Source organism: Lynx rufus, unplaced genomic scaffold (assembly GCF_022079265.1).
Source record: "Lynx rufus isolate CCGP_SWC_20201006 ecotype Redwood Valley unplaced genomic scaffold, mLynRuf1.p SCAF_2, whole genome shotgun sequence".
NCBI classification, from domain to species: Eukaryota; Metazoa; Chordata; class Mammalia; order Carnivora; family Felidae; genus Lynx; species Lynx rufus.
In genome coordinates, this window is record NW_025814834.1 from 74565118 (window position 1) to 74709296 (window position 144179).

General features: G+C 38.2%; 1 protein-coding gene across 3 annotated transcripts; it reads left to right on the forward strand.

The window, feature by feature from the left end:
• Positions 1-54062: 54062 nt before the first annotated feature.
• ACVR1C (activin A receptor type 1C) lies at positions 54063-95947 on the forward strand. 3 transcript variants are annotated; one of them, XM_047084828.1, is made up of 8 exons: positions 54063-54291; positions 75566-75805; positions 80912-81142; positions 83972-84139; positions 85518-85674; positions 87348-87472; positions 90329-90459; positions 95822-95947. In XM_047084828.1, exons 1-8 carry the CDS (start codon positions 54138-54140, stop codon positions 95945-95947), a joined length of 1332 nt encoding a protein of 443 aa, XP_046940784.1. In that variant the 5' UTR covers positions 54063-54137. The 3 variants fall into 3 exon arrangements, with proteins under 3 accessions (XP_046940784.1, XP_046940785.1, XP_046940786.1); XM_047084829.1 differs by lacking the exon at positions 75566-75805; XM_047084830.1 differs by lacking the exons at positions 75566-75805; positions 80912-81142.
• The last annotated feature ends 48232 nt before the right edge of the window (positions 95948-144179 follow it).

The window sequence follows — 144179 nt, forward strand, 5'->3', positions numbered from 1 at the left end:
AAAAGAAGCAAAAACATACTGGTTCTATGTGATTTCTACCAATTTTTAAATATTGAGAAGTAAAAAAACAACAGTATGTACAAAATATAATATATAAAAGTCACTTAGCCATGAAACGGATGAAAGCCAGATGTCGCTTATGGACCCCCCACTTGGCAATTCGGGATATATGTTATTCCTTGTCCTGAATGCTCCCTATTGTAGGTTTCCAAACATGGCAGAGCGTCAGGGCTACCTGTGGAAGTTATACAAAACACAAACCATGCGGCCTCCCTCAGGGTGCTAGATTTGAAACCATGTTTCATGTTTTTAACAAGCTCCCCTAGCTGCTGTATACAGCTAGCTCAACAAGAGAGTCTGGCTAGCTGCTCATCCGCTCTAATTGGAATGGCAGGTGGAATCCATGTTGAGTACAAGTCCAATCCATTAGTGGTGACTGCACAGAACACCACTTGAGCAGGACTACTGCACTGTGACCAGGTGCCGTGGGGGACGGTTGGTAGATCTTTTATTAGCTCGGGCACAGTGGAGGTAAATAGAGAACATATGCAGTGTTTTTGCTGGCCATCACCCATTGAGTAGGATTTCTAGCTTTTAAAATAATATTTAGGGACATCTGGGTGACTCCGTTGGTTACAGCCGCCGACTTCGGCTCAGGTCATGATCTCGTGGTCCATGGGTTCCAGCCCCGGGCGAGTTCTGTGCTGACAGTTCAGAGCCTAGAGCCTGTTTCGGATTCTGTGTGCGTCTCTCTTCCTGCTCCTTCCCCACTCTCACTCTGTCCCTCTGTCTCTCTCAAAAATTAGTAAACATTAAAAATTAAAAAAAAAATTAAATTCCCCCATGATGAGGCCCTACCCTCCTTTCCAGTCTCATCATGCGCTATATCCTGCCTCACAGGTGAGGTTCCAACATCAAAGTACTTGTTTCTTCCTACACATGTCGTTCTCTTCCACTGCCCTGTGTCTTTTCTTCTGCCGTTTCTGTGACCCACCCCTCCCTTTCTGGCTGACTCCTACTCCCTGCTTAGGGCTCCCCTTGAACATCTACTTCCAGAGGAGGATTTTTCTGACCAATTCTCCCTTAATTTCAGAATCGATTAATTGCCTTGTGCTTCCTTGTAGAAACATCCCAAGAATATCTCCATCATAGTTTGTGCTTCGTATTATTAAACTGATCAGTTTACACTTGCCATTTCTTCCCTAAACTGGAAGCTTTCTCATCTTGGATATTTTATTCATATTTGTGTAACCGTACAATGTATTATCAATTATGTAGCCAAACTACACAGGGTACCTCTGCAGTGCTGAATTAATATTTATTAAATTGAACTTTGACATTTTGATTATGTATAACCTTGCAGTATATCTGTTTGCACTGAAGACTTATTTTTCTTGCTGAGTTATGTTTTGCTGAAGGACAAGGGACCTGGCAATATAGATGTTAAAACTGATTTTAAAGCAAAAAAAAAAAAAAGTGCCTTAGAAATGATCTTATCAATGAGGCCAATGATATTAGCCCCCTCATAGGGATAATATATTTGTTCAATGAGAAAACCTACTTTCAGTGCTTGGTAAAATTCTCACCGTGTTGCAAGGATTAAATAAATGTTAGTTGTCATAATACATTAAGTAGTTTGCCCCTGAAATAATAGTAGTTGGTTGAAAAGCCAGAAAGAGAACCCAAGTTTTCTGACTTCCATTTGTTATTTCAACAGTCGGATTGATTCCTTTCTATGGCAGGCAGACTAGATGCTTCTTAGTTCTTGCATTGGCCTACACCCCCCCGCCCAGCTCCTAATACCTAGTATGTTTTCTCTGATGAAAAGGCTTTTTGCTAGAGCCTTTCACAGTAAATGCTAGGCAATAGGAAAGTGTTCTCCAGCAAAAACAAAATGAGAACAGCAACAAAACAATCTGGACTGAGTGAATAGACAAATTCTTTTTTCACATGTAATATATTATGTAAAATTGTACATAAGCTACTAAATACATTTGAATCAAGCTTGCTTACGGACTTTTTAAAACAATCCTCCAAGGTGAATTGTTGAGAAACATGTGTGGTTGTGTTCTGTCAGTGACACTGTGCTTATGAAACGGCCAGAATATGCGAGTCCTTGCTAAAATCATGACAAGTATTTGAGCCATAATCACTGTGAACAGTGTGAATAAATTATTCTTCTAAACATTGTCTGTAGCATTTCACATTATTGAGGTTCTTGTTCTTAAACCAACTCTTCAGGATTCTCGTTAATGAGAAGAAACCAAAGAATATTGTACCATTGCAGTAGGGTAACCAATTGATTATCCCTTCAGCTGTTTATAGAAATGTTCTTTTTGATGAAGTGTCTGGGATCAATTTCCTCATCCTGCCTATAATATTCTCTATCTAGGCTTCTAGACATTATTTCGTATTAGCCATATTCATTGGAAACTGACTAATTTGATCAAATATGTACAAGTTAATATATAATATATATCACATTGGATCAAATTGATCAGTTTTTCATAGATGTTATTTTTACATTAATCAGTTTTAATAGATACAAATGCCGTGGGATAATTCCAGCTTTGGAACGTACAGAAATCATTCTGTTTTTACTGAAAGCAACAATGCTTAATTATAGATTTAGATCAACGTATGGCAGGAACCTGTCATGGAACCCTGGTTCTTGATGACAATGTGATTCACCGAATGAACACCGAGATTGTCCACCTCCAATTTCCTTGTTAATGAGTAAGAACTGTGTTATACGCCCACGACTAGACCGATCATTGGCAAAGGAGAATGACTTGCACCAAGGGTGATACATCCCGTGGGGCTAGACACATGGAAACAAACAAATCAAAAAGAAGGGGATGATGAGTGATGAGAAAATAACCAACATTGTGTGCTGCACCGTACATAACATTTAGTTCAGAGAACAGATCCTAGTGCTTCGATGATGAATTTTATCTCACAGCAAGGATGACATTCCTGATGGTCAGGCATTCATGTTCATAAACAGCTTTATATTCATATTATGAACTTGGTTATAGTAGTAAGATTTATCCCGTGTAAAGGCTGCTCTCGTATCTATCCACGTATGAGACATATTTAGGAAAACTTTTGTTATTTTGAGCCACTAATTAGTGCTAGTTAATAAAGAGGTGTTAGCTAATAAATACGATTAATGTCACACCAAGAGATTCAGTAAACAGTAGTTGTTCCCCAAACTGGGTATGAATCTGAACTTCATGGGCATTGGGATTCCAAGGGTCTATGGGATAGATGAAGCACACTAATGTGAAAAATGGAATGGTACAAGGTATTTGTGATTGAACAATAAAAGAGCTTATGGACATTTTGTGACTTACAGAGTTTGGAGTAAAAATATATACAGTAAGCCTGCCTGCTCTGAACACATTGGTATTCTTAAAGGGTGAATAAAATGTAGTCAGGTGTGAGTAGAAATCTTAGTTAAAAAAAAAAAAAAAAGAAACAAACCTACTTGTGTTTGCCTCTATCCAGTGGTTTTTCACTTTCTTGGTTTGAGGGCCTCATTGAGAATCTGAACAAGATTATGGACCGTTTCCCAGAGATTCACATTTGCATATTCATGCAATGTTTTGAATATTAATAACCTCTTCTCTAATGTTCTTGGTCCTATTAAAAAACCTGAAGCAGCGTAACTAACAGCTAACAATAGATACCATTAATCCAGTCCTTACCAGCTTTCCGAGTTCCACCTAGATCTCCTGAATTAGAAGGTTCGGGAGCTCAAAAATACAGTTTCATACAGTTCTTTCATTGTTCCTGATGAAATTCACTGGACTCTCTTTATTAGCCAGAGAAGCAAGGGCTTTAGTGTCAGACATACATGAGTTAAAATTCAGAACTTTACACTCAATGAGTAAGGGCAAGTTGCTTCAAACTTCTGAGCCTTAGTTTATCTCACCTATGATGCAGGAAGGGTAGCCGTCCTCACACTAGTGTGGTAAAGAATGTACGAGGGGCGCCTGGGTGGCTCAGTCAGTTAAGCGGCCGACTTCAGCTCAGGTCATGATCTCGCGGTCCGTGAGTTCGAGCCTCGCGTTGGGCTCTGTGCTGACAGCTCAGAGCCTGGAGCCTGTTTCAGATTCTGTGTCTCCTCTCTCTGACCCTCCCCCGTTCATGCTCTGTCTCTCTCTGTCTCAAAAATAAATAAACGTTAAAGAAAAAAAAAAAAGAATGTACGACACACCAGCATACAACCCTCGCAGTTAATAAGCACTGTAAATATCTATTATTTATCGTGGGCGTTCAGAAAGGGCCTGCTTTGTTTGCAGTGAGGATATTATCTGAATATTAAAAATTATTTGAGGTGAGAAATTCACGGTTGTAATATTTGCATTAAATGTTAACAGCAGAAATTGTGTTACTGAAACAAAGGTAAAATAGCAATGGCATGAGCTGGAGATGGCTTTTACTTGAGCCACGTAATGGATAAACACGTTAGCAAGTCAAAGCTTGCAGAAAACGAAGCTCACTCACCCCTAGATTCACAGGCGTCATCTTTAACCCTAATTTTGCAAGGCTTTTTGGAAACTTTCCAAATCTTAAAGCTTTAAGATGTTCACGCCAATAGAGTAAATTCTTGGTTGTATGGAAGCAGATTCTTTCAAGCATTCAGAATAGTTCTGAATTGGGACAAAAATAAACAACAAGCCATGTCTTATGTCTAGCAGTAACAACAACAACAACAACAACAACAACAACGAAAGAATCTTTGAGCATGATGCAATAAGCTGTGGGGAAGAGTTAAGATTTGGAGATTTACCCTGACTGGTTGTTTTCCAACAAAAAGAATATTCTTATTATAAACACTAGGTTTTAAAAGGACAAAAATGGGAAGTCTGTGTAGGCAAAAAAAAAAAAAAAAAGGCAGTAGTGATACAGAAGTAAAATAAGTCAGGGAATTGAAGAAGGTAGCCCCAAAGAGGAGAAGTTTGGGAGGGATTTTAAAGCCATTTCACACAGCTCAGTGGGAGGTTTTCTATCATTTCTTATGTTGATGCATCTTTGAAATACCCGAGGACCCATGGGGTGGGTCACACATACTTGTCAATGACAGAGTGTCCAGAAATAGAATCAGATCAATAAAAGAGCTTAGTGACACTTAGTGAGCCATGAGACCGCTATTTTTTTTTTTTTTTAGAGAAACAACGTGTAAGATAAATATGTTTGGAGTTCATGAGTGTCCTATTAAAATGAAGAGTAGGAAAGAGTAATTGTGAGTCAGTACCTTCATAAAGAACAGAGCCAACTTATGTTTGCCTTTTTGCAGTGGTCTCCACATTTTTCATTCGTGGATCTTATTGAAAATCTGAGAAATGATTATATGTATCTTTCCTAGAGAAATAGTTTACATTTACGTATAAGCATAGTGTTTTGTGGATTGATGATCTCTGATGTTTTTGGTCTTACAGGGAAATGGAAACAGTGTAACCAGAAATGATGGCTTCAATTAATTATTGATTGATTAAACTAATGATAACTAATAGCTACTATTAACGAAGTCCTTACTATGTTAGAAACAATATGCTAAGTCCCTTATATACATTATCGCATTTAATCCTCACTGGTTGGCCCCATTTTATCAATGCGAAAACTGAGGCTTGGGAAGTTACACAGCTTGCTTAAAATTCTTTTTTTGGGGGCGTCTGGGTGGCGCAGTCGGTTAGGCGTCCGACTTCAGCCAGGTCACGATCTCGTGCTCTGTGAGTTCGAGCCCCGCGTCAGGCTCTGGGCTGATGGCTCAGAGCCTGGAGCCTGTTTCCGATTCTGTGTCTCCCTGTCTCTCTGCCCCTCCCCCGTTCATGCTCTGTCTCTCTCTGTCCCAAAAATAAATAAATGTTGAAAAAAAAATTCTTTTTTTTTATTAAAAAAATTTTTTTTTAATGTTTATTATTTTTGAGAGAGAGACAGAGAGCAAGCAGGGGAGGGGCAGAGAGAGAGGAAGACACAGAATCAGAAGCAGGCTCCAGGCTCTGAGTTGCCAGCACAGAGCCCGATGTGGGACTTGAACTCACAAACCTTGATATCATGACCTGAGCCAAAGGCAGCCGCTCAACCGACTGAGCCACCCAGGCGCCCCAGCTTGCTTAAAATTCTACAGCCAGCAAGGAGTAGATCCTGGAATCAAACTGAGCTCTGTTTGATGACAGAGCATATACTCTTAAGCACTCTCTCATGCCGCTTCTAGTTTTTTTATGTAATTTTTCTTCGGGCACTTAAAATGCTATCTTACAACCCAAGCTCTGAAGGATGAGCGAATATTCTGAATTTATACGCTACCTTGTTGTGTGTGTGTGTGCAACATATGTTTTCCTGGAGATAACAGTTTTACTCGGATTCCCTTAGAATGGCTCACTAAACCAGTGAAGGGCCGGTCATCTGTCTATGTCAGAGGTTAGCTGTGGACTCAGCTAGGCCGCCACAGAGCCACATATTTGGGCCATGCAGGCCATCTCCCTTCTACTCTCTCACTTCACAGAATTGCTGTTATGGATTTGGTTTTGGGATTCGGTCCTAATCTTGAATTGAAGCATGCTACTGGAAATGGCTGTACAAAATCTACTACTGCATTTTACTTGAGAGATATTTTTGAGTGTATTTTTAAATATATCTTTTGGAGTCTTTTAAAGAAAACCTCGAGCAATAAATTCCTTTTGGAAGAAAGACAATATCTTCGTTCTGTATACTAAAGAATGTAATGATGTATCCCTTTATCCAAAAGCCAAAATGTCAGACTCAAATCTGCACTCCAACTTTCGTACCTGTGCAGGGGTCTTTGGCCCAGAGATTTGCATTTGACCTTTTCCTTAGTCATGGCCATCTACTCCGATTTGTATGTTTCCATGTTCTGAATATATACTTTTCATATGTTATTGTAGGGCCTCTCAAATTCTTCATGGAACATAAAGAAATATAAATTAAAAATCTAACATCCGTTGCCTCTTCCTTTTCTACCACTTTGTCTAAAAAGAGGCGGAGCTTTGAAATCTTGCAGAAATTTGTTAAAACCTTAACCTTCACAGATACAACAAAATGGTCCTCACGGTGATGTAACAAACTAAAATAATATAAACACCTTCAATGGCAAACATGTTTCTTTTTATACTTTTAAAATTATTTTATTCAAAAAAAATGTTTTAATATTTATTTATTTTTGAGAGAGAGACAGAGCATGATCAGGGGAAGGGCAGAGAGAGGGAGTCACAGAATCCAAAGCAGGCTCCAGGCTCTGAGCTGTCAGCACAGATGCGGGGCTTGAACCCACAAACCACGAGATCATGACCTGAGCTGAAGACAGATGGTTAACCAACTGAGACACCCAGGCATCCGGGCAAATATGTTTTCTTACTGATTAACATAGTAGAGGATTATGTCTTGTTTTTCTCCTCCCCCACAGATACTTATCTCAGGCAAAAATGACTTTCATGCACGATTGGATTTTCCAAGAATTAGCTCTATTGTGTCTATTTTGTGTTGTGAATCTAGTGAAAGCCATATGCTTTAAATCCCAGATACAGGGGCGCCTGGGTGGCTCAGTCGGTTGAGCATCCGACTTCGGCTCAGGTCATGATCTCGCGGTCCATGGGTTCGAGCCCCGTGTCGGGCTCTGTGCTGACAGCTCAGAGCCTGGAGCCTGTTTCAGATTCTGTGTCTCCCTCTTTCTCTGACCCTCCCCTGTTCATGCTCTCTCTCTCTGTCTCAAAAATTAATAAATGTTAAAAAAAATTTAAAAAAATAAATAAACCCCAGATTCAAAGGGGCAAAGTTCTCTTTCGGTTGTGTGCACTTGAGTATGTAAATGTGAAGTCTATCTCAGTCAAAAGATCAACACGCCGGCATAGGAATTGACCAATATAGTGGTATCTACGCATAACGTCAACATTTTTCTCAGGGAAAAATTTTGAATTTTCTTAAGTAGTTACAGTAAGTAATTGATTAAGAGTCTCTACCTTGGTGCCATAAAGTATGGCTCTTGAAAACATTTTAAGTCAGGAAGAGCCAATGGAGCTTTGCTGGGAGACTAGAACAAATCAGGAAAAAACTCAAGACACTCTTATTTGATGTCTGGTTTAAAAACACATATCCGGAGAGTCGTATTCACTGCCTTGGTTTAAATCACCTCCTGCTGGGGTGCCTGGGTAGCCTCAGTTGGTCTAGTGTCCAACTCCGGTTCAGGTCATGATGTCAAGGTTCTTGGGTTTGAGCCCCACCTTGGGCTCCGTGCTGACAGCTCAGGGCCTGAAGCCTGCTTCAGATTCTGTGTTTCCCTCTCTCTCTCTGCTGCTTCCCAGCTTGTGCTTTGTCTCTCTGTCTCACTCTCAAAAATAAACATTGAAACAATTTAATTACCTCCTGCATATCAAGAGAACTCTCAAATTTGTACTTCTAGCTAAGATCACTCTTTTTGAACCCTAGACCTATTTTTCTAATTCCTCCCTCCTCAGCTCTTGGGTGTCTCACGGTCATTTCAAACTTAAACTCCTAAGTGGAATTCATACCCACCCAACCTGATTCTTCTCAGTGTTCCATTTTTTAGTGAATGGCATCTTTGTTCAGTGCAGAGATCAGAACCCTGGGGCGTACTGAGAACATTCCTCTCCTTTCCTGCCTACTCCTTCCTCAACAAAATTCCCTTCTTTCCATCTCCCCTGCCCAAATGGGTTCTTGCCAAAAAAATTTTATCACCCAGATGACTGAAAATCCTCCCAGTTAGTGACTGAGATTTCACTCTTGCCTAGGCACAACCCATTCTCCATACTAGCATCTATAAGTGACATTTTAATATTTCAATCTGGGTGCTTCATTCTCTTTCTTGAAGTTTTTCAGTGACTTCCCATTACCTTAAAAATTAGGACCCAAATTCTTAACGTGGCCTAAAAGACACCCACCTGATCTAAATATTTCTTCTGACTCATCTGTAGTACTTTCCCATCTTGTTGCATTGACCTTATTCAGGTTCCCCTAAAACCAAGCGCCTTCTTGCCTGTGTGCTTCACACACACACACACACACACACACACACTCACCCCACCTAATTTCTGTTCTATTTCCAAGTCCTGCTCGACATACTTTCTACCACAAACTTTCCTTACTACCTCTGACAGATCAAATTTATCTTCTTGTGTATTATAGGACCATGGAACAACATTTTCCATGTTGTAGGTGTTCAATAACTATTTCTAAACAATTATGTTGATTACTTAGGTTTTTGTTAACAAAAGGAGTTTCTGGAATCTAGGTGTGTTTGACTCAGGTGTCAAGAAACTATTTCCATCACATCATGGTCACTCCATCTATGAATGAATGAAGAAAAGACAGCTATTAGCAATTGCGCTTTGATATATACACTAAAGGTGTATTAATGGCCTAGAAAACTTAAAACTTAAGTAAAACTTTGGGGCTTTGTGGAAGTAGTCTTAACGAAATCAAGATAGAAACTAGCAAGTTTTCAAACTTATTATTTTTATTTTTTTCCTTTTAGATAGAGCACATGCGTGGGGGAAGGGGGTAGTGGAAGAGAGAGAGAGAGAGAGAGAGAGAGAGAGAGAGAGAGAATTTTAAGCAGGCTCCGTGCTCAGCCCCACATGGGGCTCCATGACCTGAGCCGAAATCAAGAGTCAGATGCTCAACTAACTGAGCCACCCAGGAGCTCCCCAAAGTAGCAAGTTTTCTATCTGCTTCCATGCCATGTGTTATCAGAAACTTTGACCTCTGAGGTTTATGAAAGAGTCTAAAAACATTCTTGTTCTCCATTTTGTATCTCCTAAGGACACCAGAGCATGCTAGATGTCTCTGTGCTATATAGCATGACATGTTTCAGGACCTCGAAGAAGCAGATGACAACAGGTTGTCCACTTCCCTGCCCCTACCTTATTTTCTGGGCTTGGTTTCGAAAGAGACAGCTGCTTCAGAGTAATGGAACCGGCCACCCTCTTCAGGGAAACTCATCTTTGGTGCTTTTGATTTCAGGCTTGACTGCAGTCATTCACGAAGAGAGAAATCTGGTGCTGCAGAGAACTGGGACCCTTGCTACTGTGTGTGTGTGTGTGTGTGTGTGTGTGTGTGTGTGTGTGCATGCAGAGAGTAAAGAGTTTCATTTTAAAGAGTTGGATATTCCTGGAGTCAATGATGTGGTGAAGAGGAGGATTCTTAGAAAAGAATGAACATTTAGAAGGTGGGCTTAAAAATGCAAGAGGAAACATCCGTTGCTCTCTGGGGTCAGCCTCCACCTCGTTAAAGATGGCTTCTGCCAAATAGGCTGCGGGGAAAGGAGCCTGAAGGTGGGGGAGGAGGGAGAATTGCCTCTCTAGGGACTACAAGATAAAACATTTGCAAGTGATATTTTGTGAATTATGTCGCCTAGTTGTATGCTTTTGTTTTTAATCTGGTTTTGTTTCCCTTTTTATTACATCTGAGCTTCAAGTGGAGTTTATTTAAATGCTCCTGTATCAACTCTAGTACTAGAAATGTAAGGAACGGTTGTGCTCCGCATTTGGGCTGGAGTGTCACAGGGTGAGAACTTTCTTCTGCTTGCATCCCTCATGTCCTCACTCTCTGGGACCTTGTGGTGGTAGCAGAATTGATTATTAGGTATCTATCCATCCAGTTCTTTCCCCATCTGGCAATATTCTCTCCATTGAAATCACAGAAGGTATTAGACTTAATTTATTGAGCAAGATTCTGGTCTCCTTAAAATATCTTTAGAATCTTCTTTACAGTAACATTTAAAGTTTATCTATAACCCTCAGATTTCTCCCTAATCAGGTTGCTGTTCTTTGAAAGCCATTTAAGAAAAAGTTTTCTCTCCTCCCCACCCCCAAAAAATAAAGCTTAAAGGCAAAATATACAAATACCCAGCCACAGTGGTAGTCTGACAGAATTTTGTTCATTCCAAAATACAATGTATCAACCAAATCATGTATGATTTTATAACATTTCTTGAGTGGGAGGAATGGGCCAGAGATGGGATCCTTTTGTACAGGAAGGAAAGAAATAAGAGAGGCTGGAAATATCAAAGGCAAGCTGGGTTTACTTTACCTTTTTTCTTGGACTGAGGCATATTTACTTTCAAGTAGAGATAGGCAACAGATCCCGCTCTGAGTCCTTTTGCCCTGTGGGGAAAATGATAAGCTATGAGCCAACTTGGTTTCGAGTGATGGGCCAAGTACTGGGTGGTTTTTTCCCCAACCACAGCAGGGTGTCTTCAGAAGAATCTCACTCCCAGAAAACGCATACGTAGAGGTATCAGTGTATTTTACATTTCTACACAATAGATAAGGAGGAGAGAAGCACCAGGAAAATAAAGTACCCCACTGTCCAAAATGTCATGGTTTGCTGCGCAAGTGAAAGTCCTGATGTAAGAGTCATCGCAAAGGAAGTAGGTGGGTTGATAATGGCTTGTGAACTTCTAAGAGCAGAGATACATTTAGGGGCCCTTAGCACAAGACAAGTACCCTACCTGGCAGTAGAATAGTGAAAGCTATTGGGTCACATAGAAAATCTGACAGGAAATAATGGAGTTTGGATTTATTGAGACGACCCACCATCCTTCCCTTCGGTCTCATTCTTGCACCTCTGGAGCTTTGGACAGTCGCATTCCCCATCCTTGCTCTTTTCGGTTTTTTTCCTACTAGGTTCCATAAGAAGCCCTGATTTCTGAGTTTAGGGACAAGTGGCTTAGGCTGAGGGAATGGAAAGTGATTCTTTTTGATATGTGTACATACATGTTTAGGGCTTTTGTCATTTGCTACCTTTTTAAATTTTTTACATTTTATGTTTTCTATTTTGCTTGGAAGAACATGGAGAGCCCCCGCCAGACAAAGAAACAGGCAAATAAGAACAAACACAAATATGTGGTCCCTTTTACTTAGAAACAGGTCACTCATGCCAATCAGTATTTGTACATAAACTTCATTTATCATCCTAACAGAAAAGGTAAACAAAGATTCAGTATTTTTCAAAGAATTTTAGCAAAAATAGAACCAAACAACGTAACTTGTGATTTTTAAATGACATTTAGGTATTCTACTCTTTCCTTTCTCACCTAAGTGATTGAAAATATGTTCCTTGTGTTTGTCCAACGTTTTTGAAATTCAGAAAGACTCCACGCGATCTTGTCATTGCCAACAATTCTCTGCCTGGGAACATACTATCCCTATTTTGTGACACTAACATTACCACCACTTTATATTTGTATAATAGTCTTAGACGTACTTTTCCCATTGTATAGCTGAAGCGTATAGAAGGTGGTAAAGCTGTGGTTATGTAGGGCTTATAGGCAAAGTCCCAGTTTCTGATTGTAACTTTGGAAAGATTGATTTGCCTCAATCCTGGAAAAGTGAGACTAGAACCCCGGGTTTCAGGATCTCAGCTTGTTGTTCCTTTTGGGGCACCAACACCTGAAAACAATTATCCAGTTGGGGGGAATTTCCTACCTTATGAGTCCCTACCTCTCTATAAAAGCCTGCTGCTCAGGTCCCAAGCCCCCCCTTGAAGCCTCAGGGAGGACGGAGAAAGCTACAGCTGATGTTCAGATGTAGCAGTTGGAGAGGCTCTAGCAGAATCATCCATTGTCCAGCGTCAGGGTGTTAATGGTGCAAAATGCACTGTCTGTGCTTCAGGGAGGGGTAGGGGCGGGGCATCTCTGAGGCCAGGTCTGTGGCAGGATGTGGCATGTGTCCCTGGCCACATAACTTCCAAGCCTGGCTCGTGGACTTTTCTAGAGAAGCCCATGAGCTACTTAACCATTCTTTCATAAGTTTAATTCCTGCTTAAACTTATTCAGGTAGGTTTCTTTGTTTGCAACTAAAAACTTTGACGGATGTATAGCTCAAGTTTCTTTTGCTGGGATGACTTAGCCCACAAGCCAGACCGTCTTTAAGGAACACTCTTTGGTCACTTTTAAGGTTTACCCACTCTCAGCTTTGGCATTCGCTCTCACTGTCTGTACTTTACCCAAGCCACTGTCTCTGTTTTGGCCATGTGAATGCAAAGGGAGTAAATCTTTATTTACATAAAATGCTGCTGTTGCTCAGATAACTCATTTATTCAACAAATAAAGTGTTAGTGTGAGGGGAGCAGAGGGGAAGATGGACAGACATTTGGGACAATACAGTTAAGGGTCTTAAATGTCATTTACTTATTCCTTCAACAAGTATTTACTGAGTGCTTATTATGCGCCAAGCTGATTTCAGACGCCATTGTTAGAACTGCTGGTGTTTGAAATGGCAATATGTCTTAGATAGCTTTCAGCGCTATGATCACCTCTGTGCTATTAAAGGACCCCTCTGGCTGAAGGGTCACAGGGATAGATTGGTGAAGAGTAAACCCTAAGGAAGTGAGACCAGTTAGGGGACTTTTTTGACATTTCAAATAAAAGAAGATGGTAGATCTGAAGTAGGGTGATGGCAGGGGAGTGGAAAGAAGCAAAAAAAAAAAATTGAGAGATTTCATATGAGTTAGAATCCATAGAAACTCTTGGTTAATTAGATGTAAAGGATGAGAAAGAAGGGAGAGATAAGGAAAAAAAAAAAACAAGGTATCTGGCTTGAGTGGTGACAATTAGTGAGATAAGTAAGATAGGGGGAGTGGTAGGTTTGGGAAGCAGGTTCCATTTTACACATGTCAGTTTTGACCACCTTTGGAGATGGCAGTAGGATATACAAATCTGGAGTTCATGAGCAAGAACAAGGCTAGAAACAGAGACTTGGGAGTCTTGAGCGTGTAACACAGAAATAAACAATGAAAAGGAAAGAATTAGGTCACCAAGGGAGAGTGTAGAGAAATGAGCCTGTCCAGCAGGTCGTCAGGTATGGTTCAAGGCCCCCTCGGGGGGTGCTCAAGACCATTTTGGGTGTTCACAAGGTGAACACTATGTCTATAGGTAATGCTAACATGTAACTTGTCTTTTCCAGTATCATTCTGGCACAAAGGTACAATGGAATTTTCCAGAAGCTACAAGATGTGTAATGATGTCATCACTTTGAAGGCTAATGGACTGTGTGCTTGTGTATGCCTGTGTTTTAATGTTTTAAGAATTTCTCAATTTAAATCTTTTTTTTGTTTGCAGTTTATTTATTTTGAGAGAGAGAGAGAGAGAGAGAGAGAGAGAGAGAGAAAGCATGAATGGGGGAAGGGCAGAGAGAGAGAGAGAGGAGAGAATGAGAATCTCAAGTAGGCTGCACACCAGTGCAGAGCCCCATGTGGAGCTCAAACCAAAGAACTGTGAGATCATGACCTGAGTCCCCCAGGCACCCCTCAATTAAATTTCTAATATGATAAACATTGATAGTTATAACCCACTTAAACATAAGCTCTTTGGGGTCCTCAAAATTTTTGAAGTGTAAAGGGATCATGATATCAAAACGTCTGAGAACCAGCAGGCTAGAAAATTCAGCCTTGATTCTATATGCAAGGGTGATCATTGAAGATTTGAGGGCAAGGGAAAACATAATCAGAGTTATGTTAACGGAAAGTTATTCTGATGGCAGTCTTGACGATACATTATGATGGGGATAACATTAAGTTGTGGAGGCGATTTAGTTTGTAATTATAACAACTCAAGTATGAAGTATGAAGTTACTAGGGGCTTGAGCTGTGGAAATAACAGTGTGAATGACAGTGGACAACACGAAAGGAAAATAAATGTGATTTTATTATTGATTGAATGTGGGCCACTATTGAAGGAGTGAAAGGAGTAAAAGATAACTGTGCTGGATCTATGTGTTTGGAAGAAAGGGCTTGTTTCTCCTACGATTTTAAGGAAAAGTGATCCTTGACACCGGATGAAGATTCATGAGGTGAGCACTGTCTAAATAAAAATATGATGAAAGCCACATACATAATTCTAGGTTTCCTACTAGCTGCTATAAAAGGCAAAAGGGTCAACTTAATTTTAATAACATATTTTATGTAATCCCATATATTCAAAATATTGTCATTTCAACACATAATTAATTTTAAAAATTACTAAGATTTTTCAGGGGGAGGGGTATTAAGTCTTTAAGTTTAGTGAATATCTTACACTCACAGTACCTATGAGATCAGACTAGTCATATTTCAAGTACTCAAGAGCCACAAGTAGCTGGTTGGCTACCACCTTCAACACAGCAGCTTTAGACTACTATTTTGCTTGATTCAAGGTCATCAGAATGACCATGTTGATTTGGCTAGGGTTGAAATAACTGTGGTGTTTGTTTGTTTGTTTGTTTGTTTGTTTTTTGAGTTACTCACTCAGGAATGGATGGATTTGTATGAATCCTATAACTCTCTCAACCTCCTTGTGACCTCACTGTGGAGGAGTATAATTACAGGTCCTTTCTAAGGTAATGAGCCAAGTAGTAGTGGCTTACTTGCTTGGAACTGAATCTCTGACCTGCATTTTACAGAGTCCGTATTGAATGCAGCTAATTAGCCCAGCACACTGACATTGGTCAGTGGAAGGGAAAGCAGACAAAGTTTGAATTATGTGGAACGACCATATTAATAGTATTAAAAGGACATGGAAAATCAGAGAAGGGGTGCAGCCATTCTGGAAGGTGGTAAAAACAGATAATGTGAGTACTTTAAAAATTTTAGCAGTGGCAGTTGAGTTAAGAAACTATGTTACGGCCCAGTATCATCCACAGTCATGCCATTATTTTTCTTCTTTATGAGTCCTGAGCTGTCCCCATGAGGTAGATGCATTGAAGGTACAATACTATAGAACCTAAATAAAGGTCCTAAAACACATGACTGTTTCCATGGAATGAAATTAATGATCAAAAGGAGAAGGAGGAGAACAGAAGTGAAGTCAAGGGTCCCTAATATAAAGATTTCTGGGATTACCAGATGAGATGAGTGGAAATGAATGTATCATATGCTCCTTTAGGGAGAATATAAGTTTAGGGAAGGAAAAATGCAGTAAAATGAGAACAGATTAGACCTTGATAGTATATAGCAAATTATCGTAGTATGCCTCCTCACCATATGCTCATTCCATGATAAGTTCATGTTCCAAGATGAAATGAAAAATTAAGATGCATGGCATTAGAGATTCTAGAAAGTATAACAAAAAAAGAAACATGTATGATAAAAAAAAATCCCAAACAACCAGGCGCAACAGTCATTTTCAAAGTTCAGTTATTATATACATTTATTTGCCTTATTAATTTGGAATGTTATTCTGCAAATGTATCAAGTCTTTACAATTTAAAGTCCCTATGCTTATTTCCCTTGCTTATATAAGAATTATTCACCCAAAGTCTATTTTGCTGGTGGGTTATGAACTCCTTGATTATTGCTGTTGTTTTCTTTTGATTATGAGAATCCAGGAGTCATGATGTAATGTTGCTATGGTAATGAATATGTACAAATAGATGATTAAGGGGGGGGGAGATTAAGTCCTGAGAAACACATTTGCATGTAAATTCTTTCCAGTGGATAAAAAAAAACCCCTCACATGTGAATTTTTTTCTATTATGTACAAAAAATATAAAAGATGTGTTGTATCACATATTCAACAATGTGTTGTACTGCTTATGTTAAATGACAGGAGTCACTCAATATGTCCTGAAAAGCATTTTCTTAATAGTTCATACAAAAAGGTATTGGATTAAGAGTGGACTAATTTCCATAGGTGTGTGAATGTGTGTGTGTGTGTGTGTGTGTGTGTGTGTGCATGTGTCACAGAACTTTGTGCCAAGAATTCAAAAGATCCTGATTCCTTTATTGGCTGGCTATCTGTTGGCTGGCAAGGCATTAACAATTGTTTATTTTTTTAATACAGTGCTTAAGGCAAAGATGATGATCTTTGCCATTTGATGAGGATTCATTGACCAGCACTGTCAACAGAGATATAATGCAAGTTATACTTAATTAAAAATTTTAGGAGCCATATTAAAAAGTGAAAAGAAATATGTGAAATTAATTTTAGTAATATATTTAACCCAATACCTCCAAAATAAGATCATTTCAACATGATCATATAAAAATATGATATATTTTTATATATAATATGATATATTTTTATAATAATATAAAAATTATTAATGATATATTTTACATTCTATTTGGTACTAAGTCTTTGAAATCCAGCATGTATTTTATACTTGGAGCACATGTCAATTTGCACTAGACACATTTCAAGTGCTCACTCTCTACACCTGGCAAGCGGATACCATAGCAGACGCACTATTAGACTCACAGGACAGTGTTTTGTTTGTTTAGAATATTAAAGTCATTCAATATTAGACTTCTTGGGTAATACCCTCGCTTTTTTAGAAGATCAGAGCTTTCCAACATGCAAGAGACATGTATTCAAGAGACAAAACAAATATTGCAAGTAAATACCTGACAAGAGTGTAATGCCTGATGATTTACCAATGCTTTCCACATTCACTACTCTTTTTAAATCTTGGCCACGGTTCCAAGAAACAGGGAGAGATGAAGTGCCATTTACTTTTGAGGAAGCAGGCCCAGACACTAAAACCTGTTCTTTCAGCTCCAAATCTCGTGATCCAATGGTAGATCACAATCTAGAGTTCAGTTATCAAATAGTGATCAAGCCAAATCAGCCAAAATATTATGTGCCCTAGCATTTTCTTGCCTTTTTTTTTAAAGCATCTGTTTTGTGGGTGTCTGGAAGGGCTCAGGCTTGTCCCACATCTCCATTTTTGTTTTGTTTTGTTTTGTTTGCTTGGATCCATAATAAAATTAGAACAAAGTCTCTTTACGCTTAGGAATGTTTTGATTCATCCAAGGTGGTAATGGTGGGGGTGAGATCCTCAGGACTGTCACCAAATCCAACAAACATTGCACCCCCGCTACTGTGATCTTTTGATGTGAAGTCAATTATATCCATTATTTCATCATAAGTCTTTCGTAGACCTCAGAAAGAACATACGTTATTTAGAGCTGAGGTGGGAGAGGAAGCACATAATATCTCCTACTCTAAAACAATTAATTTATATGACAATCGCTTTCCAAGGAGCCCCTTAACAGTAGCAGTAACACCAGTATTTGCTTCTTGGCTTTTTGTGTTGTTCAGGTTAAAACAAACTCATCTGCTTTAGCGTATAGGCTACATATATGAATTGAATTTTGGGCTAATTTTTATTAGCTGGTAATGTTACCCTTGTATTTTCAATCACAGCCCACACGGGAAGCAAACCATTCGATAAAGCAGCGCCAGGAATTAAATCCAAACAAGTTTCCAATATATTACTTTAAATCATCCTTCACCTTCCCTTAATCCGTGGGTAGGATTCCCCTCCCCTGGCCCAGTATTTCCGCTGCAAGGTAGCTTCCAAAGATCATAGGAGGAGTCCTCTGCCTCTAAGCCTGCATGATGATCATATCTCCCGGGCGCAGGTGGTCCAGCTTGGGTGGCCAGTCTTAGAGGGGAAGGTTACCTGAAACCTCAGGTAAGAGAGAAAGTTTAAGGCCTAACTATAGGTAGCTAAGGCAGTCAGGGAATTGTTTGTTTCCAGGGCTGAACAGAGAGGGCGCCCTTCCACAGACGCATGCACCGCCAGGACATGGTGGTGGGATGAGCCCCGCACGAAAACCTGTGGTTGTCTCACGGCTCAGTCTAGTTAGAAAACCTTTAGGGCCCTGGACTACAAACGAATGTCTGGAGACCTGGACGGGTGGATCTCCTGTAGGAGACAGTAGAGAGACCACCAGGGAGCAACCGCTGCACGGTTTAAGTTTTCCCAAAGCCTCAGTCGGGCTCTCCCTCGTGTCCCAACCCCTTTCCCAGCTATCGGGTCCTGGGGGTTCCGCGCCACCCAACCGCCTTTCTAGCCCCCAGCTCTGGGCGGTCTCACTGCCTGGCGCTCTGGCGGCTTTTGCCCGCCTGGCCGGCCGCGCCAGGCCCCGGGCGGCTGCGAGAGGGCGCAGGGGGCGGAGGCGCAGCGGGGGCGGGCTCTGTCCCCCTCCACCCCCCTTGCAGCCTGCTGCCGGGGCCGGTGGCAGGAGCGCCGCGCACCGCCAGCCGCTTGGGGCGGGGGATGGGGGAGGTTGGAGAGGGGAGCGCCTGCATGGATTAGAGCCAACTGCGCTCTTCAAAAGGGTGCCGGGCTGTGCTTCCCTCCCGCGGCCCGGGAACTTCAAAGCGGCCCGCGCTACCCGGACCGCCTAGCTCCGCTCTGGGACCTCGAAGCCCCGGCGCGGCCGCCTGGTGGCCATGACCCGAGCGCTGTGCGCGGCGCTTCGCCAGGCTCTCCTGCTGCTCACCACCGCCGCCGCGCTCTCGACAGGTACGACGGGCGCTCCTTCGCCCGCGCCGGTGAGGTGGGAGTCGGGGGAGGGGAGGGTTGGGGCGGCCTGCGGGTGGGCACGCGGGTGGGCTAGAAGGTGCTGCGAGCACTTGGACTTCCTGGAGTGGGAAGCGCTGGAGTGGGAAGAGCCAGTTGGACTGAGGGGGCTCGGGATAGGGCGCAGCGTGGGCACCTCTGACGGCTGGTAACCATAGGGGTAGACAGGTGTGTTGGGGACGAAGCCGCCAGGAGGAGAGGAAAAAGCGACAGGGACGTGGGAGTATGGCTAGTAGGGGTGAGGTGGGTGACAAATTTGGGGGTAGTTTGCAGCGGAGGGAGTAGGAGAGCGTGTCTGTGGGTGTGCGGAGGGCTGGGAGTTGAGTGGCGCCAGGAGTTCCCCGTATACGGGGGCTTCGGGAAAGCTCGGTACTGAGGTTAGGAGAGCTGAGCAAGGATTGTGGCATGGTGGTGGCGAAGCGGTGGGGAATGGTGGTGGCGATTCGGTCTGAGTTTTAGGAGGCGAGGGATATCTCAAAAGCCGCTGGTGCCAAGCGATGTAGGCGGGAGAGGGAGCTTAAATCTGCGTGGTTTGCAACGCACATTGCTTTCGAGGTACGATCTTTACTAAGAGTTGCCGGGGAAAAAAATTCTGGCAAGCGCCCCAGCGTTTTTAACAGGTCTCTGCCTTGATAGGCTAAATAGAGCCCTCGGCCCAAGCTAAAAACCAACGTTTCTTCTAATGTTTACTAGAAACTGGGGCAAATGCATCTTCGCTAAAATCCTAGTGTGCTGTGATGAAAAACCCTTTAACTCTAAAACTGTTTTCCTTATAACATTATCCTTGGTTGTGGAGACCAGCGGCAGATTCCTTGCTAACTCATTCTTCAAACATTTCAATCAGAGATTTAAGACATTTGCACAGAAAAACCTGGTGTTTTTCTGTAGAGCTGTATTTTGTCCGAAGCTGATTCTGATGCATTTTTGTTTTCCTAGATGACAATCTGTTTGACATTAATAGCTATACTCCAGGGTGGGTAGTTTTCCTTTTAGTGACATGTGCAGGGGACTGTTTTGAATAGTGTGATTGCTGTCATGTGCAGATTTCGTGTTTCAGATGTCCTGAGAGAATCACTAAATACAATATTCAAATGAAAATTGATTATTGGAACTGATTAATTGATACTATATGAGGATTAAAGCATTTTAGTTATCTTTGGAAAAGCACAGCCTCTTAGGAGACACAGCCATCACTTACAGACCGTCCAGGAAATGATGGGATAAAGTGAAATATTTGCATTCAGAGTTAGTAGATTCATCAATGGGAAGAAAACTGACAATGGGAAAGTCTTTATAAGAAATGATTGGAAACTTCACTAACTTGGAATACTCAAACTACTCTTGATAGATTTAATAGAATTTCCAAGAAATAAAAAAAAAGAAAGAAAGAAAGAAAGAAAAAAGCCTTCGACATATCAGTTTTGACTAGACACCTGTGAAATTGCCTCCACAGGCTGTCTGTACAACCCTTTTTATTTTAGGGAGCTAATAACTTTGCTGTAGACATTTTAAAAAATACTCAATTATTTTTTATCTAGCTTGAAAGGTATATTTTGTCATATGACAGAATCTTTAGAAAATTTCAGAGACCCTGGGCATACCAATATAGGAAAACATGCCATGCTATATTCTTTAAAAGGCATGGAGACTTTTGACATTGAAATGTACAAAAAAGAAAAAAAATAGATCATTCAAATTTGACTTTTTCCTCAAAATCTGAAGGCTCAGAAAAATGCCTGATATGGAGATAATGTGTCAATATAGTAGGAAAGTACTTATCAAAATTGAAATTTTACACTGAACTTTTTCTGTGTAAAATGGAATCATTTTCAAGTCTCTTTTAAGAACTTTATCCTTCTTTGTGTCCCACAGAAACAATGTCTATTGCTGTCTACTTTTTTGAATATTAACTTTTAAACAGATCTTATGATTTGGTAGAGGGAGTCAGGTAGTTTATTTATTTCATCTTTTTTTTTAATGTTTATTTTTGAGAGAGTGAGAGAGAGACAGACAGAGTGCGAGCAGGGGAGGGGCAGAGAGAGAGGGAGACACAGAATCCGAAGCAGGCTCCAGGCTCGGAGCTGTCAGCACAGAGCCTGATGCGGAGCTCGATCTTGAGATTCCTCAAGATCATGACCTGAGCCAAAGTCAGACGTTTAACTGACTGAGCCACTCAGGCACCCCAATTTATCTCATCTTTTAAATTGTTTTCTCATGTGGTTACCTACATCACTTTTTTTGTTTTTACCTAGTCACTTTTATAAATTACATTGTTCATCCTAAGGCTCATTTTTGCAGTACATGTCATTGTTGACATGTTATATGAGAGGTTGCTGTTGGCACTATGACATTGCTGGGTGACAGAAAACACCACCTTCCAAGTTGACTCTGCGGAGTGCCCGGCCTAGGACTTTAAATATCTGAAGACGTTGATAAACCAATAACACCTTTTTACTTTGGTTGTTATTCCCCAGTATCTCTATCACTGAGGCATGTCGGCATTAGCAGTGGGGTAGAAACCGTTGCTCCTTGATGAGAATTTCAGAGGGTAACTGCTGGTTAAACTTAGAGAAAATATTTATTGGTCTGGACTGACTAAACAATTAGGCTCCTCCAAGTTACTCTAGGTATTTAGTTTCTGAGTTCCTTGTTATTTGGTAAGAAAGACCTGACATGACTTCACATTATCAGGCGTACTAAACAAAGGATTGGGACGGAATATCCTGGGGTTCTGAAGTTTGAAGCTGTGATCGGGATAATAGATGGATTTAGACATTGCCTTCTCTACTAATTTTATGAAATTCCTTGGTCTGCTGGTTGGGAAAGGATTATTAAGAGTTGGGTAAGCTAGATGTTGGTGCTATAAAAGTGAAAAGATAACCGTTTCATTTAATAACCTGGGGGAAGGGGTCAGTTAGGGAGATTTTTTTTTTTTTCCTCTGTACATTTTAAGCTGTGCTGGAAGTGAAAGTGAAATCCTTGGGCTGGCTGAATGTGTAAATGCAAAAGACTTTTCCACCTTTGCCCTTCTTTCGGCAGGATCATTTCCTGGTTGGTTGACACACATGTGACAAGAGGCTTCTGGTTCCAAGGAAAAGACTTCTTTGGCTCAGGAGAATCTCTGTGCAGAAGTCCTCGGGGGCATACTTCTTCACTAACTGTAGTGCCTCAACCTGTTATCTAGCCTCACGTTTACAGAAGTTATCAAAGAGAGTTCCTTTGATTTGCTATCATCCTACAAAAATAAATGTAAGGTGTGAGAAAGGAATGGGGATTGACACCAAATGTTCGATCCAAGCAGTGGAGAAATAGACCCTTAAGTGGGGTGGGGCCGGCTGAGCCGGTCCAGCCTGGGCAGGGATGGAGTTGATTGGTGGCAGAGAGCTGGAGCTTGGTTTTGGTATATTGAGCTTAAAATGCCAAGTACACACTAACATGGAGATACAGCTGGTTTTTTGGGGTATGGGGTTCAGGGCACAATTCTAGGCTGAAGTTAAAAAACCAAGAGCCAAGGGTATTTATAGGTAGTTTTAAAAGACACATTACATAGAGTTGCAGATCTAGCAGAGCACAGAACACCCAATTAAATTGAATTTTAGAAGAACAAATAATTTTTGTATAATTATGACACAAGTATGACAGAGGACATACATATATTAAAAATTAATTGCTGTTTGGGGTGCCTGGGTGGCTCAGTCCATTAGGCGTCCTACTCTTGGTCTCAGCTCAAGTCATGATCTCAAGGTTCGTGAGTTCGAGCCCCGCATTGGGGTCTGTGCTGACAGTGGAGGGCCCGCTTGGGATTCTCTCTCTCCCTCTCTCTCTACCCCTCCCCCTCTCTCTAGCTCAAAATAAATGAATAAACTTTGAAAAAATTAATTGCCACTTCATTCTGATTTAACTGGGTGTTCTGTACTTTCACCTGGCAACCCAACATTAAAAAGAAATGTGGTGAGCTAAACGGCTTCTGCTACCTATATTCCCAGCCGTTAGATTAGAAAGAGAAGTATAGACCTCTTTTCTAGAACTTGTCTCTTACCACTTCTATTCCAGCTCTGCCGCCATCCCTCTATGAATCTCCGAACGGTCACTTCCAGCGGTTTGCATGGCATGTCTCCACTGTTACTCTGTGAACAGAGAGAGAGACAGCTTTTCCTAATCTTACAATCCTAATCTTTACACGAAAGGATTGTGAAAAAGTTAGAACTCTCTAGATGCCCTGGAAATGATTGTTGTGTGAAAGCAGTTGGTTTTGCCCACATTCACGGTCTTCTGAATGTTATTGTTATTTTCAGATGCATTTTTAGAGTAGTTGCTTTTTGAGTAAGTGTTCCTATGTTTTTCTCTTTTAGGGGAAGTGCTTCCAAGCAGTAGCCAAGATACAGTTGTATTTTTCTTGGCCATACTTGCATCTCTCATTGTAAATAAGAGAAGGTTAAGGAGAGCTCCGACAGAGTCGGAGCTAGGGAGGCGGTATGCCTCACAGGACCTGGTAATCTGAGGCAGATTGAGGTTTTAGAGCAGATTCCTAAAGGAGTCATTTGCAAGACCTTTGGGAAATGGGCAGGGATACATTAATATCACCTAGCGGCTGTTTAGTTTCTGCTATTAGCTAAGTCTTGACTTGCTACTAAATGATTAGTATTGGCTTCATTTTGAGATTTGTAGAAGAAAGTGATGTATAATGCACGACTCTATGCACGGATCGTTAATAAGCTCAAACGGATATGTTCACATGTATATAAAGAGTTTAACAAATAATAAAACAAGAGAGTTAATTTCCAAATGTAAATAGAAAACAGAACTAAACAGGAAAAAAAGGAAAAATTCTAGCACAAAAAATGTTAGTATGTATTTTTCCTTATTTATATCTGGGAAGCCTCCTCTGAATTGTTTTGTTTTAAATTTGTAAATTTTCTATGTTTAAAATTTTCTACGTTTTAAATTTTCACAACTGATGGTCAAATCTCCAGTTTTATCCTTACATTGTTTAAGAAACTGAGATAATAAAGGGATATGTTCAGAAGTGATATAGAATTTCCATTTTTTCCTAAGGAGACGTGGGAACCCCAAATACTGTCATGTCTTAGCCGTGCGTCTCTCCAGTCTAAGAGAGGTTACTAAGGGTGATATCCAGAAAAGGGAGGCAAAATAAAGCAAAGTAACTTTTTTGGTCACCCTTCCCAAATTGCATAACAGAACTCTAATATACTCCTCTTTTCAGAACTTTTAACAATTCAACAACCTAAGGGTAAAGGACAGGGGAGTTGTGGTACATCAGAATCCTGGCCCCCGACAGTACGATCGAAAGGCTGTTATGCCTACAAAGTGAAGCCAGTTTGCCGGAGCGGAGGACCTCTGTCTCTATTACCTCACATTAATCCAGCCTTCATGGCACCTCTGATACATTTCAGGCAATAATGTCAGAGGCTGTTGCTCAGGGAGGAAAAGATGGAGGGTCTGTGCAGAGAGGTGGCTGGGTCTCTTATACTAGAAAGCACGTCCTGCCCTTCCCTCATTTGTTACCTCTGTAGAAGACAGGACCTTGGTCATGAACCCTGTGCCTTTCATGTTCTTTGAAAGCTGGATCTCTAAAGCACGTGTGCCTTTTGGTTCTCTGGAATGGGGACAGTAAAACCGCTACTCCTCACACGTAGGAATCCAGTGAAAAGTAAAAGGGAGGGAGGAGGTGAGTAGGAGTGTGAAACAGACATGAAGACTTTATTTCCATAGAAGCCAACACCCCATATCTGAGGAGATGCTCCCTTGCCTTATCGTGTGGCTTTTGAATTCACTTGCTGTGATTGGCCAACAAGGCTAACAAGGTTCTGCTCTGTCCTGATTCTTCATTTTCTCTCCTCTAGAATAACTTCCCTTTTCTGTTGTCCTCTTCTGTGTTTTAGAGTAGATATGTGAATATACTGTTTCTTTGGAACTGTTTTAAATTAATCCCCTCAAGAACTCATGGGTGAATCATTCAGTATGAGTCAAGAGTTTGGCTTATTATTTTTTTAAACAATTTAAATTTGCCAGTGACTTAAGGATCCTAAATTAGATCAATCTACTTTTTCATTAAACTTTTCACATCAAAAAAATGATTAGGATGCTTTAGTTTTGAAAGTGAGACACATATATTTTCTTCTAATTTGTTTTATCTTCCTTATCTCATGGTAAGGTAAAATGATAGACAAAGACGCCATATCTCTGTATATTGATTGATTTCTTTGTAAATTTTTTGTTTAACACCATTATTGACTGAAATAAGTACTCTGTGGTCAAAAATAGGATTAGAAATAAATCTAACCCAGGGGTGTTTGGGTGACTCAGTGAGTTAAGTGTCAGACTCTTGATTTTGGTTCAGTTCATGATCTCAGGTCAAGCTTGGAGCCTGCTTAGGATTCTCTCTCTCTCTCTCTCTCTCTCTCTCTCTCTCTCTCTCCCACTCTGCCCCTCCGCAATTTGCATGCTTGTGCACACTCTCTCAAAAAAAGAAAAAAAATAAAGAAAGAAATCTAACCCATTATGGTCTGGACAATGATAATTTTAATGCAAAATGTGTAGTTTCATAAATACATGCTTATCTAAGAGATGTTAACTCAGAGGGTTGTAATCCAGATGAACACAGCTTTAAGAAACCAGATTGTTTTAAAACAGAGCCAAAATATATTAAAGAGTATTAACTCATCACATCTCATGATTTTATCTGATGACATTTTCCTGGCCTGCTCCCCTAAAAGTATGTTTATTTTTCTTCCTCCATCCCAATTGTTGCTCTTCAAGGGTAAAGATCTGCTCTGTGAATATTTTGCCTGCTCTAATAATCAAAGTGAGACTTGTTCTCACCCAAATTCTACTTACAATCTGTAGTGTATGTTTCCAGGAAATAGATAATCATACATTGTAAATTTGAAACACTAAATAGAGAATATAGCAGAACATTTCTTACATGATAATAAATACATAATTAAATGAACCTCTTTTTCTTTTTAAATCTTTTTTTCCTACAGCTATTCTCTAGCTATGAATTAACTACATTATATTAAAACTATTACTTTTGCACAGAGAAGAAAGTTGACTTCATTAAGACAACTAGACCTCTTTAAAAGTACTAAGATTTATTGTGTCAAATCAAAGTGAAGATGCTCCTTTAGAATTGCTTCTACTGAACTCTGCTTTGGATATTGCCATTTTCATAAAATTTTTCCTAATATTTCTTTTTTATTTTTAACATCTATAGGATTTATGGCGCTGTCCTCTCTTATATTCATGAATCAAGAATTTGAGTTTTCTTTCTTTTTACTTTGATCAGTCTAGTTGGAAGTTTATCAATTTTATTGAATTCTTTAAATAAGTTTTTAACATTCTTTAAATAAATAGCTTTTGGGGTTTTTTTGATTTTCAGGGGTTTTTTTTCCAACTCTTATCTTCATATTTCCTTCCTCTACTTTGAGTTTAATGTATTCTTTTTTATTCTAACTTCTTCAGTTGGTATTCTAGATCAACAGTGGGCAAACTTTTCCCTTAAGGGTCATATAATACATATTTTAGGCCTGTGGCCCAGTCTTTGTTGTAATTTAATTCAGTCATTTTTGTATAAAAGCAACCATAGACAGTACATAAACAAATATGTGTTGCTTTATTTACAAATAAGCCAGCCAGTTGGCCTTAGTTTGATGACCTTTTCTTAAATCATTCACTGAAAATCATTCTTCTTTTCGAATATAAGCATTTATTTTTTTAAAGTTTATTTATTATTTATTTTTGGAAGACCAAGACAGTGTGAGCAGGGGAGGGGCAGAGAGAGAGGGAGAGAGGAAGAAGCCAAAGCAGGCTTTGCATGGTCATTGCACGGAGTGCAACGTGGGCTCAAACTCATGAAACCCCGAGATCATGACCTGAGCCGAAAGAGCTGAGCTATTTCGGACTATTAACTGACTGAGCCACCCAGGTGCCCCTCTAATATAAGCATTTAAAGCTTTAAGTTTCCTTCTTGGCAAGCGCTTTAGCTCATCCATAAATCATGTTATGTTGTATTTTAATTTTTATTGAGTTCAAAATATTTTTTTTTAATTTTTCTTTAGGATTTTCTGGGACCTGGGGGTTATTTAGATATCTGTTGTTTAATTTCCAAATATTTTGGGGATTTTCAGGTTATTTTTTGTTACTGACTTCTAATTTAAATCCATTGGGGGTGAGAGAACATAATCTGTATGATTTTAGTTTTTCTGGTTTTATCTATTTGTTTTGGAGCCTAGCATGTGTCTGGTCTAGGGAATGTACTACAGGCACTTGAAAATAATTTGTATTCTGCTGTTGTTTGGTGGGGTGTTCTATAAATGTTATTTAGGTCAAGTTGCTTGATAGTGTTATTCAAGTCTTCTATATCTTTACTGATTTTCTGTCTTGTTTTATCAATTACAGAGGGAGGATTGTTGACATCTTCAACATATGTGTGAATTTGTTAGAAAAATAGATTTTTCTATTTTTGCTTCATGTATTTGAAAATTTTGTTAATGGGTACATATGCATTAAGATTGTCATGTACTCTTTTTTTTTCAATATATGAAATTTATTGTCAAATTGGTTTCCATACAACACCCAGTGCTCATCCCAAAAGGTGCCCTCCTCAATACCCATCACCCACCCTCCCCTCCCTCCCACCCCCCATCAACCCTCAGTTTGTTCTCAGTTTTTAACAGTCTCTTATGCTTTGGCTCTCTCCCACTCTAACCTCTTTTTTTTTTTTTTCCTTCCCCTCCCCCATGGGTTTCTGTTAAGTTTCTCAGGATCCACATAAGAGTGAAAACATATGGTATCTGTCTTTCTCTGTATGGCTTATTTCACTTAGCATCACACTCTCCAGTTCCATCCACGTTGCTACAAAGGGCCATATTTCGTTCTTTCTCATTGCCACGTAGTACTCCATTGTGTATATAAACCACAATTTCTTTATCCATTCATCAGTTGATGGACATTTAGGCTCTTTCCATAATTTGGCTATTGTTGAGAGTGCTGCTATAAACACTGGGGTACAAGTGCCCCTATGCATCCGTACTCCTGTATCCCTTGGGTAAATTCCTAGCAGTGCTATTGCTGGGTCATAGGGTAGTTCTATTTTTAATTTTCTGAGGAACCTCCACACTGTTTTCCAGAGTGGCTGTACCAATTTGCATTCCCACCAACAGTGCAAGAGGGTTTCTGTTTCTCCACATCCTCTCCAGCATCTGTATTCTCCTGATTTGTTCATTTTGGCCACTCTGACTGGCGTGAGGTGATATCTGAGTGTGGTTTTGATTTATATTTCCCTGATAAGGAGCAACGTTGAGCATCTTTTCATGTGCCTGTTGGTCATCCGGATGTCTTCTTTAGAGAAGTGTCTATTCATGTTTTCTGCCCATTTCTTCACTGGGTTATTTGTTTTTCGGGTGTGGAGTTTGGTGAGCTCTTTATAGATTTTGGATACTAGCCCTTTGTCTGATATGTCATTTGCAAATATCTTTTCCCATTCTGTTGGTTGCCTTTTAGTTTTGTTGGTTGTTTCCTTTGCTTTGCTGTGCAGAAGCTTTTTATCTTCATAAGGTCCCAGTAATTCATTTTTGCTTTTAATTTCCTTGCCTTTGGGGATGTGTCGAGTAAGAGATTGCTATGGCTGAGGTCAGAGAGGTCTTTTGCTGCTTTCTCCTCTAGGGTTTTGATGGTTTCCTGTCTCACATTCAGGTCCTTTATCCATTTTGAGTTTATTTTTGTGAATAGTGTGAGAAAGTGGTCTAGTTTCAACCTTCTGCATGTTGCTGTCCAGTTCTCCCATGTCATGTACTCTTAATGCATGTTGATCATTAGGAAATCTCCCACTTTATCCCTGGTGTTATTTATTATTATGACATATCTTTATCAGTGGTAATATTCTTTGCTTTAAAGTCTATTATATCTATCCCAGCTTTCTTATGCTTACTATTTGTATATCTCTTTTAATATAGCTACTTCAACTGTCTTTGGCTGAGTGCCTGCATATCATAGATTTCCCATCCTTTTTTTCTAAACTTTCATTGTATATATGTATACTCGTGTATATATATTTATGTGTGTGTATACATCATATATCTAAATTGGGCTTCTTTAAGAGTGCATATGGTTGGGTCCTGCTTTTTTATTCATCTTACATACTTGTTTTTTAACTGGAGAATTTAGACCTTATACATTTAATGTATTTATCAATATGGTTGTGTTTAAAACTATATCATCTTGTTTTTATATCTCTCCCTTTATTCCTTTGTTCCTTTGTTTGGTTTAATTGACGGAATGTTAGTATTCTGTATTATTTCTACTATTAGTTTATAAGCTAAATTTTTTGTTTTATTTTTAGTGGTTGCTCCAAGTTTTGTAATATCCATCTTTAAATGATCATAGTTTAATCTAAGAACCTTATTATCATACTCTTCCATTGTCTTCTTCTTGTCCTTATCATGATAAAATGGCAAAGACACCAAACAGGTGGAATAAATAGAAAGCAACTAGAAAAATGGTAGATTTTAATTCAGCCGTATCAATAGTTACATTAAACGTAAGTGGTTCAGTACAACAATTAAAAAGATGAGATTATCAGATTGGGAAAAAAAACCCCAAGACCTAAATATATGCTGACTCTAAGAAACTCACTTTTAATATAAGAAATCCACTTTAACTATAAAGACACAAATAAATTAAAAGTAGAATTATGAGAAAAAGTTATACCATGCAAGCACAAATCATAAAAAAGCCAAAGTGACTATATTAATAACAGACAAAGTGGACTTCAGAAAATAGAATATTGCAGTGGATATTCCATAATGAGAAAGGGCTCACTTCACCAAGAAGATATGATAATCTTAAATGCGTATGCACCTAATCATAGAGCTTCAAATGCATAAAACAACAATTGATAGAACTCAAAGGAGAAACAGACAAGTGTATAATTATATTTTGAGTCTTTAAATTCCTCTCTCATAACTGATGGAATAAGGGAGCCAAAAACTAGTAAGGATTTATATAAGATTTGAGAAACACTTTACACCAACTTGACTTAATTGACATTTATTTAACATTCCAACTAACTGCAAGATAATATATATTATTTTATAAAGTATTAGAAGAATGTTAATCAAGACAAACCATAATGTGGGTCATAGAACAAACCTAATAAACTTAAAAGAATTAAAAGTATATAGAATATTTTGTCTGAACATAATTGGAATAAACTAGAAATCAACAGGAACTTATCTGGAAAACTACCAAATATTTCAAAATTAAGCAACAAATGTCTAAATACTCATGGATTAAAGTAGAAGGTTTTTTTTTAAGTTTTAGTTTATTTTTATTATTTATATTTTAGTTGACATACTGTGTAATATTGGTTTCAGGAATAGAATTCAGTGATTTATCACTTACATACAATATCCAGTGCTCATCACAACAAGCGTCCTCTTTAATACCCATCACCCATCTAACCGATCCCCCACCCTACTCCCTCCATCAACACACTTTAGTTTTATTTATGTATTTATTTATGTATTTATGTATTTATTTGTTATTTATTTTTACTTTTTAATTTACATCCGAGTCAGTTAGCACTGGGTGTTATATGTAGGGGATTAAAGTAGAAGTTTAAAAAAATTAGATAATATGTTCAATTAAAGGAAAATGAAACTACAACATATCAAAAATTATAAAATACATCAAAAGCAGTGATTAGAATGAAATTTATAGGGATAGCAAATGAACTCAAAGCAAACAGATGGAATAAAATAATAAAGGTAAGGAGAAATCAATGAAGTTGAAAATTAAAAAAAAAAACAACAAACATTAAAGAAAACCAAGAATACCAAAACCTTTTTTTTTAAGATCAATAACATTGATTCACCTCTAGCTAGATTTGCCACCGAAAAGAGGAACTACCCAAATTACCAATATAAAAAGTGAAAGAGGGGGCATCATTACACATCCTACATACATAAAAATAAAAATTAGGAAATATTTCAAAATATATTTGTGCCCTTTCTTAGAAAATTTAGGAAATGAACAAATTCTTTGAAAAGTGCAAACTACCAATGGCCCCTCAAGAAATAATAGATAACCTGGATAACTTTTATTAAAGAAAACTAATCCCAGATGTATTTACTGGTAAATTCTGTCAAAAAATTTTAGGAAGAGGGCACCTGACTGGCTCAGTCGGTAAAGCATGTGACTCTTAATCTCAGAGTACCCCACACTGAGTGTAGAGATTGCTTTAAAAATTAGGAAGAAATAATGTCTATTCTGTAGACTCTTTCAGAATATGGAAGTGAGAGAACACTTATCTCATTTTATAAGACCAACGTTACACTGAGACCAAAACTATGAAAAGACATCTTAGTGATGAAAACTGCAGACCAATATCTCTCATAAAGATGCAAAAATCTTCAATATAATATTATCAAATCTAACAGTATAAACAGAAAATAACATAATAATACATCATGTTCAAGTAGAGTTTATTTTGGGAATGAAAGGCTGGTTCGACATTCAAAAATTTAATATTACAACTTACCATGTCAGGAAACCAAAGAAAAAAAATATGATCATATCAATAGATACATAAAAACCGGATGACAGTACTTAACATCTTAGATAAAAACTCTCACCAAACTAGAAATGGCAGTGAACTTCCTTAACATAATAAAGAGCTTCTTCAGAAAATTTATAGCTAACATCAGCATTACCTATAAAAGACTGGATGCTTCTCACTACAAGTGAAAACAAGGAAAGGATATCTGCTCTTACCAATTCTAATCAATGCTGCATTGGAAGTCCTAGCCAATGCATTAAGAAAAAATGTGTAAAAGGCATATGGATTGGGTGGGAATAAGTAAAATTTTCTTTATTCACAGATGATTTTATTTTATATGTAGAAAATACCAAAGAATCTCCCCAAAAAGGGATTAGAACTGATAAATACTAGCTCAAGTTCAAGGTTGCAAGATACACAGTTAATATAAAAAGTCAATTGTATTTTATATATACTAACAAATGAAAATTAGAAATTGGAAAAAAAAGGAAGATATTTACAATAGCACCTAAAAACCATGAAATGCTTAGGTAAAAATCTAACGAAAATATACAGAAGGTGTATATGTTGAAAACTATAAAACATATTTGAAATCTAAATGGATGATATAGTATATTCACAGAATCAAAGTCTTAATGTTGTTAATATGGCAGTTATCCCCCAATTTGGTTTATAGGCTCAATGTAATCCCATTCAATGTTCCAATTAAAATTCCAGCAGAGATTTTTGCTGACTTCAACAAGTTTTTAAAATTTGTATGGAAAGGCAAAAGAACTAACCAAATCAGTTTTGAAAAAGAAGATCAAAGTTGGCATGCTTACAGTAACTTGTTTGATGACTTATAAATCTACGATAATTAAGAAAGTGCGTTTTTGGCAAAAGCAGAGGCACATTGATTAGTAGAATAGAGAAACCAGAAATAGACCCATTCCTATGTAGCCAATTGATTTTTTTAAATTAAGGTACAAAGACAATATTATGGTAAAAGGATAGTCTTTTCAGCAAATGATGATAGGATAATTAGACATCCAAGAAAGAAAATACCTCAAAATACACCTTACACATCCACAAGTATTAGAATGAATCAGGGACCTAAAATAAAATCTAAAACTATAAAAACTTCTAAAAAAAAACATAGAAGAAAAATTTGATCTTGGGCTAAGCAACATTTCTTAATATGAAAACACAAAAAGCACAATCCATAAAAGAAGATCTTGATAAATTGGACTTCATTAAAATAAAAAACTTATATTTTTGAAAGATGCTGTTAAGAGAATGAAAAGACAAGCCCCACAGCCTTGTCTTAGAGATAATATTTGCACAACATGTATTTGATGAAACACTTGAATCAGAATATATAAAGAATTCTCGAATCTCAATAATAAGAAGACAACCCAATAAGAAGTGGGCTAAAGAGTTGAACAGATCTGAAGAAGATGTATGAATGGAAATAAATGCACCCAAACTTCTCAGTACCATTCGTCATTGAGGAAATCCTTATTAAAACCATAGCAACATGCTACTGCATATCTATTTGAATGGCTAAAAAAAGCCAAACAACAACCAAAAGAAAAAACAAAACAAAACAAGAAAACAAAGATGACAATATCAAGTGTCTGTAGGAATCCTAAGCAACTAGAACACTCACACACTACTGGTGAATATAAAGTAGGATAGCTAATTTAGAAAACACTTTTTATATTTTACATAACATGTATAGTAATTTCACTTCTAGATATTTAGCAAAGAGAAATGAAACTTATTTCCAACACAGACCTATAGAGTATGGTTTATTACAAGCTTATCCCTAATCAGCAGAAACTGGAGGTGGGGGAACCCAGGGCTTTTAATTTATGAATGGATGAACAAGCTGTTTTATATCCACTCAGTGAACTACTGATGTATACAACAACATGAATGAATGCCTTAAGAAGCAAATGAAAGAAGCCAGAATCAAAGGGCTGCATTCATTTGATGTTCTGGAGAAGGAAAACATACAGGAACAAAAAGTATCATTGCTTGCTGGGGGCTGGAGTGGCAGGAGGAGTTGTCTAAAAGAGAACATGAGGGAATCTGGAAGGAGGGATGATTGAAATGCAGTTGTCAAAACCCATAAAACTGTACACTAAAAAGGATGAATGTTACTATATGTAAATTAAATCTTAATAAGCCTGATCCTCCTCCCCAAATTGGAGAGCATGTATGAGAAGTAAGAAGTCTTACATAAATCAAGAAGTCAGCTGATACTGTTTCACATTGGTTAATTAAGAGCAGCAGTATATTTTTTAGAGTTAATGTCCTATGATAATGTCCTAAAGAACAGCAACAACAATACGTAAAACTGCCTTTGTGAAGTGAGACTGTGGAGAGGTGGGTCACTCTTTAATTCTTCCTATGCTATTTTTTTTTTTTTTACCATATGCACTTATAGGGTCGGTTATATGAACAAAACATTTTAAAATTACAAATAATAGATTTGCTTTTGTTATATAACTTCTATGTAAATAAGGGATTTCTGTTTAAACGGTTTTTGTGTGTATCATCCGCACTCTGTAAAATGGCTTAAAGCAGATAGAAATGAAATCAAATTAGGATAAATTAGGCTATGTTTAATTCATTAGCCTGGAGTAGTGATTTCTTCTCTGAGCAAAGGAAATTGCAACTAAGGGACATCATCCATACATAGATAAAGCCCATTGTAAATGCAGCATTACTCACCTGCTCTTTTAGGTGAAAGCATTTGGTTCAACTTGAAAGGTCATTTATCACCTACGAGGGAGCACTTATGGGCTGCTTGGGCTCTTTTTGTTGGTTTACTATAGCATTAAACTTGCTTATGGAGAAGTTTGCATGCATCAGCAGTCTATACATGGGCTCATTAATGCATTAACAAACTTCATTTTGCTGAGTTAGATTGGAGGGTCTCTTGTTCAGTACCATGTCATGCACACAGTGGGCAGTCAGCATTTTCTTGATTGTCTTCTACACAGTCAGGGAGAGTCATTATACCTGTTATGACCCTCTTCCAAGACAGATTTAAAGAAAGATCATCAGGCTAGCAAATCTGTTGGTTTACATTTCAGGATCAGCTAAGTTTTCAGTCTTGAGTGGGAGTCATTCTGTTATAATCACGTACCTGAATTTTCAGGGACAACCCTGCTTTCACATATGTTAGCCTATTTTTAGACCACAGAATTCCAATTTTGGGTCTGGAAAATAGAATTACTGTACACTGTGGGGTAACATGGCAGAGGGCACGTGGGTATTGACCAGATTCCGCCAGCAGCATTTTAAAGTCCTATGCAGAATTGCTAACTGAAGATATCCCTATGATTTCCAAAACAAATCCCTGTGAATGAAATACTTTCACAGAGCAAGACATGATTTTAACAAAATAAGATGTTAGTATCTGATTACAGTATTGATATGTGTTCATTATAGCAGATTAGAGAAAGGAGTTGAAAAATAGAAAAATCATCTTTAGTTTTTACTTCGGAGGAAATCACTATTAATATTTAGATGTTATTTCCCTCTAGTCTTTATTTCTGTGCATATGTATGTAAATTTAGATCATATCCTGAATGATTCTACTTTTAATTTAATATTTACAGTGAGCAATTTTCATTCTATTTGAATATTATTAAAAACAGCATATTATGCCATCATATGTTTTGTCGAAATTAAACATTTTGATTTAGGGAGATTTCGGTTATTTCCAATTTTTACTTTTGTGATTAATAGCTGCAATGGAGATTTAAAGTAAAATTTTGTTTTCCTGATTATTTCATGAAGAGGAAGTGGAAATACAATCACAAAGAATGTAAACATTTGTAGGGCTCCTGAGACAAACATTTCGGATTGTCCTCTCAAAAGTTTCTATGACCTGGTACTCCACCAACTATGAACAAAGGTGAAATTTCATCGATAACCCCTTGCCATTTCTGGGTGTTATAATTTACAAAATCATTTATGACTTGGCAAATAGAAATGTCTTTGTATTAATTTTACATTTTGAATCTCTAATGAGTCTTAAGTATCACTTTTCACATTTATTGACAGTTTTTCTTTCTCTAATCATCTGCTTTGTTCATTTTTCTACTGAAGCATTTGTCCTTCCCAAATAGTTTGTCAGACCCAAGAAATAATTGGTTGAGAAGGGAAGAAAAATAATGTAGTAACTAATGTAGGAGAGTGAACATTTCTAGATACATCCACTCTTTTTTTTTAAGTTCATTTATTTTTGATGGGGGTGGGTTGGTAGAACATGGGTGGGTGAGGGACAGAGGGAGGGAGAGAATCCCAAGCAGGCTCTAGTTTGTCAGTGCAGAGCCCAATGTGGGGCTTGATCCCACGAACCATGAGATCATGACCCGAGCTGAAACTAAGAGCTGGACACTTAACCAACTAAGCCACCCAGCCACCCCTAGATAACTTCCACTCGTTGATCGTGCTCAGATGCCAAAACGTTTTTTTTTTTTTCTTTTTTAACAAAAATGTCTATTTGGTGTCAGAGCTGCGAATTTTATCACCTTGAAGTGGCAGTCTACTACCAAAGAAGAAGTTAATCAAAGCCAGAAGGGTTGTCGGCCACACCAAGGGTTATATTTAGGGAGTGTGGTCTGGGCCTTGGATGTTGAGCTCTGAATAATAGCAGGAGCTCAGTTTTTAGTGGTTTGTTGGTTTTTTTTTTTTTAAACATCTGCTGTGCATCAGATGTTTTATCTAAAATATCTCTTAACCACAAAAAACCCTGTGAGATAAGAATTACCCACCCTGCTTCACAAGTGTATAGTCATATTGAGAAAGGTGTGATAACTTCCCTGGCCATGGAACTGGTCTAGCAGTGGCTCAGGAGTTCAACTACGGGTGGAGAGTCTTCAGATGCACAGGATCCCTGCACTACACCTTGCTGAGTTCTGGTAATATTAAACTCAAGTGAACAGAGCTACACAGATAAGGTTTTTCTTTGTTTCTTTGCTGTAGTTTTTGTTTTGTTTTGTTTGGTTTGGTTTGGTTTGGTTTTTTTTTTTTTTTTGGTATTGTTTTATACTTGTTTATCATAAGAGAACCAGCAAAACTGAGACAGGCCAACCAATCTGCCTTTAGACTCTCCTTTTGGTCTGGCTACTATGAACTCTTTGAGACTTCTCTGAGGTCCTCTAATTTATATTGCTTCACTTTTATGTCTTGATATATATTTGTGCAGCTGCAATAAAAACAGTTGCTTTGTTTAATAATACTTTGCTCAACAAAAAATGTGATTCCAGGGAAAGCTGTATGATCCACCTTTTTTAAAAAAGAGTTTATTTTTATTTGGGGGAGGGGAGGGGCAGAGAGAGAGAGGGAAAGAGAGAATCCCAGGCAGGCTCCTTACTGTCAGCACAGAGCCTGACGCTGGGCTCAATCTCAAAAGTCATGAGGTCATGACCTGAGCCAAAATCAAGAGTCAGGATGCTTAACTCACCGAGCCACCCAGATGCCCCTGACCTACCTTCTAAAGCATCTATGAAAATCCCTAAAAGTATGAAAATTATCAATATTTTTTTAAATTGTGGATTTAAAAATTTCACTTCCCATTCCTCAGCAATTACTCCCAGCTACCTTCTATGAATAGAGGGGCAGTTGATGCTGTCCTTTTCATGCGTGCATACTATGCATGCTGTATAGTCTACGAGCCAAACCTTTGAGTCCTGGGGTCAGTGTCAGAAAGAGGCCCAGTTGGGATCAGCCTCTAAGAAAAACTTTCCTTTTATATCACTTGCCCTTCTCTTCCCCTTTCAACTCTTCACTTGCCAATCTATTTTTAGTTAGCTCATCTTACTTTGGATAGTTTCCTTTTATTTCTAGATTGAGAATTATCTATTCCTTACCATATCTGATCATATAAATGAATAACTGTGGATCATGATGAAAATTTCTGACAAGTGAACCCCTGAGAACTCAAGGACTTTAATTCTTTGCTACTTTATTTTGAAACTTGAGATAATTTTGTCTTTTTTTTTCTATCTGCATCTTCTTCTAGCCCTGTAGTTTGACTCTTAATTATTGATTACTTGTTTCTTTACTGGTTATTTTTAATTGTATCCCTTAAGCAGGTGAGAGCTTCCTTAGCTTTAAAAACTTATGTTTTCTAGGGGCGCCTGGGTGGCGCAGTCGGTTAAGCATCCGACTTCCGCCAGGTCACGATCTCGCGGTCCGGGAGTTCGAGCCCCGCATCAGGCTCTGGGCTGATGGCTCAGAGCCTGGAGCCTGTTTCCGATTCTGTGTCTCCCTCTCTCTCTGCCCCTCCCCCATTCATGCTCTGTCTCTCTCTGTCCCAAAAATACATAAAAAACGTTGAAAAAAAAATTTAAAAAAAAAAAAAAAACTTATGTTTTCCGGATGGAACTGGAGAGTGTGATGCTAAGTGAAATAAGCCATACAGAGAAAGACAGATACCATATGTTTTCACTCTTAGGTGGATCCTGAGAAATTTAACAGAAACCCATCAGGGAGGGGAAGGAAAAAAAAAGGAGGTTAGAGTGGGAGAGAGCAAAAGCATAAGAGACTCTTAAAAACTAAGAACAAACTGAGGGTTGATGGGGGTGGGAGGGTGGGGAGGGTGGATGATGGGCATTGAGGAGGGCACCTTTTGGGATGAGCACTGGGTGTTGTATGGAAACCAATTTGACAATAAACTTCATATGTTGAAAAAAAAAAACCTTATGTTTTCATCCCGAATAGATTGACCATGTCGTAGGCTCCTGTTTTCCTTTCATCGCTGAATTCTTTGTGGTCCTTTCCTGTTTGGTTTCTATCTTTTGTCTTTTCTACCTCCTGGAGATTGAAAACACAAACTAGATTTCTGTGACTTCATGGATCTCCAAAGTATGCACTCAGATTATTCACTTCAATCCTTATTAGACTGACAGAGTATTCTCCTGAGCAGTTTTCTCTGTGAACTATGATTCCAGGACAACTTCTTTTTTCTCTGGGTATCAAACATTCGTATTGCTTTTTCTGATACTTCATGGCGGCCATTGATGCATTGACTTCTTTGGGTCATATAACTTCAGAACGTTTGGAAATCATCAGGACACAGAAGCCTCAAAGGCCACATTAACAGAACTAGGATTAGAACCTCAGGTCTCCTAACATGGACCTTAAATACGCCAGACTTGATTAGAACTTCTGCACTGTTCTCTTTATGCAGGCTCATTTCTGTATGCAACAGAGTAGCAGTCTTTGCTTATCACTACAAGATGTTGCTGGAAATTACATCTTTCAGGAGTTGGTAATAATTGGTCATAATTTCCCATGAGAACAGTATTAAAATTATATGATGTACTCCTGACCAAGAGTTTATCATCAAGTAAATCACAGATTTGACAAACAATATATGGAACACAGGTCTTTAATGATCCAAAAATTCTGTATCATCCTCCAGGTCGTGTAAAATAGACCTAAATGTGCAGGTTGATCACACACAGTGTTAAGATCTGTGCCCCAGTACTGATGGAGGCATTGCATAGAGGGAGCTCATTGAGTTGAGCCTGAAAGGCCTGGTAGCCTGTTCACTACACAAGGAAGTCCCTTGTTAGCCAGACAACTGATCTGGAACTATTAGTTTTTTTTTGTAGCTTGGGGTAGGTGGCTACTATTATTCAGCTTTTTTCAGTTTTGCAGAATATCCATACTGAGTACAAATAGCCCCGTGGAATATTGCCTTTTCCATTTTAGAGAGCATTCCCGTGTAGATTGTGCCCATGGATTGTGAACACAACAAAGTACACAAACAGGTTGGCCACTCAAGCTCCACTTTTTGATATGTGGTCAACCCAAAGATTAACAGTTTGTATCTGTTAAAGACAAAAGGAATATAACATTATAAAAAATAATTATGTTTTTCAACACTTGAAAATTTAAAAAGATATCCTTGATCTTGGCAAAGTCAGTCCTTAATGTCTTTATGTTCTTCCACACTTGGTTGGTATTCTAATAACCTTTCTGTTTTGAAATGATGGTAATAGAGATTGCTTCCCTCTGGTCCCATGTTCTTCCTTAGGGAAAGCAAAAATTTAGTGCACCCCTGGCTGAGTCCCAAATTATTTTTGAAATTTAACTAGTTGGTGAAATCTCCAAATCTGGTAACCACTATCAAGTATGATTTTATGTGACTATCAGCAGTATATGGCCAATAGAGCCTAAATTGTAATAAGTATTTAGGGTTTAGTTACCAGTTTTTAGTTTTTCCTCTTATAATTTAGAAAGATACACTTTCTAAATAATATCAATAAATCCTGATCTAGCAAGCAGTACCTTTCAAAGCCATTCTTCTCTACTGAGAGTGGTGATATTCAAAGGGGTTAAAGAGCAGAGGGCATATTTTCTGGTGAAAACACAGTGAAGTCACCACTACGTGGATTTGTTTTTAGATAAGCTATACATTTCATTTTGAAATCTTGACAGAAGACTAGAGGTGTGAGATTTCTTTGTTTAAGTAGATATGGGCTTTAAAAATGCTTGAGAAATGCTACTGCAGTGTTCAGGTCATTCTGTAAAAAGCAAACTGTGTCCTCTCCCTGCTACACCTAGGTGGTACCCCGGTGCGTCAGAAAAGCACCAATGGGCATAACCAGCCAGGAGCTGACAAGTCTGGAATGCACTCATGCCACTGCCTGGCTCAAAGCCTGAGGGTCCCCGTGACCCCAGTAGGGGCTGGCAAACCAGTCAGGTGAAGAGCAGGCCCCAGGGCCTTACCCTGGGTAAGGGCTCTAAGCTGCATCCTGCAACTCCAGTGAAGGCTGAACTTTTCCAACCAGAAGCTGAGGCCAGGGGACCTCTGAAGCAGTGCCAAAATGCTTGTTGGGACTGGGAATGGAGTTCCGCGTGGAGGGTGGGTGTGACAAGAACACATTAGCAAAGTGGGGGCAGGTTAAAGTCGGTACATATCAGCCCCACAACAGGAGACATTATTACTTCACTGTCTGCTGGGTGAGGACTGCCATGGTATCCCCAGGCTGGTGGGGGCTGACTAGAGGGTCTTTGATGAGCTGAGAAGGTAGGGTGGGACTATGAAGGAGGAGAGAGGGCTGGGGATGGTGAAGAACAATTGTGCTCCTTAAGACTCAACTTAAGGAAATCTTACCTCCCTGCTCCTACCCACCCCCACCCCAGGTTAGATTAAGCATTGCTCAACCTCTGTCCCCCAACACATTGTGCACACATAAGTGACTCTTTTACCACACTATCATGATGTCCTTTAACTCTACAATTCCTTTAGGGAATGGTCTTTTCTCTTTTCTTCCTTCCTACCTTCTTAGCTCTTACCATGGAATTTGACATATAATAAATACTTGGGAAAGTAAATTTTATATGTCAACTTGGCTGTGCCATAGTATCTGCATGTATAGGCAAACACCAGTGTGGATGCTGTTATCAGGCATTTTTTCAATAAGATTAACATTTAAAGCAGTAGATTTTCCTTGTTTTGTTGAACTGTTCTACTGTTTTTTGTTTTTTTTTTTATTTCTATATCACTTATATCTGCTCTATTCTTTATTATTTTCCTTATTCTGCTGGTTTTAGGCTCTATTTGTTCTTCCTTTTCCAGCTCCGTTAGGTGTAAAGTTAGGTTGTGTATTTAAGTCTTTTATTGCCTTCTGAGGAAGGCCTGTACTGCTATTACTTCCCTCTTATCACCTTTGCTGCATACCAAAGGTTTTTGGTTGTCATCTTTTCATTTTCATTTGCTTCCATGTATTTAACCTATTCATTCTTTTAAAAAAAATTTTTTTAAATGTTTATTTATTTTTGAGAGGGGAGGAGCGGTACAGAAAGAGAGGGAGACACAGAATCCGAAGCAGGCTCCAGGCTCTGAGCCATTGGCTCAGAGCCTGATGCGGGGCTCAAACTCACAAACTGCGAGATCATGACCTGAGTCGAAGTCAGACGCTTAGCCAACTGAGCCACCCAGGGGCCCCACCCATTCACTCTTTAGTAGGATGTTCTTTAACGTCCATGTATTTGTGGTCTTTCCAAATTTTTTCTTGTGGTTGACTTCATTTCATAGCGTTGTGGTCTGAAAATATGCATGGTATGATCTCAATCTTTTTGTAGTGGTTGAAGCCTGATTTGTGACCCAATATGTGATCTGTTCTGGAGAATGTCTCATGTGAACTTGAAAAGAATGTATTCTGTTGCTTTAGGATAAAATGCTCTGAATGTATCTGTTAAGTCCATCTGGTCCATTGTGTCATTAAAAGCTATTGTTTCCCTGTTGATCTTCTGCATAGATGATCTGTCTATTGTTGTAAGTGGGGTGTTAAAGTCTCTTGCTGTTATTGTACTATTATTGTATTATTGTAAATTAGATTCTTTAAGTTTGTTATCAGTAAGTTTATATATTTGCTCTCCAGTTGGGGACATAAATATAATTGTTAGATCTTCTGGTTGGATGGACCCTTTTATTATGATATGGTGTCCTTTATTATGATAAACCAGTCTTTGGTTTACAGTCTAGTTTGTCTGATACTAACATGGCTACTCCAGATTTCTTTTGAGGTCCATTAGCATGATAAATGGGTCTCCACCCCCTCACCCCTCACTTTCAATCTGGAGGTATCTTTGGGTCTAAAATGAGTCTCTTGTAAACATTTTTAAAATGTTTATTTATTATTTATTTTTGAGAGAGAGATACAGAATGCAAGTGGGGAAGGGGCAGGGAGAGAGGGAGACACAGAATCTTAAGCAGGCTCTAGGCTGTGGGCTGTCAGCACACAGCCCGATGCGGGGCTCAAACTCATGAACTACGAGATCATTACCTGAGCCAAAGTTAGACACTTAACCTACTGAGCCACCCAGGCTCCCCTAAAATGAGTCTCTTGTAAGCAACATATCAATGGGTCCTGTTTTTTTAAATCCATTCTGATGCCCTATGTCTTTTGGTTGATACATTTACATTCTGAGTAATTATTGATAGATACAAATTTAGTGCCATTGTATTACCTATAAAGTTGCTATTCCTGGAGATTGCCTTTGTTCTTTTCTAGTCTTTGTTGCTTTTGGTCTCTCCCACTCAAAGGGTCCCCTTTAATATTTCTTGCAGAGATGGTTGTGCTCATGAAGTCCTTTAGTTTTTGCTGGTCTTAGAAACTCTTTGTCTCTTTTTATATTCTGAAGGGAACGATCAACAAACTAAAAGGCTACTTATGGAATGGGAGAAGATATTTGCAAATGACATATTGGATAAAGGGGTAGTGTTCGAAATCTATAAGGAACTTATCAAACTCAACATCCAAAAAATAAATAATCCAGTGAAGAAATGGGCAGAAGACATGGAAAGACATTTCTCCAAAAAAGACATATAAATGGTTAACAGACAACATGAAAAATGTGTTCAACATCACTCATCATCAGGGAAATACAAATCAAAACCACAATGAGATACCACCTCACACATGTCAGGATGGCTACAATTAATAACTCAGGAAACAACAGATTTTGGTGAGGATGTGGAGAAAGGGGAGCCCTCTTGTACTGTTGGTGGGAATGCAAACTGGTACAGCCACTCTGGAAATAGTGTGGAGATTCCTCAAAAAAATTAAAAATAGAACTACCCTCCAACCCAGTAATTGCACTAATGGGTATTTATCCAAATGATACAAAAATGCAGATTTGAAGGGGTACATGCACCCCAGTGTTTAAAACAGCACTATCAACAGTAGCCAAATTATGGAAAGAGCCCAAATGTCAATTGACTGATGAATGTGTAAAGAAGTTGTGATATATATTCCATTATGTATGTAATATTTTCATTACTCAGCCATCATAACCAATGAAATCTTGCCATTTGCAATGATGTGGATGGAACTAGAGTGTATTACCCTAAACGAAATAAGTCAGAGAAAGACAAATACCATATCATTTCACTCATATGTGGAGTTTAAGAAACAAAACAGGGGGCACCTGGGTGGCTCAGTTTGTTAGCATCCGACTTCAGCGCAGGTCATGATCTCACAGTCTACGAGGTCGAGCCCCGTGTCAGACTTAGAGCCTGGAGCCTACTTCAAATTCTGTCTCCCTCTCTCTCTCTGCCTCTCTCAAAAATGAACATTAAAAAATTAAAAAAAAAAGAAACAAAACAGATAAGCATAAGGGAAGAGAAGGAAAAATGAAAGAAGTTAAGAACAGAGAGGGAGGCAAGCCACAAGAGCCTCTTAACTATAGAGAACAAAGGGAGGGTTGCTGGAGAGGTTGGGGGGGGGATGGGCTAAATGGGTGATGGGCATTAAAGAGGGCACTTGGTGTGATGAGCATTGGGTATTATATGTAAGTGAGGAATCATTAAAATTCTACTCCTGAAACCAGTACTACACTATATGTTAACTAACTTGAATTTAAACAAAATCTTGGAAGAATAAATAAAATAAAATAAAATAAAATAAAATAAAATAAAGCACTAGACTTTCCATAAAGCAAATTGCCCTCCATAATCGGGTGGGACTCATCAAATTCGTTGGAGGCCTTAAGAGAAAACAAACTGAAGTCCCCAGAAGAAGAGGCAATTCTGCCTCCAAAAGGTCTTCAGACTTGATCTCCAATATCAGCTCTTCCCTGCAGTCTACCTGGCAAATTTTGGAATAAGTGTCTCTCTCTCTCTGTGTCTGTCTCTCCCCCCATGTATATATTTTACAATGCTATGTATACATACATGTAAATATACATATACATCCTACTTGTTCTGTTTCTCCGAAGAACCATGGTTAATATGATATTCTTTAAATAATAATTTAAAAATTAACATCTACAAATTTACCATAAAGTAATCCCCTTATCACCTGTCAAAGAGATTTATTTATTAGATCTATTTATTATCTAATACCATAAGCAAATTACATAAATCACAAACTGCATACATATAGAGGTTAAGTTAATAAAACACACACACACACACACACACACACACACACACACACAATGATGGAGTATTTCCTGAGCTTGAGGGCAAAGGAAGAAAGTGCTGAGTAAAAGATTGGTTGATATGATTTCCATCTGTTGCATTAGTTTTTTTGATCTCTATAAGTAAAGCTCCATAGAAAGATATTTGGAGAGGATGATAACACTAGTCATTTTGTAGATATGGGATTAGGGGTGATTTATTTTATTTTACTTCTTTATATTATGTATATTGCTTGACTCCTTTTTGACAAGGTGCAAAGTATCATTTTTTTTTCAAAAACAATGAAGATGTTACATTAGGAAGAAGCAAATAAATATGAAAGTGGGAAAAGTTACATGTAATACCTATGGCAAAGGGTTTCTATCTTTATAAAGAGCTCTTTCAAATTGGGAAGAAATTTCAGATTTAACAGAGAGTTAAATGACACGGACAAAAAATTCACCCAAGAGGAACTTCAGAGGAAATATTTGAAAAAAAAAGAGTTCAACCCCCATTAGTGGGGAAATGCAAACTAAAATAAGTTGCAACCTCCATCTATCATTTTATTAAGGTTTTAGTGAGAATATCTAATGCTGACAAGTGTATGTGAAATGGGTACTTTCATATAAGGCCAATGGAAATCTTAATTGATAAAATTTTTCTGGAAAGCTATTTGTCAGTGTCTATTGAGAAGGTCTGATGTTGAAATTCCACTTCTGGGACTCTAGCCTAAGAAAATAAATTTGGTTAAAGATTAATCCACAAACATATTCAGTAAGGTGTTATTTAATTGCAAAAATGGGAAACAACTGAAATGTCTAAAAGCAAGAAAATGCTGGATGTCATCCAGTTACACTAATGGTAGGTCTATGAATGCTGTTAAGTGACTATAAACAAGATATTATAAAAAGCTCATGATATAATGCTAATAGACTAAAAGAGCAGCACTTAAAATTGTGTTTATAGGTAGAATTCAACTATGGAAACCTATATGGAACAGGGGCACCTGGGTGGAGCAGTTGGTTAAGCGTCCGATTCGGCTCAGGTCATGATCTCACGGTTTGTGGGTTCGAGCCCCGTGTCAGACTCTGTGCTGACAGCTCAGAACCTGGAGCCTGCTTCAGATTCTGTGTCTCCCTCTCTCTCTGCCCCTCCCCCACTGGCAGTCTGTCTCTCTATCTCTCTCAAAAGTAAATAAAACATTAAAAAAAAAAAAGACTGGAAGATAACATACCACAATGAGAATAGTTACATGGTTGTGAGTCTTTTTATATGTTTGGCCATTTAGCATTAATCTGTGTAGTTTTTCATACTTACCAATTTAATACATGTTTCTTGTTTTTTATCATCTGCATACCCTATTGTAGGTGTTGGGGATGTGATGGTAGATGAGGCAGGAAAGATCCTTGCCTTCACAGAGTGTTCTTTCTAGTAAGGCTGATACAATGAATAGGCTAACTGCAGATTTCAGTGTATACCAGAAAGGATGGGGAGCAGATCACTTGTCAAAGAGGAGACTGTGAAGATTTCCCTGAGGTGGTGACATTTGAGCTGACACTGAAGAATTAGAGGAAGAATACTACAGCAAAGGGAACCGTGAGAGCAAAAACCATGAAGTGGGGAAGAACTTATTTTCTAGAACTATGAAAAGGAGACCCGTATGTCTGAAGGGCTGAGTTAAAAGAAAGGAGGTTCAAGAAGTGGGAACAACCCAGACCTACTAACCTATATGGTCACAATCATGACTGTGGATTTTGTTTTATTCTAAATATAATTGCAATCCATTGAGCATACCTATTTTCTTATTCTAAATATAATTGCAATCCATTGAGCAAGACAACAACAACAAAAACCCAGATTAAGAGGACAGTTTGATGAGGCACCATCAAATGAGCTGCCAGCCTAAGCATCTAACTTCTCAAATTAAGTGAGAATTCCATGGGAGGGTGGCAGAGGATACGTGTCTTGCAATCAAGAACACTCTTCTTCTTTGACATGATTGCTCTGATACGGGAGACCCCAAATGAGGTCCTTTTCTTACGTACATGGCTACGAAATCTAAAGCTGGCCAGAGGACTGCAGGAAATGTGCCCTCCCTAAGGAAACAAGGATTTACTCTAAGAGACATCACACTATTGCCAAAAGCAGTCCTCATGCAACTCTGCCCCTGCCCACCTGCTGCAAACTACTGCCTTGTCTTCCCAAGGCAGGAAGGAAAAGGCTGTCCTCTCCCCAGCTCAGAATTCTGCATTTTCATGCTTTCATGGGGGACATTTTAAGAAAATCCACACAAATAATTTTGTCATCCCCCTTTTAGATTAGGTTGTGCCCCTTTATGGTTGCCATATATATATACATATATGTATATGCTGTAGGAGCTTCGGGGCTAATGTTCTTAATGGTAGTTTTGGAAAAGCCCTCCTTTGAAAAGTGAGCTTCACATTTAATACTATGCTGAGAAGCAAAAAGGTTAACCTGATCATTTTTCTCTGTTAAAAAATTTTTAAGTTGCCCTAAAAGCATTTGACATTATGCCATAGTGCATATCTTTTCTGTATATGGTCACAATTTTGAGGCGGTAGGTAAATAAGTAATATAATCCTGACCAACTTTAAACTTTGCTCTTTTTATCAGCCATTTAAACGTTATTGGAAAATGTTTTCATTTCCATTTAGTAGAGTCAGATTGCCATAGTTTGGTGTTATTGAATAGCCTTCGGTCTCGCATGCCATTTCTGTGATCCTGTGTCTATCTAATTGAGGGATTAGATAAGACTCTGGGTGTCTAGCCCAATTCAGACCGGCTGTGAACTTTCTCTTCACTTCTGAAAAATCTTATGCCTATGTTGGTTAAGGCATTGGATCATTGTATGAGATAGGACAGGATAAATCATCTTTAATACCGACTGGAGACATTTTGTCAGTTTATGAACTAGTAGGATCCTCCTATCCACTGAACAACCCGTGTGTGAATTTGGGGGTTTAAGCTGATCCTTTGGGTGCTCTCTCTTTTTAGCTAAGATAACGCTGTAGTTACTTATATTGAGAATGGCGATCCGGGCCTAGAGCAGAAAAGCACTGTAAAGTGGGTGGGATCTTTAGAAATCTCCTAATCTGCTTCCTGACCTTATCATCTCTCAGGTGAGGAATCTAAGATGGGGAGAAGTTGTGTTTGGTGGTTTGTGGTCGAACCTGAGGTTTGTGAGCTGAAACCTGAGGTTTATTTAGTGTTGCTTGTGGACTGCGGACATTCAAAATGGCTACTTCTGTAATTCAAAATGTGTTGGGCTCTTCCTGATTTCAGCCCCGCAGCTGAGAGTGAAAACCATTCTCCTGGATAGAATCCCTCCTGTTAGAGTTGTTCCATTCCTTCTCAGCTATAAGGATGAGGCCTTCCTGAACAGGGGACATAATTGCCACTTTGCGCAAAGGAACAGTTTCCTTTGTGCCGGGTGTATTCTCATATGTTAGGGGTTCTGACTGTCCTTTGATACAGCCTGGCAAGTAGAATTTCTACAAGTTGAATCTCTATTGAAAACTCATCTGGTCAAAAAGTTTGTATTCAGATTTCCCATATTTTATGAAGGCAGCTTTCTTTCTCTATTATATTTTTCCTTACCGTGAAGAAAGATAAATTATTTGAAATGACCAAATGAGAAGAAAATCCATGTTGAGAAGGAGTAGAAGGGAAGATAGGTCTTTGCCTGATTTCCTTTGACCCTGTCTGGCTTCCCTTCACGTTCACTAGTACTAGTCGTCCTGGTGTTCTTTTCAGATTCAGCATATGGACGAGCTTGACTTGTTCCTTTGTTAACTCAGAAGCCTGCAAATGATGAAAAGATTACATATTCGACCGGTCAAATTTGAGACAGTTTTCTGAATTAAAAAAAAAAAAATTGTGTTCAATAGCTTGCTCAAAATTAGGGAAATTGAATCAACTAATGTCTGGAGAAGAGGAAAGGGTATGTGTCAGAAATTTGTGTAAGGCATCAGTCAATAGATATTTTAGCATATAGACCCAAAATATAGGCAACCGACTTTTTGAAAACAGTATCCCCTTTAAAATAGCTAATATTTCCCAAACAAATACTTGGCCTTTTAACAAGAATAGCACATAGATACAAATTGATAAATTTGGGTTTTTTTCTATAGTCTGATGGTTTTTACACTTCTGGACATCAGGGTGTGTTTGCCATCACATGTAAAGATGGATGAAAATTTATTTTCTGGTTGATTAGGAATGTGCACATCCTAGGGTTTCATGTGGGTAACAGATGTCTTGTGAGTAACAGATGTCTTGGCTTTTACAGACTAATTGGCAAAAAGGGGGAAAGGGGGCTTATTAAAGGGGTGGGAGGAGACACAAGAAAAGTGCAATCTTTCTTGTGGGGAAAACTCTAATGGACCCCCTTATTACGGGTAATTACCTCCTTCTTCAACTTCATTTGCTATCCCTTTCCATATGACTCAAGTACATTATAATGGGAAAGTATAAAATAAAGAAACATAAGGCTGGACTGCTGTCTGCTAACAGCCAGATTTATCCTGTCATGGAATATTCTAGTATAATTGACTCAATTAACATCAGTCTTTTAAAAAACAAAATATGAAAGCATAAGTCTAATCACTAAGGGCAGCTTATGTTTCAATTGGCAGCACAAGGGTTCTATGTTGAGGGTGGTTGATATAAATATAATTTAATTATATACCAAATGTGACCATAGAGTGGTTTGGTGGGAAATGAAAAATGCAAGACTGAATATGTTGCATGTTAGATATACGTCTTAGGTTTCTTTTAGTTTGCTGTTTGTGTTCCATCAGTGCTATAGTACTGCCAGTTGACCTGGAATAAATGAGAATATTTAACAGATGTTTGAAGCCATTATCAGCAAATTCTGTTTTGTCGATGTTTTCCATCATGCGCCACTTAAAGTAAGGTGGCATTTACTATGTCGTAACTCTATCACCTAGGTCGGAATTAATCTTCTAATTGGTACCTTTTAATTAAAACTGAAGGAAATTTTTATAGCTTATTAAACATCCAGGGAGTATCCACATTCTTCCTCGATAAGAGCTAGTATCTAATCATTTTTATAAGGAGCTAGTAGTATTTCTAAGAAAAAGTAGCAGGTTAGGTACTTAAATGTTTGTGCTTAATACAAAACTTAGACAACCTGAAAGGTAAGGTTATTTCTGTAGATGCAAAGCACATGATGACTGACTTTTATTTAACTGCTTGTCTCCTCAGAAAATAAGTGGGTAGAATTTGTTTTAAAAATATCAACTGTATTTTAAAAGGTAATTAGGACAGTGCAGATCAACACCTCAATGGTCAAGTGTTAATTATTAATTTCTTTCTGCTGTATTAGAATTGTGTTTTATTCAATTGCTAGAAACCAGCGAGGTAGCAAAATGGTTTGTGTACCTGTCTTTTTAAAAAATGTGTCAGCTTTGGTAGGGCAGAAACAACATCGCTTGAGTAGTCTGATAACTGCTACATTAATTCAGTCACTTGATCTTTTTGAGCCTCATTTCATTCTCTATAAAATGGAGATGGTGACAACTAACTCCCATACTGTCACTGGGAATTATACGTAATGATAAACACACGTGAAACTAATGTATGTTTAGTTGTTGAGTGCTTTATGGTTGTCTTCACCCGGTGGACCCATATTCCATAGTTAGTTGCCTGGATTTCCAGGCTAGGCTTCTCTTGGAAATAGAAAGTTCATGGAGACTTTGATGAGGACTCTAGTAACAACTGGTTTGAGACTGGGTGTCAGGAGAGTTCTTCTTCCCAACTTCAGCCCCTTAAAATATGAGGGTGAAGAATGACCACAGTGGATTAAGTTTCTTCAACGTCAGTGTTTTCTATATTTTATAATTCTAAATTTCCATCAAGTACAAAATCTTAGAGTCATAAAATGGTGGCACTCTATGATATTTCAAGGTTTTGGGATCCATGGCCCTGACCCGGGTTCATTTTCCATTTTCAGAAGAAGACACTGAGGCCCTGAAGGTTAAATGTCTTCTCTAAAGTCAATGAGCAAGTTAGTGACCGAGGTAAAACTGAGACCTTCTTTTCCTGAGTTCTGTATCTGGACCATGGCCAGACACCATCCTGCTGTGTGGCTGTCTAGGTTCTAGCCTGGGACGTTAAGAGAAGGAGAGCATTCAACTCACTCCACAGAGTAGAAAGGGATGCGTTTCTTTGTGATGCCTTTTAAACGGTCTGTACACCCTCGTTCATTCAGCCATTCTTTTATGGATTATGAATGTATTTCAATTGTTACATAATACAACTAGCTTTACCTCCTCTAGTAGGAGAAAACATGGTCACTAAATGTTTCCATAATGCTTCCTGTGTGCCAGGCATTGTTCTAAGAGCTTTACCTAGATCAATTTATTCTTCACAACAACAGTATGAGGAGGTATATTCTTCTTCTCCTCCTCTTTCATATAAGGAAATGGAGGCACAGAGGGGTCAAGTGATGACCAAAATTCAAAGCTAGTATAACTGGGATTTGAAGGCCTTTGGCAGATCAGTCGAAGAGGTACTAGAGAGATTCCACCGTCAGAAGACACCTAGGTGGATGGATAGTCATTATATGAACTGTCTTTTATGTAAGGAAAGTGACTTAAAATATTTTTCAAATCACCTGAATTTTATATATCTAGCTCTACTGAATCCTAATCAGTGTGGATTATAAGGTTCGACTGTAGCACATAAATATCAACAAATGAGTATAGTTGACCACTGAACAACGTGGATGTTAGGGGCACCAACCCCCTACACAGTTCAAAATCTGCTTAACTTTTGAGTCTCCAAAAACTTAACTACTAATAGCCTACTGTTGACTGGAAGCCTTACCAATAGCATTAACAATTAACACATATTTTCTTTATGATATATATTATATACCATATTCTTACAGTAAAGAAACTACAGAAAATAAAATGTTAAGAAAGTCATTAGGTGAGGATGCCCAGGTGGCTCAGTCGGTTAAGTATCTTACCCTTGATTTCGGCTCAGGTCATGATCTCGTGGTTCGTGAGTTCAAGCCCTGCATCGGGCTCCAGGCTGATGGAGTGGAGCCTGCTCAGGATTCACTGTCTTCTCTCTGCCCTTCCCCCATTCTCATCCACATGACTCTCTCTTAAAATAAATGAATAAACATTTAAAAATTAAAAAAAAATCATTAGGAAGAGAAACTACACTTATAGTACTGTACTGCATTTTAAAAATAATTTTTTTAAATTTAGTTTATATATTTTGAGAGAGAGAGCAAGCATGAATGGGGGAGGGACAGAGAGAGAAGGAGAGAGAGAATCCCAACCAGGCTCCTCACTGTCAGTGCAGAGCTTAATGAGGGGCTCAAACTCATGAACCATGAGATTACGACCTGAGCCAACATCAAGAATTGGATACTCAACTGACTGAGCCACCCAGGCGCCCCAGTACTGTACTGCATTTATTGAAAAGAAATCCATGTATAAATGCACCCGTGCAGTTCAAACCCATGTTGTTCAAGGGTCAATTGTGTATTTATTTATACTAGTCACCCCTGGAATAAATGGAGGAGTGAACTATGTGCTTGGTGCAACGTTGGTAACAAAATTGTTTTATGACTGTATTTCTTTTAGCCCATAGTAATAAAAATGTTTATAGAGAGGGTATCTTGCCAATCAAGAAAGATTACCAAAGAAGAGATCATTTTTGCTTTTCAGTATGTAATTTGTTCTTTCTTACACACCCAGTTATGAAGGAATATTATCCATATTTGGTTTTATATTGGTGTTTGAAGTTGAGGATAAAAATTGTCATTTATGTATCAAATACTGTGCAGTTAGGAAATTAGCTCCAATTTCAGCAATTAGCAATTTAAGGTCTTTAATTTCAGTAAAAATGATTTTATTATAAAATTTGGTACATTCAGATAATTGTGGGGAACAGTTATAATTTAACAAAAAGCTCATTAGAGTAATAATACAAAAGCCTTATTTAGTATTGTACTATTTAAAAACAGTGTAATTAAATAAAATTTGAATAAATTGTCACAACCACTGAACTTCATGGTGAGAGATACTTTACATCAGGACAGAAAAATATGGCACCACTTTGAACATGGGAGTAAATGTGTATGTGAGAAGTGGATGTGTGTGTATGTATGTGTGTGTAGTAAGTGGGGAAGAGTGAGGAAACTTGTGCAGTGAACAGATTAATTTAGCAGAGTCTCAGTTTTGAAATTTTATTTATGTAGATATGTTAAATTCTACTGTTGATGTGTTATGTTTTCTGGAATAGGTGTGTTCATTAAAGAGAAGTGCCTGAAGTCATGGTCTGTGTTCAAATGACTCTTCTTTTGACATGTATTTCTTAGCCAAGAGGGGAAGTGTAATGGCTCTTCAGTGCCTTAAAGGTACTGTGGCAATAGCAATAAGATTAAAATATCATCAAATATAAATGTAAAGGATCACACTATTATTTTTAGAGTGGTAGGTTTCTTTTTTTTTTAATTTTTTTAAACGTTTATTTATTATTGAGAGACAGAGAGAGAGAGAGCATGAGCATGGGAGGGACAGAGAGAGAGGGAGACACAGAATCCAAAGCAGGCTCCAGGCTGTGAGCTGTCAGCACAGAGCCTGACGTGGGGCTTGAACTTGGGACTGGTGAGATCATGACCTGAGCTGAAGTCGGATGCTCAACTGACTGAGCCACCCAGGTGCCCCAAGAGTGGTAGATTTCTATGGTTAGGTTTGTGTTTTGCACATGTACTTAAATGTTTAAAGGAGAAAGGGTAAATGAACAGAGCACAGTGGATGTTTGGTTACACAGCTCTCTGACCACACTTTACAAGAGATGCTGGACAGTCCCCCTGGGTTTCTGTGTTACTGTATCCTAGCATTTCACAGGAGCTATTGACTTAGGAATAAGCCAGTTGGGTTTAAGAAGGTGGGATTTAGACCATGGACAGGAAAATGATTTTAAAATATAGTCGCAACTGAATAAATTCACAAAAATACAAGTAATAATAAAGGATGATTTGGGCCTCCTATTTAATAAAACACATGACTGAGAGGTACTAACAGTGGGAGCATGTGTTTGCCCAATGCTGTTCATTTAAACCCTACCTCAATTTTCATTAAGATTGAACTCTTGTACTCAAGTATTATGAAATAAAGTTGCATGATGTTTTCTGTATCTTCAAGCTTTCTGCCTTACACTTCCAGGATTGAAGTGTGTATGTCTTTTGTGTGACTCTTCAAACTTTACCTGCCAAACTGAAGGAGCATGCTGGGCCTCGGTTATGCTAACCAATGGGAAAGAACAGGTGATCAAGTCCTGTGTCTCTCTCCCAGAGTTGAATGCTCAAGTCTTCTGTCATAGTTCCAACAATGTTACCAAAACTGAATGCTGCTTCACAGATTTTTGCAACAACATAACACTGCACCTTCCAAAAGGTAAGGCATTTATCTTTGTTCATCCCAAATGTAATTTTACTATTGGGAAATTAGAAGCCTGGTAGAAATCGAACTGTTGGATGTTTCTTTAAATAAGAAAGTCTGTTTTACAGTTCCCTCCTTATTTGCCTGGTAATATTCTCTAGAGCACAGCTGAGGTTGATTTTTTTTTAATTGCACAAGACTGTCAAAACACTGACAACAGCATAACAATTGTGACGTTTGTCCATGTGAGTTGTATTTTCAGAAGTGATTAATGGACCTAAAGTAAAATGTCCATTTGTATGGATTCTTGTAAAGGAAAGAAATTAAAATGTATACCAAGAAAAAAGGAGAAAAGAGAGCAAAACTAAAAATAGTAGATTGCTGACTTCTATGGAGACAAAATCTTTTCATGGGCACCTTCTGCGTATCTTCTTTGCCTGCCTGCCTGCACTCGAGAGCAAGCACTCATGAGCAAGAAGATGGAGGTAGAATGGAATGTGACTCTTCATTATTGTGCACATATATTCCTGCCTTTTCCCCAATTTCGTGGTGTCCTCTCCTAATTTATAAGACACAGAAAATCTGAATCTTGTCTTTTATCAGCAACGTGGAATCTGCAACTTTGGGGGATATTAAGGGGCAAGTCACTAAAACCACAAGCCAGTTTATGACATGAAAATGTTCTGTCGTGGGTTTTCTTTCATATTTATCAATTTGGTAATAATTCAGTGCTTACTGATGTGTTTATATCTACATGCAGGTATATAGTCTTCCTTACAAAGCAACATGTTAAGGTACTGTTATGCAGCCTCAGGTGTTCCTGTATCACTATATCAATATTCTGCTGTAGTATTTTTAACCCAGTTTTTTTTTTATAAATTCACTGTCCCCCTTTTTTACTGAAGGACATTTATTTGATGCGGAAACTTGGCATCACTACCACAAATGAGAAACCAGTTTACTTAGTGTAAGCAAAAGATAACTATGTACATAAACAAAAAATAGCTACTGTATTTCAGTTAGGTATTTTGTATGTCTTTTTGTTTAAAAGAGAGAAGAATATGATGTTATAGACATACTGGCCCCAAATGAGGCTTTTTGATAATACAGAAACACTGAGAGAACTAGAGAGAAAATATCATGTGATTCAATGTTATTTAAATCGCGTTTGCTTAAATCCAAGTCGGTTCAAGAACCCTTAGAATCATTTCTGAGGGACATGTGCCACCACTGGTATTTGTCCCACTCTTTGGGAAACACTGTTCTAGAGCTTTATCCTATATACTGCAGAAGAAGCCATACTTGGCATATTTCATCCCCAAGGCTACTTGCAGTCTTGATTTTTTAGACCACATTTATTCTCTCTGTCTCAGGTTCCATAGACATCCTTGATTTGGTGGTGATCTGGCATCTATGCTGGGTACTTTTCTTCCCTTAGACTTTCTCCCATGGTTATCTGTGGGCCCAAGACACGCTGAAGTGAAGTGAAGGCTCCCTCTACCTTATGCTATCTTCCCATGACCAAGATCCAAAAGATTAAGGAGGGGGAGGTAGGTCTCCGCATTAGCCTGTGGCCATGGCATCTTTGATGTGTCTTCCCAATATTGAATTACCCACAAGACCAGGTTCTGCCAGTCAGAATGGGCACAAGACAGTATTTTGACAGCAACAAATGGTCTTCGAGGATAACCTGGTTCATGTGCAGTTGGGCAAATTAAAGATACTTAGTGCAGCTAGAATGTAGGTCCTCTCCAGCCCAACTATAAACTCTGCCTAACTACCGAGAAGCTTATGTTCCACCCTGAAGTCCAGGTAGGAACCAATCTGTTTCAAAAATCAATGTTATTGAGGTACAGTTGGGATATAATGAAATGCACACAATTTGATTGTATGGTTTGATGAGCTTTGACACACACATACCCCATGTAACCACTATCACATTTCCATCACCTCAAAATGTTCTCAGTCAATCCTCATTTTGACTAGGGCTAGACGACTGATCTCTTTTCTGTCAGTGTAGACTAGATTTGTTTTTTCCCAGTTTCGCAAAAAAAGGAGTCCTTATGGAAGATATTGTTTTGCATTTGGCTTCTTTCACTCAGAATGTTTTTGAGATGTATTCATGCTGTTGGATGTATTAGTAGCTTGTTCCTTTTTTACTGTGGGGTGATATCCCATTCTATGGATCTCCTATGGCTGTTCAACCTGTTCGCCTTCTGATGAGTGTTCAGGTGGTTTCCATGTGGGGACTGTTGATAAAGGTGCTGTGAACGTTAATGTACAAGTTTTTGGATATGTTTTTTTTTTCTTGTGAGAAAATATCTAAGAGCAGAATTATAGGATCATATGATGAGTATCTATTCATTTTACAAATATTATCTCCCAAGTAGTTTTGAAATTGTACAGTTTTACATCCCCAGCAGAAATGTATGATGATAGTTCCATTTGGTCCATTCTTTTACAATCACGTGTTACAATCAGTTTTTTTTTTTTAATTTTAGCTATTCAAGTGATTGTGTAGTAGTATTTCATTGAGGTTTTAATTTGCATTTCCCTGACGGGTAATGGTGTTCAATTATTTTTATGTGCATATTGGACAGTTGCATATCTGCCTTTATAAATGTCGAATCTTTCTCACATTAAAAACATTGGGTTACCTTCCTATGGTTGAAAGTATAGCTTCATTATATATATGGAAACCAGTCCTTTATCAGATATGTGTATTCTGACTATTTTCTCCCATTCTGTGGATTGCCATTTTGTTTTCTTGAATGTGTCTTTTGCAGAGTAGATTACAAACTGATGGATTACATATTTTTATTTTTATGTTTCATATGTTTCACGTCCTAATTGAAGAAGTCTTTATGCAAAGTTCATAAATATTTTCTTTTATGTTTCTTCCAGAAACATAATTTCTTCCAGAAATTTTAACACCTCAGAATCATTTAGGCCTGCATCAGTTTAAACTTAATTTTTCTTACTCTGTGAGGTTTAGGTGAAATTTATTTTTTTATATAGAGATGAAGTTTTTCCAGCATCATTTGTTGAAAAATCTATCCTTTCAATTACTTTGGCACTTTGAACATAAAATGACCATATATATGTGGGTATATTTCGGGCCTCTTTATTCTGTTCGAGGGTTATGGATGTCTCTATTTATATCGCTATTAAACTTCCTTTATTAGTGTAGCTTTGTAGTAAGTATTAAAATCAAGTCGTGTGACCACTCCAAATTTGTTCTTTTTTAAAATTGATTTGGATCTTCTGAATCCTTTGCATTTGCATTTCCATTTTAGAATTGATTTGACAATTCTTACAAAAGCACATGCTGAGATTTTTATTAGATTGAGTTGAATATATAGATTATTTGAAGAAAACAGTCATGTTAACAATATTAAATCCTTTGATCCATGAACATAGCATGTTTCCTCATTTATTGAGTTTTTCTTCAGTTACTCTTAGCAGTGTCTTGTGCTTGTCAAGAAACAGGTCTCATGTGTATTTTCTTGAATTTATCCCTAAGTAGCACATGTTTTTGGATGCTATTTTTAATATCTCTGTTAATTGTTAGTATATGAAAATGAAATTAATTTTGTATATTGACCTTATTTCCGACAAGCTTGCCAAAGCACATTATTTTAGTGCTAGTAGCTCTTTAAAAAATTATTTGGCATTTTCTACATACGCAATTATCTTATCTGTGAATACAGACAATTTTGCATCTTCCATTCTGATCTGTTTGCATTTTATTTCTTTTTCTTGCTTTTTTGCACTGGCTAGGACCGCTAATACGTTGACGAATAGGAGTGCTAAGAGTGAAGATCCTTGCCTTTTTCTTGGTCCTAGGAGTGAGTGTTCTTTTACCATTAGGTATGAGTAATGAGTATTGAGTATTACTCATTACCACTCTCTCTTTTACCATTAAGTATGATTTTAACTGTAGGTTTTTGAGATTCCTGTTATGAACTGATGAAATTTGCTTTAATTCGTAGTTTGGGGGAGGTCTTTTTAATCCTAAATGAATATTAATTTTTTTCAAGTATTTTCTTGAATTTCTTGAGATTATAGCAAGACTTTTCTTCTTTAGTCTATTGATGTGATGGACTACATTCATTGATTTCCAAATTTAACTTATAACAGGGAATATACGTGTTGTCTTGCCAGTAATTAATATGTCTACAAAAAATGCTCTGTGACATTTACTCAATTCAAATTTCTTAAACTAAGAACTTTTTTCTTTTAGCGACATTGTATGGTAAATTGACATTAAATTGAATAGGATTGTATACGCAGGCATCTTGGGTCGGGTCGTTCTGTCTGTGAGGCAGCACCAAACGGTTATTAGCTGTATTTGGAGCAGCAGCTGTTTGGAAAGGGACTTCCAGGCTGAGCACTGAACACAGGCGGTGCCAACAACGCCACTGTTCTCATGTCATCAGTGAGCGTGATTGATATCCCCTGCTCTGGCTAGTAGGGATTTGTCCATTTCAAATATGGTTACGTATACATGAAATGTATAAAAGCACTCTGAAAAATAAGCAGTGTGACATTTCTACGGTGTTAGTGCTCTACATCACATTAACGGGCAAAATGGGGAAGGAAACGTATGGAGGTGACCAGAAGAGATACAGAAAAATCTGGACTTCCCTTTTTGGTTCCTCTGAAAGTCAAGCGGATCCTTGGCTCTTTGGTTCTTTCACCCAGCACTCCAGACTATGGGGCCGTTTCTGGGTAGTGACTTGATGTAGGTGTAGTAACCAAGGTTTGTGATATTTCAGTTGATGCTCTTCTGTGCTTAAGTCCTGTAACAATTGGCCTCTTGCTTTGTTTCTTTGTGATAAAATTCCTGCCTTGAACACAGACCTGGACTTTTTCTCTCTCCCTTCCTCCCTCTGCTTGTGCGATTGTAACTCAGCAATTGGAGAACTATAGGCGCTCGCTCTTTCCCTCCTAAAAATCCTTTTAAAGTGTTTGGCTCTAATTCCTAAAACCTTAGACTAGTGGCCTTTTTTTTAAAGTTTATTTATTTTATTTTTATTTATTTTTTTAATGTTTATTTATTTTTGAGACAGAGAGAGACAAGGCATGTGTGGTGGAGGGACAGGGAGAGAGGGAGACACAGAATCCGAAGCAGGCTCCAGGCTCTGAGCAAGCAGTCAGCACAGAGCCAGACACGGGGCTGGAACCCACATACTGTGAGATCATGACCTGAGCTGAAGTTGGACGCTTAACTGACTGAGCCATCCAGGTGCCCCAAGTTTATTTATTTTATTTTTGAGAGAGAGAGAGAGAGAGAGAGAGAGAGAGAGAGAGAATTCAGGCGAGAGGGGGAGGGGCAGGGAGAGAGGGAGAGAGAGAATCCCAATCAGGCTCTTCACTGACAGGGCAGAGCCCAATGTAGGGCTAGAACTCGGGAACCTTGAGGTCATGACTTGAGCCGAGATCAAGAGTCAGATGCTTAACGGATTGAGCCACCCAGGCACCCAGACTAGTGGCTTTTATATATGTTTCCACTGAGACACACAGAAAGAAATACATTTTATACAATTTCCCCCAACCTGCATGCAAACTCTACTGAAACAAGACTTTTACAAAACATTCTTACCCTTTCTGTGAGGTACCCTATGCATTTTCCTCAAGTAAAAACGCTGGTCAGACCCTACTAATAGGTTGTTCACAGTTCAAAAAACACCACTTTAGTTGGTATTTGAAAATGTGGTAATTTAAAATGGAGCAGGGACACTTATTATTTTAATTTACTAGTACAAAAATCTATTAAGAATCTAGTTACTGTTTTAATCTCAAATGTTTTCCTTCTGGGGCGCCTTGGTGGCTCAGTTGGTTAAGTGTCTGACTTCGGCTCAGGTCATGATCTCGCGGTCCGTGAGTTTGAGCCCTGCGTCGGGCTCTGTGCTGACAGCTCAGAGCCTGGAGCCTGTTTCGGATTCTGTATCTCCCTCTCTCTCTGCCCCTCCCCTGCTCACACTCTTGTCTCTCAAGAATAAATAAACACTTGGGGCGCCTGGGTGGCTCAGTCGGTTAAGCGGCCGACTTCAGCTCAGGTCATGATCTCACAGTCTGTGAGTTCGAGCCCCGCGTCGGGCTCTGTGCTGACAGCTCAGAGCAGAGCCTGGAGCCTGTTTTCAGATTCTATGTCTCCCTCTCTTTCTGACCCTCCCCCGTTCATGCTCTATCTCTCTCTGTCTCAAAAATAAATAAACGTTAAAAATTTAAAATTTTTTTTTTCTAAATGGCCTTTAAAAATCTTTTACCCATTCATTTTTTATACTAAGTTGTATTAGATTTAAGTAGAATTAATTTAGATCATTGCAAGCAAGATTGACTTAGATCACATTAAATTCAATCATTTGCCCTTAAAAAACATACTTTCTCCTGTGACACTGCACATGGGTTTAATTTTTAGGAGTTAATCATACTTTTTTTTTTATAGAAACAGTTTTATAGTTTGATGGAGATATAATATTAGAAAACTTTCTTCCCTTCCCTGAAGCTTATTGAAACTGGTATCTTTGATGTCACTGGAGTGACCTTCCAAGTTCTAGTATTATCACAAATATTTAGAGGCTTTTTTTTCCCTATGTAAAACTTGAAAGGCAACATCCATTTCCAAAAACAGCCATTTATTTGACTAGTACTTTGAGTACGTTTCTACTAACAGCAAATATGTCATTATTTTTACAAAACAAGTGTAGTACTGAATATTTAAAAATTAAATATAGATCGTGCAAATCAGTTAAACAAGAGAAACATATACTTTATGTAATGTACCCTGTCTAATGTATTCTTCTTGTTTATTTTTAGACCAGATAAGAATAGCTACCTTCAGTTCCAAAAATATCCTCTTTCCTTTCTGGATGCTACTTTTCTTGTTCTGACTCCAGACTCCAGCTCTGACTTTAACTTAGTACTCCCAGGCTTCAGGAAACTTCTTGCCTCATAACTCCTGCAGATTGCCCACTCTCAGCTTCCTCTGAATTTAGGAGAGAAGCCACTGAGTGGGAAAAATTTACCTTTGAAAGTAAATGATACGGGGTAACTGGCTCAGTTGGTTAAGCATCCCACTCTTGATTTTGGCTCAGGTCATGATCTCACCATTCATCACCAGCCCTATGTTGGGCTCTGTGATGACAGCTCTGAGCCTGCTTGGAATTCTCTTTCTCTACCTCTCCTGCCCCTCCCCCATGCATGTACATGTGTTCTCTCTCTCAAAAAATAAACATCTTTAAAAAAGTAAAGAGTAAATTCTTAACTCTTCAAGAATATTTCTATTTCAAAAATAAAAGACTTGTTGACACAAATTGGTGTGCCCTTGGTGGGGGGGGGGGCGCTGGGGGATCCAGGTAAGGCACACAAACAATAATAGATGAAAAAGTTCCATTCACATTGGATATGTATGTACAATGGGTGTATGTACGATGGGTTTGATCTGGGAGCCTTCTAATAAGTTCTCCTCACTTTTCACAATTCCTTCCCCGAGTCTGTGTGAGCTGGGCCTTCTGTATCTCTTCTCTATGCCTCTTGAAATCTTTCCCCTGTTATTTCCTAATGTTTGTATCTGATAATTTTCATATCTACAGTTTCTGCGAGTTTGAATGTGCTAGGATTTTATTTTGCTGACTCATATTTTGATGGCTACTTTCCTCATGTGTTTTGTGATTTTTGAATGTGAGCTCAGGTTTTGGGGAACCTTATGTGGAGGAAATTTTTGGAGCCTGTATTTAAAATATGTTCCTCCAGGATGAGCACTTGGTGTTGTATGGAAACCAATTTGACAATAAATTATATATATATATATATAAAATATATTCCTCCAGAGAAGATTTACATTGGCTTCCACTAGGTATCTGGGGGTGTTACCAACCAAAACCCATTCAATGTTTTGATTAGGTTTATTGTGGCCAACATGTAATATGAATTAAGGCTCCAAGCCTGCCTATGGTACACACTTGGGGTAAGAAACACTTGAAGATATATTTTTTCTTTTTTGCTATACCAAAGTCAAGGTTGAGACACACACATAGAGGACACCCTGTCTTTGTCTGCAGAACACTGTTTTATTTTCAATTTAATGCCATTCATAGTTGCCTGATTTATATGAGGGTCTCTGATCTGGCCCTTCCCTGTCTCAGGAACCAAGTTTTATCTCCTGATCTTGTGCTACAATCTGGTAAACTAAGCATGTAACCACCAGGAGCTGGCAGATGCTTCCAGGGTAAATAGCAGCCCAAGTGCTCAAGCGCCTCTTTGGATTTTCACTTTATTTGTGGCTCTGAGCAATTCATTTCTTTTCTCACCAGCTTAATCACGTAATAGAAAAAAAGTTTTTCATTTATATTTTATTCAGCATTTTTGTGTGCTGTACCAAGAAGGGCTTCTGTGGACATCTAAAGTGTAACTTGGCAGAAATGGAAATTCCAGGATAGTTTATTTTTGAAATGATGCTGGCATAATTATCTATCCATCTGGAAGAAAACAGGGCTGTACCACAGTGTCATACCATATACAAAAATAAATTACAGCTTGATTAAATATCTAATTGTGAAATATAAAACAATTTAAATGTCAGAGGAAAATTTAGAAAAAAAGATTTTTATGACTTTATAGTATGGAAGCTGTTTTTAAATAAGACAGGAAATCCAACTGTTATAAAAGGAAAAGAGATATAACTGCATGCAAACTAAAATAAAAATGAGTAATGAAAGATAACATAAATAAAACTGAAGATAAGTTAAATATGGGATAGAAATATTTGTCACATGTGTGACTGGGAAAAGGTAGGAACTATGGGAAGTTAAAGAGCTCATGTGCGTGTGCATGCGTGTGTGCGTGTGCATGGCAAGAGTGGAAAGAGAGAAGGAGAGAGAGCACTAAAGGGAAAAATGGGTAAGAGACACAAACAGATTTTACAGAAGAGAATATTCTAAATGGTCAAGTATCAAAAAGATGTTCAACATCACTAATAGCTGGAGAGATGCCAATTAAAACAACCATTTTTTCCCGCCCACTAGATTTGCATAAGTTGTAAGAGTGATGTATCAGTCAAGCTGTTTTCAACTAAAAGTATCAGAAACTTAGATAATAATGTCTTAATAAGGGAGTTCACTAACTCAACATGGTAGGAAATCTGGAAGTAGATTGATTCTATGATTCATTAACAAAGAGACTCAACAATGTCACCAGCCTATTTCCAGATTTATTCTTATGGGAATTGGTAAACAACCTTATTGTTTAAAACATTATTATATAACTTTCTGATACTTTTTTCCTCATGTGTGTATGCTTTTTCTAATAAGGAAAATTTTATCAGGTTTCGTTAAGCCTTTGTTAAAATTTTTGTTAAAAGGTTTTGTTATCAGGGATGTCAAGCTTGAAGGATAGCAAAGGTCAAGAAACGTGATTTGCTCAAACTGAATCATCTAATAGAAGCCACCATGTTGAGCAGAGATATCGAAGGTCTCTTTCCTTACTGCAAGTTTAAACCAGATATAAACCCATCTCCTTCTAACCCCAGGGAGGAGGTTTGGGCTTTTAACTAAGCAGAGCAGGAAAAATAAAAGACAAATAAAAAACCTGTTCTGGTGAAGCTGTGATCATAGCCTGGACATCACATGGATTTTAGGCCCAAGTTCCCATTGCATGAGTGGTACAGGGACTCTTCAGAGGAAGAACTTTCTTTAAGCTAGTCCCAGACCATTGGTGCACCAAAGTGTCTAGAAAAAAGTACCAACTCTCTAGAGGAAGGGACTTTAATGTTAGGTCTCAACCAGACAAAACAGACCCTTTTGCAAGGACATGAGCAGTACCTTGTGAAGAATAAGCATCCCAAGCATACAGGTATGCAAGGCAGCATGCATGAGCCAGCATAAGAGAACACACAGCAGAAAGATCACAAAGGTTTCATATATTGGAATTCTCAGAAAATAAATATAGATCAAATATTCTTCTAAGTTTAAAAAAAAACATAAGGCAAATTTGGAAAAATTTTTAGAGGATAGAGGATTATAAAAAAGTGACCTACTAGATTTGAACAAGAACAAAATAAAACTTTTTAAAATTAAAAATATAATAAAAATTGAAAACTTAATGGATAGGTTTAACAACAATTAGATAGAATATAAAGAGCTATGGAGAGAATTAGGGATCTGAAATACTGGTCAGAAGAAGTTATTTTGTATGCAGTTATACAGAGAATACATGATGGAAAATATGGACAAGAGGATGACAAAGAGAGGAACACATAAGAAGATTTAACATGTGGCTTTCTATCGTGGTCCATAGGAGAGGAGATAAAGGTTTGGGCAAAAGCAGTCTGCAGAAGTAACAGCTCAGAATTTTCCAGAATTGATGAACACCAATCTACAAATCTAAGAAATCCAGTGACTATCAAGAGGAGGAATAAAAAGATACCTAAACCTGGACATAGCTTAGTAAAACTACAGAACACCAAAGACAAAGTGAAATCCTACAAGTTGACAGACAAAAAGGTAAATGAAATTCAAAGGAGTTCAGAAGAACTGGCATTGTCTTTTCAGGCAAAAAGTAAAAAGAGAAAAGTGGAATTTTATCTTCAATATACTAAAAGAAAAGAATTGGTAACCCAGAATACTACCTAGAAAAACTATCTTTAAAGAATGAGGTTTAGCAAAAGACATTTTCAAAGTAACACAAATAGGTGAGTTTAACATTATCAAACTCTTTGATAAAGGAAACTCTAAGGGTGTACTTCAGGCATAAAGAAACTATACCAAAGTTCTGATATGCAGGGAGGAATGAAAGGCAAAGAAAGTGATAAATATGTCACTGATTCTAAACAACATTAATCTACAACAGCAATGGTGTCTTTTGAGGTTTAAAAAAAATAAGATAAAATGGTCATTCAACATAGAATACTATTTTTTATATACTATGTATGTCAAGAAGGTTAAATGGAATAAAATTTTCCAAGGGCCTTGTTTTTGTCTAGGAGAAAGGTAAATATATTGTTAATCTTTATGCTTTGAAATGTCCCTGTTGTAATTGCTAAATTATTTCTGAAAGAGTAGAATGTGACTATGTACCTTCTAATCTACAATGGGAAACAGAACAATAAAAATTATCCAAAAGTAGTAAAAAAAAAAAAAAGCGAGAGAAAGAAGCACACAACAGATGTGACAATAAGAAAGTATCCAAATGTTAGTAATAATTAAATATAATTAATTTAATGTAAATAGACTAAACAAAGGATACTAAGTTGGAGAAAACAGATCCAATTAAATGTTGTTTTAAAAATGTCTTGATAAATGAAAATTTACAGAAATGTGAAATTGTTTTGATAGAAAACATATACCATACATATATTAAACAAACAAAAATATTGGTTTATTTATATTAATGCCAGACAAAATTAACTTTAATGCAAAAAAAATTACTAGAGTTAAGAAGTAACTTTATTGTGACTAAAGTTTCAACTTACCAGGGATTCTTAATGATTTTAAATTTCTATGTACTTAACAATGGGACTCAAAAATAAAGAAAATACTTAGAGATCTATAAGGAGAAATAGAGATGTCCACAATCTCAGAGGGAGGTTTTAATATGCCACAGTCTTGGTAAGTGATAAAACAATTAGGTAAAATAATTAGTGAGACTATATAGAGTTGAAACAAGATGGTTTACGAACAACCTAATTTTTAGAAAATTATAATATACCAAACCTGAATAGTCTTATGACAGTAAAGAATTTGAATCAGAAGTTTTTAAAAAGTAGTAAAAAATATTCCCAGAAAGAAAATTTCAAAGTTCTACTAGAAAAGAGGCTCTACTAGAAAATTTTGATACACTTCCAGGAACAGAGAACTCTCACACAAACTCTTCTAAAATGTAGACAAAGAGGAGACATTCCTTCACTCATTTTATTCATAACCTTGATATCAAACCCAACAAAGCCAGTATAAGAAAGGAAAATTTCAAGCCATTCTGATTCATGAACATGTATACAGATATGCCAATATTAGCCTGGAGCCATGTAAGAAAAGGGATCTGGGAACCATAGTACAAGGGCAAGGAAATCATTATTTTGCAAATCAGGGTAAGGGTTACCCTTGGGGAAGGAAAAAGGTTGTGATCATGTGGGGGTATCTCAGAGTGGAAGAAAAGGCGGGGAGATGAGGAGGGACGTGATGTGTGGGAGTTTATAATTCTTTTTATACTCAACCTAGATAATGTATGGACTTTTCTGTTTATTCATTATATTTCACAACAAACATCAAGTTTCCAAGTAATGTTTGCATATAGGCAAGTTAATGGGAGGTTGCACATTCTACTAACGTCTGAGTTGATTTTGGAGTATTGAGCAGCTGAAGACATGATGTAGCTCTTTCTTTAGTAACTCTTGTACAGTACTGTCTGACTTGGTTTTTGTTTTGCACATATGTTCTCTTTCTAACCAAAAAATCCAATAGATCAAAGGTTACTGTGTCTATAGATAAGTGTTTCAAAGACATCTAGATTCCCCCAATACCCATTTAGAAGCAGGACCTAGACTTCCAGCAGATTATATAGCTGTCCTCCTAACAGACAATATTTTCCACTGCTCTTACAGAGAAGTGTGGCCATATGATTAGGTTCTGGCAAATGAGATGAGTGGCAGTGTTTAGAAGAACTTCTGAGAAGACCTGTTGAAACAGAACTGGCACGTTATTATGCCACCATCCATCACACTGCCTGGATGTAAAGGTTAGAGTTTTAGTGGCTGCCTTGGACCATGAGGGTGATGGCTGCACCACAGGGGTGGCAACAAGGGAACTGACAGGGGCCTGACTGAAAACTTCATGGTGTCACCCTACTAACATTGGACATCTTCAACATCTTCAAGTTTCTTTTACATGAAAAAGAAAAGGAAACTTGTCTGGTTTCCTCTGTTATTTGTAATGAAACCCAATTCTAATGAATATAGAAACAACAAAACAAGTCATCCAGAGTTCTACCTGCATATGGGTTGTATCCAGTCAACAGACAGGTTTTGATTGACCTACAGTTTCTGGAAAAGGAAAGAAACATATTTCTTAACATTGTTAAAGATTAAGAATCTTAATATAAAAGTTCTAGATATCTGGCTTGTCCTTGAAAAATCAGTTATGGCTTTCTTGAAGTTTTCCTCATTTATCAGTTGGTTAAAACTGAGAAGCAAGTCATTCTTCCTTAGTGGACATGGGCTTTCCCTGTTTTTTCATTCATTCATTCATTCATTCACGCATTCAATATGTAGTGAGCTTATACCCACTGGCCTAAAGTTTACATTATCAATAGTTTAATATATTTCTACTTTAGCATAGTTGAGTTATTCGACAATTTTGTATCTTACTTTTCTCCCTTATTAAAATGTATGCATTTCAGTTTGTAACAAATGATTTCTTCTGACCCTAGGTGACATCAGAGTCATGCTCAGAGAAATATCTCTGATGTCACACAGCATCAAGAACACTCTAAAATTTTCCATGAAAATTCATCTAAGATAAGTTTAGGAAACCTGGGCAAGAGAAACTGGTTATTTACTGGGTTAATTTTGATAGGAATTGCTATTTAGTTCTTGCTTACACTAATTACCACCTTTCATATGGAAATAGACTATTCATCAAAAACATTCAAGTTCCAGGTATCTTTGTTCCCATTCTGCTACTAAAACTCACAGTGCTTGAAAGGCTAAATGTAGTAATAATTTCCTTTCAGATTTCACATACTATTTTAATAATACTATTATATTTTTTGCTTTACAAATAATTGGCTTCAATAAAGAAAAGACACACACAACATTAAAATATTGGGTGCTTTATTAACCCCCATACAATTTTCATCTTCCTGTTCTGTTCTCAGTTGTGTAAAGAGAAAAGGAAAATTGATTATTTATATCAGTCAGAGCAGGTAAACAATGCTTATTGATTAGGTACATGTCTAAATTGGACTTTCATGTAAACCAAACTAAAGGGTTACATCTGAAGGAAGATAAACTGCCAAAACATAGAATTAGATTTATCAAAAATTAATAATTTCAAAGGATGCTATAATTATAAAAATTGCAGGCTCAGATATTATTATTCTTTGGGGATTTTAAAGTCTCGTTATTTACAGTCCTTTTAAAAATTCATTGTTGTTTGCCAATTTTATCATAGCTTTCTATTTTAAACGAGTCCATTGCCGTAGTAGTCAGTGTAAGGTGACATCTCCATGCTGAGAAATACTCATGGGACCCCTTGTGGAATTGTTCTGCCATCACATGAACAAATCCATTTATAGCTCATTCTCTGAGGATTCGGTGCGCACCTGACAGGTGTGCCAGACAGGGTATTTTTCCCCTCCATAAACTGAAAGGTGCTCTGATTTTTATATTTCGGAAAGTGCTATGAAATATAAGCATACAAAGAAGTGCTCTTAAAGTTTAACATAGGAAGCATTTCCTATCTCGGGAAACAAGTACACTGATTTCGATTATGAAATTTTGTTCATAGGGATGTAATGGGAAATTGGAAGTAAAATTTATAACCAGTTCTAAATTGAGGATTTCACACTATGTAAGCCCCTACTCTCTTAGTAATGCTAAGTAAATACTATTACCTGTTTACTGAAATACTTTTTGTGTGATTATCATGTACAGGACATTGGGTTCGGTTAAAATAGGATTATCTCACATCAGTCTTTTCCACGTGAACAAACTGCTTTCTGTGAATGTGTTTGCTGTGGGAGAATTTATACTAGCATGAACTCTAGGACAGAGAAGTGTAACTTCTCCCTCATGGTCAGTATTTTCAAATACCTTCTCTGAACAAGGCTTTGCTATGAGCTGGGGAAACTGGTAGGAGATACGGGTGCTACTTTCAAGGATCTTTCATTTTTCCCGTGTAAAGGGTTGGCTTAAGAAAAAAAACAACCTGAAATATTCCTTAAGTAGTTACCAACTAATTTCTTTACAAATATGTATCATTTGAGAATATGTGTTTTGATGACATATGAATAAACTAATTTTTAGGTGCATGTGGGGAAATTAAGAAAAACTGTGGAGCTGATTTAAATTCTCCTTTCTACATTTTATTAATCTCATCTCTGCCTAAGTTAAAGTTCTAAGTTCCCTGTGCCAAAGATTATATTCTTCCATCTCACATTCCTCAATCCTTAAAATATAAAAACATTATTTTTCTTAAATTGAGACAAAAGTGGACAAAAGAAGATTTGAAGATACCCAGTGTCCCTCACATACTCCCAGAAGCCCAGGAACATAAGAACTGTCAGGAAATATTTTTATGTGTGGTGCAACCTGCATACTATAAAATCATGAAATCATTCCAGAAGACCGACAAGACGGTGTATGCAGGTAGCCATTTTTAGACTGAGCACTAAACAATGGAGGGCCCATCAATAGCCCATCTGATTGTTAAAAGGCAGAAATGATTTCCAGGCTATTTCTCATTGTTCAGTTGGATTTCTAGATTACAAAATCTGCCCTCGTTCAGTACTTGAGGTTCATGTTGATCAGAAACAACCTGTTTGACATGATTATTCTTGCTCTGTGGAGAAGGGTGACCATTTGCTGTTCCCTATAGTGGAGTATGTTGGAGAGATCCAACTGAATAAACTTCTGCCTGAATTATTCCTGGTGACATTTGTAAGGGTCACTGTAAAGAATAGTAGGCTAGGACAAGCTCTAGGTAGTGGAGGGCTTCCTGCAATTAGTGAGTACAGAATTAACACAGGAGTGTTAGACAAATACACCCAGTATTTTTGACTTAGCAACTGAGACCCATTCTATTTCACATGTGTAGACTTTCCACATGTAAGTGCAGTTCCATGCTGTTTTATATTAGACTGATTTATCATGAATAGAATTCTTCATGATGATCTTTTCTTACCTCCCATTTCCCTTGCTCCTATATAGTTTTCTTCATATTTTTTTATTTTCAAAATTGCTTTAGAATTGTTCCCCAGATGGATCATGTATTCCTTAGTAGCGTTTAAATTCCATCAGGATGTGGACTGTGCCCCACTTTCTGGGATCTTTTCTCAAGAGTCATTCTCAGTGCAAAGTTATACAAAGCAATCCCTTTGGATCCAGTCTTTTAGGAGAGCAGCAAGAAACTAATTCAAAATGCATTTTCATTACCGTCAAGCAAATGTTTGAAATGATGGTATCCACATTTAATGATGTTTTGAAATGGCAGGTTAAAGGAGGTTCATCATGAAGATTTGGGAGATTTTTCGATGCTTAGCATGTCACTCTGTTTTTTGAAAAAGAAATGATTCCTGTTGGGCTAGTTAAAAAGGTAGCTTTGAACATCTTAGAGGCAGTGTGTTCTCTCTTGGTTTAGCTGCAGACATTACTTCCACATTTTGCCCCAGAAGCCTGTGAACTACACTAAACTAAACAAAGCCTTTTCACTGATGCCACAGGCCTGTGTCATAGAGGGTTTATGGGGTAGGTGGATGGACCACATCATTCAGTTGACCATAGTGGCATTTCTTCCATGTGCCAGGACAGAAATGGACCCATCAGAAAGCATTTCAAGGAACATTGTCTTTTTGGGTTGGCTTACTACCTGAGAACAGGCTACAAGCAGGAGGAAGAAATGCTTCCCCTTTTGTGGGGAGGCAGTTGAAGACTTGATATTTATACATTCATGGATACAACCTTGCAGGGTGGTATCTTTTCAGTTGGGGAAAAACCCTTAATAAAAGGAATAGGAGTGGTTTTAATATTAGTCTGGGGTTTCTTCAGGGGTTTTTTGGATCTTCTTTAAATTCTGTATGCTACTTGCCACAGCAGCTTCTGGGAAGGGAGCACTAACCTTGTAAATTTCACAAAAAAATTCACTTTGGTTCGATGGAGACCTCTGTTTTCTTTGTCTGATTTTGTTTTTCAACAGATGTCCAGCCAGTGCATATCTCTTCAGTCGCTCTACTCTCAAAGAGTTTCTATTCTTCACTCCACTATAATGTTTTATTTTTTTTTTTATTTTAAATTTTTTTTTTCAACGTTTATTTATTTTTGGGACAGAGAGAGACAGAGCATGAACGGGGGAGGGGCAGAGAGAGAGGGAGACACAGAATCAGAAACAGGCTCCAGGCTCTGAGCCATCAGCCCAGAGCCCGACGCGGGGCTTGAACTCACGAACCGCGAGATCGTGACCTGGCTGAAGTCGGACGCTTAACCGACTGCGCCACCCAGGCGCCCCTCCACTATAATGTTTTAGTTTCTAGTCACTTGAAGGTCATTCAAATACAGTAAAAAAAAAAGTCTTTACATAGAACGTAGACATTCTACAAGATTTCCATGCCAGTGGTCAGTATGGGCCATTTGAAGCAATTGATCACGTCCATAACTCAGTTCTAAGCCATCTCCTGCTAATAGCATATACTAAGGAGATATAAATTAATTAATTCAAAGGTCATAGAAGTCTCATAAACATCAGTAAGTTTTAAACTTATAATAAGGACAGAGAAGAGGTCAGCAAGGAGGGAAACATGGGGATCATGAGGATTGTGCCCATATTATCTTTTTCTTTTCATTTTGAGTATTGCATCTATCCGTCCATCTTTCTTTTCGGTTGTTGTTCTTTTGTCTTATCTTATTGTTGTACATTCATCTGCCTTTCACATGACTCTCTCCAGATGTCCAGAATCTTCCACCTCATCTGGATCAATGTTCTCTTCTCCCTGCCTTGCTAATACTTCCTTTCCCTCTGTTGTCTTGGTTCAATGTATTGTAGAGCTTATATAGGGGAGATATTTGTGAGCTAGGCTCTCACCCATCTGGGTTAGTGCTTTTCCCCATTCCCATTCTATTCTACTTAATTTTCTAAGGAGTGAAATAACATGAATGAACAATGAAGCACTGCCCAAACCATGGAGGTGCTTATAACATGGAGAATGCATTTCAGTTGGCACAATCTCAAATGGGAAATTATTGAATAATAAGCGTTCTCCTATGATCAAGAATATAAAACCTGCTAGAAAAACTAATATGCTCATCAAAGGTAACTTATTAAAATGTATTCTTAACTGTGCTACTATTTCCTTTTGCCATGACTCATTGGGTATAGACTACAGTTCTTCTTCATTTATCTCCTGTAGAGATTATAATCAACATTTGGTTTAGAAGATAGTTTTACAAATGTTTGCTTTAAAAATTGCTCAGTGTTTAAGGAGCTCTTTCTGGATGTTGTTGCTAGCCTTTTCTAGCTGAGTAATCTTTTTTTATTACTAACTCGTATCAGTAAATTTGTTCACAAAAGTAGAAACATTGCCCATCTGTAACAAACATCTCTGAGAGCTGTTAACCTTCACGAGAGCAGTACACTTTTATAGAGAGTATTCTATTTTCAGGGTTGCTGACCTTTCGCCTCTTTATTGGTTGCCATAGTGATGATCTGAGCTCTGCTTAATAGAGCTTTACTAAAAGGAAGACAATCAATAAGCTTTTTAACTCTAATGTTTATATTGATAGTTTCTGATAACATATATCGGAATAAGATATAGCCTGATAAATGTAGCTAATAGTGGCGTTTTATTTTTTGAATTTTATTTTTTAAATTTTATTTTTATTTTTAAAAGCATACTCAAGTAGATGTTTATGTAGGTTGCAAGAGATTAAATGCTTTCTGTGGCTTTCTTAGAATTCCTAGAATAGCATTGCGAGGACCTAAAAATATAGATACAACTTGAAATGTAGATTGAAAGACCATAGTTAAATGGATAATAAAACTGTTTTATATTAGCAAGCTTTAGAAGTTGCAAGTACAACAGTTAATGATTTCTAAAACAAAGTCAAGTCAGAGAACTCTTTTAGCACCTTGTCATAAGAACATTCAAGGCCAACCTCTTCTCATATGCACCTGTACAACTTCTAATGACTTCAGAGGAATCCTGAAACCTTTAGGAGAGGGAAAGTTGGCGATCTGCCAGAATTCCTGGGGCAAAGTAGAAGAGCATGGATTATGTTTGTTTCCAGAGTTCACTAAACAGTTTTAAATATATTACTTATCAATGATAAAAATATATATGTATATATTTTTATGATTATAATGAAACTTTCATGAGCACATTTTTTTTAAAAATTTTTTTTTCAACGTTTATTTATTTTTGGGACACAGAGAGACAGAGCATGAACGGGGGAGGGGCAGAGAGAGAGGGAGACACAGAATGGGAAACAGGCTCCAGGCTCTGAGCCATCAGCCCAGAGCCTGACACGGGGCTCGAACTCCCGGACCGCGAGATCGTGACCTGGCTGAAGTCGGACGCTTAACCGACTGCGCCACCCAGGCGCCCCTTTCATGAGCACATTTTTGAGGAATTTGATTCCTTTTCCTTGAGAATGAAATAATATTTATTTTAAATTTGTCTTTACCTATTCTGGTTGACATATTGTAAGTAAAATGTAAGTGTATTTAATATAATAAGCTCTCTAGGATTGCAAAGAAAGAATTCTGAGGAATGGCTTAATTCACAAGGTCCATTATCACCGTCATTGGTTTAGACTCTAAGGTGCAGGTGCTGTGCGTTGCTTTCTATGCATTCTCTCCAACCCTCTCACTGGGTATGCCTAGTCAGCTGGGGCAGTTTGCCCAAGGCACTATAGCCACAAATGGAGAAAGTGTCATCTCACTTTGGCTTCTCTTTCTCCAAAGTCTGCATTCTTCTACTTCTCCTTGATGTCTGAGAACCTAAGACTCCAGAATTCTATTCCTGTATCCCATCAGATACTTCCCAAGGCTTATTAAAAACAAAAACCAACATCCCTAATGATAGGACCCAGTGATGAAATTAAATTGATGCTGAGGCTGTCTTTAGTGAATGAAAAGAAAATGAACTATGTGCTCATTTCAGGTGTCAAAATAATTTCTTTGAAAAATACAGGAAATATCTGTCATCATAGATTTTTTAATGTATCACTATTTTCCCTAAATTAAAAAGATTTCTTAAATGCAAGATGAACTTTAGAAAAATTGGCTGTCTGTGTTTTAACAGGAGAGTCACAAATTTGATTACACCCTTTATGTTACTTGGTTTCAATGATCATGTTTATTTTTCTAAAACTAAAAACCTTATCCTTTGCTTACTAAGAACAAACTAGTAGAACTTTTAACGGTTCCACCATTTCAAGATCTATTCGTCGTCTCCAGTTGTCAACACTGGGGATAGAGTTGAGAACAAAGCAGGCAAAATTCTTTCCCTCACGAAGCATGCGTTCTTTGGAGGGAATTGAATAATGCCTGGGTGGCTCAGTCGTTAAGCATATATAATGTGCCAGGTGGTGATACAACCCAGGGATTAAAACACAACAGCAAAAGGGTGGAGGATGAACCAGAACCCAGGAGGAAGTCCTACTATTTCAGCGAAGATTCAGCCAAGACCATCGAGCCTGGATGACTGCATCGGACCCCTCCCTCTGTCTCTTCGCTTTTTACTCCTGCGCCCCTCTGCGGCCACGCAGCATGAACCTTAGATCCCGTAGTTCGCCTCCTCCAAGTCCTGCGACAGCTCCTACTTGGAATAGAATTCACAGCCCTTCGCTTAGCCTACCAGACCCCACAGGCTCTTTTTGTCTTGGTTGCCTCGCTCTCTTCCGCCTTCCTCCCCGCTCACTGCCCTCCAGGCACGGGTTGTGCCTGAGCAGCCCGAATGGGCCTCACCTCGGGGTCTTGCACACTTGCTTTCACAATGCCTGGCGCGCGGCTCGCGGAGACCCTCCGGGCGTTGTTCCCTGTCGCCTCCCAGAGCGGCCTCCAGGAGCACTCTGCCGCAAGGGGCATCCCCGCGGCACGCGCGTGCCCCTCTGCTTCCTCACAGCGCGTAAGGCCTCTTGTCGCACATCCATCTGTTCAGTGGGCGCGTGGGGAACATAAGCAGCTCCAGAGGAAGGATTTGGCTGCCGCGCACCGCTGTATCTCCAGTACCTGGAATGGTGGCAAGAGCTATTGCAAGAGCTCGGTAATTATTTGGGGCATGAGTGAATGAACGTGCTCCAAGGATGGACTGCTGAGAAATGGGGAGAAGATAGTAGAAAAATGGCAAATGCCTTGGAGGATTGAAAAGGGCTCCCGTGTGCTGGTGCTTTCCACGTTCCTAACTCTGGCTCCCATCTGGATCCCATCTGGGATCCCATCTGGATCCCATCTCGATCCTAACTCTGGCGTGCTGGGTAGCCCCACATCAATGATGCGAAATTTTGGTGATCCTGGTTACAATTTCTAGAGTATCTTAAATGGGTTGATTTATGGTCGTGTTCTTTCTCTTTTAACTGAAGCATCTCCAAATGCCCCAAAACTCGGACCCATGGAGCTGACCGTTGTTATTACTGTGCCAGTTTGCCTCCTGTCCATGGCAGCGGCGCTGATGATATGGGCGTGCCAAGGTCGCCAGTGCACAGACAGGAAGAAAAAGAGACAGAATGTGGAGGAACCTCTCTCTGAGTGCAATCTGGTAAATGCTGGAAAAACTCTAAAAGATCTGATATACGATGTGACGGCCTCTGGCTCTGGCTCTGGTATGTGCCCCCTGTCCATTTTGCAGTAAGAAAACTCGCATTTAAAAATAAATCAAAACAATTTCTAACCTGTAGAAAAGGGCCCCAGTATTATGAATTGCATCATTGAGAGTGCTCAGCGTGGTACCTGGTAAGTTCTGGTATAGAAACCTATTTTAGGATTTGATGAAGAGAAAAAAACGTCATGGCTGAAAGAGTTAAGTCTTCTCAGTTGCCTTGTCTGCCTTCAGGTGTTCCGAGTCTCACTTTTATATTCCTTCACAACTTATTTTTTGAAGCAAGAAAGAATTTCTCTTCTCCCCCCTGCCTCCGTTATGGTTGGTGATAATCGTTGTGGCTCTCTTAGTAATGTTTCATGGGCACAAACGTTACCGTACTTAAGGAATTGGGTTCTGGGGGAAAGATGTTAGTTGTGCAAAGTGGTATTCTTAGAGTGCCCTTGCTCGTGGTTATGAAAGTCTTCGGAATCCGCAGCATCCCCTGGGATGTGTGTGTGAAGTGAACAGAGCGCTGACCTGAAATCAAAATCAAGAATGTGTTCTAAAAGCATAGAAACAGAGATGATAGGGAACAGCACAGCACTCCTCTGCTGGCTGTTGCCGAGGTGAGATGGTAACTCTATTCCTCTTGAATGGAACTCCAGAACCCCTGGTGAAGCCATTCAAAATACGAGGCTATTTTATGGCCTTGCTGAGCCTTTTTCATAGCACAAACCATATGAGGGCATTTTGGGTTTCTGGTGACAGAGCAGATTCCTCCGTAATAACAGACTCTCTAATCTGGCCTTTCCTCATGTGTACATCCAGGAATCCTGAGGGCATGTGGTACTGCAGACATGTGAACTAGGGTGAGCCGAGGTGGATCACCTCAGAAGGCCCTGGATCCCCTCTTGCTTTGGAAGAATCATTAAGGATGATTCCCCCAAGCGGACTTTGAGAAACTCCCCAACCCATGGCCTTTAGGAGCGTGGCACGATTAACAAGGGCAGACGACAGAGTGGCGGTAGCATCTGTGTGAGCATCCGTATTTAACATGAAGCAGCTTTAGGCTCACCAGAGCCCAGAAAAGAGAGGCCTAATTATGTCATCCAGAGAGCGCACACAGTTTGTTGCTTCTGAGGGCAAGACTGCCTGCTCGCTCATTGAACAGGGTCGCAGTGTTTATGCCATCCCTGCATAAATTAGATAGCATGTTTTCAAAGGAGGAATATTGGAAAGAACTGTCTCCAAACTGCAAAGTTTGTAGAACTAAAATCCAAATTAAATTCTTGCATAGAAAGCTGGCATTCTTCGTTTAAAAGTAAAACTGTCCTGGGGCACCTGGGTGGCACAGTTGGTTAAGCGTCCGACTTCAGCCAGGTCACGATCTCGCGGTCCGTGAGTTCGAGCCCCGCATCAGGCTCTGGGCTGATGGCTCAGAGCCTGGAGCCTGTTTCCGATTCTGTGTCTCCCTCTTTCTCTGCCCCTCCCCCGTTCATGCTCTGTCTCTCTCTGTCCCAAAAATAAATAAATGTTGAAAAAAAAATTTTAAAAATAAAAGTAAAACTGTCCAGAATTGGTACTCAGTCCTCCCTATTACATCCTGGGGACTACTGTTCCCTAATTTCCTGAGCACTGGTGACATTCTAGGCACAAAATATGAGCACAGAGAGCTCTGATTTGTACCAGTTCCTTGAAACCTTATATAGTATCTTTATAAGGTTCAAGTGATTAAATAACCTCCTATTTAATATCCCCCCCCAAAACTTCAGTTCAATTGAAGATGTTAAATAGAAATGTGTATTTTAGAACTACTCCTGGAATATATTTAAGATGACTAAGAACGTCCCTTTCAAATAAAATTAATAGCGATATTATAGCTGGAGACTGGATATTTATTTATTTTTTTTTTTAATTTTTTTTTCAATGTTTATTTATTTTTGGGACAGAGAGAGACAGAGCATGAACGGGCGAGGGGCAGAGAGAGAGGGAGACACAGAATCGGAAACAGGCCCCAGGCTCTGAGCCATCAGCCCAGAGCCCGACGCAGGGCTCGAACTCACGGACCGCGAGATCGTGACCTGGCTGAAGTCGGACGCTCAACCAACTGCGCCACCCAGGCGCCCCTGGATATTTAGTTTAAGAAAGTAATCATGAGTCAGGACATGAAGTAAAAAATTAATATTAAGATTTGTGGTGTTTTTGTGCATCGTTAAACCTAAATCTGGATTTATTAACTGTTGGGCTCTTGTCTCTATATTATTCTAAGATCTTTTTTTTTAAGTTTATTCATTTTAGAGAGAGCAAGAGCGAGCAGGGGAGGGGCAGAGAGAGAGGCAGAGAGGGAGAATCCCAAGTAGCTTCCCCACTGCTAGCACAGAGCCCGACGTGGAGCTCGAACTCACGAACCACGAAATCATGACCCGAGCTGAAATCAAGAGTCAGACACTTAACCAACTGAGCCACCCAGGTGTCCCAGGATGTTCTAAGATCTTTCTTAAAAAGAAAGCTGTAAATATACCAAAGCACAGATGATTTTTTAAAATGACCAGTTTGAAAGAGTTTTAGGCACTTTTTCTCCAAGTCAGATACATACATTTGGCAGTGAGCACTGGCCAAAAATGCCTTTGGTAATCAGAGAGAATGGGTTCAGCTGCAGCAATGCCTCCATCATGAAAACTCATTCACTGAGAGGAAATCAGGTGGTTCTGCTTCCCCTTTGCTTTTCTTAATTGACCAGCAAACTTTAGGCAAAGGCAGTTTTGTTAGATGTTGAGAAACCAAAATCATGAAACTTATCCCTGACCGGGTCAGGGACACATTTCAAAGAGATAGAATACCTAAGAGGCAAGTGGACCGATGTCCTGCGGGACTGTTTCTGAGAACGGATTGTGTCTCAGGTGGCTTCTAAGAGTCTGGGCACATTGCTGCTTTCCTCTCCCCATATAACACTTCTGATGAGTAGTGGCATTACTGAAAGATACCTTTCCATCAGATAGGCAGCAGCTTCTACAAACCCTGGTTTAAAAAAACAAAAGAAGAGTGAAATGAACCTACATGGAGAAGCGGAGTCCATGTTTCTTCTAATGAAATTTCTAAGCGTATAAGCAGAACTAGATTGTTTGGAATGGTTGCCTTGAAAGATACCAAAGCAACTTTCACCGAATTTTAGTGTCTCAGCTTAATTGCCATGCTGAGTACCTTAGATGATGTTCTCTTACTTTGCCCATGGTCTGGGGCATTGGTCATGCACTTCAATTTGCGGTTTGAAAACACAGGCTTATCTAGCTCTGATGTGATGTTTTTGCGAGTGTGTGTGTGCAAGATGGGAGAGGGAGGAGAGAGTTTGAGATTGAAATTTGGCCTGCTAATTGTTAGTACAACTTTTATTGTGTGGCCAAGTAGTAAAATTGACTGTAATCTACAAAAACAGCCTTTATAGTTTGCTGCTGGAAGTCTTCCCAGCAGGAGAGGGCTGGGGGTGGGGGTGGTATCCACTGAATGGTGAGAGCAAGAGTTTGGACTGAAGACCTGTGTTTTAGTTGTAGCTCTGCCTCCCACTACGGCCTAGTTCTGGGCAAGTCTTCGATTATTGCGGGGCCCCGATTTTCTCATCTCTAAAATGATAAAGTTGGACTAGATGATCTCAGAACTTGCTGACCGTGGGGCTCCGTGACTAATTGTTAAGACCCATAATAGCCACCTTATAGTCTGTGCTTGTTTAGCCACAGTGGGTGGTTCTCACGAGGATGAGAACATCTGAATAAACTGTGGCACATTTCAGGAGCAGAGGCCGAAGCCTGCAGAGCTCAGAGGGCTGTTGCAGTGAGAGGTTCCGAGCCATCCCACTACAATGATAATAACTAAACATGACTTTCCAGAGTACGCTTGTACTGTAACCTCTTTAACTATTTTCCTCTAATTATAATTGTAGTAAGTACCCATTGTGGAAATTAAGAAAATGTATGTTAGACCAAAGAATGTCACAATTCACCCCGATTCCACTAAATAGAAATAACCGTCAGAGCATTTAATAGATTTCCTTTTTAGCCTTTTTTCCGGTGCCTATTTTGAATAGCTAGGTATGCTCATTTAGATGGATAGAATTTACTGTGCTATTTTCATTTAACGTTATCGCAAAAGTGTTTTCGCATGTCATTAAGAAATACCTCATAAGCAGCATCATTATCACTTGCTCTCAGTAATCCGTTCTCGGAATATTAAGGCCTAGCCATTATTGATCACTTAACATACCAGGTACTATGCTGGGTGCTTAACATGATTATTGATTCTTGGATTACCCCTATGGAGTAATCCCTCCATAGCCCCTGTTTTTTAGATAAGGAAGTTGAAGCTCAAAGAAGTTCAATTACTTGCTGGTGGTTATGTTGCACAGCTGAAATTTGAATGCAGGTCTTTGTTATCTGTTCTCTTAATCTCTGTACAACAATGTTTAACAATTTTTCTATTATCTGATATTTTTCCTTCTATTTCCTATAAACAATAACATATTAAATATTTTGACATAAATATTTCTGCATTTTGCAGTTAAATCTTTAAGAAAGAATTCTAGGCATGGGGTTATTAGTTCAAAGAACCTGAACTTTTTACATACACTCAGAATATATTTTCTTTGAATTTTTTTTTTGTTCACAGAATATCCATTTGATATTTTCTATGACTATACCTCACTTTTAGTGTAACGTGATTACCTCCCTTGATTATTGAATTTTATTCTTCACTTTGCAGTTTTACACAGAGAGTTCTTCTGCTTCCCCAGTTGTACTAGAAGCAACACATTTTAACCATTAAAACCTGACTGGTTTTGATGGGCAAATCGGGAGATTTGCAGCAATTCTGAAAAATCAAATATATGTAGCAGTAGTCTATGTTCAGGAAATTTTCATTTGTGAATATGAGAAGAGAAAATCATAGTAAGAATTTGGAGTATTCCTTTGAGCAATGGTTTGACATTAAGGTTTGGTATAATGGTGCTTGTTTCTTTAAAATCAGTAAAATTATTAAAGCGTTTAAATGTTTCCCTATTTGTGTGAAAATAATGGCCATTATGATGGTTCTTTTCTGGCACTCCCTTGTTTTTAATCAATTTCATCTGTTCTTTTGTTAGGTCTACCTCTGTTGGTTCAAAGAACAATCGCAAGGACGATCGTACTTCAGGAGATAGTAGGAAAAGGTAGATTTGGTGAGGTCTGGCACGGAAGATGGTGTGGGGAAGATGTGGCTGTAAAAATATTCTCCTCCAGAGATGAAAGATCTTGGTTTCGTGAGGCAGAAATTTACCAAACGGTTATGCTGAGACATGAGAACATACTTGGTTTCATAGCTGCTGACAACAAAGGTATTTTCTTTTTTTTTTTTAATTTTTTTTCCAACGTTTATTTATTTTTGGGACAGAAAGAGACAGAGCATGAACAGGGGAGGGGCAGAGAGAGAGGGAGACACAGAATCTGAAGCAGGCTCCAGTCTCTGAGCTGTCAGCACAGAGCTGGACGTGGGGCTCAAACTCACAAGCTGTGAGATCATGACCCGAGCCAAAGTCGGACGTTCAACCGACTGAGCCACCCAGGTGCCCCCAACAAAGGTATTTTCAATCTAATTGAGTTCAGCAAGTAAAAGTGTTATGTCTGTCATCAGATCAAACTAAATAATGTCCTTGTTTTAATAAAATCTAGTCTAATTTCTTTATTGAGGATAGAAAATGCTTTTCCTCTTCTCCACAGATAAACATACAGATCCATACAATAAAGGCAGGGCAGACAAGTGATATGAAATCATGATGACGCCATAGCCAGGTTGATATTTAAAGTATTTGGTGACTGGTTTGGCACAAGAATCGACCAGTCAGAATAGAAGATTCAACTGGAACAGAGTCCTGAGAGAACCCTGCAGTGCTAGCTTTTATGCCTTATTTTCTGGTTCGTGGAGAAATCTGGAGGCACCTTGTCAGGGGTTGGGGTGGGAGGTGGGGGAGGTTGCTTTGGGTGTCTAGGGCAAAGGAATGGATTGGAATTTTGAATAGCAGCTGTTAGCTGATGAGGACAGAAATATTTCAATATTTTAATAACTGGCACAGACATACCAATGAATGCTAGCTGAATATCCACCTTTGCTAGGACGGTACCTCTCATCTGTATGAACAGGCTTCAACTCCAGAATTCCAATTTTCCATGAACATTATCAGAATGGCAGCCAGCAAATCAATTCTAGTGAAATGTTCTATTAATGTACTTTGAGCATGATTTATATGTTGAGGCTTAACATCAACAACCCCAAACAGTATCACTTTTTGAGTTTTGAGGAGCAAGGCAGAACATCAGTGTCCTGGTATTTAAATCCGTATTTGGAAAATATGATGTAAATCCCTGAGTTATCAGGGACTGGGTATGAAGTTTATGAGTTACCTGTACTTTCTTCTTTTTGCATAGATTTTAGTCATCTAACTGTGCATTAGTTCCCTGAATAAAGGGAGACAAGGCACAAAGGAAGCAAAAGTTGACCCACTCAATGTTTTTAATTTGAATCAGTAATATTCATGAAGAACTTTGGTGAGGTAGAGATTGTAACATCTATCTAAAAAACAGATGATCTATGGGTATCAGGGACTCACCATCACCTATGGAAATTAAAATCTATGGTTATTTTGATCTATTATAAGCTTTATTGTTATTAATTAGATGACATAAGAGAGGCCTGGAGTTATTGTACATTTTGGTAGCAATTGTGTTTGCTGGTGGTTTGTGTTTTTTCATGTGGGTAGGTATAGACTGAGTAAAGCCAAGATGAGCTTTAAAAAGAAAGATGTTCTTTCCAAATTCTCAACTACGTATACTTTGAAAATATATCCAGACTATCAAAAATGAGACATTTCTTAGTGAGCTAAGAACTTTTCCTTCCTAAGATTGAGTTGAAGCATACCTACTGATTAGATTAATTAGCATTGTTGTCAACGCAGTAATGACTTTAGTTATATGGATCATCTTGATGGGTGGGTCTAATTTAATCATAATGTTTATTTGATTATAAAAAACAATAGGCCCAAAAGACATCATCCCTGATGGTCTCCTTCTTCAGTTTAACTGGTCTACCTGTCACTGGCTTACTAATCAGTGGCTTTGTGCATGCTTTCAAATGACCTCTAACATCGCTTTCATCCTCATTTTTAAATCTTTTGTGGTACTTACAGTTCCATTGGTTAGTCAACTCTCTGACAAAGACGTTGTTGTGAGAGGACAAAGGTAGCCATTGGCGTTGAGCAGAGAGAGGGTTAGGAGTAGGGATTAGTTTTATTCATGGTCAGTTTATTACTGAGCTTTATCACGTTATGTTGATTTTTGTATTCCTAGGAAATTTTATTGCTACCCGGATTTGGAAATTAAATATTTGGATTAAGAGTTAGCTTTTGTAAATAAAGCATTTAATAGGAAAAGTCCGGAGCAAATGTTTATTATGGCTTCCTTCTCTGAGCATCAGAACTGGTCAGGGCTTCCCAGGGCTGTTGTAGACCCCATTCCAAAAGCTAAAACTAACTCTAGGGACTCTAATACCTAGAGAAGTTTTAAGCTAATTTCTGTTCTGCTAAAAATATTTCATAAGCTGGATTACCTTTTGGTTAGATGAAGTAAATTATTTGAAAATGTTTCATAACTGGCTCTTAATGTAAGCATTTGGGGAAAATCAACTTCATATTTTGAAAAGTGAACAACATGAACATTCTTAGAATTTTCGGACTTTTATTATAGTGATAATATTTTGTGTACATTTGTTGCATTTCTGGTTTTTATTGGAAAAATCTTTCTTAAAAGCTCAGAGTGATTTATAGCACAACACTGAGCCTAAGAGCATCTGTCAGTAGTTTTTCCTATAATGTGGTGTTATCAGTGTATAGAGAGAATAAGAAAGAACTTGTTCACTTATCATAATTACTCTCACAGCTTCCTATAGCTACAGTATGTATAACAGGTTTTATTATATCAACATCTTCAGGGATTCAGTGAGAAATTTTACTGTACTAACTTGGACTGTCAGTATCATCACTAAAGTAATTAACTTTCCTTTGTTAACAATACAGATTTATTTTCAATACTGACATTTGCTAAAAGCCTTTGGTTTCTTCCTTAACATAATACAGTGATTTTTAATGCAACAAAATGATTTTTTTTCCATTTAGATAATGGAACTTGGACTCAACTTTGGCTTGTCTCTGAATACCACGAACTGGGCTCCTTATATGACTATTTGAATAGAAACGTAGTAACAGTGGCTGGCATGATCAAACTGGCACTTTCCATAGCGAGTGGTCTGGCCCACTTACATATGGAGATTGTTGGTACACAAGGTACGTGTTTTCTTTCTAAGTTCTCTCTGCTTCAATATGAGGATGGAAACACCAAATTGTGTTTTAGTGCTTCCTTGTATTTTAATTTATTCCAATTATCAAATGTAAAGAAGCACTAAGGTACTTTATAAAACTGAGGGTATTATCATGATGCAGGCAATTGTCATCTATATACTCACCATTGTGTATATTAGCCATAATAATGTTTTTATACTGGTGGCTCTGGCTTTGCCATTTAGCACATACACCTGGGAGATCTTACTTGGGGCGGGGGGGGGGGGGTGGGGGGCAAATGCTTTATATTCAGAGAATATTGATAGCTTAAATATTTACCTTTGATAACTAAAATAATGGGAGATGGTAATGTGATCTTGAAAAGATATTTACATATCATGTATTCAAAGGCCAAATAATATGCACTGTCCTTACTATTTATTGAGTTAATAGAGAATTGGCTCTAGAAAGTCATTAGTCCGGTCGGGGCAATAATTCTCTAATTTGGATTCATGGGCCCTTTAAACTCTTAAAAACTACTGAGGATCCCAAAAGTGTTTGTGTATTTGGGTTCTACCTGTTAACATTTACTATATTATGAACTAAAATTGAGAAATGTAAAAAATATTTATTAATTTACTGAATGCTAATTAACTGATTAAATGTGAAATACGTTTCAAAAATTTACGTCTTTTAAAAAAATTGCATCCTTTTTTTATAATACAAAAACCATATCTAGTGAAAATAATGGTTTTGTTTTACATTTTTGCAAATCTCCTTAATGTCTGACTTAATGTCTGGATTCTCATGCATGTTCTTCATCCACTTGGTTCCGATATGTTGTTTTGGTTGAAGTATGTGAAGAAAAGGTAATATCACACAGATATGTATTCAGAAAAGAGACTCAAAGACTCCCAGGGATTTTAGGGTCACATTCGAGAACTGCTGGTGTAGGGTAGTAAAAGTTTGAAACATGTTTGTAAGAGAATATTTGCTATATTCTCACGTGGTTGTAGCGATGCCAATTCTTTCCCTGTTCATTCAACAAAAATTTATTAGTGGCCACCAAGTGCCAACAAGTGTTCTGAGCATCAGAGCCTTGCGGATGAGCAAGACACAGGCCTTTAGGCAGCTTTCAGTCTAGTTGGGAAAGACAGATAGACACACATGGGAATGAACAATATAGCCAGTAATAAGGGTTCTGAAGAAGGCAAAACGAGGTACTCTGTGGAGAATGACTGGGGATGTGGGATGTGTGGTCAGGCAAGACTTGTCTTAGGAGGTGACATTTGAGCCAGGTCTTCAACGTGATTGCCTTTGGAGAGAGTCAATCTTTAGTAACAACAACAAAAAAAAGGAGTATTTTTTTTCTTATGCTTCATAGGTAAACCTGCGATTGCTCATCGAGATATAAAATCAAAGAATATCTTAGTGAAAAAGTGTGAAACGTGTGCCATAGCAGACTTAGGGTTGGCCGTGAAGCATGATTCAGTACTGAACACTATTGACATACCTCAGAATCCTAAAGTAGGAACCAAAAGGTAAGATGACTAGCTTTGGTAGCACCCTGAGACATGTGACTGCCTCCCAAACGTGACGTCATGGGATGCGTGTGTGCATTTTGGTGTTTTTGGTGGCGAGTGGTCTGAATGGAAAATCATTAGGCCCCAGAAAGCAAGAAGTCTTCTGTGGGTCATTGAGAAGTCAGTGGCATAATGCTTATAAAGCAGGGACAGGTGGCATTTTAGTTGTATAGACAGTAGTCATTTGGGTAAGGAATCCAGTAGATAGGTATGGTGGAAGAGATGGTGATACATTATTTTTCGTGCGCCACTTTCTGAGAATACATTTTCCTAGGGATAGGAGGAAAAACATGTCATCAGTATGTAGCTCCTCCAAAGCCTTTATACTTATAAATGTACTGAAACTCAGGGCTAGATCTATTTTTTCAGGTTCTAAACAAGAGATGTAGAATCAGTATATTGAGCAAGGTAAGTGAGGGACTCTAAATAAATACATACATGTGCTATTGTACTCCCTTAGTATTTAAGGACGTGTAACAGTTTTTGTATTTACCTGGAATTGTACTTATCCTTAAGTCTCCCAAACTGATGTATATTAAAATAATAGGAGTTTGGACATATTTCCCACGTTCAGGGAACAGAATCTCTGAAGGTTCAGAACAAGAACGAGATAAACAGAACATACTGCATATGTATTACGACAGGCCCGTTGGGAGTGAGATTTCTGGTGTTTTCTTGTTCTGGCCAGCCTGTAGCCAGCATACTTCCATTTCCTTTTATTTGAACATCAGGCTCATGCTCCTTTGATATAATTCCTCCAAGCCAGATTAGATTCCAAGCCCATCACTCTGAGCTCTTCTCTTGGTTCCCTAGAATTTAATGAGGCCCCAGGAACGCTTCAGGGCAGTTTGTTCAAACCAGGCGGCCCTATGGGACCTTTCTTCTTTTCCCTCTGAAAAGCAAACTTCAGCTTGCCCATATGACAGTCTCCACATTAGGGACCCCCAGGGAAGCCTTGGATGTTGGATTCATTAAGAGGATCTAAAACTTTTAAGAGTTTGGGAGAGTACTGCATCCTGATCTTAATATTTTGGGAAATCATCAAAATCTCCCTAGGATAGCTAGACTCAGTCAGGTCCCGTGGCCTGTAGATATCTTTTGTTTAGTTTTATTCAAACAAGGTTGTAATTTTCTTGTAGCCAATGTATATTGTGTATATATTTTTTGAAACCAGTATAAAATAAAATTGTTCATTCTGAGAAGGTATTTAGGGTATGCTGCTGAGCACTAGCGTTATTGTCCTGGGCCCACCATGAATAAGAGATGCTTCTTGCCCTCAAGGAGCTTTACATGGCAACATTTGTTGGTGGGAGTTGAGTTCCCTCTTTCCTCCTGAGTGCTTTGTTTACTGAATTTCCCTCAAGCTTGTTTTTTGCAAGTCATTTGGCTCCTGGCACTTGTGCTTTGACACTGAGTAGGGTGACCTCTGGTTTTATTTAAAATTTTTTTTAATTATGGTTCATTCAATAACTGTATTATTTAAATTTAATTTATTACAGTGACTTAGATCTACTTTTAAAAATGATGTAAGCTATCCTAATTTATATTTTGTGACAGGATTTATTAAGATTGTATTTTACTGGATTGCTGTAAAGTCATACACAGAATCTGAAATGTGCATGTTTTTCAAGGTATATGGCTCCTGAAATGCTTGATGATACTATGAATGTGAATATCTTCGAGTCCTTCAAACGAGCTGACATCTATTCTGTTGGTCTGGTTTATTGGGAAATAGCCCGAAGGTGTTCAGTTGGAGGTAAGATGTTGGGGATAATTTTGTATCTGTCTTTCCTTGATGCTTTGAATATAAGATATGATTTTGTATGTATTATTTTCTAAGCACCATATTGAATCATTTTTTAAAATTTAAGAGACTACCTTTTAGGGGTAGCTTTCCATTGGCAAAAGTGGAGCACCCTACGTATAATGCTGATTTTATATTGTGATTACTGCTTAGGTGGGAGTGACATTTCTCCTGATAATTCTGATTTTCTTAATGATATTTTGCCCAGCACTTGAAAATTTTCTTCAGTTTGTATGCAGTTAGCTGTATCCCTACTTAACATTTTTTTTTCTTAGTGTTTATTTTTGAAACAGAGACAGAGAGTGAGCAGGGGAAGGGCAGAGAGAGAGGGAGACACAGAATCTGGAACAGGATCCAGGCTCTGAGCTGTCAGCACAGAGCCTGACCCGGGGCTCGAACCCACGAACTGTGAGATCATGACCTGAGCTGAAGTCAGACATTTAACCGACTGAGCCACCCAGGCACCTGCTATATCCCTACTTTATACCAGAAATTAAACCCAAAGATGTTAAATGACTTAACAAGAGCCATAGGAGTTGAAGTCTTCTAGCTTTCAGGCTTTTCCTGTTTTGTTTTGTTTTTCCCTCTGTGATAATGCATGTGGAAGAGAGAAAGCGATGGTGGGCAGAGGTGAGCATAGACTAACTTCCTGACTCAATGCTCCTAGCAGTTCAGAGATTAATAATGAGAGGAAGAGTTTGAAAGGATGAAACCCTACAAATGCAGTCTGAGGGAGTTGTGGCCTCAGCAGAGAAAAGTTAACTACTGTTAGAAAATGGATTAGAGTTTTCACTTCCAAGGAAGAAAGACTTAAAACTAAGCTATGGTTTAGCAAATTCCTGAATATCTGACTTTAGGCAAGTTACTTGGTCTCACTTTCCTCATCTGTAAAATGAATCATAGAAGTGACCCCTTGGGCTTTGAGGATCTAACAAATTGATTTAATTAATTAATTAGTATAGAGCATGCTTATAGTAAACATTCAATAAAACAACTGTCATTATCAAACCAACTTCAGTTTTTATATTTCGCATTGATGTCATTTTGCATTACACTAATCTCATTTTTTTTAAATGAGTAAAAAATTTTTTTAAGCTTCCAAGGTTAAAATTATACTTGAATGAGAAAACATAATTTTCCCCCTTTTATTCACAGATGAAATAGTACACCATTCAGGAAGATGAAGCTATTTATAGAAGCAATAAAATTACAGTAGGATTTTGGAGCCAGGGATTGAGTTCCAGATCTGCCACTTACTAGCTCTATGACCTTTACCAAATTTATGACTCTTTGTGCCTCAATTTCCTCCTTCTATAGAGTAGGGATAATACGGTTCCTCTTTTAGTCTGTGGATTTGAGAAATAATTAGTTAAAATATGTAAAGAACGGAGCGCGGGGGTGGCTCAGTTGGTTAAGCGTCCGACTTCGGCTCAGGTCATGATCTCATGGCCTGTGAGTTCAAGCCCCGCATCAGGCTCTGTGCTGACAGCTCAGAGCCTGGAGCCTATTTCAGATTCTGTGTCTTCCTCTCTCTCTGACCCTCCCCCGTTCATGCTCTGTCTCTCTCTGTCTCAAAAATAAATAAACGTTAAAAAATAAATAAAAAAATTAAAAAAAACATGTAAAGGGCTTAGGACAGTGCATGGTAAAAAGCATGACTCAAACATGTTTGTAACAATTTTTTTTAATTCATATTAATAATTGTCTAGATGTGCTTTTAGGTCATTGTCTTTAAATTTTCTTCAACTATTGAAATAGTAATTTGTGAGGGCACATCTTAAATATTTTACATTAAAAGTACTATAGTTAAAACAATTTTATAAGGAAATTCTCAATTTCAAGTAATATTCTGATAATTTAGATCAGGTCTTTGTATTTGAGACTCTTTTAATATGAACCTTCATGTTGAACTGTCCATATTTAGTACCTTTGCTGCTTCTTTGGCACATTCTCAGGTATGGTACTTCTATAATCCAAATGTAAGTAACACAGCATTTAAAAGATTGCCCATCAGTTTTCAAAAAGAGTAAGCTATTCTGTTTTGAAAAGGTTATTTCATGGAGAAACATACTTTATTCCCAGAGCAATGAGGCCATGCTATAAGTTTTTTAATTAGGCATTACTTTTGAATTGCACAATGGTATTTTATATAAATCAGAATTTACATAATCTTTATAATTATGTAAAATATTTTATATATTTACATTTATATCATTGTTAAAATCCTGTAAATGTGATGTATTTCTATAAAATCATACGTAATTGGGGCGCCTGGGTGGCGCAGTCGGTTAAGCGTCCGACTTCAGCCAGGTCACGATCTCGCGGTCCGTGAGTTCGAGCCCCGCGTCAGGCTCTGGGCTGATGGTTCAGAGCCTGGAGCCTGTTTCCGATTCTGTGTCTCCCTCTCTCTCTGCCCCTCCCCCGTTCATGCTCTGTCTCTCTCTGTCCCAAAAATAAATAAACGTTGAAAAAAAAATTTTTTTTTAATCATACGTAATATATAATATGTAATTGTCAAAATTATATACTTCATAAAATAGATATGTTTGTTTTATATAAGATATATGTAATTATCAAAATTATATACATTTTCATAATATAAATTTTATAAACTTACATAATAATTATTCAGCTGAGTGCTTAATACCTATATCTTTGGTTTCATAGTGACACAAAATTTTATTAAACCTGACTTTCCAGTTTCCCAGGGTGCCCCTTGTACCTAGAAGACATAATTGGTTGTCTTTGGAAATAAGCGTCTTTGTTTATTATTCACACTAGGAAATTTATCATGCAAATTTCTTATAGGAATTGTTGAGGAGTACCAGTTGCCTTATTATGACATGGTGCCTTCAGATCCATCAATAGAGGAAATGAGAAAGGTTGTTTGTGACCAGAAGTTTCGACCAAATATCCCCAACCAGTGGCAAAGCTGTGAAGTAAGGCTGTGTTCTTATATATGTTTTACCTATTGTAATTCTGAGGTAAGTTACCAGGGAAGGTTTTTGGAGACCACATAGTTCTTCTCTCTTAATCTAGGCATCCAATTCTTTCCATGTATGTAAGTGTATGTCCTTGCATCAGTCCTCAGAAAGATTTTAGTTCTTTTAGCTATATGTATACAGAATGCTAAGTTAAGTGGCAGTAACAGGCCCTGGTATCCCAATGACTTGACACAACAAGACTTGATTTCTTGCTGTGTAAAGTCCCCAACAGGTCAGGCAGCTGTGCTCCCTGTGCTGATTCAGTAATGCAGGTAACTTTGATCTTGGGATGCTGCTGTCTCAACGCATAGTTTCCAAGTGTCTAGGTCAGGCACAGAGAGGAGCTGGACGGTCACACGTGGCTCTCTGATGCTCTGGCTTCAGGTGAGTCACATCATTTCCACTCATGGTTCATAGACCAGAGTCAGTCACACAGTCCCATCTGACTGCAAAGAGGCTGGTAACTGTAGGGACACAGACATGTTTGGTGTTCTATGTCCATGCCAGACAGAGTATTACAATTTCAATCATCCCTAGAGTCACTAAATTATTTCTAACCCCTAACTTGCTGAAGTTTGAGCTTATTTCCTTTCATCAGAAAAGCCTCCTCACGGCCAAGACCTTTGTTATCTCCTCATGCCCAACAGCACAGACAGTGACCACCATGGAATATACACACAATAAATGGTCATTGCAGTGCTAGTTTGGCCCTATGTGAGGGAAGAGACTTTTCTAGTTTGCACACGGAGAAAGAAGGGAAGATGAGGCAAGGACTACAGACCATCTAACTAATTCCAGAACTGTTTTAATGCTTTAATCTCTCCCAACCCCCTTATATATTCTACCATATTTAATTGTAATATGTGAGGTCTTTTGAAAGTGACATTTTTAGTTTGGCTTTATCCTAAGGGTTATTTTATACAGTAGGTTTTTTCCTCATTTCCCCCCCTCTTTCATGTTTTATTCAATTCTTTTTCCACTTAAGGAAAGATTTATGTCTTGATATTTCTATTTCATATAGGTATCTTATCCACTAATTATTTTAGAAGAAGAATTTGAGACATTTACAACCAAACTGAAATTAAGTGCGTTTTTTCTAAAATTAATCATTTCATGTATATGGAAGAGTATATAACATATATGTAAAGTATAAGTATAATAATAAAATGAGAAGCAGTGAATTCACTACCGAGTTTAAAACGTAGAACATTCAAAGATTCCTTGCCCCTCTGAGAGATTACTGTTATGATGATTTATTATTGCCTTGCTTTTTTGTAGGAGAAAAAATATATATGTTATATATATGTATTTTATATATATATGTATATGTATATATATATACACACACACATACATACACATACACTAAAAATGTATTGTTTACTTTTGTGTAATTATGAAACATATTATTAAAACTTACTATAGATACTCTTCTTAATTTCTTTTCACTTTCCCTTATAGATGTATATAGCATAATCTGTTCATTTTCATATCTGTGCAGTAGTTCATTATATTGCTAGAGTAAAATTTCTTTTTCTGCTCTTTGTCTTATGTGTGATTTTAATATTTTTAAACAACATGTGTTGTGGAAAAATTTCTTAGAGTATAAAAATGTAGATTCTTTTGGGGTGTCCATATAGATGATCATGTCTCCAAATAATGAGAGTTCTAGCACCAATCCTCAAGCCTTTTCTTTCTTATTGCAGTTTCTAGGACTTCAATATAATGTTGCCTGAAAGTATTGATACTGGATATCTTTGATTTACTCCTTAAAGTTTATGTATTTCCCCTTTGGGTATGATACTTGCTGTAGGTTTTGTTTCTCATAACTTTAATCAGGTTAAATAAAAGCTGACTTTGTTTTGATAAAAACTTTCTTCCTCTGTATGAGGTGATGATATGGCCTTTCTCCTTTGTCTCTAAATGTGATAAATTGCATTTGTAGATTTTCCACTGTTAAACCAACCATGCATTCCTAGAAAAGATCTAACATAGTTTTTATGCAAACAATTTTGTACATTGCTGATATAAGCGATTTTTGTCCATTTGTGTCCAGTATTTAGTTTTCTTATTTTGTATTAATCTCATGAGATACTCATGTGATTTTATACCATTATTGTGTGTTGAGACTTAATATGTTTATCATTTTCTTTATTCAACATTACTTTTTGCCTCTCAGAGCTTCCTTCTAAGATCATTTTCTGATTTCCTGATGTGCATTCTTTAAATGTATTTTATATAAATTGGTTTTTTAGGAAGACCTAGTGGTTGTAAGTTCTTTCAGTGTTTGGGTATCTGAAAATTTATTTTGTTCTTTATCATAAACAAAGTTAGGTTCATAGTTATTTTCTCTAAATAAAGTTGTTATTTCACTGTCTTCTGGCTTTCATTATCACTTTTGAGAAGTCAACTGAGTTTTGTTTTGTTTTCTTTTGTTTCTTTTTTTTTAGTTCATTTATCTTTTCTTTCAGACTACCTTAAGAACTTCTCTGTCTCTAGTATTCTGCAGTTTCTCTATGATGTATTTGGTATAGATGTCCCTTGATTAATCTTTCTTGTAATTTTGGGACTTTCTAATTCCAAGGATTTGTGATGTTCTTCAGTTCTGGAAAATTCTGCACCATTATCTCTTCAAATAGCTCCTCCTCTCATTGTCTCTCTTACCCGTTTTTAGAGAACTCATTGGATGCATGTTAGACCTTTCAGTTTTTTGCGTGTCTTCTATTCTCTCCTGTTTTCCATATTTGTATCTTTATGTAGCATCTCATATTTATCTTCCAGTTCACTAATTTGGCCCTCAAATTGTGTCTAACCTGCCACTTATCTCATCTATTTAGTTTTTTTTAAATAAAAAAATATTAATAAAAAATATTAATGATAATATTAAATAGTATTAAAATTATTCATCTTTCAGGTCAAGAAGTTTTTTTTTTCAGTCAGAAAAAGGTAGTGAGTTTATTAGGTTTTTTGTTTGTTTACTGAAGTATAGTTGAGACACATTATATTAGTTTTAGGTATACAACATCGACAACCCAATACATCATGCTGTGCTCACCACAAATGTAGTAGTTACCATCTGTCAGCATACGATGCTATTACACCACTATTAATTATATTCTCTATGCTATATCTTTCATCCCTGTGACTTATACATTTCATAACTGAAAGCCTGTACCTCCCACTCCCCTTCATCTATTTTGTCCATTCCTCCCACTGCCTCCCTACTGATAGCCATCAATTTATTCTCTGTTTATATGGGTCTGATTCTGCTTTTTGTTCATTGATTTCTTCACTTGTCTTTTAGGTTCCACATACAAGTGAAATCATGTGATATTTGTCTTTCTCTGTCTGATTTATTTTACTTAGCATTATACCTTCTAGGTCCATCCATGTTGTTGCAGATGGCAAGATCTCGTCCTTTTTCGTGGCCAAGTAATATTCCACCATAGATTTATATATATATTTATATGTATATATAGAGAAGATACATTTCTATTTATATATAGATATAGATGTAAATATAGATACATTTAATTTATCCATTCATCTATCAATGGACACTTGGCTACTTCTGTATGTTGGCTATTCTAAATAATGCAGCAATAAACATAGAAGTGCATGTATCTTCTTAAATTAGCATTGCTGTTTTTTTAAAGGGGGGTGGTGGGTAAATACCCAATAGTGGAATTACTGGATCGTACACTATTTACATTTTCATGTTTTTAAGGAACCTCCACACTGCTTTCCACAGTGGCTGCACCAGTTTGTATTCCACCACTAGTGCACAAGGATTTCTTTTCCTCCACATCCTCATGAACACTTGTTATTCTTACCTCTTTGATTCTAGCCATTCTGACAGGTATGAGGTGATATCTCATTGTGGTTTTGATTTGCATTTCCCTGATGCGTAGTGATGTTGAACATCTTTTCACGTGTCTGTAGGCCATCTGTATATCTTCTGTGGACAAATGTCTATTCAGGTCCCTTGCCCACTTTTTAATCAGATTATTTGTATTTTGTGTGTGTTGAGTAGTATATATAAATTATATATGTTGGATATTAAGTCCTTACCAGATACATAATTTGTGAATATCTTCTCTCATTCTGTAGGTTGCCCTTTCATTTTGTTGATGATTTCCTTCTCTGTGAAGAAGCTTTTAACTTTGTTGTAGTCCCAATATTTTATTTTTGCTTTGGTTTTCTTTGAAGAGTTATGTCACAATGTTTTATTGGTACTTTTTCTTTTTTAAAAAATGATCTTTTTAACTTATATTTTGAATTTTCTCTTTGCTTTTTAAAAATTTATTTTTTATATATTTATTTCATATTTTATATCATTTAATTCTAGCATCTAATGTTTTGATGGGTCTGATTTTACTGTTTGTTGTTTCACTTGATCCTTGTTTATGGTACTTTCTTCACTCTTGTGCTTGAATTTTTGTCATGATCTTAGGCTTGTTGCTTAAAATGCTTAACATTTTAAGGCCTGAGCTTGATTTTTTTTCCTTACCAAGAGTCAAGATTTAGGTAACTTACAAAATTTAGATAATTTATAAAATTATTAGATAATCTAAATAAATTTAGATAATTTACAAAATTCCTTGTCAGACTGATTCATCCTTATATTCAGGACTTGGCAAACATCTTGACTTGACACCTTCTGTGTACTTTGGGCTGTGTTTCCTAACTTTCACATGTTGTTCGTCGATTCTGAAAGTCTAGACTATGAGATCAGCAGATGTCGCCAGAGCGGCCACTTGATTCAATGATTTCTTGCATCTCTCTGGATTCATCTTTTCTCATTATTTTCCTTTCTGAGTATTTATTTATTTACCAGTTCACTGTACAGGTTTTATTTTTTAACTCAGAATTTTTGATATTTATACTTAGATCATTATTTTAAGATGGCATAATTTACATACGCTAAAATGCACAAATCTTAATATACAGCTTGATGAATTTAGAAAAAAGTATACACATATGTACCTACCATTCAGACCAATGTATGGGGAATTTGCTACTCATCCCATATCCCTTTTTTGGCTTTCATGGCCTTTCTCAGATTTTAAAAACTGGCCACTTTTCCATATTCCCAGAAATCAATGGATTGCACTTTCAATGAAAAGTTAGTTTCTCTAATGTTAATGTGTGTGTTTTGACTGGATTTTTAAGGAGGTTGGGTCCTTATCTTTTCATATTGTTTTAAGTTTACGATTTTCTTCATAGCTTAGCATCAGTTCCTGGGTTTGTGGTTATACTTCTCTTGTACTGTGTTTATGTGATGGGCTAACATGTTTGATATTTTTCTCTTTTAAAGGCACTCCGAGTCATGGGGAGAATAATGCGTGAGTGTTGGTATGCCAATGGGGCAGCCCGCCTGACCGCCCTTCGTATTAAGAAGACTATTTCTCAACTTTGTGTGAAAGAAGACTGCAAAGCCTAATGATGATAATTGTGTTAAAAAGAAGTCTCTCACAGCTTTTCTTTTCTCATTTTCCCTCTTTATGTGAATGTTGTTGCCTTTTTTTGTTGTTGTTCTACCTCAAAGATAATGCAGGACAGTATTTAAGAGCCCAAAGGCAGCATGAAAAATAACTCTAAAGTCAAGCATGGGCAGGAGTTGACTTCATCCCATCTCTGTGTTGTCTTTAATTTTATTTTGAAAAGCAACACATCGATTCATCTTTTTTATTTAATAAGATATGACAAAAATGTAAAATAAGCTATATAAAAATAATACAAGCCATTAAGGTTTTATTTTACTTGAATCAAGAGCACATGAATGAAGAAAAAGAAATGTAAAAGCATTTTTTTTTCCTGAGACGAAAACAGTTTCATTAAAAATGTGAACTAGAGCACATTATATCTCAGCAGAACTCTAGATGATATAATCTGTGGTTTTCTCTTTTTTTTTAATTAAGAAGGATCTTTTAAAAAAGTAAATATTGCTCTGAACTTCAGTGTCTAAAACATGTAAAAGGGGAGCCGCTCGGTTAGAAGGTGAAAGTGAGGTCAGAAGTAGCCACTTCCTTGGCCTTGTCTCTTCCCAGTGTCCTGCTCTCCATAAGCCTCTACCACAGCAGCCCCGCAACAGTGTGAAAGCCACTAAAATTTTTACTTCCTCTCATTTCCAAATGAGACATCTGACAGCTTGACACACTGAGAAATCCCAAAAGTCACATAGCTAGTGGTGGCGCTGGACCTTGGTCCAAATCTTGTGATAATCTGTAGACTTAGCCAACTTCCTCCTTTCCCTTAAAATCTGTGTAGTTCTTTTCTCCCTATGCAGAAACAACATCTTTCATGGTGGTATTCGTGGTCTAGTCAAACAGAAGACAAATCGGGTCATTTTGCACAATCATAATGGACCTGCATGAACTCTGACAATACTCATTGGCATTTTCCTCATGGAAATTTCATAGTCCACCCGTTTGTTAGATAAATATTAATGTTTTCTGCATACTTCCAGAGATTAATCGGGCATATAGATCCATTGTTAGAAGATGTCTTTCAGATTTATTTCAGAGGTCCCTACTACTTTTGTACATACACACTTAGAACAGAGGGAAGAGGAAAGCAGGAGATGTTTTGAGAAAAATTAAGAAAATTCTTCAGTAACTGTAAATAAATATTTCCCTACTCTTTCAAAATGAGCAAGTAGATGCAGAAGAAGCCTGATGATACTTTTGGCTTTATTTTACTTCCTGTGGAGACAGAAGTGATGAATTCTGAATAATACATGAAACATTGAGTATTTCCTTCAAATCTGTAATTCTCCTTTGGTAAAGGAGATTTAACATGCTATCTTTTATTGTCCTAAAACACTGCTTCCTAAACTCTGTTCCTTAGAACACGCTTCTGTTGAGATGTTCCAAGGCCAAAACCATTCTTTGATAGATTCTTAGAAAGTGATATTGCACATTAGTATATCATGTGCTTTGAGGAATATAGCAGTTAAGAGATGTTACTTGAATTTCTTTGAATTAGATTTCCCAAATTATTTGACCTTGGAACCCTTTTTTTTTTTTTTTTTTTTTTTTTAATTTTTTTTTTTCAACGTTTATTTATTTTTGGGACAGAGAGAGACAGAGCATGAACGGGGAAGGGGCAGAGAGAGAGGGAGACACAGAATCGGAAACAGGCTCCAGGCTCTGAGCCATGAGCCCAGAGCCTGACGCGGGGCTCGAACTCACGGACCGCGAGATCGTGACCTGGCTGAAGTCGGACGCTTAACCGACTGCGCCACCCAGGCGCCCCAGGAACCCTTTTTATTAAGAACAGGGCAGACCTTTTTACTGTCCCACATTTTAGTGTTCTACAAAGCATAACTTGAGTAACAGTGTTCTAAAGGATATATCTATGTATTTTCATGTAGAGCACAATCTATTGGTTATAATTAATTTCACTATGGAAATATGTTACTGAACCCATCTTCGTTTGACTGGGATAAGATATCGAAGGTCCAAATCTGATGGCTGTGACACTGTCATTCATGCAGTTATCCATTCATTAAATAAGATAGGGGACCCCATATCTTCATTGCCACAATATGGGGGCCAATAGAGAAAATATGGATACGTTCTACCCCTGGGGATTTTAAAAGCCAATTTGGAAATGGGAACAGGGATGTAGGTGTTGGGTTGGGGGAAGGAAATAAATTGACAAATAGAATACAAAGTAGAAAGTCTTGAATTCTGTAAGACAGTGGGTTCCTGAAATTGCTTTCAATCTGCAAAACATTTAGACAGTATCTTCATTTGATTATTGCAGACATCAGTTTTTAAAGTGACTATGTGAAGGGATTTTAAAAAGAGCTTATGTGAAGGGGTAACCTTGTTTGTGCTTGTTACCTTGATTTCTCAGAGATTGTTTATGAATATATGAGAATGAAATTATTTATTTACTGTAGTTGTACTATAGCTACATGGTTGTCAAAATAAACAAGAATAATATCTCCTGTTTTATTCACTTATATTGGGTGAATATACTTATTTAATTTTTAAGGGAATGTTTTAACATCCCCAATTTTCCTTGACACTGTGCTTTATAATTTATTTGAGGGTGTCCGAATATGATTCCATATTTTTTTGGTTCAACTTTTCCTCTAGAGGAATCTTTACCTTTTGAGACGTTTTTCTTGTTTTCATGTTGGTTAACTGTAGCTTCTAACTAGTCTTACATCTCAATCACCAGATGCACTTTTTAAGAAAAGAGGTAGGTTAACAAAAATGATTAAAAGAAAAGTTAAAAGTTCTAATTTCTCTCAACTCTCAACATGATTATAAATAGAAAATATGCACTTACAAAAATAGGGTAAAGTTTAGAACATAAAACAAATTTATTGTATATACGTATACTGTTAAACTTCATATTATTTGTTTTTGATGAAGTATCATTGTGTAGTATTTATTTCATTTGAATTGTGTTATAAACAAAAAATATTTTTCATAGGCTCAATGTGTCATTGTTCTTTACTCCTTTCAAATATTTTGACTTTGGGTATAATTTAAAGCTTGGGGAATGCTATTTATGAAATGTCAGTACAAAGTGGTGATGGAGTTTCTATGCAGCATCACTTCCTTAAAATAAGGGAAACATTATTTGTCATCAATATTACAGCATGAACTTGTTGCCTTTAAGCTACACGTTTAAGTGTGTAATTGGTAAAGATTCTGTTGTGTGCTTGTGTGCTTTCTTCTATGTCTAAAGTATTTGGCATGTCACATCTAGAATTGTTAATTTATGTTCTGACTTGAAAGTGAAGTGAAACATGACTGTGTCGTGCACTATTTTAGGCATAGCACTTGCTTTTCATCTTTATACTTTCAATTAACTTCGCATTTTAAATTTCCATGATTGTATGAAAATAGTAACCTGGTTGCAGTGTCTGAAGACTTCAAAATCAGCTTTTATCTTAAAAGGAGGATCTGTGATAGATTCATTAGGTTGCAAGTTCCATAATAATTTATTATTCTTAATACTTCTACTTTAGTGGGAATTATTCAACAAAACTACTACTGTGCTGGAATTTTGCCACCATGTGATTTTTTGGGGCAGAGAAAACTCAGGGCTGTCTTAGAGTTTACGTAAAAATACCAGGGAACCTACTGAGCAAATCATCTGAAAGCAGGGAGCCCACGTTCGCCATTATACAAAGTTCAACTTAAAATGGTTTAGCAGGGAGTACTTTTTGATTATTTATTTAAAATAAATATGGAGATGTTTTTTTGTTTCAATAAATTTATTTAAACTATGGACGTTTTATTTCCCATCAGGAAATTAAGAAAGCAACAGTAGCAAATGAGTCAAGTTGATGGCAAGAATGATGCCTTCCACAAGCATTCCTTTAAATAAATTTAGAAACGTAGAAAACTTAGAAATATTTAAGAATTAGTGTCTTAAAATGGCATCATTGTGGTTTTCAAAGATATTCTAAATATCTCTTCTTTTGTAAAACATGCTGGTCTGTTTGACAATGCTTTGTATTAGCTCCCTCCATAAGGTAATACTTTGCATGGATGTTATGCGCTATTTAGTGAAGACAGTAATCCTTTCCTTCTGAGAGCTTCTTCTAAACAGAAAAAAATGTCGGTTGGAATACAAAAATTTCATTAAAGTGGTAATATTAAATAGAATTTCTATAATAGGCATTTTTTTCAAAGTGTCTTAATGCACATTTTCAGATATCTGACATTCTTTTTTCTCTCTAGCTTTACTTTTATGTTCCATTATTTTTCTCACCTCCTTTTAAAATATTCCCTTACTCTCTTCCAAAATTATCTTTAGTCCCTAATTTTAAAAATCAACCAACTATTGTTTACCTTAACCGTTCTAATTATTTAGCCTTCTAATAAAAGAGAATCCCTTGGTGGTCTGGATTATTTCAGGTGTGTCGCAGACAAAAACCAGAATTTGGAAAATGCCAAGGATGCAGGAGACTTTATAATTCAATTCCCAACATTTTATAGATGACAAAACCAAGGATCAGAGATAAATGATTGCTAGTTATTAGAACCTATAGGAAAACCCAGTGGTGACACCCACCATACGGCCCTACCACATTCAACGTTTGCTAATTAAAAAATCGTTAGCCTGCATCTAAACCTACCTTGAAGGTGCACTGATATAACGTGCCATTTAGTGATGATGACCAAATCTCACTTCTCTTTTTGTTTCTGCTAAAATAATTTGCTCACTCATGGTGAGGTCAGTGAGAAAAACTGTAACAGGCCAGGGAAGAGTGGTAAAATAGCTGTCAAGCTAGGTAGGCAACCACTGAGTGCTGAATAAAATTTGGGAACTGTGAGAATGTAGAATTTCTTAGTGCAAGTAGCAAGGAATGGTAAGAGACACTTCCTGCTTCTTTTTTTTTATATTTTTTCACCCCTTTCTGTAGGGATTGTTCTTTTTACGCCTGGGATGGGGAGTGAGAGCTGATTCGTAGTTGACTTTCAGACCACGGCTAGTAGCATATTGTCTTCTCTCTTCTCAACTTCTCATTAGTTTATCTTTGGCGTTCACTTTCTTTGGTAAATTAAAAAAAAAAAAAAAAAACCTCTTTGCCAGATATCAGTTCCAATCACTCTGTAATTCCTGTTCTTTTAGGTGTTCTAGCTCATGTTCAGATTGCTCTGCACGGAACTTCCTAAAATGATTTTAATGTGCCATACCCACGTGTGAGAGGTTTTGTCTCGTGCCTTTTCCAGTGATCTTTCATTTGGCACAATAAAGAGAGTATTTGCTAATGGCAGAGAAGATTTTCTTTTAAGTTTTAAAAAGACTACCAGTGTAGTTATATTCTAGCTTTTAGCTAACATATAAGGAATGTCTACTTTTGCCTTAATGCCAAATTCCACTTCAGAGATGATGACTTGGACAGAGAATGTGAAATATATGTCTCATAATGTGATTGCTAAATTTATCTCTGCTGTTTCATACAAGCGCTTTATTTTGCTTTGGCCATCTTTTAAAATGAAGCCATTATGCCGTATGCTTTATAACCTAACATTGTATGGAAATTAAGTAATAATCCCCATTTTAAAATCCCTCTATTAAGAACTTCCAGGATACTTTTTAATTCAGTTGTAAATTAACACAACGTTTGGGAGAATATGCACTCTGCCTCATCCTAGATTTTAATATATTCAGATATGGCTATATTTTCTTATCACTGGTCCATGTTTTACAAGAAAAATTTCCCTCCAGGTGTAATAGTTTTAACTGCAAGATTTTTACCTTGGACTATATGAACCTGAATGTTAACAGAGCCACTATGAGTATGAATGCATTCGGATATTAGGATTATATTAGGAAATTAGCCTTATACGGAGTGTCACCAGACCCAGCTGGGTATGTCTGCACAAATACTCTCAGCTGAGAGGCGGGTAGGAGCTGAAATCCAACCTGCAATTGGTTCCCCAACTTAAATATTTTTATATTGTTCAGAAAAGCACCTTCCATGCTATATATCTTCAGAAAAAGGGCCCTGCTTGTATATCTTCAAGAAAACGAGAATTACATTTTCAAAATGCTTCTTGACATCTATAAATTGACTAGAGAACTTAGGGGAAAAATTCTTTAGATTCTCATCCTGGCATTTCCAAGAGAGCAAAAGAGATTGTATGTGTATTCTGTTGATTTAATTTTCAACCCAGACAATCTGCAGCCAGACATGTGGAACCTCATTTAATATTCCAGTTGAGTTTTCCTTTCATGTGCAAACCTGTTATTGACTTTGCCTGTAAAGAGGCAATGACATGCCTAAAGTCTGTCTAGCTAATGTGGGTATAAAATGAGATTTACTAATATCTCCATTTCTTTCAATACACTAAAGATAAGTAATTAAGATATTTTCTAAACATCCAACTTTTTTTTTTCTCAGCATATAAAGTGTATCTCACCCAAAATATTCAATTGTAGTTCATTTCGACAATGACCAGTGTCAAGTTCTTGTACTCTTCTGACCCTACGCTGGAGAAAATTATTCAAATGCAATCTGTGTGTCAGGTTTTAAAATGTCCTAAAAACAGAAAATTAGATTCATATCTCAAAAAAAAAAAGAATTTTGGATTGACTTTCAAAGTACTAATACTAATTATACTTTTCTTTTGGTAGTGTGACTTTTCTTATACCTAAGAACATATTACAAATGTCAAAACCATTGCATTTTGACATTGCAAAACATGCCTTGAACTCTTGAACTACTGTGAAAAGAATCATTGTTGTAAAGACTTATTGTAAGCTGGCTAATATTCATAGGTATGTAAAAAGATATTACCCTTCAACAGATAGGCCCAAATGAATGTATATAAGGAATATAAAGAAATAAATTAGGTTTCAAAGTGAGAATTGGGCAATAAATTGTATAAAAAATGCAGATGGCAGTTTTAATAGTTGTAATTTTAGTTGTTGAAGCTGAAAAGAATCCCAGATTCCAAAGAGGAATGAATAATGTTCAGATATTTCATTAACTTCTAGTCTATGGAAATATGCATTTTATAGTAATATATATACTTATTTTGTTTAGAAATAATAGTATTTTAGAATTTAGTAAGAACTCAGTGATAGCCTTCATACCAAAATTTTTAACTTTCCCAACAGCAAGTCATAAAAGTATTTGTTTTAAAGCTTTTAAAATATTATTGCATAACTGACTGTAGCTGCCTCCAATGTAAATACTTATCTGCCTAAATGTTATATTTTTATGTATGCATTTCTGAAAATGTATTGTTTTGTAAAGTGGCAAAGTTAATACATCAATCACTCCTTGCACTTGTTTCTGTGAAGCATATAGAGCTCTATTTTAAATAAAAAGAAAATGTGTCATATTTTGGCTTCTGTGTTCTGTTATTTAAAAATTATCTTTATATTTGTATGCAGTAAATGGAGGGGTCTTGGAAATTCAAATGCTGGCTCCAATGGGCACTGGACATTTTCTCCCTTCCTTTCTGGAAGAGACACTCACTTCTTCAACAGACATTTCTCTACACGAAACTCAGCAAAATAGTCTTTGTCCTCTTTTTCCTGTAGAGTATCCATTCTTTGTACTTCTTTAAGCATTTACTGAAAGACTCTTGAGCAGGCCTGCTCTCAAGTCAAAAATAGCTTTCTTCACATTTAAAATCCTGAACACTCATGTGGTCAACCTGACAACTTCTATGCCTTCATTTCTGGCATCCCCGCCCCCCCCCCCCCCCAGCCCTAACTGTTCTCCAGATTTCTGCTTCCGGCTCTTCCTGGAACTTGCAACACATCTGCCTGCCCTGGGCATTTGCTCAATTCCTTCTGCCTGGATTATGCTTCCCACAGATAGTTGTATGGCATAGGTCTCTGTTAGAATATATCACACCAAACAGGCCTTTCTTGCCATGCTTTGTCATTCACTGTCCACTTAGCCTGTTTTCTTTCTCTATTTCTTCCTTTTTTTGAGGGAGAGACAGAGCACAAGCGCATCTGCATGTGAGCAGGGGAGGGGCAGGGAGAGAGGGGGAAGGAGAGAGAGAATCACGAGCAGGCTCCACGCTCAGCTCTGAGCCCCACTTGGGGCTCCATCTACAATCCTGAGATCATGACCTGAGCTGAAATCACGAGTCAGATGCTTAGCCAACTGAGCCACCCACACGCCTATTATTTTTCTTTATAGTACTTTGTATTAACTGGCATTATATTATATCATATACCTTGAGCCCTAGGACTAGGAAGGAGTCTTTTCTTAAGTTTGAAGATGTAGTTTTAAAACATGAAGGATAATATATTGTGCACAGTAAGAAATACTCTGCGGGACTCATTACCTGCCCACCCCTCCCCCATGTCTGTAATAAACCTTAAAGGGTGGTTACAAACCCAGTCAGGAACGGTTTATCCAAATTCATAGTGGCTGTTGCAGAACGACATGATGGGAAAATTAGGTTGTTTGGTTTATATTTTCAACCCTACAAAGTTGAGTGTTTTCTGGGACTTAGCACGGAGAGGCAGAATACTGCATTGGCTTTACTTTTGGTACGGGTTCTTAAGTTCTTTTGCTTCATTTTTTTTTCTTTTTTTCATTCTGAGGGCAGTTTTATTCATGTGTCCTCATTGCATTAAATAGGTACTAACCGGATTCACACTTAAATATTCTTCCTCACAAACCATTAAGTCGGGTTCTCATTTGGCTTCATGATTAGCTTCTTTTGGAGTTGTAGAGGAAAGCAAAATATGTATCTTCTGTCAGTCTAGAGTGTGAAACCCATGCCCGACATAAAACAAACACTTTGGTTCAGGACTAGTCGTAGTGGGTTTTTACAGTTCTAACTTTGTCACAGCCTTTCAGCAACTTTCTTTTTTTAACACTAATGTGTGCAAAAGTTGATGAACATTCACAGTGATGAAATAATTTACCTAGTGAGTGAACTTAAAATCGGCTAGTCAAACTTTTTCCCCCCTTAGGATAGATTCCTTGAGATTAGGGGATAACTAAATCCAGGATGTCTTACGGGGTGTTCTGCAAGTGTGATTTTATTTTATTTTTTTTAATTTTTTTTTTAAATTTATTTTTGAGACAAAGAGAGACAGAGCATGAACGGGGGAGGGTCAGAGAGAGGGAGACACAGAATCTGAAACAGGCTCCAGGCTCTGAGCTGTCAGCACAGAGCCGGACGGGGGCTCGAACTCATGGACCGCGAGATGACGACCTGAGCCGAAGTCGGACGCTTAACTGACTGAGCCACCCAGGTGCCCCTCTGCAAGTGTGATTTTAAAGAAATGCTCTCCATATATGTCGTGGTTAAAGAAAGTATTTGAACTTTGATTTGAATAGTTTAAGATTTGTTTAACGAGAAAAGCTTTCCTATAGGGAAGTTTTTATTGTTTTTAATGCTATATCTAACAAAATTGTAATTACAGTCACTTCTGTAATTAAAATAGGTTCAAATTCTCCCCCCCCATATTAGTCAACACATTTTTATTAAACATTGCTGCAAAGTGCATAGTATCATAACAGTTATTGTAGGTACTCCCAAGGAAACAATAAGCTCCCACATTTAAGAAGATAATTTATTTAAGGAACACAAGACGTGCACACAAATAGCTGCCCAACCTTAGAAGCTGGTAATATAAGAGATGTTATAAGAAAATTATTAAGGTTGAGTGTGGGTACAGATATTAAATAACAAAGACATAGAAATGAGGTATGAGTTAAATTGGAATACTCAAGAAAATTAATGAGTTGATCCTGTAGGATGGGAAAAATATGTATAAGTGGAATTGACAGTGAAGTCCCCGGTAGGAAAAATGTCTGAAACAAAGGCAGGAATGCTCAAGGCAGTGAGTAACCTATAGAAGTAGCATAGAGGGTTTTTATAAGGTTCAGATTACAGCATTTAAACTTGATCCTACCTCTGAGGGAGACTGAGGGTCTTAAAGCAGCAAGGATGATGGGAAGTTGGTACAGGCGTACCTTGCGGATATTGCAGGTTTGATTTCAGACCACCGTAATAAGGCGGTGAAATGAGTCAAATTCATTCTTTCTTTTCCTAGTACATACAAAAGTTATGTTTACACTATCCTGTAGTCTTTTGAGCATGCAAGAGCATTATGTCCAAAAAAACAATGTAAATACGTTAATTAAAAAATATTTCATGGCTAAAAAATGCCAACCATCCTCTGGGCTTTTGGCAAGTCTGAATTAATGATCACAGATCACCATAACAAGTATAATCATAATGAAGAAGTTTCAAATATTGCAAGAATTATCAAAATGCAGCACAGAGACACAAAGCGAGCGAACGCTGTCAGAAAAATGGCACTGATAGATTCACTTAATGCTGAGTTGCCATAAACCTTCAATTTGTAAAAAGTGCAATATCTGTGAAGTTCGATAAAGAGAAGCAAAGCAAACAAAGGTCCGCCTAGATTTAATCAAGGAACTAAAAACGTTACCTTCTTAGGAGATGTGTCAGACCTGAGGATTCCTCCATTACCTTTCTTCCCTAATTGGTGGATATTTAGAGATAGCAGACAGGGGAAGAATTTTAAGATGAGCTTTACAGTTGGTGTGATATAGGTGTCTTTATATGGTGCTTTTTTCTACTTTGTAATGTGTCTTACAAGCAAAGCAGAATATATTCACAAGGAAGATAGAAAAAGAAATTTGAGATTATTAAAGATTTCATCTTTAATAATTTAGTATTATTGCAAATGTAACCCAGGGATTTTTACAACACACACACACACATACACAGAGAGAGAGGGAGAGGGAGAGGGAGAGAGAGAGAGAGAGAGAGAGAGAGAAACAATCATTTCAAAAGGTCTTCCTCGTAATTCCATGTCTGCATGAAAATTTTCCAGGTGCCACTGAACTGTGTGCAGTACATTTCAAATATAATCAAATTGGGTTTAGAAATACTAATGGTGATTTCATAGAAGAACCCTTGCTTCAGCAACTTAGGAAATTACACTTGATTTTCTTTTGAGTGTTACTCAATTGTGCTTGAAATTGTTCGTTTGAACTCTTCTAAACAAGAAGCAGGTGGTTAAATGTGGGCACTGTTTAACATTTACACAAAACATTCCAAACACAATGCCCTTTTGCCCTTTGAATGTCAACCAGCTTTCTTCTCTCTCATAGCCCGTCCTTCCTTGGTCATTTGATTTGACCTCACTCCATCCCCAAAAGGAGAATTGGTTCAAAAGTAGTTACCTGCTAGGAAGCATTAAGCTATTTTTATAATCTTCCAGCTGAAGCTTTTAATGTGGCAACTGCTGGTTACTGAAGCAGTTTAAGAAAAAGGAACTGCTGAGTTCGCCTTTTTTTTTTTTTCAAATGGTAAAACACAAGGTGACACAGAGATATAAGCGAACCAGAACAAGGAAATAGAGTCTAGTTTTCTGTACAGAGCAAAAGCAAGAAGGCAAAAACACATTTCAATTCTATACTGCAATCGACATCTTTGCTTTTATATAATACATGAACTAGTTCATGAAATGCATTTTTCTGTAAGTCAGCTTTTCCTTTACCAGAAATACATGGGTAATATCATGAACTTCTTACTGAGAATCCATTTGCTACGAAGTACTTAGTAAATGCCCCCAATTTACAATCAGGTAGGAAGATGACATTCAAAAATTCATAGGCTTGGCTACTTCTTTATTTCTTCTCTCCTTCCTGAAACAAACTTTTGTACAAATAGGGTATCACTTTCTGTCCCCATCTGCTTTCTGCGCATTCACTTACCCTATCCACCACAGTGGACCTTTTCCTCATTCCTCTTCTACCTGCCTTCTCTATGCTCACGAATGACCTTATATAGTTTAGGACATGTTTAATTTATCCTGATCTACCTTGAATACCATCACATCACATTTACAGTTTACAACTTTTCATTTTCTCCCTCCTGTCCTTTGCGTTTTGTTGTTGTGCGATTTACTTATATATATGGTATAATTTTACAATACATTGATTTAATTTTTGCTTTAAATTGTCAAATATATTTTAAATAATTAAATTAAATTAAACAATTTTAAATGAAGACTCTTTTCTTTATTATTATTATTATTATTTATTCATTTTTGAGAGACAGAGACAGAGCGTGAACAGGGGAGGGGCAGAGAGAGAGGGAGACACAGAATGTGAATCAGGCTCCAGGCTCAGAGCTATCAGCACAGAGCCTGATTCAGGGCTCAAACCCGTGACCTGTGAGATCATGACCTGAGCCGAAGTCAGACACCCAACTGACTGAGCCACCCAGGCTCCCCATAAATAAGGACTATTTTCCATCATATTTTCAATATCTTCATTTTTGTGTGTGTAGACATGAGTTTTAATCTGATACTATTCAGTAAAATTTTCCTAACATTCCTTGTACAGCATTCAATTTCCTTTCTCAGCTTTTGTTAATCTGAAAATACCTTTCACCTCTGAAGAATGTTTTCACTGGACATAAAATTCTAAATTAGCAGGGTTTCTTATTTTGTTTGTGAGTGTTTCTTGTCAGCACTTTAAAGTCATTGTTTCCTTATCTTCCCATTTGCGTTGTTTCTGATGAGAAGGTCAGTGCTAATTCTTATCTTCCTCTTTGTGTGTTGTGGCCTTTTGCTCTTGTCCTACGATTTTCTCTTTTCACAGGTCTTCGGCAATCAGATTATGACGGGCCTTGGTGTAGTTCTTAGTTTTCATTCTACTTTTGTTTCATTGAATTTCTTGGATCTGTGTATGTACAATTTTCATCAAATCTGGAAAATTGCTAATTCCCACAATTTCTTCAGAATTTTTCTGCCACATAAACTGTCTTCTCTTTTATAGAGAGCTTCAAATACATGTGTATTAGACATCTTGGTGTTGCTTTGTTGGTAACTGAGTAGAAACTCGGTTCATTTTTTCCTGCTGGTTTTTTCTCTCTGTGCTTCAACTTGATTTGTTTTTATTTCTTGTGACTTCAAGTTCATTATTCCTTTGTTTTGCATTTTTTCTATCTCCTGATTCATTCTTCTGGTGAAATTTTCATTTCAGATATTGTCTTTTTCACCACTAGAAGTATTATTTAGATCTTTTTAAATTCCATATCTCTTCTCACTATTTTTGTATATACTTGTAGTCTTTAAGTGTATTTATAATACTGTGATAAAGTCTTTGTCTTCCTCTAGGCCTGTTCTTTAATTGCTTTTTCTCTTGTTTATGGATCATATTTTCCTTATTTGCATGTCTAGTAATTTTTTTATTAGAAGCTAGACATCATAAAGTTTATATTATTGAGTGTCCGGATTTTATTGTCATTTTTTTTCTGGAGATTGGAAGTTTGATTTAGAAGGCATTTAAAAGGCTTGAAGAATAATTTTATTCTTTTAGGTCTTGTCATTTTAACCGTTGTTAGGGTGGGTCTAGAGTAGCCTAATCCTAGAGCTAGTTTAACCATACTGGACAGGTGTGACTCTCTTAGGATTTTAACTGAATGCCCCAGGTTTCAATCTTTTCATATTACGCCTGATTAATACTCAAACATATCCCAGACCTGTGTGAACTCTGTAAATTGTGCAGTTTACAGCTTCTCAATGAGTGTTCTTTGCCTTGTCTCACGAAGATGCACCTAAGTAGCACAACTTAGCACTTAGCAAAAGAATCAAAGGTCCCTCAGTGGAGACTTTGGAAACTATTTCTCTGTAAAACTCCCCCCTGTTCTGCAAATACAAGTTATCTTAGCTTTCTCAAACTCCAGGATCTGTCTCCTCAACTCAACCAGACTGCCATACTTAGCTTGGTTCCTCCTTTCTCACCCTCATCCAAGGAGTGCATGTAGGAAAAGATCCTAATGGGGATGCTTGTTTCATGTGTTTCCCTTGTTTTATGGATTATAATCCGGTGCTGCTTCCTATTGTTGAAAGTTTGATATATATGTATATGCATATGTATCTCATGTATATATATTTCATGTATATATCTCATGTATACTTCACACATATATTGCACATATATTTCATCCATTTCAGAATGTCAGCTGTTTATGGCAGGAAGGCAATTATAGTACCAGATACTGTTATGGATGGAAGCAGAAGAGTATTTTTTTTTAAAGTTCCTAATGTATTTTATTTGTTTTTCCAATTATTTATCCAGAAGTTTATCTAGGCCATGGACTCAGTCTATTAAAACTAAATCAGGTCAAATGCAACAGAACCAGTACCTAATGTAAAATTTTGGAAGTGTTCAATTTATTAATATGTGTTTGTAATATAAAGAGTGACTAGGGGACAAGGAGAAAGGTCACAAGAGCTTCATGATTATTTATTCATATTGAGGGGTTGGTATAAACAGATGAGGGGGGATAGTGAATGATACTAACTTTTTTGTAAAGTTTATTTATTTGTTTTGAGAGAGAGAGAGCACATATGAGGGAGGAGCAGAGAAAGGGAGAGAGAGAGAGAGACAGAGAGAGAGAGAGAGAGAGAGAGAGAGAGAGAGAGAGAGAGAATCCCAAGCAGGCTCTGCACTGTCAGCACAGAGCCCAACACAGGGCTCAAACCCACGCACCATGAGATCATGACCTGAGGTGAAACCAAGAGTTCGCCGCTTAACCGACTGAGCCACACAAGCACCCCTGAATGATAATAACTTTAGAAGAATGGACTACTTGTATGCAGTGCAAACATCTTCAGAATTGTACCTGCAATGTTCAATTTCATCATAGACATAGCTTGAACATAATATTTTGTATGGTACCTATATTACTTGGATCTTTTGTGTTAGTTCTCTCCAAATTTGCAACTTTTACAGAACTCTAAAACAAAACCACTGATTATTATTCTAAATGAATGTAGGTAATTATATATACTTTTGATACTTCTATCTTATTTCTGACAGTTATCACTTTTTTTCTCCTTGAGAATGGTGAGGAGCCTTTACAGGATTTTGTCCCCAGGCTTCAAGCTCCCTAGCTGACACTGAGTGGAGCAGAGATGAGTTGTCCTTACCAGACTTAATCAGCTTACAGAATCATGAGCAAAATAAATATCAAAATTTTAAGCCACTAGATTATGAGGGATTGTTATGCAGCAATAAATAACTCAAATGAACACCAAGAATACTGTAAGCTAAGTATGATCACCTATTTTACAGGTGAAGAAATATGCTAAAAGTCACATAGTATGTGACGTGGTTCTTAATGTGGCACTTATGCTCCCCTGTAATGACTACCACTTTTTCTTCTTTTCTTTTCCGGTTGTGTGTATTCTTTCATTTCCTGCTCTTTGTTACTCAAGAAGGGGTAGATAATGGGAATTACAGTGGTAAGGATTGGTATAGAAGAGGAAAAGAATTTTGCTTCATTAGTTCCTCCTTCACATGGCTTGGCCACCTCTGAGTCATAATCCACATAAATTTAGCTTAAAGTCTTCTGAGGATAGATTCATGAAACCAGAGCTTGTTTATTGAAATTTGAAAAAAAAAAAAAAAAAAACAACTCCAGGGGCAGGCTGACACTGTCGTCAGTGGCTTTCACAACTACCATAATCTACCTACTTTGGTGCCCACTCTAATGAAATAGGAATACTGAATTACTGCAAATTGATTTCATTTTTAGTTGAGAGACCTTATTTAAGGGCAGGATGGAACAAACAGACAATATGTGTTTGCTTAAAAATATGCAATGCATATTGATTGGATTACAAAATGATAGAAAATGTAAATATTTTTGCATCAATGCTCCTTTCTCCTTCTGCTAATTTCTCCATAGGAAACATCTGTAAAATTGACCTTCAGCACACAGGAGATAGGTCCCTTTCCCTATATATATATATATATTTTTTTTTTTTAAATAGTGTACTCTAGTGTATGTATGATACAGACCATAGCAGTAGTTTTTATTCACATTTTTCTTGGTCATTGATATTTTAAGAATCTAATGGGTCTTCTCCACATCAAAAAATATATGTGCACAGATATATACTGACTAGCTTTTACATTCAATCCAAATTATCTTTAATGATCATGAATATACCCCATGTTCAGGCAGTATTTGGGGTGAAGATAGAAGAGAAATATATATATTTTTTGAGACTGGGAACCTGACATGTGTTGAACATATACTTTTTGATGTAAATTATTTTGTCTAACTCTTTTTTTTTAAGTTTACTTATTTTTGAGAGAGAGACAGAGAGTGAGCAGGGGAAGGGTAGAGAGAGATGGAGAGAGAGATTCCCAAGCAGGCTCCACACTGTCAGCTTGGAGCCCAATGTGGGGCTTCAACTTACAAACTATGAGATCATAACCTGAGCCGAAACCATGAGTCAGACGCTTAACCAACTGAGCCACCCAGGCATGCTTACTTGGTTTAACTCTTTTGACGCATACTGTATGTTTCCAAAAATGGTGGCAATAATATGTTTTAGTCTCGCATGCCCTTCCAGAAACTTGTCACAGTCCTGTCTATGGAATCTTTCTTTCTGCCACTTGAACTTAGGGCCAATATAACTGCCTCAACGAAAAGACTACAGCAGAAGGGACCTACGTGACTTTTGAGTCAAAGTCTTGAAAGGCAATACATATTATTTCTGGCTCACTATTTTTCTCAAAATGTTCACTCTTGGAATTCAGCTACATGGTGGAAGTTAAGGACACGTGGAAAGGTCATGCATAGAAGTTTTGACCAACAGCTCCAGTAAAGATCTCAGCCAACAGCCAGTATCAACCATCATACATATGAGTTAAGAATCCCTCAGATGATTTCAGGATCCTGTCTGAGAGCCATTCATAAACTTTAGGTCTACCAGGTAAGTTACCAAGCCCATCATGGAGCAGAGGTGAAATGTTAATTCAGTCCTTAGTCTTTGAGATGCCCCTGCTAAGGCTGAACTGAACAGAGATGAGCAATCCCACAGGGTATTCCTCAAACTGCAGATTTCTGAGCAAAATAAATATCATTATTTTAGGCCATTAAGTTTTAGGGTGCTTTTATAAGCAGCAGTGCATAACCGGAACACATTTCAATTTTAAGAAGTAAAGTGTGGACAGAATTAAACCTAAGTTATGTGGCGGCAGCTTTAGGACCAGGAGGCAGGCAGAAATGGGAAGCATCTTTAAAAGTGTCAGTGAAATCTTAAAGGGGTCAAAGAGACCATTATAGGAAGCCTCATGGACCTAAAAAGGATGTTGGTGAAGACTTAAAAGAAAGAGTGGAAAATGGCATTGGAAGGTGGAGAAGAGGAGACTCTTGTGATTTGGTGACAGAAAGTTTAGCAACAATGTCTCCTGCAGTAAGGTGGAAAATAAGAAACATACCTATTTTGTAGCTAAGGAGATTTGCAGAAAGAGGGTTGAGAATGCTTTGCCACCTGTCTGTTTCTAGCTGCCTGTAGTAAAATGTAAGGAAGAGAGATGAGCTAAAGAAAGAACTGTTATATATAAAGTCTCCAGGACTTGCTGGGTTGGAAAAGAAAACCGTTTCTCATTCCCAGCCTCTCCAGATGGCAAATGATGCTAAAATTAAGATGTGGCTTCTGAGCAGAGATCAAATCCAGGGTGCTGTCAGGAAAACATGGTCTAAATTTAAAACCATTTGTTAAAACCTCATAAAATTTTAAGATAGTGTCTTATAGACCACTTCAAATAGACAGAAGTACCCCTAAGGATCTTAAGGGATGCTTCACAGATCCCTTACATAAAACAATAGGGTTTCTAAGAATCATAAGGTAGGTGCCTTTAAAGAAATCCCAAGTTAGAAAAAAGGCTTATCTCAGTGATATTTGGACATATTACTTTTGTGTACTGGGGTGGATTGTAAAGTGATTCATAAGAAACCCACAAATTGTTTAAAGGAATTTTCTCTTCTTGTACTAAAAAGGATAAAGACTGTACACAATTAAGAGGGCTTTGTATTCCAAAAAAATCTATGGGCAGAAAGCAGACTAGGAAAATCATTCAACTACAAAGATGATCTACATTTTTATGGAATAGAAAAGATAGGACAGTGGGTTGAAAGAACCCAAAGACAGAGCAAAAGGAGCCCTGGAGAACTCTTAGGTGATAAGACTGAGCCCTGGTCAAGGCACTGATAACCATTTCTGGTTGTATTTTGGAATGAACCAGACATCTGTGTTTCATCCTGTTTCTTCTTTTTGAATGTGAGTACATTTAATAGTTTTTCCCCATCTATCACATCATTGTTTGTCAGGTGTGTGTGGAATAGAGGAATCATCTGCAGATCCAGAGGAATGGCAGTCAAGGCTAAACCCAAGGAACCACACCCAAAGAACTTCATCTGATTTAGTTGACAAAATCCAGGATCTCAAGCCGATGCCTGATGAGCTTGAGAGAGGGATCATGGCAAAGAAAGTGAATCTGTTTATTTTATTTTATTTTATTTTATTTTATTTTATTTTATTTATTTTATTTTATTTTATTTGAGAGAGAGAGAGAGCATGTGTGCACAAGTGGGGGGCGGGGAGAGGGGCAGAGGGAGAGAAAGAATGATAAGCAGGCTCCACGTGGAGCTGAAAGTAGGACTCCAAACCATGGCCAGAGCCAAAATCAATAGTTAGACGCTCAACCAACTGAGCCCCCGAGGTGCCCTGAAAGTGGGTATACTTTGCATATTGAAGAGATGTGAATTGTTATGGCCTAAAAGTGCATTGTGGCAGATTTTAGTTTCTAAGAACAGCCTCCATAATACTTTTGGTTCCAAATGCTCTTTCGGGAGGTTGCTATCACTCCTCTTAATGGAATGCATGTCCCATCTCCTAAAACCTGGGTCTACCTTAGTGAGTATATCAGTGAATAAAATGCTGCAGAAGTGATGCTGTGGCCAGGACATAAAAAGGAATAGAGCTTCCACCTAACTTTGTTCTCTTGGAATGTTGACCTTTGGAATCCCATGTTGGGAGGAAAGCCAAACTATGTGGATAGGCCACGTATAGATGTTCTGGCTGACAGCACCAGCTACGGTATCAGGCAGCACCAAGAATCAATTGCCAGACTTGTGAGTAATGGAACCTTTATGTTTCCCCGGGCTTCAAGCTCCCTAGCTGACACTGAGTGGAGCAGAGATGAGTTATCCTTACCAGACTTTGATCAGCTTACAGAATTATGAGCAAAATAAACACCAAATTTTAAACCACTAGATTATGAGGTGATTGTTATGCGGCAATAAATAACTCAGATGAACACCAAGAATACTGTAAGCTAGGTATGATCATCTATTTTACGGATGAAGAAATATACCAAAAGTCACATAGTGTGTAAGTGGGAGAGCTGAGCTGTGAATCCCAGGGTACATGAATCCACAGTGTGAATTCTTTCCACTCTTTGACCCATTTCTGAGGAAAGGCATAGGCTGACCAGAAAGACACTGAGTTGAACTAAAAAGTCCATTAAGCTCTAGCCTGAGAAGACTGAGCCCAGCAGAAAGAAGAGATTTGTAGCTTGCCAAGTGTATACAGGCCTTCCTTGAAAACAAGGCACACTTTTCAGTTAAGAAAATTTATGGTCAAATTCTGCCCTTATATTTATGAGCTTTGTTGTGACCTTGAGAAAGCCACACAATTTCTCTGTGGGCAAGTTTCCTAAATTGGGAAATGATGCTATCTATAATATCTGTCTTGCAAAATTGTTGTAGGGATTATAATTTTTGTATTGAAAAAAGAAAAACAATTGTTATGAGTCTGAATGACTTAATGTAGTCATCTCTAAGTCTTGCTGGAATATGAGTAGTACACATTCATTCTCTCTGACTTCTGATCAAAATGTCCATGCTGAATTTGGCCATTAACCCTTTTTCCTTTGAAAGCATACTGCCACCTGCCATCTTTTCCCTGAGTTTCAGATACTCACTGCCCTCAGAGCCTCTAGGTGTCTGGATCTGCCATTTCCCCTACTTCTCCAAAAGGCTTTTCACATCTCCTCCCCTTAAATTCTGCCATGAATTTTAGCTGAAAAAGATTATTTGTTTAATGACACCCAGGTGCAAATGAGGCTTAACCCTATGAGACCTTTGCACCTTAAAAGAACAGCTCATTAACTACTATGAATCTTTAAATGTTAGAAGTTGTGGGAGAGACAATTTTGTTCCCAGAGTTCTTTGCCTACTCTCTATTTCCACCCACAATAAGCAAAAAATATTCCTGAAAGCTACTTTGTAACCTCTCTGCACCCCTTTTGGAAAAAACTCCATATCCCAACAGGACCCAACAGAAACTAATTATTGCCTGGGGAGAGACCTGAGATTGGCAGCAAGCACAAATGAACTTTATTTTAAAATTGTGACAATTTTTTTTCCACTTCTTATCCTCCTCCAATAGTGGATGGAGTTGGGTGGGAGAGGAGGCTGCTATTTACTTATTTCCTTTAATGTAGCAAGTGCTTTATTAGTTTGGCTTTCATTTAATGTCATTATCTGCTTGTGTATTTAATCTCTGGGTTAGCCAAACTTCATTTTCTTAAAAATATATTCACTATTAGTAATTATTTATATCCTATAAGATAGGATCTTATATCCTATAAGAGAAAGATAGAAGAAACAAGGAAAGAAAGAAAGAAAGAAAGAAAGAAAGAAAGAAAGAAAGAAAAAAGAAACAAAGGAAAAGAAAGGAAGAAAGAAAGAAAATGGTATATGCTGTTCCTTTGACTTTGGCAGGGTGACTTTATTCCATTTTGTCTGACAAAAGCATTTATGTTGACCTGTAAAGGCTCTTGAGGTAGAAATTACAGAGAATTAAGTGTGTAACTGCAAGGTCTTCTGAACAGGCACTTGATTCACTCCTTAGGAAATATTCAAGAGAGGTTTTTACAGCTCAGGATAATGAGGGAGATGAAAGGGAATGGGAGTAAATAGAGCTTGTATTGTATCACACATGTTTTTATTCAGTGATAGTGTCCCCCCCCCAAAAAAAAATAAAAACAACTTAAAGGCATTATAATTTAATCAATATGTGACACTATATGAACCTAAACAATATTGAACAGTCCCATCCATATCTCTGGCTCAATACAAAGTTGTTAATTTCATTACATTTCCTTTGGATTTAGTACTTTGAATTTTTATTTTGTTTAAGTGTTCTGTCTTAAAATAATTAAACCCACAATTTTATTATAGTAACTTTCCATTTTCTTTAGCTTCAATCTGGTTCCCATAATTGACATTATGTCTCAATTAATGTCACTTTAGGGTGCCAGTACCTATTCTAGTCTCAAAGTTCCCATGGCTGGCTGTGAATCAGAATTTTCTGGAGAGATTTGAAAATTATAGATTTCTACGGCCCATTCAGAGCTCATGCACCATAATTCTTTTCATGTCTATCCCTGCTTTTCTACTTTCATTACCACTTAAGTCCAAATTTTCATTTGCTGGGTTGGCAATTATTCATTAAGTGATGTCTCCAACTAGCCTCTTGTTTTCCCAAGAATGTCTTTTCCAGATTAATATTACTAAAATAGTCCATCATATTTGTTTTACCAATGTTCAACAACTGTTAATTTATCCCAGTTGCTCTCAGGAATACAATTAACTACCTTTAGTATGACATTTAAGGTTTCTACCACTTACCTTCTACGTACCTTTCCAACATACATCAGTTTCTAAATAAATTGAGTTTCCATTAGCCCATAAGTTTGATGAATCTTTCTGTCTTTGTTTGGGCTGCCCTGACAAATTACCATAGAGTGAATAGTTTAAAAACAAAACATTATTTTTCATGATTCTGGGGGCTGAGAAGTCAAACATTAAAGTGCTGGGAGATTCAGTGTCTGATGAGGGCTCTTTTCCTGGTTTACAGACAGCTGCCTTCTCGCTGGAAGCTCTGGTTTCCCTTCCTCTTCTTATAAGGGCATTAATCCCAGTTTGGGGCCTCCACCCTCGTGACCTCATCTAAACCGAATTACCTCCCAAAGGCCCTGCCTTCTAATATCATCGCATTGATGTTAGAGCTTCAATAAATGCATTTGGGGAAGACACAAATATTCAGTAAAAAACATTATCTTTCCTATTAAAATCCTTTCTTCCTATGATTTTTTGATATCATAAATTATTTTTTCAATGTTTATTTATTTTGAGAGAGAAAGAGAGAGCACAAGCAAGGGAGGGGCAGAGATAGAGACAGAGTGGGAGTGAGAGAATCCCAAGCAGGCTCTGTGCTCTCATCACAGAGCCCAGTGCAGGGCTCGATCTCACGAACCTGAGCCAAATGCAAGAGTTGGACACTTAACCAACTAAGCCACCCAGGTGCCCCTTATATATTTTTTTAACTTTATGTTGAAAAAACCAGACTTACAGAAACATTGCTAGTATAAAGAATTCCTGATTACCCTTTATTTAGTTTCCTCATGTTAATGTTTTACATTTGTTATATCATTCTCTTTCATATATATGGCAGACATGATGCTTCTTTACCTTTACCTACTTAAATATGTATCTCCTAAACACAAGGACATTCTCCTAGATAACCACAGTACGATGATCCAAATAAGAAATTAACATTGATACAATTCTATCCTCTAATCAACAGAAAATGAAAAGACAAGACATTAAATAGAAGAAAATATTGGCAAAATATATATGCACAAAGTCCTCATTTTGAGAATATAAAAATTCTTGTTTTGAGAATATAAAAAGAATTCTTATAATTCAATTATGAGAAGCTAAATACTCATCTCCCCACTGGACAAAAAAATTAGAAAACATCACAGAAGAATATTAACAAATGGTTAAAAAGTGGATGAGGAGATACTCAATATTAGAAATGCAAGTTAAAGCTATAATGAGATACTACTAAACACTCTGTAAAACATCTATAAACATAGAGATAATATAACAACCCCAAATGTTGTGAAACTATGAAGTAATTGGAGCTATCACACATTGTTTGTGGAATATAAAATCAATCATTCTGAAAAACTGCTAATTTCTTAAAAAAGATAAACAATAGATTTTCCCTAAGAATCATCATTTCCATTCCTCTTTAATTATCTGGGAAAAATGAAAACATGTGCCCACAAAAAGATTGTACAAGTGTACTCATACCGTCTTTATGTATGAAAGCCAATAGCTAGAAACCACTAGAATGTCCATGATTAGAAGAGATCAATTGTAGTATATTCATACAATGGAATAAGACGGTGAAAGGAGGCATATTACAGATTCAACTATGTGATATATCTCATAGACATCATGTTGAGAGCAAGACTCAAGACACAAAAGAATAAAAACTATGTGATTCAATTTATGTAAGTTTAAAATAATCAAATGTATTCTGTAATGATAGAAATCAGAACAGTTCTTGCCGTGGCAGAGAGTACACTGACTGGAAAGGGTCATGAGAAAACTTTCTGATGAGATGGAAATGTTCTATATCTTGATTGGAATGTGGAATTTCCAGGTACATACATTTATCAAAGTTGATTGGCTCATGGCATTTCACTATGTCAATATATCTGAACAATAAATGTAATAAAAAAATTGTAGGTAAAGTGCACTTGAACTACAGAGATATGTAGGAACCCAGGTTTACCAGAAGTAGAGCTACTAACATCTCTAGAGGGGAAGGCCAGGGTGGGAGCAGAGTTTTCCAAAATTTGGGAGAGTGAGTTCCCTACAGCAGGCCAGTGAACTGACTTCATATAGGGACACAAACAACCTTTGGTGAGCTTGCAGGGATGAAACCAGATAGAAATCAATTATCTTCTATCCTTTCCATTTCCTGCTGGGCCTCTCCATTGCTTGGACCATTTGAAAGCCAAAGGGCATGGGAGTACTGTACATGTAGTCCCTATAGGTCAGCTTATAGAGTAGAGAGAAGGAAGGAGATGGGCTCTTAAGATGAGAACACAAGGTGTCTTTATTCACCTTATTTTTACTCAACGTCAAAGGACATTATTTAACTGTCATAATGGTGGCTTGGCCAAGAGATTCCACAGATTGGGGGAGGGGGGTGGTAAGTGAGTTGAGGTTATAAGAAAGAGTGATTGGAATGATTGGTTCATTACTTGCATAGTAATGAAAATGAGCACAGAATGGAATGAGAGACAGTGTGATCTTGGTAGGATCAATAGACAATAAGGCCCAGTGGGGTCTAAGGATTATTGAAGTTGGAGTACCAGAAGGGGGCTTTACAAATAAAACTCTGGAGGGATTTCAATTAATACTAGTGAAAAGTCAAGTATATGTCCATGGGCATCAGTGGCTAAGGTAGCACAGAATACAAAATGATTGAAGAAGAGGAAATCAAGGAGCCAAACAATCAAAGTAATGGAAGGATTATCTGCTTATACATTGAAATCATCGAGAATTATCACAGGATGGTGAGAATGACAGAGAGTGAGGAGCTAAACGTTTCAAAAGAATGATGAGGAGTAATGAGGGATGAACCAGAGATGACTACAATCAGGAGGAGTGGGTGGTATAGTCTGTTCACTTGAGTCATCCTTGATACCTTCTCTCTCTCAGTGCCAGAGTTAACCAATCATTAAGTCCTGTCAATCTATTGTTTTTCCCCAATATTAGCACTATTTTCCAGTCACCAGCCAGATTTTCAAAAAAATCATTTCTTTCTGTTTCAGAGCATTTGTTTCCTAGTTGGTCTTCTAGTAGCTACTTTCGTCAGTTTGTTTTCTTTGCTGCTGTCACAGTGAACCTTTCTCAGTAAATATGATCACGCAATTCCCCCTTACCTTCTTCTAATCCAGCACTTAAAATGTTTGAGTGGGTCTCTGCTGATTTGAATATTAGGAGCAAAATCATTCAGGCTTGAAAGGGTCTGAATGATCTGGCTCAGGTCTACCCATCTAGTCTGGTAACATATTCCCCCATAACCTCTCCATGCATCAGTCATGCTAGCCTTCCTGTCCTTTCCTCCTACTGGTTCTCCACACAAGCTGCTTGCTTTGCATGGGATGTGTACTCCTTTACCTCTCTGTGTTTCACCAGATTAATTAGGAGTCATCACCTAAAGCTCTGTTCAGATATTGCCTGCCTACGAAAACCATTCCCACCATTTCCCAGACTGGGTCTATGCTGGTTACACCCTTCTTATATGGAACTGTATGAGTGCTTCTTAAGGAAGACATCCAAAGAGTTGTCTCATATGGGAAGTATTTAAAATTTATGTTGGCTTCTCGTTCATTTAGAGTTATGCTTCAGCTGGTTGCTGGGACAGAAGGGACTAATTGGCATGAATAAGAGAACATTTTTTGGAGTAGCCTGGGTGGCTCAATTGGCTAAGTATCCGACTTCAGCTCAGGTCATGATCTCATAGTTTGTGGGTTTGAACCCTGTGTCAGACTCTGTGCGGACAGGTCAGAGCCTGGAGCCTGCTTCGGATTCTGTGTCTCCCTCTGTCTCTCTGCTCCTCCTCTGCTCTCTCGCTCTCTCTCTCTCTCTCTCTCAAAAATAAATAAACATTTAAAAAATTTAAAAGAGAGAGAACACCTTTAAAGAAGTCACAAGTGAAGTCTGGTTTCATGACACAGTTTCACAGCACGAGAGTCTACTGGAGGAAAGTTGCTTTGCATTAAGTGTGTAACTTTGACTGGAAGCTCCCTCCAATGCAATGTTTAGAGCCCAGTGATTCTAATTCTGCTTTGAAGAATAAGGACTGATTTGGGGCTACAAGCTTTTGTTCAGTGTGAAACAGGTTCCACTGGATCTAAACCAGCAGGGGCGCTGTCGTATAAGAAAAGCCCAGAGCCTCCAAGCAGACAATGTGCCTTTAATAGTGACACCATGTGGTACCATGTTGTACCAACAATCGTGTACCAGTTCAGTGGTCTTAAACTTGATTTCCATTAGCTTTAAAAACATACCAATACTAGAAATTTACTTAAAAAATTATTGAATTGTATACTTACAGTGGGTGAATTTATGGTGCAAATTATACCTCAATAAAGTGAGAAAAAGGGTAAAAAATGACACCAATGCTTGGTGCCATCTTTCAGTCAGTTATGTCAGAACCTCTGGGGTAGGGCTTGGACATCATTAGGTATGAAAATCTCCCCAGGAAGATTTAGCAATAACTAACAATGGTACATATGCATTTCCCTTCTGACTCAATCCTGTTTCCAGAAAGTTACTCCGAAGACAGCAATACAAACAACATACACAGTGCTATTCATTGGAGCACTGTTTGTGAATGCAAAATATGGAAAAACACTTAAATACTCGTACATAAGAGAGTAGAAGAATAAACTTTGGTTCATCCACACAACAGAGAGTATTATGCAGCTGTAAAAAAAAAAATGAAGACCTTTCCAAACCAACGTTCAGTGATATCCAGAATATATTTTTATGTGAAAGAAAAATACATATATCAATAGTAGGGTACCCTTCAAGTAAAAATGAAGGAGATATAAAAATATATACATACCTCTTCTCATTTGGGCAAAAAGGAATATGGGAAGAATAAATTATACACTAAAGTGATGGATTATCTACAGAGGTAAGTGGGAATGGAGTGGAAAGGATGTGGGAGTAAGAGTGGGTAGAAAGCATGCATGGGGGCACATTTCTAAGCCCATCATCTTGTATAGTTCTGACTTTTAGGACCAAGTGGTCCTAAAATTACATATTAAATTACAAATAAAATTACATATTAAAAAATAGGTAATTAATATCCATCAAGATGGGGGGGGCAAAGAGAATACACATGGTGACCAATGAATCTAACTGCTAGAAATAAATACCACAGCTGTAACAAATGAGATATAAAAGAAGATAAGCCTAATATTGGAAAACAGTACTTTGAACATAGTCTACAAGGCCAAAGACACAAATATTGCCCTCTTGTTAGTAAATTTATTTTCATCAGAGGTTTGTATCAGTAATTCTGTAACTACATATACTCTAAAATTGAATAAAGAAGTAAATAAACTGTGGATAGTGAGGGCCAATTTATTACTGTCCAAAGGAGTTACAAATGAGGAAAGAGGGAAGGCTAGAATGAACCCTGTGGATAAGGATCATAGAGATAAGATTTAACTACTGGTTTTCAATACATATATAGAGAGAGGTAGATGCAGAAATAGATACAGGTGTGCATGTATTTGTGTGTGTATGCATGTATATATTTCCTTGCTCTGGTTCACTTAGAAGACCTAGAAACAATGACACCTCAGCAATGAATATACCTAATGCCCTAACCTTGGTTTTTTAAGCACTATTTTTCAATAAAATAGCTGAGTCCAGGGCTGAGCACAGAAAACACGAAGAAAGTCTGGATCATGTTGTGGTACTAGAAAGTAAACGTTGAAGAGGGGTGGAAGCTTAATGAAAAGATTAGATACCAACCTGAAGTAGCTCCCAATTGCCAAAGCTGGGAATATTGGATTATAATTCATAGGATAAAATAAATATCCAAGTCTGTATGGATAAAACAGGTAATTGAACAAGTAACTAAATAAACACAAAAGAAAGGACTGGTTTTCCTTACAGTAGAATTGCAATGAGTAAATGTAAAATGAATAGTGGAAATATAAAATCACCATTTGGCAAATGCCACTGTAATAATTGTTTTAGGGAAGCCTCAATGGATGCTAAAATTAGCGGGTAAACATATAATTAGAAACAAGATATTTGCATAATCTCAGAATATCTCACCACAAGATGCTAATTACAAAGAAAAAGTAGTATCCTTACAGTGGAGAAACTTGGCAGACACTATCCAACCAAGTAATAAAAATTAACGTCGCCAATAATGTGACACATTGACATCCTGGACTTCCTGACAGGATGCCCTGAGGGTATGATGCTATTTCTGCAACTTCTTGTCAAAAATACATAACTTCCATTTAATCATGAAGAAACACCAGACAAACCCAAATTGAAGAACATTTTACAAAACAACTGACCCGTAGTCTTCAAAAATATCAAGGTCACGAAAGACAAAGAGAAAGTGACTGAGGACCAGTCCCAGATTGGAGGTGACTGAGAAGACATACTTGATTTTGTCTTGTTTGGGGGTTGGGGGAGGCTCTCTGGAGAGCCAGGCAGGACTCGGTGCTATAAGAATAGGTGATTCCTTGAGTAATTGAAGTGATGGGGACAAATGCATAATCCAGGAGGCGGTACAAGTCACAGAGTTTAAGAATGATCTTGTGGCACCCTGTACTTTTCCAGCGTAGCATTTATCAAATTACAATCACATGTCTGTTTCCCCTACTAGAATATAAGCTCCATGAACACAGATAGGTGCCCATCTATCTCATCCACCACTCTGTCCCAGTGCTGAATACATTGTTCAATAAACATGCAGAAAACCATAACCTTAGTCTTTCTTTGCTGAGCAAGCCCCTGCAAGCACCTTTGTCTCTCACCTTTGCTCTGGAGTACCCACCACTGGTTGGAATGCTCTGTTCACAAGTGACTGAATGCTCCATTCCTTTATTTAATGCCTCTCTTCCTTCAGGCTCAATGCAAGCCCTATATTTATTGGGAAGCATCTCTGGCTTTGGAGACTAGATGTAAGTATGCAAGAGCCCGTTCTTTCACCCTCCAGCTTCCAATCCACCTCCGGTCTTTCTTTCTTTCCAGGCAAGGTTACTTAAACAATAAAGAAATGCCTTTGGGGGCACCTGGATGGCTCCATCGATTGAGGATCCAACTTTGGCTCAGGTCGAAGTCCTTCATGAGTTTGAACCCCGCATCAAGCTAGCTGCTGTCAGAGCAGAGTTCACTTCAGACCCTCTGTCCCCCCTCTCTCTGTCTCTCCCCCCCCCTCAAAAAATAGAAAAAGAAAGGCCTTTAAATTTTTGAGCAATAATTTTCATGCTGTTTTTAACATTTATCTTGTTGTTTTGTAATTACTGATGAACACATTGTTTGCTTATGTTTACAGGCTACTTTTCTAAAAAGAAGTCATATAATACACAGGGGTGTACATAAATAATACAGGTAAAAATGGAACTGCTGTCATCTGGTTGGGGGAAGGGAGGGGAGGAGAGAGGAGTGGACTGAGGAATAATGCAGAGCCTTCCCAAGTGACCACCACACTCCTAGTCGCCACTCCACTCTGGGAGCCTTTGAGGTACAGTTGACAAACTTTTTGTCCATAGTTTGAAAACTCTGGGCTAGAAGTTTGTCTCCTGTGAACTATGGCAGTCATTCTGCTCCCTTCCATTTTGTATTTACCATGCTATAAACTGGACTAGAAGAATGGAGTATATCTTTTTAAACCCAAGACCTGGCACAAAGCCTTCGTCTACTGGTTCACTTGGTGAAAGTCTCTTGGTAATGATCACAGGGCCAAGGTTTCCAGAAATTCTCTTGAGACGGTTCCAGAACCGGACCTGGGGACAGAAAGGGAAGTTTTGAATTAGGGGGCAGAGGTCATTCTCTTATATCGATGTGCAGTAATGTCAGACAGAGGAGGCTATGCAGTGGGGAGCCATTAGGAGTTTTGAAGGACACAGGGGGATTTAGTAGGTTCAGGATGGATTGAGGTGGGGCCTCCCGGCAAGGCCTGTGAGCACGATAGCCCACTGTGACCTGAGACAGCCTAAAACCAGAAACAAATGATCACGCTCTGTCTTACATGAATCCCCCAGGGTGGCCTCCTCAGCAAGCTATTCTGGGAAGATAATTGGAACTCACTAGCTTCCAGGTACCTTGAAGATCAAATCCCAACAAAATGTGGGCAGCCTCCAAAGCAAAACTTTCCTTGACATTCCCCAGTCTCCATCCCACAGCCCCTATTCTCAGCTCAAGCCTGAACTCTTTTTCAGATCCAGATGAGAAAATGATAACTGCTCTAATTATGCGGGAACCCTGCTCTGGGTAATTGTGCTGGTTTGATTGGTGGCTCCAGTGAGCCGGCTGTTGGTGGGAGCATCCTGCCCTCTGCTGGATATGGCGGGAAGAATGAATGTGCATGGCCTGCGAAGGGATTAATTAGATGGAAAGTTTTTGATTTTATCCGAAAACAAATATTTGCTTGCATGGTGATGAGGTCTAATTAATCAGAGAACACATCCTTTCAATGACATCTGGTTTCTTAGGGGATTTCCAGGTATCCAGGAAAAAATCATTATCATGTGTATACTTCTTGCTCAGTAAACGGGGGTGCAGACATTTGTAAAGAAATGTAAAGAACCAAAGCTGTGTCTCTAATAAGTTTTAAAGTATTCACATGGCCTGATGGGGTAGAAAACACTTCGGGAGTACCATCAGACTGCTTGAGTTTAATTCCGCAAGATACTAAATCTCTCCAAAATGAAGTCTCTTCATGTGTCAGGTGCCAAACCCACTTTGAAATGTTGTTGTGAGGTTGGAGCCAGCTGATCATCTATATGAAAGTATTTTACTGTGCCCACCAGAACTGTGAAAATTTAACTTCATATATATATATATATAAAATGCACAGGTTCATACAAGAGTATACATACACACATGAGGTTCACACAAAAGTACCAAGCAACACTGTTTGATCATTGACTCTTAGTGAATTCTGAAAATTGACTTTGGGTAAAACTAGAAAACAGATACCAATATTTCAAGTCTAGAGAATGAAAGAAACCTTCCTAAACATATTGAAAGAAAGCAGGATGTCCTAAAATAATTTTTTGCGAGTGGCTCTGGAGACAGAGCAACTTTTTACTAAGTAGTATTTACCTTCAACTGCCCATCATTATGTTCTGTATAACCGCTAAGAATGTCTATATTTCTCACTTTTATAAACAGAAAAATGGCCACGACGAATTCTAAGAATAATTCTTTACAGAAATCCAATCCTTCTCTTCCCTCCTTTCTTCTTTTGTTCTGGGTCCTTCCCTATTCCTCTCCCTCCTGTTCTCCTCCTGTTTGATTTGAAACCAGAAATAAGTTGTTTCCACTAGCATTGTTGTTGCTGTTGAGGGTGAGTCATTTCTTGTCCCCTACAGCAATTGCGTAAGCATGCCTATACTTTCTTTTCAGTGCCATTATTACCACTGGAGTAGCATATGGTCCCAGCTCTTAAGTCGCTGGTCATCCAAAGGGTACAAAGCTGAATGACAACAGTGTTTGATAATATAGTAGCTCTTGAATCAAAAATAATTTTAACTGAAAATTTCATTTAATTTTATTCTCTTCATTAGCAACTCTGTTTAATAAAGGATTTTAAAACCTCCCATTTGTGCTTCCAGATGAAGAGTAAAACCAAGTGTAATTGATCACCTTGCCAGCCTCCATAAGTGCTATATTGATGTTCTGTAGAAAATTTAACTTCATCAAAAATTTAATACTAGCTGCTGAAGATACAAAGGAATAAAATATGATCTCAAAACCTGAGACATTCAAGCTTTAGAGACCTATATAAATAAATATGTGATAAGGTGGCAGTGTGGGAGTTGAGGAAGAAATAACCAAAAGAATTCATCTAGTCTTGAAGAATGAAAAATTCTCCAGGTGGGCAAAGTGTGTGTGTGTGTGTGTGTGTGTGTGTGTGTGTGTTGGAGTAGGAGGCAGGGGAGCAGCCTTCAAGGTAGAAAGGCAGAGCGTGATATTGTATTATGGACATACGTGCTGTGACAAGAGTAACGGAGGGGGAGGTTGAGGCTGGAAAGGCAGTTTGGGGCCAAATGAAGACCCTATTTAAGGACTAAGATATGGGGCTTGAATCTCACTGAGTTTGTGTGTTAACCTATATGCTTGAGTGGCAGATCAACATTAGACCTCTAATATTTTCTGTCAGTAGGGAAGTGTTTGCTGGGGAGGAAGGCTGGGTTTAAAGTGGTGCTATAAGTCCCTAGACTTTTAAAATATGTGTAAGTTGCTGACGGAGGAGTGCAACAGCCTCTGTGTTCAGCCTCAAAGTGGGTTGAGCTAGTGACTCCCAGGACAGACTAGAATCCTTACTTAACATCTTTAAAACATAAAGGCTTACCTCCCTTTTGATTCATCAGAAAGTCATGCATTTTTTAAAAGCAGTTACCAGACTCTTGTCTAGTTAGTCTTAGATAACCCTATACTCTAAAATATCTGGAATCCATTGCCTGAAGAGAAGGGTTCAGAACTGGCATAAGTCATTTTCTGCATCCCATCAGCCATCTTTTCACATAAAATAAAAAGGAGTCAGGAAAAGACCTGTGGATAATGGCTCTCTGCTTCACCAAATATGCTTGCTCATCTGATTAATCATTTTTAGAAAGCCAGATTATTTATATAAACTGCTTGGTATGATGTTACTGATCTTAACTCTCCTTGTTCGACCACAGTAATTCCATAAACATTGCAAGAGACAGGACTGCTCCCAGTAAAGCTTTGTTTATGGTATCTTAAAAGAAAGCACTTTGAGTTGATATTCCCAATTCCTGTCGTCATAATGCGATTTACAGGTAGCTTAAAAAGTTTTTCTGTTGTGTGTTTGCTCAGCACTTAGCACATTATAGACATTCTGAAGAATGGAACAAATTCCATTAAATAATTTGGACAAACACAAAGCATAAAGAAGCATATGCAGCGGAGTCTGGTGCTTCGTGCCCCCCACTGCTGCTGTAGGAGCGCAGACCATGTCTGTCTTGTTTGTTCTTCTGCCTCTCATACCCAGCACATAGTTGGTGCTCAATAAATACCTGAGGAATAATGAAACAATGAAGAGAGTCCCTTTTCTCTTGACTTTGCTTGCAGTGGTTACCCTAAGGGCATAATAAAGGAATATTTGCTCCATGACTACTTGGGCTCATGAGTTAATGTTTGCAAAGCGCTTTGAACTTCTTGGGAAAAAGAATGGTGTTTTTGTTGGCATTGTATCATGTTTGCAGTGGCACATGAATTACTCCTCCTTCTCTTCCTCCAGCTGCTCGCACTGTGCCCTCCCCCAGCTCCATGCCAGGCCAGCATCTCGCAGAGGACAGCTGCACGGGTCTTCCTGCCTTCCTCCAGCCACCTCCAGCCCTACAGGAGAGGTAGGGACAGAGCAAACGCTGGAAAGATTTCTTTCAGGCCTCCTTAAGACACTCTGGGGAAATGAAATTGGGGTCGATCCTAATGACCTTTAGAGCAAATTGTGTATAGAGGGCTCCCCAGCCATGGAAGGAGCTGTTAGGGCAGACAGGCTGACCCATGGGGACTAGATTCTGAAGGAGAACTAGAGGATGTCATACAGGCGACTGGGAGAATGTGCCAACATGGGTGGTTTCTTTAATGTATGTAGTTTTAAACACATAATACAAAGCCTTGACAAGTTACTGGCAGAAAATACAGTCGCATTACAAGGAACTCATAGGACAAACCAGATATCTTCTGTATGGGTACATTTCAACTGTCGTGACCACTTTCTCCATAATATTTAAATATTTGAGAGTGGCAAATAAAGGAGTTCTATCTCAATAGATACAGGCTTCAATGTTTTCCAATGTGTTTATGACTATAAAAATTGCCTTTATTTCTAGGAACTCAATCATTAAGCAGTTCAAGTGTGATCTGGGAAACAAAAGGTTTTTGTGTTTGTGCTTGTTTTGTTTTATTAAGAATGGCTGTCCTTTATGAACAAATTCAAGAAAAAGAGGTTTGGGTTTTTTGTTTGGGTGTTTTTGTTTTGAGGTTACAATATATTAACTCTCAGCTGATCACACACAACAAACATCTCAAAGTAATTCAGGGAGAGCCGGTTACAAGGAGAAAAACCAAATTGAGTATCAGCGGCAGAGTTTGCCTTAAAGGAAGGAACAGGTCCTATTTTCCACAACTTTGAAGTGACTTGTTTTCCAGAGCAAATCATGAGGTTTTCTCTGTGTGTGGAAAATTTTCCGTAATACATATTCATATGCTGGTTGCTGTACATGTAGCAAATTTGCTCTCTCTCTCTATTGTTCCTAAGGACTGGAAACGAATGTTATGTGGACAAAAACTAACATGGTTCCCTGTTAAAAAGACCACACAAACGATGTCTGTCTTGCTTCAAAGAAAAAACTGAGGTAAGTCTGGGTTTAGCTGACGGCACTAAATAAACCAAAAGTCTTCGATTTTGTTTTAAGAAACCATGGAAGGAAACTTCTCTCCAATTAAATTAGACTTATTAATCTGAAAACAAACACAAGCTGAGTATATTTTGTGGTTAGGTTATAGTAAGCAGCATTTGAAACTCTGAGACCTCAGTGTCCCCATAAAAGCCACCCGTGAAACATTTATTTGGGGGTGACTCCAGATAAGAAATGGTTTCTTCCCCCACTTGATTCACTATAAAATAAAGAGCCATGATTTCCCATTTGTTTGGGGCTTGAAAATCACATAGGTATTATTGAATTGTTACGGGGTTTTTTTTCCCATCTCTTTATTTGTGAGGTATTTGAAACTAGACAGTTTGCCCAGGTCCTAAAATAAACACACGGGATCCCCCTTCAGGAAAGAGGAGAAGGTCGGTATGAATCAGGATGAGATCAAATTTCTTTTTCAGAACGTCAGTGTCCTGTGGTATTGCATGGAGCTGTAAATTCATGTAGAGCAGACGGCAGGCAACCTCATGTGGCCTGGCTTGGAGACCAGGAGGAATCACTGTCTGAGATTTGCCAACCAAAGTTCTATGGTAAGTTTGAGTTTGCAACGCGCGGGTTGATTCTCCTCTTGTGTTATTTTCTTGGGGGTGGGGCGGGGAGGAAGCAAACAAGAGTGAACGAAGTGTTATATATTAAGATAAATAAAATATTGAGGGAATTATTACTGGGAAGTCCTTAGTCAAGTGTTTAGTGAGTAAGCTGATTGGCTCTTTGGGGTTTCTTTCCTAAATATTTTGGGCTTCTACTTGCTGTTACTCGGTCTCTCTTTTTTTGTTCTTGTTGTTCTTGTCACTAGATCTCTTCTACTTTTTCTTATATTATAGGGTCAGCAGATTTGGTGGTGGGAATGTGTTCTGTAAAAGGCAGATGTGGCGTTTGTGACATGCGTGCTATTTTTGGTAACGGCCAGAAAGGTCCAATAAATACAGGAGTGTGACATTATGGCCAGGAAAAGGGAAAAGAGTAGAGAATGGCCTGCAAAGTTGAAAGCTCTTATTAAGAGAAAGGAAAAAGCTGGTGAGAAGCCAAGTTTAAACTGGCTAAGCACTAGAGCTCAAACATGGTATCCTAATGATGAAGGCAGAGCAAAGCAGCTCATGGAAACTCTCTCTCTTTCTGTGTGTGTGTGTGTGTGTCTGTGTGTGTTTAGGGAAAAGAATTGGGTATTTTCTTATCTATATATACACTAGTCTTTCTTTTTTTAAAAAATTTTTTTTCATCGTTTATTTATTTTTGGGACAGAGAGAGACAGAGCATGAACGGGGGAGGGGCAGAGAGAGAGGGAGACACAGAATCGGAAACAGGCTCCAGGCTCTGAGCCATCAGCCCAGAGCCTGACGCGGGGCTCGAACTCACAGACCGCGAGATGGTGACCTGGCTGAAGTCAGACGCTTAACCGACTGCGCCACCCAGGCGCCCCTACACTAGTCTTTCTAAGGACAGGAGCTCTGTCCTTAGCTCCGTATCATCTGAAAAGAATAAACAATCAAACATTTATTGAACAAAAACCGATCTCTCTTTGTAGCTGCTACAAAACAAACAAACAAACAAACAAGAAACAAGTCAGCAAGCCAATTGCTTTCAGGTACTTTCTGTGTGATGGGCCTGAATAAAGTAAGCAGAACTCAGACAGAGGCAGCTGAAACCCAATCAAATAATTTGTCCGTCAAAAGGTGATCAGTGAGTGTATCATCAAGAATTCCCTCAAACCCCTCATTACGGCAGTCACACTTTTGGGTTAGGCCACCAGGGGGCAGGGCATTGTCTCCAGGAAAGGTTTGTTAAAGGACAGTTGGCATCAAAAACACAGGGCAGTGGATCTCAAACTTTTTCAAGTATGACAAGTGTTCGAGTCCTGGTTCCTGGGTCTTACCTGTAGTGATTCTGATTCAGCCAGTCAGGGTGGGGTGGTGGGGGAATATCCCTGGGGATCTTCATTTTGTAAAAGATGCAGAAAATGTGTGGGGTTTCTCTAGCTTGCTAACCTCATTAGAAGACTGTTCGGAGTCCACCAGGAGCCTGGCTGTGAGAAAGACTCATAGCAGTTGAGATGAAGAAGCTGTGCCTTTGTCACACACACCTGGGTTTGAATCCTCTGTGGCGGTGGGCAAAGTGCTTTTCTTGTTGGAAATTCAGGTTCCTCCTTTTTGAGGACGGCCATCTTGTCTACCTCCAGGGGTTTAATGATGCACAGAAAGCACTTAGGGGAGGGGCATACAATAATGCAATTAGTAAATATTACCTCTTGCAGTGGGGAGAGAAGGGAAATGTCAGTGGTTAAGACCTCAGTGGCCAGGAAAATGGTTCCGGGAAGACAGAGACAGGGCTAACCAACAGGAGGCTAGTTCTGGGATCTTGGGGGTCCAGGGGCAAGGTGTGACCAACAGGAGGCTAGTTCTTGGATCTTGGGGGTCCAGGGGCAAGGTCTGAAGATAGATCACAGACTGGAAAACGCATAAACATGAGGACAGGAGGCACCCTTTCTCACCATTACAAATGTTTCCCAGGAGTGGTAATAAGCCACCCAGATGGCACAGTTAATTGGAATTATAATTGATCCCCAAATAGTATTTATGTCAATAGTTAATTGATTTTCCTCAGGAAAACCATTGTAAGAACTTCTAAAAGGGAACAAAATGAAATGCACCAAATTCGGCAAGTTGTTCCTATCTGCCACCCACTCTCCATGGGAGGAGTAATGAATGAAGAGAAAAATGGAAAGGAACAGGGACTACAAATCAAATAGACTGTCATGAAATGAAATCCTTTTCTGGCAATTCAGTGCGATGTCAGGTTGTACTGAACTGTCTGGCTCGCGTGCATGTGACCGTTGCCAGGGACTCTCCCAAGAGAAGCATGAAGAGTAGAGGAAACAGGCTAATACCTTTGTTAGGTGTCTTTCTTAAAAGACAAAGATAAAATTTAGAGGCAACAAAATGTATGCTATGACTGCAACAGCCAACAAATTAATAGACGGGGGGTATGAAGGACCAGTGGGGGTGAGATGCAACCAGACTGTCCCTGGGCAAATCATTTACCCTCTTTGGGCCTTACTTTCCTCCCTAAGTGCCCTTCTAGCCCTGACGCACTGTGATAAGGCATAGATAGTGGGGCAAATCCCAAAGCATTCGTATTTGTACCTGGAATGTAGTCCCTAAACTAGGGTACCTAAATTATTGCCAAATGCTAGCTGTTTTGAAGAACTTTGTTCACCCTGAAACATGAATTGTTCTGGGCTTTTCTATAAACCCAAATTTCAACTGAAATATATTTTAACCAGTGCTGTTATTTCTATTGATGTTATTCATATCCTCTCAGTAAACACCCATGATAACGCATGGTAATGATAAATAAATGATGAAGGAAAAAATGCTAACCATTTTTGAACACGGTGACCTCCTACATATTATGCTTATCATATATCCTCTTTAATCCTTACACTAACACTGTTAGAAGGCATCATTGTGGCCATTTTCCATGAGGATTCTAAGGAGTCACAGAGGTAGCAAATGGCAGAGCTGGGCTTTGAAGCCAGGTCTTTCTAACTCTAAAATCCATGTTTCTATCCTGTAACATACCATAAATCTACTTTACTACGTACATGCATAGTATGCCTGTATAGTTTGTTTCTCACTTCAGGGTCTTCCATTATTCAAAAATACAATTCAGGGGCACCTGGGTGGCTCAGTCGGTTGAGTGTCTGACTCCTGGTTTCGTCTCAGGTCATGATCTCACGGTCTGTGGGTTAGAGCCCCAAGTCAGGCTCTGTGCTAACAGTGCAGAACCTGCTTGGGAATCTCTCCTTTCCTCTCTGCCCCTCCCCTGCTCGCGCTCACTCTCTCTTTCAAAATAAGCAAATAAACATTAAAAAAAATAGAATGCAAAGTGTACATATATTGTCTTCCTCCTTCACTTTTTACTTGTGACCACTTTAGGGGGCCACTTTTCCTTAACATCAATATCACATTGTTTTTTAAACTGAATAATGAGTTTACTGACTAGTCTGAACTTGGCCTGCAGGCAAACACGTGAAAGTAACAATGTTTCCGTCTCCAGTTGCTTAAGCTTTGTCAAAATTCTCTTTTCTCTGGACAGATACCATGACCTTTGGTCGGTTTTTCTGTTAAAAAAAAAAAAAATGACAACAAAACACAAGTGACTCCTTGTTATAAAAATTCAGTCTCAAGCCAGTTTTAAAGTATCCCCTTTGACATCATCAGTTAGGAGAAGGTCTTAGAATGGGAGGGTGGGGTTTGCTTTGTCTCTGGGACACCATCTCTGTCTCCCTTTTCCAGGCTACAATAACTTGAGGAGATGTGGGGCAGGGAGGAAGGAGAAGAAAAGGCCAAGTTTCTCACATTTAATAGTGAGGTTTTCATCCTTCTTCTGTGAAAGATTTTCTCTTCCTCTGGTTAAGGTTGACTGGCAGGCTGAAGCTCCCGGTATGGTAGGCGTCCATATAGCAGTTTTCAGAGGGCCCTTTGGGGGCCTTTCCAAGCTAATGGTATAGGCGATCCAGCTCCAGTAAGATCTTATACGTGTAACACCCACCCCCCCCTTCTCCAACACTACCACCCACCCTACTGATGCTGGGCTCTGCTCAGTCAGCAGCCAGCCCTCGTGCACGGAATATGGCAAGATTGCACTAACTGGCTACTTCCCCTGAGTTCCCTTGGCCCACAGACAAAAGCTTGCAAGTGGCCCCGGGGCTGTGCCCTCTGTCCACGTCCCTTTTTTCCCTCAGTTAAAATAGATACAGTAAGTGAACTGGCAAGGCAACTGCATACGCAGATGTCCAAGTTAGTCATGAAATGCTGGCATTCTCCCCCTAGAGCCCCCTCTCCCTGGCTTTAAGAATGGCTCTCTTGGCAGCCTCCGCACTTGGCTCAGCGGTGAGAGGTGTGTCCTTGGGGAGTGGATAAAAAACCCTCAGCATCACTCTTCCCCCCCCCCCCGTATTAAGGCCGCCTCACAGCTTTGAAGACTTGCTGCTTTTCTTTCCCCTCCAATCTTCCTTCTAGACTTCACTGGGGGAGGGGAGGACACGGTGCGGAGTGGCAATTGAGAGCAGTGGGGCCACTTACCTTTCCCTCAGGGAGCCTGGGAGGAGTTGATGGCTGCAGGTGTCCTCCAGCTTCTTTATCTCAATATTGGGACTCCGAGTAGTTCATTCCACGGCAGCAGGAAAACTTACACTTAATAGCTTATTAACATTTGTGCCTTTCTGGGGACAAATATTGATATCAAATGAAAAACTTCTTATTTGCTAAAGACACTGACAAGAGAATGAAAAGGCAAGCCACAGACTGGTAGAAAATACTTGCAAAAGGCATACCGAATAAAAGGTTGTTATCCAAAAAGAACAAAAGACACCTAAAACTCAATTGTAAGAAAATGAACAAGCTGATGAAATAAATGTGCGAAAGATTCGCACAGACTCCTCATTGAAGAAGATACACAAGACGATGGTTAAGCATTTGTATGATTCCCATATCACAATGAAAGTCCACTACACACCTGTTAGGACAGTGAAATCCAAATTATTGACAACACCAAATGCTGGGGCCATGATGTGGAATGACAGGAACTCTCATCCATTGCTAATGAGAATGAGAAAACAGTACAGCCACTACAGAAGAGAGTTTGGCAGTTTTTGACAACACTAAAAATACTCTTACCCTACAATACAAGGATTGCACTCCTTGATGTTTACCCAAATGAGCTAAAAAAAACCCAAAAAAAACCAAAACCAGCTTATGTTTATATAAAAGCCTACACAAGGATGTTTATAGCTGCTTTATTCATAATTTCCAAAGTTTGGATGCAACTAAGATGTCCTTTAGTGGATGAATAGATAAAGTGTGATATGTCCACACAATGGAATATTATTCAGTACTAAAGATAATGATCTATCAAACCATGAAAAGCAATGGAGAAACCATAAATGCATATTACTGAGGAAAAGAAGCCAATCTGAGAAGGCTACATATTGTATGATTCCAGCTATACGACATTCTTAAAAAGGCAACACTAGAGGACAATAAAAAGATTAGTTGTTGCCAGCATGTCAGAGGAGGGAAGGATGAATAGATAGAGCACAGAGGATATTTAGGGAAGTGAAACTAATCTGTAAAATATTACAGTGGTGGATACATGTCATTACATATTTTTCCAAACTCATAGAACATACAACACCAAGAGTCAACCCTAATGTAAACCCTGGACTTTCAATGAGAATGATGTATCAGTGTAGGTTCAATAACTGTAACAAATCTCCCCGAGTGTGAGGTTGATAGTGGGAGAGACTGTGCGTGTGTAGGGGCAAAGGGGATATAAGGACTCTATACTCTCTGTTACATTTTGCTGTGAACCTAAATGTGCTCTAAAAAAGAAAGTCTTTTAAGAATTAACTTACATTAAAAACATTCTTGGGGCGCCTGGGTGGCTTAGTCAGCAACTCTTGATTTTGGCTCAGCTCATGATCTTGCGGGTTATGGGATGGAGAGATCAAGCCCTGTGCACTGTGGATCCTCTCTCCCTCTCTCTCTGCCCCTCTCCCACTTGCTCTCTCCCTCTCTCAAAATAAATAAAAAATAAACTTAAAAAATATATTCTTATAAACAGTCATAGGTAGCCAAAGTAGAGAAATCTGCTTTCTACTTTTTAAAAAATTTTATAATGTTTATTTATTTTTGAGAGAGAGAGAAGGGGAGGGGCAGAGAGAGAGGGAGACACAGAATTGCAAATGGGCTCCAGGCTCTGAGCTGTGAGTCCTGAGCCTCACGAACTGCAAGATTGTGACCTGAGCCAAAGTCGGAGGCTTAACTGACTGAGGCACCCAGGCGCCCCAAGATATCTGCTTTCTAAATGGATGACAGATTTCTTCACATCTGTATAGAACCAAGTAATTTGTTACATGTTTGTCCATCCTTTGGACAAAGAATGTCTAGCAAATGATAGATGCAATTTAGTCTTCTACGTCCTCTCTATATGTTATACTAGGAGACTGATCCTGAGATGACTAGGCAGCAGCACAGGTGGATGAGTAGAGACACCTCTTCCAGGAAGCCTTCTCTTTGATAGTGCAGCTACCTCAAGGCTACAGAGAATTCTGCACCACAGTTACCGTTCCGAACAATGTAACTCTACAGTGACTCATTGTTACCTAAAAAAACAGCAATCTCCAAAAGCTGGGATGCTCTTTTCTTAGAACACTCTTTTCTCTGTTCACAACTTCAGTTGGTGTTTACTTGGTACTAGAGGCAGAGAAAGACAAAACCAAAGCTGTCAAATTAAACATGGCAGAGCTCTGAGACATTTAGTCACTTGGGCGAAAATGACATTTAACTATTATAGTACTGTTTTACTTTTAACTGTAGACACCCATTCTGTGTGTTGGCCTCTCAGACACCTTCTATCAAAATAAAATGTTTTAGGGGCATCTGGGTGGCTTAGTCAGTTAAGCATCTGACTCTTGATTCCAGCTCAGGTGAGGATCTCACAGTTCGTGGGATCGAGCCCCATGTTGGGCTCCATGTTGACAGCATGGAGCCTGCTTGGGACTCTCTCCCTCTCCCTCTGTTCCCCCACCCCCAACTATTCACTTTCTCTCTCTCTCAAAATAAACTTTAAAAAAAAAATAAGATGTTTTACACAACTAACAAAGAGTTAATATTTGGAGATTTCCTAGGTAGGTGCTACAAACATGTATCTCCAAACGATGGGGTTATAGGTGATTGTAAATTACATTTATGTATTTTTCCGAAAATTGTGCTTATAATGAACACGCATTGTTTATCATCAGGAAAAAAATATATATATAACTCCATTTGAAAATTTAGATGACCCAAAAGGAAAACAGATAAAGTAGTTACGAAAATTTTGAAAGATAAAGGTTACAAGGACTTGCCCTGTTAACATACAATAATGACAACAAAAATATCCGACACTTCTGTGACACTCTCTATGTGCCAAGCACTATTCTAAGCGTTTTATTTTACAAACTAATTTAATCTTCATAACCTCATGAATGAAGTAATATTGGTATACCCATTTTATAGAGAAGGAAACTGAGTCATGGAGAAGCCATGACCAGCCCATTGTTAGATAGCTCGTAAAGGGTAGAGTTTAAATCTGAGAACAAGAACCTGGCTCCAGAGTAGGATTCTTTTTTTTTTTTTTAATTTTTTTTAATGTTTATTTTTGAGAGAGAGACACACACACAGAGGCAGAGAGATAGAGGCAGAGAGACAGAGTATGAGCAGGGGAGGGGCAGAGAGAGAGGGAGACACAGAATACCAAGCAGGTTCCAGGCTCTGAGCTGTCAGCACAGAGCCCGACGTGGAGCTAGAACTCACGAACTGTGAGATCATGACCTGAGCTGAAATCGGACGCTTAACCGAGTTACTCAGACACCCCTCCAGAGTAGGATTCTTAATCACTCTACTGAGTTACAAAAACAAAATAGTAGAATAACATAGCATTGTCTAAAGATCATAGCTCTTAATGTAATAAATATAAATAGACTGGAAATAGAATATTGAAAAACTTAATAGGAAATATGAAGCACCATAAATCAATGAAACAGAAGCTAGGTATTTTTACAGTGCTATTCGGGAAAGCAGATATTTAGATTGTAAAAATGCAGTTTAGTGCACCTTCCCCCCCACTAAAAATAATTATCCATTTTATTCCGAATAAATTAAGGAGTTAAATCTAAATAGTTAAACCAAAATAACTTGGAAGAAATATAGATGAATATTTATCTGATCTCTGGATGAGAAAGGATTTTCTAAACTTAAAAACAACTAAGAAAATCACAGAGGAAAATACCGATGGATAAAATAAAAAATTTCTGTATGTCATAAGACAAAAAGAAAAGACAAACAACCAGCATCTTTAAGAAATTATAATGTTTCATACACAAAAGAGGAATGGAAATGGCTAACAAAATATGAAAAATAGCCTCCTATAATACAAGAAAGACAAAAACTCAAATTAAAACAAAAATTTGGTGGCATTTTTCACAGAGCAAGTTTTAACTGGCAGTAATCAAGGTTGTCGGGAGTTCTTCAGGATGGATGGAAAATTTCTACCAAAATTTTACCAATATCCATAGACAGCCTTAAAACATCCATCATTTCAAACCAATATTTTTATATAAGGATTTATCCTCTGAAAATGGTTACGTGGACAACTATTTATGTTCAAGTTTTCATCACATCATTATTTCTAATAGTGAAATGTTAGAAACTACTTAATATTTAATAAAGTTGGATGAGTTGGTAATAACTGGAAAATACGGCATGGCTATAGAGTGGACTATCTCACTACAATTAAAATCATGTTGTGAGTAGTTCTTAGTGAGTAGAGAACATGGTTAAGTGTAGCAAGAGAGGATATGCAATTATTTATGCATCCAGTTAAAAATAATAACAACAAAAAAGGACTTGAAAGATCATGACATATGTTCCTCATGGTTACAGGTAGTGGTGGGGATTTCTATCTCTTACAGGCTGCCTTAAAACAGAGACAAGAATGGGTGGAAAGTTATTTTAAACAAATAAAAGAAGAAGTATGGGGGCAAAATAGAGACAAAGGAAGAGGGGCAGATCACTGAAAATGATGAGAGGTACACAAATATGATCTCAAATCAGAGATGATCGCAGAGCCAGGAGGAAGTCTAGAGTGAATAAAAATGTTGAAATAATGAATGCTCTTGGTCCGCCCCTTCAAAGCAATGGAGTCAAGAGAAAAACTGCAAGGATGGGTGCTTCTGTCTCTAACTTTGAAAACAGATGCCAGTCCATCCCCTGGGATATTTTGATAAAAGCTGGTGTTTTTCTAAAACAAACCAGTTCTCTTCCCAAACTCACGTCTGTATAGATGTCATGTAGATTTTCAGTGTTACCTCTAAAATGTCTGGTTAAGATGTTTCCAAAGGAATGAGTCTGGCACATGAAAAGATGCTCAAGATCACTCATCATCAGGGAAATACAAATCAAAACCACGATGAGATACCACCTCACACCTGTCAGCATGGCTAAAATTAACAACACAGGAAACAACAGCTGTTGATGGAAATGCAAACTGGTGCAGTCACTTTGGAGAAGAGTATGGAGGTGCCTCAGAATGTTAAATATAGAACTATCCTACAATCCAGCGATTGTACTACTAGGTATTTACCCAAATGATACAAAAGTACTGATTTGAAGGGGCATATGCAGCATTATCAACAGCATGTTTATGGCAGCATTATCAACAATAGCCAAACTATGGAAAGAGCGAAAATTCGCATCAACTGATGAATGGATAAATAAGAAAGGGGAGATAGATAGATAGATAGATAGATGATAGATAGATAATGGAATATTACTAAGCCATCGAAAAGAATGAAATCTTGCCATTTACAATGACATGGATGTAACTAGAGTGTATTATGCTAAGCAAAATAAGTCAAGTCAGAGAAACACAAATGCCATATCATTTCACTCATATGTAGAATTTAAGAAACACTAGAGATGAACATAGGGGAAGGGAAACAAAGAGAGCGGGAAGCAAACCATAAAGAGACTCTTAACTATAGAGAACAAACTGAGGGTTGCTGGAGGGGAGGTGGGTGGGGGGATGGGGTGGACAGGTGATGGGTATTAAAAAGGGCACTTCGGATGAGCACTGGGTGTTGCATGTAAGTGATGATACAAATCTAAATTCTACCCCTGAAACAATATTACACTATATGTTTACTAATTAGAATTTAAATAAAAGCTTGAAATTAAAAAAAAAAAAAGGAATGAGTCTTGGAATTCAGTCTTTAGCATTTCTCTGTTATTAAATCTCTGAACTTTCCAGTCCCTGCTATATTATAAACTGGGGAGGAGGGCAGCAACAAAAGTAGATGTAATTGGTCTGTTAGCTGTTACTTTCATTATTCTATAAATATACACAGAATTTTCCAATTCCCCCCCCCCTCATTTCAATTGAACTTTATAAAATGTCTTAGAGAAAATTGAAGGTCTGATTATTTTCTTCAAACGCTTGTCTCCCCTGGGAGGTTGGATGTATTTATCTCTTGTAAGCTCTGCTCCATGGCCGGACCAGGAGGATTTATTTCCCTACATTTTGGTTCTCATCTTGACCTCTTGGTTCTAATCAAACCCTTCTGGAATCAGGCTCTAACATCCAGTATCCTGGATCCTTGATCCACACTCAAGTTTCTCCTCTCAGTTTCTGTCTCCTCAACTTACCTGGGATCTCTTCCTATGTTCCCTTGCACGAGCCTGCCTACCTGCCCACAGTGAGTGGCCATTTATGTAGGTATGGTAGAAAAGAATGTTGTTTACTTTCGTTGTTTTTTTAGGAGGTATCTGTGTTTGGTTCAACCATGAACATAATTATTTTTAATGAACTTGAACAGAAATCAGGTGTATTTAAAGCTGCATTTTCCATTGAGTCATCATTGAACTGTTTTATATAGAGAAGAACATTTTCTTTCCTCTCTCTTAGTAAGATCCCATGGGGTTCTCCATCAGCCCAGGATATGAGATTCTGGCTGTTGGATCTCAAAATGTGATATCACCAATCCCAGGGCATGAATCATCATAGCCTGCGCATCGTTTCACTGGTTGCTCTGTGAGGTCTAGGAGATGATGCCTATGAATTCGCCTCCTCCAAGGTCACCTTCTCTCCTATTTCATCTCCACTTTATCTCTAAAGGCAGTTTTGGCTGTCACCGCAAGCAGTACCCCAGGTGCCAGATTTTCAGATGCAAATGGTATTCTGCCGCTTTACAGGAACATCTTGTCACTCGGGCCAGCTCATTCTTTCAGGGAGGACATACCTACCAGTAGTACAGTGGTGGTTTTAGCTGCTGTTTTGTAAAGACAGAGGTCACAATCAGAGTTGTAAAGTGCTCATTTAAAACCAGCATGTCTACAGGTAGTTTCAAATGCCCATCGAGTCACTAAATCTCTTTAGAAGTGTGGAGCCATTTCAGACTTCCACGCCACATAAGCCCCTCTGTTTCCTGTTGGAAATCCTGACGTTGTTATTAACTTCTCATGTCAACCCTGCCCGCCACTGCTTCTACCTCTAGTACTCAGTAATTCATTTAGCAAATGCAAAGTGCAGAGCACCTGTCACCGGGCACTCTGGTAGGTGCTAGAGATACAAGTGAAAGAGTTGAGACCCTGCCCTGAGGCAGCTTACAACTTGTTGGGAAATACAGAAGAGAAAAAGCCAATGAATGATGTGGGGTGGTAAGAAAAATCCCCCATGCTGTGGGAACGTAAGTACACAAGAGGGACATTGAGAATAGTTTTTGGAGAGGGGAAATTTCCTGGAGAAGCAATCCAGGAATCCTGAAGAAGAGTGGCAAAGCTGTCTGGTGCTTCCAGATCCCTCCTCCATGGGAGGCATCTGCATGATGCATGTGACACGGGCACACACTGGGATTCCAGAAGCACCAGGATGATAGGGCAGTAAATCGCCCAAAGCAAGCTTGGCCAGGCTCTGGGGAAACAACAATCATTAATCTCTAGTTTGGGTAGTGTTCCGGTTTGTTAACGTTTGGGGGCATTCTCTCAGTGTCACTTAATACACGTTAAAGACAAAAATACATAAATGGTTTATTTCTTTTTGTGGGCAAAATTCTGAATGTGCCCTGTTGGATCCAAAGTTCCCTCTGGGGTTTGACTGCAGATCTAACTTTCCTGGAGGCTGGCTCGAGCCCCAGAGTGACCTCTGAGAATGGACCCACCTTGTGAATAACCCCACTAGAGAGGATCTGTCTGGGCAAGGCTGAAATGATACTACTTGTGCGGCTGATGCTACTTCTACTACAGCTTGGCGTTGTTGTTTTTGTTGAGTGACAATATTGTAGGCACTGTCCAAAGCATCGTTCGCTATCTCGAGAACAATCCTGCAAAAACAGATGCATTATCTTCATTTTGCAGGTGAGGTTACGGAGGCACAGGGAGTGTAAAAAGCTTTGGGCCACTGTTCTCAGCTTATGGGACATATTAAAAATTCATATACAATAGGGAACACCGCATTGCTACTGAGCTCTGTTGATAATCCCTGAGGTTCAGAAGGCCCTTGTGCCCCAGCAGCGCTTCCTGGCCTGTGACACACTGGCAGCAACGTGCCCAGAAGAGCCCCGTGGGACTGGTGGCTGTGTCAGTTGCCACAGGTTTCAAGGAATTTTAGTCTTGGGTTTCTATAACAAAATACCACAGACTGGGTGACTTCAACAGCAAACATTTATTTCTCCCAGTTCACAAGACTCAGATGCCCAAGGTCACGGTACCAACATGATTGGGTTCTGCTGAGAGCCCGATTCTATCTTGCTGTGTGTCATATGATGAGAAGATCACAGGGCGCCTGGGTGGCTCAGCCGGTTAAGCGTCCGACTTTGGCTCAGGTCGTGATCTCGCAGTTTGTGGGTTTGAGCCCCGCTTTGGGCTCTGTGCTGACAGCTCTGAGCCTGAATGAAGCCTGCTTCGGATTCTGTCCTCACCTGCTCCAACTCTGCTCCAACTCTGTCTTCCTCCCCTAAATAAATAAAATATCAAAAGAAAAATTAAAAAAAAAAAAAGATCAGAGAGAGGCAAGCTCACTTGTCTTTTCTTAGAAAGGCACTAATCCCATCATCAGGGCCCCACCCTTATGCCATAATTACCTCCCAAAGGCCTAATCACCAAATGCTAACACACTGGGTGTTAGGGTTTCAATACATAAATGTGGTAGGGGTGGGGATGTAAACATGCACTTCATAATACAAGGCAAACAAAGGGCCTTCTTGGGGGCAAGTAGGCCTTGTTAGAGGAATAACACAATCTGGAAGACCCCAGAGTCAGCGATCAGCGAGGAGCCCTGAGTAGCCCACCCCAGGCCAGCAGTGTCACCCGGCATTAGTTTTCTGTTTTGTTTTCTTTTTGTTTCTGTTTTGTACTGTCTGCTGCGTGTTGGTCGTTAAGGGCTTAGATATGTTATTTCTTGGCCAAAAAAATGATCTGAGTTACTGTAGTTGAAACCACTCCTCTTGGGGATAGGGGAAAGTGTTGTCTGGATTATCAGATCAATATTGTTGACATCAGTAATTCGTAGGTAACCCTGTAAATCTACAGACTCTTTGACATGCTCTAAAATTTTTATTATCTAAAAAAACCCACCTTTTTAATGTGGGTTTACTTACTGTAAGAACACATAAACTGAGAAAGAACACAAGAAACTAATTAAAACTTTTTTCTATGCTAGTGGAGGG

What these genes read in the sequence shown, in the direction of transcription:
- ACVR1C (XM_047084828.1), top strand. Translation starts at nt 54,138, where the DNA reads ATGCTAACCAATGGGAAAGAACAGGTGATCAAGTCCTGTGTCTCTCTC. An exon ending in GGCCTCTGGCTCTGGCTCTG is followed by an intron (nt 75,806 to 80,911) that starts GTATGTGCCCCC and finishes TTCTTTTGTTAG; the next exon opens with GTCTACCTCTGTTGGTTCAA. An exon ending in ACCAGTGGCAAAGCTGTGAA is followed by an intron (nt 90,460 to 95,821) that starts GTAAGGCTGTGT and finishes TCTCTTTTAAAG; the next exon opens with GCACTCCGAGTCATGGGGAG.